This window comes from Tachypleus tridentatus, chromosome 10, assembly GCF_004210375.1.
Source record: "Tachypleus tridentatus isolate NWPU-2018 chromosome 10, ASM421037v1, whole genome shotgun sequence".
Taxonomy (NCBI): Eukaryota; Metazoa; Arthropoda; class Merostomata; order Xiphosura; family Limulidae; genus Tachypleus; species Tachypleus tridentatus.
The window spans coordinates 164,318,035-164,432,965 of NC_134834.1; the positions used below are offsets into that span (position 1 = coordinate 164,318,035).

The following is a 114,931-nucleotide window of genomic DNA, read 5'->3' on the forward strand; positions in this document are numbered from 1 at the left end:
CCAAATAATAAGATCTTGTACTGGGTTAAGATTTAGTGACTTTTTGAACAGTTTTAGTGTTTAAAAGATCGACATTCCGTAACAGAAGTTACAAAAACAAAAGACATTGTTTTGAATTAAGCACAAAGCTAAACAATGAGCTACTTCTGCTCTGGCTATCACAAGTATCGCAACCTGGTTTTTACCGTTGTAAGTTCTCTGTGTCGCTGGTGGGCAAAAAGAAAAAATAATACAAGTTTTTCTGCGTAGTAATTTCATCCGCCAGGCAAAAATGTTTCTGCCTTACACGTCCTTTGAAATTATATAGTCAATGATCGTGTAACCCACTACGGTTATATACCTCATCATATAACAACACCAAGCGAGAGACCAATTTCTTTTTGAAATTCCAGTACACTTCCAAATGAAAAATAAACTTACTTTAGTATATATATATATGTGTGTGTGTGTGTGTGTATTTTTTTATTTGATTAGAAGTTTGCACTGTTACAAATGTGGAAGAGTTATTTGTTTGTTTGTCTTTGAGATATTCGTGCAAAGTTACATACAGCCTATCTGTGTTAGCCGTTTCTGATTTTAAACTCATAGATTAGTAGACAGGTATTCAATAACCTCGCTGTCGACTTTGAATAACTCTTATTTCTCCTAGTAGAGAGACTGGGTCGTAGATCGTATCTTTTATAGCGCACCCCTGGCTTTATAGTGTAATGCAGTCCGACATGCTAGACACAAGACCATGCTCGGCCCTAACTATTACGAATATTATATTTCAGCATATGCATACGTCTCGACCTGTTTTGATCTTCCTAGAGAGTTATTAGTGTCACACTAAACGTAAATACGTTATACTCTACTTAATTACTGTTGGAGTAAATAAGGCTCCATGTCTTTGTTTTGCTATTGTTGAAGTAAATAAGTCAAGTGTCTTCTATTTTGTTATTATTGGAGTAGATACGCTTAACGTCGTCTACTTTGCTGTTGTTGGAATAAATAAGATCCAATGTTGTCTGTTTTGCTGTTGTTGGAGTAAGTAAAGACCAGTGCCTTCTGCCTTGCTATTGTTGGAGTAAGTATAGCCTAGTGTCTTCTGCTTTGCTGTTGTTGGAGTAAGTAAAGCCTAGTGTCTTCTGCTTTGCTGTCGTTGGTGTGAAATGTTTCATACTTTCTGAAAGTTCCAGCTTAACTTGAAGTGTAGAAAAATAAATAAAAAAGCTTCAACAATCAATATTCATTTAATTCAATATTGACTTACGGATCAACATTGATGACCTGACAGATAGGATCACAATACTGCCTATTGACTTACGGATCAACATTGATGACCTGACAGATAGGATCAAAATATTTCATGTTTAAGCACATACCACTATAAAACAATCTTCTGCCAAACAAGAAAAGAGTTTGGTTGTTGTTGTTTTTTTAATTTCGCGCAAAGCTACACGAGGGCTATCTGCGCTAGCCGCCCTTAATTTAGCAGTGTAAGTCTAGAGGGAAGGCAGCTAGTAATCACCAACCACTGGAGTAGATAAAGCCTAGGGTATTCTGCTTTGCTGTCGTTAAAGTGAAATATATCAAACTTTCTGAAAGTTCCAGAAGTTGTTTTTCAGTTTGGCTATTCTTTTACCAACGAGTAGTGGGATTGACTGTCACATTATAGCGCCCCCACGGCTGAAAGGGCGAGCATGTTTGGTGTGGCGGGAATTCAAACCTGCTATCCTCAGTTTACGAGTCGAGTGCCTTAGCCACCTGGCGATGCCGAGCCAAGGAAAGAGTTAGGCACATTAAAAGCTCTGTATTTTTCAATATTTATTAATATTTGTATAGATATGTGTAGTTAACTAAGCTTTTAAAGCCTTTGGATTATTTACTAAAAGTTTAACCGTATACAAATATCCATAAAATCATTGTTACTTAGATTTTTTTGCTGGTGCAACTGTGTTACTTTAACAGTCGCGATTATTCATACTTTTAAAACACTGTATTCTTTTCTCGTGTTCAAAAGTAACTGTCTAAATAATTAGTAGATTGATTCTAATAGAAAGGGTACATAACTAACTTTTCTTTTTACGTTTAGTACGTGATTGTTTATATGTAATAATATTTTGTGATTGTTTTGGAACATTGAATTTTATTTGTTTAAAATTGTTAATTTCATCTAAATAAATATGCCACAAAATTTTACAGTGATGTAAGGACATATAAGAAGTTGTTTTCCAGTTAAGCAAAAGCTACACAATGAGCTATCTGTGCTCTGCCCATCGAAACCCGGATTCTAACGTTATAAATCTGCAGATATAACGCTGTGCCTCTGGGGGGTCAACATATAAGAAACAAACTCGTAATCATTATCAAAAGCATACATATGAGATTTCAGTTATTCACTTAATCCTAACTTCTAAATTTACTACTTTTCTTTATGCAAGCTCAATTGATTGGGTAGTGAAGAGGTAAGTTCTTCTATTCGGTCTGAAAAGAGCTGACAATAAGTTGGCGGTGGATGGTGTTGACTAGCTGTCTCTCTCTCTAGTCTATCATTTCAAAATTATGTATGGCTACCACAGATAGTCTTCGTGTATTTTTGTGCAAAATCTAACAAACGAACAAACGATACTCTACAATACCGGTAGAGCCTATAAATTGCATAATATTGAGTAAATTATTATAAATAATTGTGTGAAAAACTAGATGAAACCACTCATTTTTCTATGTCTCCCTAGTAGCTCTGTGGTTTGTCGCAAACTTACACTACCAGAAATTGGGTTTCAATATCCTTGGTGGTTGAGCAGAGATAACCCTTTATGTGGCTTTGTGATTTCCCATAAATAATTTTTTAATGTGAAATACATAGGAGTTCCAGAAGGAATTGATACGATTAATTGCAATATTAACAGTATTTTGTCTACATTTTTAATGTGATTCGTATTTTATTAGAGGCACTGTAACGATCAGAATTATGGACTTGCAGGCAGTTTGGTATACATAAATAAATAACAAAAGGTGTGTTTGTTTGTTTCTGAATTTCGCGCAAAAGTACACGAGGACTATCTGCGCTAGCCGTCTCTAATTTAGTAGTGTAAGATTAGAGGGAAGGCAGCTAGTCATCACCTCCAACTCTTGGGCTACACTTTTACCAGCGAATAGGGGGCTTGACCGTCACATTATAACACCCTCAAGGCTGAAAGAGCGAGCATGTTTGGTGCGACGGGGATGCGAACCCGCAACCCTCGGATTACGAGTCGCACGCCTTAACCCACCTGGCCATGCTGGGCCGAAAAGGATGTGTTTAAAAAGCCGATGTGTCTGTGGACTCCCGTTGGTAATTCAAGTCTTGACATCTTTATAAATGTAATTTATTTTAAGACGTTTAGTATAAACAAAACAAGAACGTCATTAGTTCGATAGCAAATAATTCTCGTTTATGAGATAAACATGTAGACAAAAGTTCGATAGCAAATAATACAAGTTTATGAGACAAACATATAGACATATAAATATCTTCATATGCTCGGTATAAGGTTTCTGTCATATTTGAATAGACCCACCTTGTCTGGCGCGGTAAAATTTCGAAAGATATCTAGACCTTTAGCAATGCTCTGGAAGTGGGGTGCTGGTGGTAAATGCGGGCGAATTTCCACAGTGCAGTATTGGCCTCTAAAATGTTCGTAAACTTGTGGACCACTTTCTACATCAGTTTTAATACTAACACACTCGTCGTAGGATCCAAAGGCACTCACTGTGCCTCGAAGGATTCCTTCCGGTATCTTTCCAGAGGCATCAATCACTAAAACAATCACAAAACAAGACAGTATGAAATAGTGTGTTACGTTGCTTGTACTACATGGGTTATATGTGTGTGTGTATATATATATATAAAACTAAACAGGAGTATACAACATTTAATTTTTTCAAATTGAAAAATAATATTTCCTTTCAGAGTATCCATGTTCAAGCCCCCACAGTGACACAGCGGTTTGTCTAAGGACTTAAAACCGCTAGAAACCGGATTTCGATATTCATGCTCTGCCCACCACCTTTGTGTAGATTTGTTCTTAGTACGAAACAATAAATAACATCAGTGTCAAAACTATTATTGATTTAGATAATTGCATATATCTTATTAGTGTAAACAATTTTTCAAATAAAGTTTTAAAAGGTTAGCGAACCGCTAGTTCCTTTAGAAAAATACATTGATTCAACCGAAGGTTTTAATAAGTTAGCACTTTTTTTAGGCTACATGCGATTTATCACCTAAATATAATGTAAATTCAGCAGGTTTTCTCTTGGTATCCATCATTTGTAACTGGTTTTCATTTTAAAATTACCAAAACTTTTGACCTTTTCTGTCAAATAAGAATATAAATAAACTTAGTCAAATATGATACAGAAGTCTGAGTTGTTGTTTTTTTTACAGAATGCAACTTAATGTTACAGGAATTTAAAATGACTCAAGTAACAGTAAGCACTCTGAGTTATTAAAGCCATTTAAAGATCATTTTACAATAATCATGACTCATGTTGACTTTAATTTGCTTTAGGTAATACTTTTGCCACTATCTGGTATGGTGTTTATTAAATAATATCATTTTTAATATATTATTACAAACATACCTTAATTTTAAGAAACTGCACATTAGGTGGCGTTGAGTATTCCTCACTGTTTGTTTATATAGGCCCTAATACATAATGTTTTATTTCTATATCAGGAACAACATTTTAGCATTAATGACATTTTATAACTTACTCTGAGCGGCCCATGTTTTGGTATAGGTCAAACCTATCATCAGAGACAAAATACTAGATATGCAAGGCTGAGAAACGTTTGTATCTCTCAGTGTTTCCAACAAAGGTGTTTTAATGTTACTTATGATAACCTGAGCCGTTTTCTCCATCTTCTTCTCCATGGTTTTCCATATCTGGTAAACGATGTCATTCGTCTTGAAGACGTGCTGTCTTATAACAGTAGAGTTGCGAACTGCGTTAGATGCTACAACATACACAATAAGTAAAAAAACTAGAGTAGCAGACAGACTGATTGCTTTCATTTTATGAGCGAAACGTTATTTCATTGAAGACAAATATTTCAAAAAATTTTAATTAATCCTTGTATTTAGGTATTCTAATAGTTCTGTGTATCCAAAGCTGTTTCCACCGTCTATCCCCAACATTATAAAATCAAAATGAGATTAATTTTTTGTTCCTCTATATTTAATGTGACCAGATCGAAATACGCTAGATGCAGCGAAAGAGAGTTTTTAAAGTGGCAAAAAAAGAGGTAAATGTGTTTTTCGAGGAAGGATTTAAAATATTATATACAGACATGGCCTGAAAAGTTCTTTGAACTATTAAATCGCCTTCTACAGTTTTGGGTATCTTCCAATACCCGTTCTTTCTTTAGGCGAGAAATAATTAACAACAGACCCTATTGGCTAGAATTTAATCCAATTCGCTAACTTTGACCTATTTATTAAAACGAAATATTCACTCGGATTCATGTTTAAGGGAAAACTACGAAACTTTTAAAAGTTTAAAGTTACTTATTGCTTCATCGTTGTTGTTTTACTGCTAACTGTGGTGGTTTAGTTATTCAGGGTTTTAGCATAATATATATATACATGCATATCTGTCGATTCTATCATTTTTTAAAATTAAACAAATGCTATGTTTTGCTTGATTAAAAAAATTCTCGCTCATACCAGTCCCAAATTTAGAACAGTTCGACTGTGAGTTCAACACCACTCGCCGCTATCTTTTAGTCTTTCCGGTGTTTCAACACTATTATAAAAATTGAGTTTTCTGTTTAATGTAAATATTCATGTTTGAGTCTAAAAAAATCACCTTTGGTTTGGTATATAGGGTATCCGACTCAGAATATGTGGGTCGCGAGCTCGAATCCCTGTCACCAAACATGCCCTACCCCCTTAGCCGAGGGGAGATTCTAATGTGACGGTCAATCCAAATATTAGTTGGTAAAAGAGTAGCTCAAAAGTTGGCGGTGAGTGGTGAAGACTGGTTCCTTTTCTTCCAGCCTAACATAGTTTGAAATCAATTTTCCTCTGATTACATAAGTTTGTTTGTTTTTTGTTTGTTTTTAAATTTCGCACAAAGCTACTCGAGGGCTATCTGTGCTAGCCGTCCCTAATTTAGCAGTGTAAGACTAGAGGGAAGGCAGCTAGTCATCACCACCCACCACCAACTCTTGGGCTACTCTTTTACCAACGAATAGTGAGATTGACCGTCACTTTATAACGCCCCCTCGGTCGAAAGGGCGAGCATGTTTGGCGCGACCGGGATGCGAACCCGTGACCCTCAGATTACGAGTCGCACGCCTTAACACGCTTAGCCATGCCGGGCCCAATTACATAAGTACTTAAAAACTTGCCGTATCATAGCATATATTCAAATTTCATCCAGAGGTTAGGGTTAACCGTGAACATATCTAAAATGAACACTTTTTACAGTAAATTTGATAGTTTATATCTAAACAAAATGTTGGGTTATTTCCCTCAGTGGACACAGCACAGATAATACCATTCTGTAGCTTTGCATTAAAATAAATAAAAGCATATTAATGCTTCTTATTTTCTTATTTTTGATAAATCAAACGTTAAAGAACTTACATTTCATAATCCGTAAGTTACATTTTTCAAATTGCTTTGGGTTTATTCAAATTTCTATATTATATTAATCATTTCCTTGCTATATAAGCATAGCAATGTGTATTTTGCTGTGTAGTCAAGTTGGCATTTTCAATGGAGATTTTTAATGTTTCTCTCTATGTTTATTCATTTTTCTGAAATGGATTTTTTTCTTTCACAGTGTGGATCATTCTTTACTTTGTGGTTCGTTTTATTATCATACCAAGGATTACTGAGGATTCATCCACTTTTATTGAACTGGTTTGAGAGGATTCAGGAAATGTGAGAAAAATATTTATAATATTATAAATACTTGTAGTATTTATTCTATTCGACATCTTGTCAAAATTGCAATCTCTTACCCAGTTTCCTTTTGTTTGAACTTACAAATAAACAGCTATATTCTAGCGAAGCCGACGTAAAATTCCAACTTTCCATTTTTTTAGACGGGTCCTCAAGTGGCACAGCGGAATGTCTGCAGACGATGTGTTATAAACTGCGTTTCAATGTTTAGCTTTGTGCTTCACTTCAAACAGGCAAACAAACAAATTGTTAGACAGAAAAACAAGACATGTTTAAGAAACGGGAGACGCCGTAATGTTCTGTTACTTTAATAATTGTAAGTAGCTTTTTATTTTTTAATTTATCTGTAAGAATTGGCTGAAGGTAAGAAGCCCTTCTGTGAAGTAATGAAAACTAACAGTTCAGTCATGATTCATACTTCCTCAAAAAATTTCTAAATTCAAACAGTCGGTAAATGAATTTTCGGATTACAAAATTAACTAGTTTGTTTTGAATTTCGCGCAAAGCTACATGAGAGCTATCTGCGCTAGCCGTCCCTAATTTAGATGTGTAAGGCTACAGGGAAGGCAGCTAGTCATCGCCACCCAGCACCAACTCTTGAGCTACTATTCTGCCAACGAATAGTGGGATTGACTGTAACATTATAACGCCCCCACGGCTGAAAGGGCGAGCATGTTTGGTGTGACAGGAATTCAAACTCACGACCCTCGGATTACGAGTCGATTGCCTTACCATCTAGCCATGCCGGGCCCTATTTATACTTAATATAATTTATTGTATTAGCTAAACTGAGTACATTTTGCTTCAAACTAAATTTAAGACGCTCCATTAAAATTCCACCTCAAGCAAGGAATCTGTATTTCAAATGATAAACACCTCTATTTAAGATCTCAAATGTTCAAATTGCTGGACAATGGTAATACTGAACTTCATGTTTGATTTGTTTCGAGAAGTTATTTCAGTCTTCGCGTTCTACATTAGGCCGTATATTAGGACGTGAAATTAAAACAAACAAACAAACTTTTCATCTTTGGAGTTTCTACAAGTTTAACGACAACCTTAAAAATTCCATGTTTTTAATGTTCACATTTGCGCTCTGAAAGCTTTATTGGTTCAATGACCACGCTTCACCGACAAAGGATTTCTTAATTACTAAAATTCACGTGCATTTAGGCACGCTCGAGACGAACGTATTTCCACATTTGCACATACTATTTGGATAATTTGTTATGTATCGCTGATAATTATATTCTTAGATTTAAAAAATCTGTAGCCATCATGGCCAAACCACCAGAACTGAATCTAACAGATAGTTCCATCATTATTCTCAGGATTTAATAAACGGTTAGTCTTTTTACTCTTTCATTTGTTTTGTAATTCAAGAGGTGATATTTGATGTGGGGATCGTTTCTACAATGGAGATGTGTCTTTTTTAAACCAATTAAAGCTTGCTTAATCACACATTACATGAAGACGGCTCTCTCCTATGGGATCAAACGTCACAGTTTTGATTGCTTAAATGAAACATTGCCATTATAAGTAACTCGAAATCACTAAATAACAACTATTGTTGTTATGGAAAACCGACATTAGTGTAATAAAGGAAAAAAATACATATAATAACATATTTTGCTTTTAATTATTTACTCAGTGTTCTCAAGTGTAATAAAAAATATGAAATCATTAAAACCTAAAAGTCAACTTGGAAGAATTTGTTCAATAAGCCAACAGGTTCTTGCTCCTAGAAATTGAAGATGTGAGAATGGGGAACTATATTGCACCCATCCTAATATTTTTAAGACTAAACTTTATCAAAGGATTTTAAAGGTGAATTTTCAACAAATTTAATAATTGCCTTAGAAACTGTACTTTGGCTAGGTATAATTCCTGTGTGGTTGCCATATTTTTAAACACTTTAGTTTTTGAGTAAAAAATGAAACAAAATACGCGGGTCCTCAAACTCAGGTTCCTCTCGATCGTTCGGCTGTTTCCGTGACGTTTTACAACTATGACGTAATAGTTGCCAAACACGCTTCGTTGCGCGCCGACCATTTTGTTCCTTTCAGTGTTGGTGTTATATGTAAATCTATCGGTGCTTTTTTCGGATTACATACTTTGTGAGACTATTTTTTGTCTTGATATGGCTACTTTATTGTTTGTTTTATGACAACATGGTTTACTGCGTTGCTTATGGTTGTAAAAACGGTTTGGCATCGGGCAAAAGCTTCTTTTCGTTTCCGTGCAAGAAGGAGCCGGCAAGGTGGCGACAGTGAGTGCGGATGGTTAATAGGAAGAACTGGATTCCTTCATACCATGCAAAGCTTTGTCAAGATCACTTTGAACGCTCATGTTTTGTGTCAGATCCCACTGTTTCGGATTCCGTGGGTTTCAAGCCAGGCACGTTGAGACTGAAAAATCCATCGGCAGAAGACAGGATCGTCCCCATCATCTTTTCTCGTGTAGAGCTGAGGACTGATCTCAGTCTGCATCGTACAGGTTCCATTCCTTTCAAGCCATCCCTTGCCATCACGAAAAGAAAAAACGTAAAGGTATGTGTGCAGTATAAAGCGATAAACTAGTATAATATAATAATTTAAAATTGCACGGGTAATAATACAGACCACATTTATTGTCATGACTTAGGCTTACCATTCTTCCACAGGAGGTATGACCGACTCGCAACCGGCAAAATGTTCACTCACAGTTCCGCTACTCTCACTCGTGGAACTGTCCTCATCACTAGAACTTGTTAGATCTGTATCAAAAGTAACTGTTCTAGGTTCGTTCAGAGTAGGTTCGAATTGATATGGCGCTACTGGACACTGATCAGAACACAAATTCAAAACAGACTCCGCCTCTGTTTCTCCGTATGCACTGGCCACGTTTATTTACATTCAACGCGCTGCCGTTGGCGGTTTGTTTGGCAACTAATACGTCACATTACTTTTCCTAGCGGCAAACGTAAAAACTAAAACGTTCGGATTGCCGCTCGAAAAGGGCTCTTTCTGCACCTAGTTCTGTGTTTCATTTATTAACACATATTTTTTATAAAAAATGTGAACCTGCCAAATTAATCAGTATGAGTAGTTCTTTTGACTGCAAAGTTTTCTTTTTTCTGTAAAATTCACCTTTAAGTACGTCCTTGTATGCCTCTAATATTTAGATATTGTACGTGGATGTTACTTTTTATAGTTATATTGAACCAACTTATTGAGCTGTTTTTTCAGTTTTACTGGAGAAGGGGTCTCATTTAAAAAAAACCACGGCAAGAGCAGTTTGGAACCTGTTGTTGTGCCTGTTGTTTTGATTGTGAAAAGCTGCACTATGGGCTATCTGCACTTTGTCCACAGCGAACAATCGAAACCCGAATCTTAGCGCTGTAAAATCCATAAACTTTCCGTTCTCCCACTGGGAGACAATTTGAAACTGAGTTTCAAAAGAATATAACTTTAACATAAACATTCACTAAACCACAGAGTTATAATAATATATCAAATACGATGCAATTTATGTGATGGAGAAACTGAAATATTTTAGATACAAAAGACTCAATGAACAAAAGCAAAAAAACTAACTTCATTCGTTGGTGATTGTTGGAACAATTGTTAAAACTTTAACCTATTAGTAGCAGCTAAAGTTTTATACCAAAAAAGTAATTTTCTTATTTCAAAACCTAAAGAAGCTATATCAATGAGATCTCTCAAGCCCACCATCGATAAATACTAATGTATCCCCCAATATCTACAAAATGTCAGTGTCAAAGGTCAAGAACTTCCTGACTGAATGACTGACCCTTCACCACATTAACTTTTAAGTTTAATTTTTTTAAGTGACACGTAGGACTATTCTTTCTTTTATCCAGTAAACTCGATGTTACATCCAGTTTACAGTTGTAGCTATTTGCCCTGTAAAATTGTCACACCATTAAATTTAATACCTTATTGGATGGACCTTTATCTCTCAATACCCTAAATAATTCCAATGTTCACTTTGTTATATTACTGGCAACAATGTAATTAATTAAGGACAGTAATGTGTATTTAAAACGATGTTTTTTGTCTAGTAGGAAGAATATTTGGGTGTGGAAGTTTAAACATTCTCGCATACAAACCGCTCGCAGAATATTAGGTTTTATTCAGTACGTCAGGTACTGTAAACATATGATCTTATTAAACCTGTGTGAAATATTTTGAGTGATTACTTTGCATCAGTACTAGAGCTGGGTTAAACATTATTGTATATAAATCGTCTGCAATATGATGTATTCTACTCAGTAACTCAGATACTGTAAGCATGTGAATTTATTAAACCTGTGTGTATAAATGCTGGTGCCGAGTGAGTTCCTCTTTTCGTCGTCCAAGAATGATAAAAATGTAGAATTAATAATTTAAACAGACTCGTGGTATTAACATTTCTAAGCGTGATTTCGCTGCCTGGTATGAACAACATTTTAATGAAAAAACTGACTGGAAATATTTTAAGATAAATCTGTTTAGGTTCATTATAATTATTTTAAACTGAGTGGGTGATATTTGGTAACGTTGTTTACTCCTTGGATATTTTTGAATGCCCTATTTATCCCAGTAAAATGTTTTTTAAAACACAACAGTTATTCAAGAAGTTAATTTTAGCAATGGTGTAGAAAGGAGTTGTAAAGTGTAGGTGCTTGGCTAAACATACAGAATTTACAATACTAAATTGAAAATATAAGGAGTTGCTTGAAGTAACTCAATCTAGTGGGGGCATTTTCCCACAGAAATTTAATATAATAATGTACTTTACATTTGCTATATGAGTCAGATATGTAAAAGTATGTGGGCTACAGCATTTCTAGCACCTCCGTTTCTGACACTTCTGTTTCAGATGGATTTTTAGAAACATGTCCATTAATTAATAAATATAAAATTGCGCTTGCTAGTAAAGCGTTGGATAAGAATGCTATTTATTTTTAACTATTTAAACAACGAACTGTAATATTGCTTTCAGGTATCTAATAACGGTAGGCAAAAGTTAGTCTTTTTTTCGCTCGAATAACGTTGTTATTGTTTTTTAAAAACCAAATTATAGTTGTTTTTTTTAAATAACTTAAGTTCTACTTAAGCAGGTACCATGACTTCAGTGCTAGAAATAGTGATGTGTTTAGAGATAGAAAAAGGATTCAGTAAGTTGATAGACTATAATTAAATCAAATTAAAATAATTAGAAGTGCAATTCAGTAGTTTATTTGTATACCCTTTTGGTTAGATAAATTTGGACAAAAAATTTCTTATTAAAAAATAGAAAATATTGTACGAAACACCGGACTCTACAGTATAACGTTGTTAATTGAAACGTATAAGTAAATGGTTGAGTTGTATGTCAAAATTCATCTTACGCTTATTCAATTGCTTTAGGATTTTAGTAAATTTTAACCATTGCCTATCAGTCATTATTAACATTAATAAATATGAACCATGAAGAATAATATATATATACATATAGTATAACATGTTGAATATTAGAACGGTTAATAAGATTGATTGAAAGTCTGTGAAACTGTTTTTTTTTTATATTGTAGCCTGATTTTAAAAGTGTCACCGTCTTGGAGTAACTATTTCTTGTTTTTTCTGTCAATCGTTTATTGTATTGAAATTTCCTAGCAGATAATTGATTTTCCTTATATTACAATAAACGTGATTATAATGTTTGTAATGTTTTGCCTTTGGAAACGTTTTGAGTTTCGCAAAAGAAAAATTCTTAAAGGAAATATTAAAAGAATATAAAAGGCTTATATTTCAGCGATATAAGAAAAGGAATATTGAACATAAACACAAATACTAAATCCGGAGTAAAAGAAAATTTGATTAAAAACTGTACAGTTAATTAAGTCTTCCTTTTAAATTTTTTCCTCTATAAATAAAGCCAGTTTTTTTCCTATTCTATAAGTAAACAGGTGTGAAGTAAGATCCATTTATATTTTATTGTTTTTATGCAGAACCTAAAAATATCAAACGTATCGATTTAAATAAAAATATTAGAAGTTTGGATTCACAAAGACAGATATTTCTATACCATGTAAGCATTTGACAGGATCATTCTGTAAAAAAAACAACAAAAAAAACACAGTAATCCGAGAGTTAAAATGTGATGCATCATCTAATTTTAATATAAAAATAGCTCGTTTGTACTAGGTTTAAATTTATATATAAGCCTTTATAGGGTCAAATATATTCAAAGAGCTCAACGCATTATTTATTTTTTGCCGTTCTCGTTTTAAACGTTAATTCTAATTCACCGTTACAACTTAGTCTTGAAATAAGAAATATTTTTTACTTAAGGACAGCATTAGGGCGTCACTAGCAAGTTTCAAATTGTTTTCAACACAAATATCTAATTTTGAATTTCGCGCAAAGCTACTCGAGGGCTATCTGTGCTAGCCGTCCCTAATTTAGCAATGTAAGACTAGAGGGAAGGCAGCTAGTCATCACCACCCAACGCCAACTTTTAGTCTACTCTTTTACCAACGAATAGTGGGATTGACCGTACATTATAACGTCCCCACTGCTGAAAGGGCGAGTGTGTTTGGTGCGACGGGGATTCGAACCCTTGGCCATCAGATCGGGCCAATCTAGGAAAATCGAAATATATTCTCTGCTTATCAATAAAAGTGTTAATACCCATAACAGCCGTTCTGAGATACATTTTTATTTCAAGTGGGTTTCTCGTCATCAAGAAAAACCATACACGGTGATTAGTGGGAAAAGGATTTATGAACACTTTACACTGACACTTTGGTGATGAAAAATTAAATTAGTACATTGAATCACACTGAACTAGACGAAACATAACTCGATACATCACAAAATTGAAAAAAAAACACATAATAAAAAGCAATCCACTGAAGCGTAGCTACCTTCAAAAAAATAGTGCTCTAAATTTTCTACATAAATTGATACAAATTTCCATTGAATTGACCAATTTGAAATAAAGTCCTGTAAATGTTTTGTATAAACTGAAACACATTTCGTTAAAAGGTCTACTGAATAAGTTAAACGAAAAACAGTTTCCAACTGTATTTAACGTCAACTGAATCATTCACCAAATTTACTAAGTTAAGTAAACCACGGTTTACTAAAGTTTATTGACTATATTAGATAAAACACAGCCCCTGAAATGTTTACATTAGTTGAAACACAGTCCGCTAAAGTTCTTTAAAATTAATAGAACCGCAGTTCTTTAAAATTTACTGACTAATTTCAATAAAACACAACACTTTTTTTTCCACATTTTTAATAATTCGAACAGTGAATGACATCATTGAAAAAGGATGTTACTTCAATAAAATCGTCTGCGTTAATTGAAACACAATTCATTAAAATTTATTGACTAATTTGAATTAAACAACTTTTTACAAAAATTAAAACATATTTTACTGAAATCAACTAACCAAACTGAATGCAGGACAGTCCTCTAAATTTTATAGATAAACTAAAAAGTTCGATAAAGTTTATTCATTATGTTGATTGAAACACAGAAATGAATAAAGATATTTCATATAGCGTTGCTGTAACAAAAGGAAAATAATTCACAAAAATTGGGTTACATTAAAGAAAAAAAACATCCTCTGAATATTGATACTTTGAATTAAACACGATGCACCGTATATTGTACATTAATCGAAACAGTAAAAACACAACCATCTGATCATTGGTACACTGAATAACATAAAACACGATAAATATCCTCGAAAGGATGGAGAACGATTCTCTAAATTTTCCGTCACTGAACTTAAAACAATCTAATAATTTTAGCTAGATTTAATGAAATACAGACCACTAATCTTTCTGTATGTAATGAACAACTACTTATGTCTTTCCATGGTAGTTAGCTCGCAAAATAATTGTTGTTATTTATAGATTTATAGTTAAGTACAAAGCAACAGTAAGGGTTATCTGTGCACAACCCACCACGGGTATAGAAACCCAGTTTATAGTGTTGTAAGTCCGCAAATATGCCTACGCGTCACTGGGGGGTGAGTAAGAAAAAAAAATCTTTTAAAATCATCCCTGAAGTGCTTAAAAAAAGTTGTACAAATTTGTTAGATTTACAGACGGTACTGTAATTTGTCACTAACTAGACTTGACAAAACTTAAATCGTTCATGAATCGAAACCGATGTAATTCAGTGGCAAGTAGTAAAATAGATGACAAAATAGGATTTATGTTTGTTACTTGTTTCAAGATGTTTTAAATCCATAATATTGTAAGACAGCTTTTAAATAGTGTATTATAATAATCCTTTTTATGGATCCAAACTGTTTAAACGTTGAGAAAATAGAACTTAAAGCGCGTGATTTGATGTGTATTTTTAGTTTAGTAGATGAAATAGAACCACACGGTAATCAAACTCTTGTAAGAACAGACTTTGATTTAAAAAAATCGTTCTAAGTCTTGTTACGAGACGCCCACGTAGATTGAATACATTCGTTTGTACAATGTATGACTCTGACCTCAACTTGAGTGTAGTTTCTGTGCTAATAATAAACTGCTATAAATAACATAGCTCATAAACTCTGGATTTGAGAGACGAGAAACCTGATTGGCAACTGTTTACAACCAATAAACATTCAGCACTTTCTAGGTTATGAAGCTCACATTTTTCATCTTAAATTGAATTACTCTGGTTAGAATCTACCAAAAGCAACCATGTGAACAGTTACATTATGAAAATGAATAATTATTTAACAGTATATCTCTGCAGTTTTAAGTGGCATAGTTAAACATTATAGACATCTTAGGTCTTACATTTACTTATTCTTTAGGCGTATTTTATCATGATATATATGTACTATAAATTATAAGAAAAGGTGGGGTGACGTCGTGGTTACCGTAAACAAGTTACTAGGCTGCTATAACAGTACGGAAATATTTTTATTAAGTTTAACAGAAGTGTTACAGGTATAACGAAAATGCTAAATTAAAAAAAAATAAATCTTTATTTTAAAAAAGTTAACTTAAATGAGAAACTGTAACGGGGATTGATAAATTAAAATATATGACATTTGGTTTACGGGAAAATGTTAAGGAGAAACATTTAATATTACACAGTCATGTGAAAAAGTTAGGACACCCTATGAAAGCCTGTGTATTTTTGTAACATTTTTGGATATGTAGATATTTAATCTCAATTTCAAAAATACTGAGAGATTATAGGAATATAACTAAAGAATTAAAACTGAAGAAAAGACTTTCCAAAATATTCTGTAAATGTAATTTTACAAAAATGCATATTCTAACTGAAGAAACGTTAGGACACCACCACATTTATTCCCACTTAAAATGGCTCAACTCACACACAGGTGTATCACACCAGGTGCACGTGATTAGAAGATCGTTACTCAGCATTTTAATGAGGCTTGCTCTATTTAAACCTCAGACATTTAGTTTGGTGTGCTCCTGACTGTTGAAGTGAGAGTGAGCACCAAGGTGAGAGCAAAAGAGCTGTCTGAGGCCTTCAGAAAGAAAATTGTAGCAGCTTATGAGTCTGGTAAGGGATTTAAAAAGATCCCAATAGATTTTAAAATCAGTCACTCCACTGTCCGGAAAATAGTCAACAGGTAGAGGGCTTTCTAAACAACTGCCAGCATGTTCAGGTCTGGTCGTCCAAGCAAGTTCACCCCGAGAGCAGACCGCAAGATGCTAAAAGAGGTCTCCAAACACCCTAACATGTCATCACGGGACCTACAGCAGGCTCAGGCTACTGGTGATGTGAAAGTGTATGACTCTACAATCAGAAAGAGACTGCACAAGTTTAACTTGCATAAGAGGTGTGCAAAGAGGAAACCTTTGCTCTCTAAGAGAAACATCAAGGCCAGACTGAAGTTTGCCAGAGAGAATGTAGACAAAGACCAGGACTTCTGAAATAATGTTCTTTGGACAAATGAGTCCAAAATTGAATTATTTGGACCTGAACAGCTCACAATCATAGAATCCACCATGAATTCCACTGTGTATCAGAGGGTGCTTGAGGATTATGTGTGACCATCTGCACGAAAATTTAAGCTGAAGCGGAACTGGGCCCTGCAACACGACAATGACCCAAAACATACCAGTAAATCCACCAAGGACTGCCTGAAAACTAAGAAATGGAGAGTCCTGGAATGGCCGAGTCAAAGCCCAGATCGTAATCCCATTGAGATGTTGTGGAGTGACTTGAAATGGGCTGTACATGCAAGAAACCCCTTAAACATCTCACAACTGAAAGAATTCTGCATTAAGGAGAGGGGCAAACTTTCTTCAGACCGATGTCAGAGACTGGTAGATGGCTACAAGAAGCGTCTCACTGTAGTTATTTCAGCCAAAGAGAGTAACACTAGCTATTAGGGGGTAGGGTGTCCTAACTTTTTCCTCAGTTAGAATATGCATTTTTTTTAGAATTACATTTACAAAAGATCTTGAAAAGTCTTTTCTTCAGTTTAAATTGTTTAGTTATATTCCTATAATCTCTCAGTATTTTTGAAATTGAGATTAAATATCTACATATCCAAAAATGTTACAAAAATACACAGGCTTTCATAGGGTGTCCTAACTTTTTTCACATGACTGTAATAAAATATTGTCGGTATTTTAGATTGATTTTTAACCCAGGTAGTTTTAAGCAAAGTAGTAGCAGGTTAACGTATTGAACTTTACATTTCATTGAGTATTGAAATATATCTTGTGGGCAAGTGATTGATTTATTAACTTTGCAAATAAAGTATTAAGATTGAATTTATGAAACCAAAGAGAAATGAATAGTTAGGGTTGAGGCTATACAATTTATAGACGAAGTAATTTCTATCCTCCTCTCTCAGGACTGTACGCAAAATATTTGAAAGGGGGGGTCTAATTTGTGAGATCCAAGACCAACATATATTTGTGCGAAACAACCAGCATTCAGACTGTGATAATTTGGAGAGCCCAAGAGTACGTGAGTGTTTCAAGCGAACCAAATGGTAATTATTCATCAGAAGAACGTAGACTACTTTGAAAATGTTAAATACCATAAGGCTGATTATTGATTGCAATTAAGCACAAAGATACACAATGTATTTTTACATGTAAAAATATGTAATCCGGTTTCTAGTAGTGTAAGTCCGCAGATATATCGCTGTGCCGCTGGAGGGCACACGATGAGGAGTTACGTTATATAAGCATAATTTTTTACGTCACAAAAATCTAGATTTTGAACAACACCCCCAGCTTTGCGTACACGAGTGCTTCCTATTATTTGGGCACAAAAACACTACTATATCCTCGTTTGTTTGTTTTTGAATTTCGCGCAAAGCTACTCAAGGGCTATCTGCGCTAGCCGTCCCTAATTTAGCAGTGTGAGACTAGAGGGAAGGCAGCTAGTCATCACCACCCACCGCCAACTCTTGGGTTACTCTTTTACCAACAAATAGTGGGATTGACCGTAACATTATAACGTCCACACGGCTGAAAGGACGAGCATGTTTGGTGTGACGGTGATTATAACCTCGTACAGGGAAGCTTTTCTTGTATAAATTCTATACCAGCTTCCATTTTGACAATCTTTCAAATGCTTTATTAAACATTAATGTGAAAAGCTTTTAGTTTGAGCATTTATTTTCTGAATGGCACATAATTTTTATCGTGGACGACATCATGTTTTCTGATGCTACTCAACTGTTGTATTTTATCATACAGTCCAGACGGACGCGTTTCTTGAAAACTTTAATTGTGTAACAAACTAGCGTGCTTTAAGATTTTCACTTTTCATGAATTCTTCCTGGAATAATAAGCTTCTGGTCTACTTTAATTACAAATATTTTTTTTCTTCACCAACGAATCTGAAAACCTATTTCTTGAATATCATCATACATGTGTGACTTTCTGATCGTTGTTTTAGCCTCTTTTACATCTTCTTTAGTAGAAGTCCACACAATATAAATAAAGTCACCCCGAGCGACCTGTGTTTTCTTACTATGTTTGTCTTCTTAGCTCCAAAACTAGTAGAAATATACACAGTATAGACAAAGACACCCCGAGCGACCCGAGTTTTCATGCTAAATTTGTCTTCTTAGCTTCAAAACTAATAGAAGTCTGCACAGTATAGATAAATAAACCCTGAGCAACCCGGGTTTTCATGCTAAGTTTGTCTTTCTAGTTCCAAAACTGTAGTCGAAGTTCGCGTAAAAAAGTGAATTAAATTTGGGTTAAATATGTTTTTAATAATAAATTAAGTGCCTGTTAAACATTTATGTACCCATATTATAAGCATTTAAGTCATTCTCTCGACAGATCTTCAAAAAGAAAAGACAAATGTAATATTATATATTATTGGTAAATATTACAGTTTGTAGCAAAAAAATAGGAGGATAAACTTATTATTCTTGATTCCAACCTGAAGTTACTCAATAAAAATTAAGACAAATGCACAGTTACACCACTGATTTCTTATTACAATATGGTACGAACACAATAAAATATTATGCTATATTTTGAAGCTAGCCTAAAACTAAAACTGTTACACTCGTGTCAATCCTAAAACATCTCTAATAAACCTTTTTTTTTTTTTCTTACTGCAAGCCTTCGTATAAACCATGTCAAATCTTTTTTTGTTCACACGACATGACCTTAGTCCTAATACACTAAAACTTGAACGTGACAAAATGGTGTTATTCACTATAATACTAAAATGAAATCCTAAAATTACTCTCAGATCATTGACCTCAGTTATTAGAGCTGTTACTTGCTGTTTAGAGCACTTCACTAACGTAAAGATGTCACATCTATTGACGAAACAGTGGAGCCTTAAGATGACTTTCTATATAAATTAATGTAGACGCGTAACCGACGCAATACGTCATTTTGATCTTACATGATTTATGACAACCTGTAGCTGCAAAACTAACTGATAATAATAGGTTATTATAGTTACGTAATTTTATGTATAAATCCTTCAACTTTTGTGTCTGTAAGTAGGTATCGCTTTTATAACCATAGTTGCATCACAGTAAGTATTCATTAAAATAGTCTTTCACTAAGTATATTTTTGGCACTTTCAAAAATATACTTTCCTATAACTATATTTTCTTTGTTTCAAAGCTTCGAAATAAGCGTATTGAAATTACAATAAATGGAAACAAAGCTTAAAATAATATATTATTATGCTTAATACTAATTTTCGGTATCCTTTCAGTTTTAATTCTGATAACTAAGCAATTTGGAAGTTATTTATTTTTCGAAACTTATTTATTAATACAATAAAAAGAATCGTTTGAATGTGTTTATTCAAAAAAGCTCCATGTATTAATTACATTGGGTGTGATTTTTTTTATGAACTAGAGGGGCACTCAATAGAGAGTATATCTTCGCTACTCAGCGTTGATTATATTTTAAAATATAATATAATGTGTCCGTATGTCAGTCGTTATCAACGGATACGAATCACATATGTCCACCAAGTTTCATCCAAATCCAAACACTTTTGACGAAGGTATAGAGCAAACACAGTGTGAGAAATCGGATATTTTTATTTGCACGATCTTGCTTTAAACGTGACCCTACAAAGACTAATCACTTCCAAGTTGGATCATAGTCCAGGTGTATGCCATCGTTCGTATAAATCCATTTAGCCTCTTTATTGCTGACAAACACACACACAGGGGTAAAAGCATAACACATACAGCCCATTGTCTTGCTTTGTGCCTAATTACAAACAGACAGACAGACTTGTTTTTCCAGATCAAATAAGTTACAATTAAAACCACCACTGGTTTGTTCTACCAGATCAAATAAGTTATTATTAAAATCATCACTGGCTTGTTCCACCAGATCAAAAGTATTATAATTAACAGTATCACTGGCTTGTTCTACCAGGTAAAAAAATGTTGTAATTAATATCATCACTGACTTGTTCTACCAGATCAAAAGTGTTGTAATTAATATTATAATTAACAGTATCACTGGCTTGTTCTACCAGGTAAAAAAATGTTGTAATTAATATCATCACTGACTTGTTCTACCAGATCAAAAGTGTCGTAATTAATATCATCACTGGCTTGTTCTACCAGCTCAAAAGTGTCGTAATTAATATCATCACTGGCTTGTTCTACCAGATCAAAAGTGTCGTAATTAATGTCATCACTGGTTTGTTCCACTAGATCAAAAATCTTGTAATAAAAACTGTCACTGACCTGTTCTCCCAGGGCGAAATTGTTGCAGTGAAAACAATCGCTGGTTTGTTCTACCAAATTCCATAGCGGTGATGTACAGATACTGTAAAGATAACGAAAATTTCTGTAAATTTATGATCACATAAGGTGTATTCTTATGATTCACTCGGTAAATGAATAATCCTCCGAAAGCTTCATTAAAAAAAGGTCACGAGATGGCCAAAGAACGTTACAGTTAGTGAATTATTGCTGAGTATCCTTTTTTCTTCTTAGCAGTTTTCCCGTTGAACAGCGGTAAGTCTTCGGATTTACAATGTTAAAATGAGAGGTTCGATTGTCCTTGGTAGACACACCAAATAACCCCTTATAATTTTGCTATGAGAACACACACACACACGTTTGATATTGTTATTCGTACTAAAAAGTAGTTTTTGTTTTTTAGTTTTTCTTTCTGGTTATTTTTTTTCTTCTGATTCTTGAAAGAATAGTGATATTTATGATATATTTTCATTAGCTTCAGCGTCACGTCCTAACTAGGCACGTGTTTATTAATCATGTTTTGTTAAGTACTGTATTTATTTTTCAGTGCCGTTATAGTTGAATAAATAGTTGTTTTGTTATTGTTGAACCCTGATTGTAGTGGCATGTTTATTTTGGACCATTAAAACTGACACCCAGAGACATATTTCGATTTATACGAAAAAGTTTAAACGTTTACTACTTTATATTTGTAAAAGTCGGAGGATTTATGGAAGTCTATTACACTTTAAAATAACCTGTTTTTTTAATTATTCTGCATTTGTTTCTAAGCATTTCAAGCTTGATTTAAAAGTAACAAGAAACTTTGACTATTAGGATTATTTTTATCTGTCTACGTACAAACTAAAGGAGTTTAGCAGCGGTAGAAAAAAAGGCTCTCCTCCTTATGATTGTTGAGTCTTGTCGCAGTACGTTTATCAGAGCTCAATCTAATCAGTGATGTCGAAAAAACCCACTTGTAGAGAAAACTATATTTGTAAAAACGGTTAGTTTGGGTTAAGAAAATTTTTTACCTCCAGGTAAAAAATTTTCTCAACCCAAACTAGCCGTTTTTACATATATATAACTCAATCTAGCTGGCCTTGCATCGCCTCTAATTTCGAACAGGTGGACAAAAAGAAGTGAGTGACAAGTAGGGAACAATCATATTTACTCTATACCTTGTTATTACAATTATTAATCACATTTTATTATCATTATTTTCTTAATTTACACCAGGTGTCTAATGTAAATAAAGTGATTAAAATACTTCTACTACTATTTTACGCTTTTTAAGCACAGTGAAATTAATTCCTGTTTTTAATTTCGTTGGACTAATCATTTTAACGATAATATGACAGTGTTTAAGGCAGAATATTATTGAAATGTTTCGTTCATACCAGTGTCTTTCAGTCTTATATGTTTTTTTCAGATAGCAAAATTTTTAGCAGATTACTATAAGAATCGACACTCATTTTCATTCTGATTCCTCCTTCTATTTCAAGTAGTATTCATCCAAATTAAGTATTTAAAGTTGAATATTAATTTATAAAATTCGATAAGTTTTGCAGTTAAACTTCTAAATTATATTTAGAATCAGGGTTTAAAAACTCCGTACGAAAATCTCGCTTTCGGCATTTTTAATGCCATGTGCTAGTTTCTGCTCAGTTAGGCTTGCTTCTTTCTCTGTTATAAAGTTGCCCTGTGGTAGAGTCCTGGATTTCTGATCTCACGAGCCGCGTTCACTACAAAATCCCTTCTTCCTTTATTCAGCTTAATCTTTGGATTAATTATTAAAAGAGTGTACGCATAGTTTCTATAGAGTGCTTTTGGCCAAACAGTTCAGAACTAGAGGCGAAGGGCGGGGGCTTTTAGATAAATATAAGTGTACGCTTATGTATCTAGGATTTTTCTAAGTTCACGAAATTCTTGCTTTGCTTCGAGCACTGAAATAATAGAACTATTTTGCTAAACATTTGTGGATAAAGTTCAATTCACTGCGTGTGTTTAACTGAGGATGACAGGCTCGGTGGTTTAACCGTACTTATTGTTTTCTAAAATTAGATTTTGTGCCGACTCGATGACTAATCCAGTATGATTCTAAAAGGTTATTTTCGCATATCTTTGGTGTTTACGGTTTTGTTCCATTTTAGTTCGAGCTGTAAGCTCTACCAGCAGAGTCCAAAGCAGAACAGAACCAAAGCTGTTAACGTCTTTTACACATTAGAATCTTTAGAAGACGATATGAAGAAACAATACTTGATTAATTTAATTTCTACTAATGTTCTTTATTTATGAACCGTAGAAAACAATTTTAATGAAATGTAATACAAAACTCTCACTTTCTCGTATTGGTGCACAAAACGATGCCTGCCCGGCCTCCTGATACACATAAGATAACCTATTAGCGTAAGTGATCTAAACAATGCACAGGAGTTTTAAAGCAATAGTTTTTACCGCCTACATATATATATATTTAAATACCAGTCTTAGCCCTTTTTTCGTGTAAAATAATATGATGCAATGAATTTTCTTGGGTGATTTGGACTCTGTTAGTTTATCAACGACATGCTTTTTCAAAGCTTGTAGTAAATGTTTTCGTCTATCACATCCATCACTCAAAAAGTAAGTATTGGTTATCAAAAATAAAAAAGTGTTTACATATAGCAAAGCCACATCGGTCTCTCTACTCTATCTATCGAGAATAATCAAACTCTTAATTTTAACATCATAAATTCGTAGATTTTCCGCTGTCCTGGGGTTCAAATATTAAAAAAAAAAAACACGAAATATTTATTTTCGTTCGTCACGAATGATATCAGTAGAAACATAGTGTATTTCATTTTGCAAATATTTTGTTATTTGATATAAAAATAAGTCAAACAAGTAAGCAAAGAACTGTGCTAAATGACCGGGAAATAAAAAAATGAATCCAATGAAACGGTTCGATTTTCACGTGTCAGTTTGCGTGTCCTTGACTCCACTAGTGATTCATATATGTTTTTGTATTTTTTAAGGGTGCTGTGATTTCACATGCTAGTTTGTTGAATGAAAATATGAGAAATATTCGATGACGCATTTCTAAATATGAAAATTATACTCTAAGAATTTTAAATTAAATTGTTCTATTATTTCTCGTAATTATTACGACGTAAACGTACAAAAGTAAGGAACTCTGCTTTATCTCGCTATCATAAAATTGTATAAACATCGTCTATTTTTTCCGCATTTTATACTTTTAACTGTTCCATACCAGCACGGTAATCTATAAAAATAATAATTAAAACTTTAGCTCTTGACATGAGAAAAAACGTTGAAAACTTCGTATTTAAATTTTCTTTTCGTTAAACAAAAATTATTAAGAATACAAAACAGAACTAATTTAGATTCGTAACTGCTCTTTCGACTTGTATTCGACTTGTGAATAAAGCAAAAGTGAGTTTGGTGTTCATAATATTATTTCATTTTGCTTTGTTGTTGTTCACAGGACTTGAAATAATTATATATTTAATTTCGAAATGTGGTCACGGCATAGACAAATAAAATAGACTTTTATTGAAAATTTTAAAACAATAGTTTTATAATTTGTTGTTAAAAACCTTTGAAATTTGAAAATAATTGATTTATGGAATGATCGTAAGTTATTAAACGACTGTTTTATTTTTGTATTGTGTAAGTCTTATACTTCTAACACTAAATAAGCAAATTTTTGCTTATACTATTTGTTATATTATTGTCCACAGTAAATCATAATAGCAGTCAGGATCTAAACTAGGGCTTTCCAACTTAAGAGGGCCCGAAGGCCACAACTATATTCACGAGTCTAGTGACGGGCAGCATTATATTTCTGTCAAATTAGGGCTTCTTGGTGTATTACGTAATATATCCATAGTAGGGTTAATTTATGTCATTTCAACATGGTAAAATGAGTTACGATTAGGGAAGGAGTTAATCTGAATGTGACTTACTTTACGTTACATGATATTTGGACGGGCATGTTTGTGAAAAAAGGTGTATTTCATTGTGAAAATATAATTTAAACATATTCAATTACGTAATAAATAAATTTAATGAAAAAATGCTGCATATAAAAGAAACATGAATAACAAACATATCTATGATATTTAACGTAGTAAGGACATAAGAACTTTGAGGTCGCTCAGCAGTATTGATCAAAGCGGGTGTGTCGACATGGGGTTCTGTCGTTGTAGTCTCAGGAGGAGAAGCAGAGAAGAATCCGTGAAGCGACATCTGTTGTGGTTCTTAATTAATTTCATCGTGGAGAACACACTTTGACATATGTATGTGCTTCCAAGCATTGATGTCATTTTCTGTCCAAAAGCACGCAGATTTGGAAATCGATTTTTTTGAAAGTAGTTTAAAGAAATCCGGTCCTTTTTCTTGTCTGGTTTGCAAAAATGGGTCAGCTTGCAAATCACGTAATTCAAGTTGAACATCAGCTTGCTGATTTTCTATGTCAACACAAAGAGGATTATTGAACAGCTCTATCCTGCTTTTTAGCATTTCAAATTCTTTGAATCTTGCGTTAAATTCATCTATGATATCTTCAATATTTTCACAAAATTCTGAAAAATCAAGTGGCTCGTCATCTTTGAACTGTTCTGTTAATTGCTGACAACTTGGAAAGTGGGCCAAGTCCTTGTTTTCTAAACAAACTTTGAAAATTCTTAACTTATTTTGAAACCCATTTAAGTTTCCCATTAAATATTATACCATCTGGTTTTGCTTCTGGAGCTTCTGGTTGAGATCGTTAAGGTGAGTGGTGATGTCTGTGAGAAAAGCCAGTTGTTTCAGAAAATCGTTACTTTTGAGCACTTCTTCCAATTCTGTTGTATCCGATGAAACAAACTGATCGAGGAATGCAAGGATTTCTTTCCTTGTTCCAAAGAATCGTTCAAGACACTTTTCGGCACTGAGTAACCTTATTTGGTTGAAAAGAGCCAAATCCCAATATTCTGCCTCCATATCCTTTCAAACTGCTTCAGCTGCCGATGTAAAAGAGGTTTGTTTCCTCCTCTTATCATGTTAGTAACTTTAACAAGAAGTTTAAAAACTTGGCTTTGTTTCACTGATTTCCCACACAAAGCTCCTTGATGAAGAACACAATAAAATGTTGGACAAGTTACTTCATTTTCTCTGAGAAAACCATCAAAGCCTAATTTTATTTCCAATCATCGTATGTGCGTCACCTGTCACTATTGATAAACACTTATTGAAACCTTCAATTTTATTAACTGAATTTTTCAGTGCCTCGAAGATATCCTTTCCTTTTGAGGTCCCACAAAAAATAGACACATTTAATAATTCCTCTTTCTTTGAAAAATCCACATGAATAATGTGTACAAATATTAACAGCTGACTTGCATCTGCTTGATCAGTACTTTCGTTAATACAAAGCGAGAAATAAGTACTTTTTTTCAACCAATCCAACGAGTTTTCTAATTGTTCTCCCATATTTGTGACCCTTCTTTGTATGGTTTGGTTGGAACGCGGCACTGATTCAAATTTCTCATCAATTTTGGCATCTCCAAACGCCTTTGCCATTTCAGCATCATATTTCTTTATTAGATTGCCATCAATAAAAGTTTTCTTCGCTCTTGCAAGTTAAAAAAAAACGATGCACGAAGCACTCAAAGCAGATTCTGGCAATTTGATAAAAGTACTCGTTTTTTGTTTTATTCGTATTTTTTATACTTTTCTTCATGCATCGTTGAATAATGTCTTTTCACATTAAATTCTTTAGACATTGATATAACTTGCATACAAACCAAACACTGCAACTTGCCATTATTGTTTGTAATTAAATAAACAAGTTCTCAACGTTCCTGGTACACTCTATTTTCACTGTCATTCTTACATTTCTTAAAAACTTTGCTCATGTTCATCACGGAACTGAACAGTGACCATTTACAACACGCCAACTTACACAACAGCAAATGGACAGACCGGCACTAACCACCATCCGGGCGAGTTTACTTTGTCTAGTAGGGGGAATAATGGTATAATACGCCGTGGTGTATGTGATATAATTTGAAAGCTATTATTATCAAGTTATTACTGTAAAATTATAGAGACATAAATAATAAACATATAGGTGCACACAAAATAAATTGGAGCTTTCATGTATTTTTACCTCGCAAGTCAGAATTTTTCATTTCTTAACTAGAAGAAAAATATTATAAAAGTTGGTTTTCAATACACTTTCGCGCACCACACAAAATCACGCCTCAGGCCGCGTGCGGCTCACGTGCCACCTGTTGGAAATCTCTGATCTAAACAATTGTTATAGTCGTTTACTGACAAAAATGAAATAGTAGGAAAGATAAGAACTTGTTCTTCATACTTCTATAGAACTCAAATTCCAGGGATACAACTTGAGTATAAGCAAGGGAATTAGATCTTTATACTCTTTTAGCCCCATGATGGGCATAGCACAGATTGTGTAGCTTTGTGCTTAACATTAAAGAAACAAACAAAACTATTTTTCTAGAATGTGAACAATCTTGGTAAGCAATTTGAATTTCGTGGAGTGTAAATATTAGAAATAAAGGTTGGTATAATATGTGTCGAAAATTCCCAAACAGTGGAAAATTAACTGTAAAAGAAGAAACAAAACATTTAGAGGAACGATGCAAGAAAACAAATTACACTATGTAACGAAATTCTTACTTTTTCTTGTTCCTGGGCAGAAAGTATTATTTCCAAACTGTTTGTGCCTAAAGTAGATGGAAAAGACCTATTTTTCTCTTCAAACTTTGCTTTTGTAACCTGGGTAATGATATTTTCAAATTTACCCATTTTTCAGAATATTCCAGGTAGATTCAGTACTGAATAGTTGATAAAGATTGTTCTTGAACTTACAAGAAGTTTCAAGGATCCTTTAGAATTTTCTAGAACTTTCCATAGTAATATATATACAGGGGCTCACCACTCATAACTTCAGTTTAGTTCTAGCTGCCTAAGTGAACACATAGACCTGTCTGATTTTATCAGAGATGGCATCAAGAAGCTGCAAGCATTCTCCAGACACATTCTGCTATGTATGTGGCCAATTTATCAAGACAAGAGCGAAAAAGTACTTTGTGATAGCAGCTGCTAAAATGTATGAAGCCTACAACGCATATTTTGGCATGCCTGTCGGAGATCAAGACAAACCCTGGACACCTCATTTTACCTGCGAGCACTGCAAAAAACTCCAGAAGGTAAGACGGACAATTTTGCTTGCTTGAACAGTAACATTTTATATTATACAAATTTTAGATCTTTTAAAATTTAAATATCTTTCATTTTTTTAAATTTCCAATAGTATAGACAAAAAATCACATAAAATATTTTGCATGAACCTCTTACACATTAGTTGTGGGTGAAATAAATTTATTCTTCATAATAATAATTTTATTTTGCTCTTTTGCAGGAGGGTACAGAGGAGAAAAGAGAGCCATGAAGTTCGCTATTCCAATAATTTGGCGTGAACTCACTGACCACTCAAGCAATTGCTATTTTTACATGGTGGACCCTTTCAAACGTCGGGCTGGCAAGAATGCATCTGCTATCATGTATCCAAACTTTCCATCATCCATCGCCCCAGTGCCACACTGCCCTGAGCTCCCTGTACCCTTTCCGCCAGAGAGGAAGCAGCCATCTCGATAAACTACTCACTTCTAAACATTTTTCTATAACTTTAATATAAATACATGTAAATCTTGATTCATTTTTGTTTTATTTAGACCTTATGTAAATGAAAACGCGAAAATTTGCCCGTTTTTACATAGAAAATAGGTTAATTTCTAAATTTCATTATCCAGGCCACAAAGGCAAAGTTTGAAAAGAATAATGGCCATTTTCTGTACTTTTACAACATAAGTAATTAAGAAATAACACATACTATCCAGGAACAAAATTTGTGTTACATAGTGTTAGTTATTTAGAGTAGCCTTTCTATGACTTGTAACGCTTAAGCTCAGAATTCTGTTCCTGAAGTGGGAACCGTACAAATAGTCTGTTGTGCAGTTTTTCGATTAACGTTCTAAGTTTTTTTGAGTTGACGTTTCTTCGTTGAGGAAAAAGACTATTGCTACCTGTTTCCAAAGGATAATACTAAAGGAATATCCATAATAGTAAAAAAATAAAAATGTGTTTAATTAGTAAAAAATGAACACATTAAAATAAACATTACAAACTTGTTCACGTCACAATGGTATTAATAATAGACGTTTATAATTTTCGAAATTTCATTTCTATATACAATATTTATTGTAGCATACACTTACTCCTAAGAGATGTAAACTGACCGTTTTTAACACTGTCGTTAGTTTGCTTAATGGAACATTATTTTTTAGTAGTATTGCATATTACATATAATGAGTTTTTGAAAAACTTCGCTTGTAATCTCGAGTTTTTATTCTTGAATGACAGTAATGGGACTTACCGATCACTGTATTGAGTAATTGATTATTTCTTTACTACTAAAAGTAAAACAACATATTAAATAATATATAATAATAAAGACTACAAAGAACGCTCACACACCAACAGTGTGTTTGAAAAATGTAGGTAGTTTGTTTTATTATGAATTACCGTTTGTGGCGCTAAAGTTTTTTCGCTAATATTTTAGTGTTATGCTGATAGATGTTATATGTCAAAGCATTAGTTAACAAATGAATACGAGTGAAAAAAAGAATTATAATCAAAATTGCAAAGGTGAAAAATGTAGGAAGGAAGCAATACAGTATGAAAACTTAGGTCTCAGTATCACGAAAGTAGCTGGACTTACGAATGTTCCTTCAGCGACTTCATTTTCAAGTTCAAATTCAAAGTATACCTCAGGAAAGCAGGCTTCATTTCGGCGAAAGGTTAATACTAAAAAGAATCATCCAGTAGGTACAGCCTCAACTTTACAGGAATTAAAAAGCAGGACAAAATCAGCCATTAATGATTATCATGTTGATAAAAAAAACTACGAAAGTTCATCTAGTAATCGTTCAGTTTTTCAATCAACAGAACAGTCCATAGTGCCTGTAGAACAAGGTATTATGCAAAAGAAACTAGAACAGAAATCAACATCAGTGAGTATTACAAATAAAAAATCACCAATGTTAACTTGCCTTCCCCCTTTATCTTTTGACTTTATATCAACTGCTAGCAACATTAGTGATGGTAATGCATTCTTGAATTATAACTCATCCTCAAATGAAGGCTTGAAGTTGAAAAGTAAATACTGTTCCCCTGATCCAAAAGATCTGTCTCTTTGTGAATCTAGTGTTAGATGTCAGGTAGACATTGACAGTGATACTGTTGACAAAGATAGAGTTTTAATAAATTATAGACCTCGTTCCGAAACAGGGATTAAATCGTTGTTGCCATGGTTTCAAGGTCAGCTAAATTCAGATGTACGTAATTTTGGAAAGAAAAGTTCTTATTCTTCGAAAACTGCTAGTTCCAAATCAAAGTTGATTGTGCAGAAGAATCTACAGGGGGAACTAGTGATCAAAAGAACACCAGAGGAACATCAAGCAAACCCAGAAAAACTTGTTCTCATTAATGTAGGGTTGAAAGAATGCCCAATTTTAGAAGGTGAGAATCAACTTCAGTTATTAAATTATCAACATAACAAAATTCAGTACATTAGTAATTTAGCTGCTATGAGAAATCTTGTATTTTTGGATCTTTCAGATAATTGTATTGAATGTATTAGTGGCCTACAAAACGTGGTTAGCCTTAGGGTTTTGCTGTTAAGCAGGAATAAAATTAGAAATATAGAGGGTGTAGACAATCTTATAAATTTGGATGTGCTTGACCTAAGTGGTAATAAAATATCTGAAATTGCAAATCTTAACCATCTTGAGAACTTGCATGTATTAAACTTGTCAGAAAATAATCTCACGGAAATGAAAAAGTTGCAGGGATTAAAAAAGTTGGTGGAATTGAACCTAAGTAATAATAGTATCAGGTCAGTGCAAGAAGTCAGTGAACTTCAGTGTCTTCAAAGACTTTTTCTTTCTCATAATCCATTAGAACATTTTAAGCACATTGATTCTTTGAGAGAAATAACCACATTGAATGAACTTGCATTTGATGGATGCCCTCTTACAAAAATTCCTAATTATCGTTTATTAATGTTGGGCCGTATAGTGTATTTAAATTTTCTTGATTTCAAACGTGTCACGGACGAGGAAAAAAGAGTAGCTGTATCTTTCATGAGAAAGGAAGAACTTAAAGCTCAAGAGACTCTTAAGCTTGCCAAAATAAAAGAAGCTCGAGAGCAAGCAATAAAGAATGCACAGCAACAGTGGGAAACAGCACTGAAACAAGGCAAAAAAACCCAGTTATTAATATCGCAAGCAAAATCTGAAATTGTAGATCTCTCAAGTCCTAAATGTTGTCGAAAACATTTTAATAATGCACAGAAAACTCAAACTCATGATTATGACCATGATGAAGATGAAGATGATGTGACAGCACATTGTATGTACAATCATAATATGTACACTGAAAGATACAACAAAAGAAGGCAGAAGAAATGTAATGAAAGCTTTGTTTCTCAGAGGAAAACAAAATTATGGAAAAGGACTTTGCAGAGATCAACATTACCCAAAAAATGTTTGAGTGAAAGTAACAAATATTCATTAAATGTATCAGAGATAGAAAACATTCAACCAGCTCATTTAGTAGAACTGATTGAAGGAAGGCTATTAATTTATGGTATTGGAGGTGTAAGAGCAGCACTGAATCATTCATGGAATTCTGATTCTGTTTCAAATATTACTACACTAGGGTTCAATTATATGTTTTTTGAAGATATTGCATCAGTCTTGACAAAAGTTTCCTCTTTGTTTCCCTATGTCACTTGTTTGACCTTTCACTGTGCTAACATAACCTGTCTGTCTCAACTGAGTGCTCTAGTGCATGTCTCCAACTTACAGTCATTGGTTATTTCTCCAGAAGGTAATGCCGTCACTGAACTTGTTACATGGAGACTTTATACTATTTATCGACTTGGACAGTCACTTCGTATACTGAACAACATTTTAGTTACTCCTATGGAAAGGACATGTGCCGAAAAAATGTTTGGTGGACTGTTGGTGGTGATATCTTCTAACCTTCCACAATATAAACTTTCTAGCCTTTTGGCTGATCCTCAAGTAAAAGAAGCTCTTATCAAAGAAAAGGGTTACTCACCTAATATTTTGCAAAAACATCCTGAGAATCCAGTTTTATCAGATGCACTTCTGAAAACTGTGCTGTGTTATAGATCACATAATAATGAAATTGCAAACAAATCGAGCAGAAAAGAAAATCTTGTTGAAGATAGTCTAACAGCTGTGAAAGAAACACTGAAAAAACGTGCACTTTTGAAAAATGTATGGCCTTCCATGTTTCGTACTTTGATAGCTGATTCATTATTGGAGTTTAAAGACTTGAATTCACATATGAAGAAGTCACTGAGAGACATCAGTGAAAAACAGAAGTTGTCTGGACTGAAAAAGGAATAAGCTTTGATGTTTAGAAAAAAATTTCATGAAATGTCCACTGAAGTAAATAGAGTTTGTGCTGATATTACTGGAAAATCAAGAAGAAACATAGGAAAGAAAATAAAGTAACTGGCACATGTACAACCACTTTGTTTATGAAATTCATCAAAATTTTTCCTGAGAAGCAGTACTTGGTTTTTGTGTACAATGTTGTCATTTCATCTGTAGTATTTTTCAGGTTATTAACTTGAAAAACAAGAAATGGAAGTGCAGTAATTTTGTTTAAAAATCTGAAAAAGGAATCGTGAGGTAACTACCTGTTTGAATTGTATGCTGTATGTGTCTTTTGTTAAAATTACTGTTTTTGGTTGATTTTTTAGTCTTTGTGAACAGTAATTCTGTCATTTTGGAAGCAGCCTTATTCTTGTTTAGTTCTCATTATGAGAACATTACCTGTTACAATTTTGAAATAGACATACAGTGTTATAGTTTTAGTTGCACAATATTTTGGATACAATGTAACAAGGTTCTTCAGTTGGACCAGAAACTGATTCCAGTTAAAACTTGAGCAAACCTGAACAGTCGTTGAGACAAAGTACCAAACATTTTTACAAACTAAATTTTGTGTTACCTGTCCCCCTGCTTACTGTGGTAATGGATCTTTTATACAAGAGCCACTAAGTAGTTTGTCACATACTATACAGAAAACTAAGTTTCATTGTTATGTACATTTATATGATAGCCATATATTTTAAAGTTGTTCTTATGTTTTGTAACTTAACATATAAAATATATAGTTATAGCAAAGGAAGGCCTTCTTGTTGGTCACACTATTTATATTGTAATGAAACTTATAATTTTCCTGTAAAAACGATTACACTTTCAACAGAATCCATATATTTTAAGGGCCAAAATTATATTGCATGAATCTGTCAGTTTATGTGGATTTACCCACATTACTGAAAACATACACATTAGTAAGTCCTATTATTGTACATATGCATGTTTCCCCAGTGAAGATTATTTGAAATAACTTCTACATTCTTTTCATTTCTGCTAATATGCAATTGTGATTTTTTTTTATAACCTGACTTTAAAATGGTATGACAGACACTTGCTTCCCCAGTGGCAAAGCAGAAATAGTCCATTGTGTAGCTTTGTGCTTAACTTCAAAACAATAACAACATGACAGGCACTTTTATCTCCAATTGTTTGTCTTTGCAGCTTTTTATAGACAAAACTGATATTGAAGTGATTGGAATTTTAAAGTACCTGAGAAAGCAGTGCATAAACAGTAGTTGATCCTATGTAGCCTGACTTCAGGCTTCAAGATGATAAATTCAAAATCTGTGTTTGTAAGCTGGTTGAAGGATAGATTTTAATTTTCTTTAATGTTACTCTGTGCAAATTTATGTATGGAAAAGTTACACATGAGGAAGTCTTGGCACATTTTAGCCTCACTGTTGGTGGTTATTTTCGCTTCTTGAGAAAAGTATTAATATTACTGTTGATGAGAAAAATCATCATTTTTTTCATCAGTGTTATGTTTTCTGTCATTTTATGGAAATCTACTAAGTCCCTTGATATTCTCTATAGACTAAAATGTTGATTAGATTTCACTTGTAAGCAACCTGCATAACTTTAGAAATGAAAGTACAAGCCAGTGTAAGTTGGTTTATGGTAACAGGAAGTAGAGAATGTACCTCCAACATTTGTTATATTTAAATCCAAGAAAAGTAGGTGAGCCCTAAAGAATGAGGCCTCAGTTTTGAATAATTCTATGAAGGGGCCTGCAAAGGGTTGAAATCCAGCCCTTAACACTTTTTCTTCAAACATGAATTTGAATGTTAAGCTGTTATTTGTTTAAATAATTCAGGAGCATCGAAATACTTTGTTTTTAAATGAAACAACTTTAAATGGTATAAAAATATTCATTAATGGAGACAGTTATGTCCTGAGTTTTCATAGCCCACCAAACAAGATATTGTTTTTGTTATTGCTTTTCAATGCAAGTTGAAACAACAAATTCATGGTATGGACTTATAGATTGCTTCAAGTTTTTCCGTCTAATCTCGAATGACAGAAGGTTGTTACTTAAAGCACTGTGTATTATGCAAAACTTTTAAAGTATATTTACACCTAACTTGTTACTTAGTTTTCTGTTTTTCAGTGAAAGTGTTTCCAAATATAGATTGTTTATATGCATTATGAAAACTTCATTAACTTTCCCATGTGTGAGCACAATCTGAAATCTTGTATAGGCCCCATTCAAATATGCCTTTTGTTGTATTCAACTGCATCAGTTTTATAACAATACAATTCTTATTTCATCAATATGTGCCTTTAATGTTATTTCTCTCCCATTTAAATAATATTAATTTTGGATTATCTAACTTGTATCTTTTCTTGAAATATACTCCAGTATTTGAATTTCTTCTCAATCCTGTCAAGATTGAAATATTCTCTGATGATAGACACTGGATGATCTGTAGTTGTCAGTACGGAGTTTCACATTTTGCTTAATGAGCTGTGTAGAATATCAAATAGCATAGAAAATCTTGGTATTCTCTGCATCTTACTGTACATTTTGGTATTTGCAGTGCTCTTTCTTGTTAGTTTATAATAATCCATATCTTGATAATGTGGGTGGTGATTATAGTTGTGTACTAAGGTGTTAGAAAAGATAGTTGACCACCTACCTCTATCTGCACTGAGTAGAATGTTTGTATTCTGGGAATTTTTATGTTGTGAACATAAACTATTGTTTGGATCTTGTAACTATACCAACATTGTGTTTTATTCAAGTGCTTCTGTTTGAATTTAAAGAGAAAAGCAGATACTGATAAGTGAAACTAGAGAAAGCATAAATTGGAAATAAGACATTCTCTCATATAACATGTTTATATTTAGTTTTTTGGTTTATTCCAAAGATTCATATAGATTTCTGTTGTTTTAATGTATAGAAAAATTGCATATGGTTTCAAAGACAAGAGCAATAATTCTTCATATTCAAGTTATTAAACTGTTACTTGTTTGTATAAATGAAGTTTCCTGTGACAATATGTATATTTGTAAATATTTTTAAAACCTCTTATCACATGCAAATTGCCAAGAAGTTTCGTGATATGGAAGAAAATGTTTTTTCCATGTATGAGATTGTAACACAATGAAATCATTTTTAGTTAACATGTTTCTTTAATGCAGAGCAGTTACTTTATTCATTAGTGAAGTGTAAAAAAAAAAAGTGTTTTAAACTCAGCTTATTTACAATTTAAAAGTTATTTGTACTTTACAATTCCTCAATTTTTTAATGAGGTATGCATTTAACAGACTATTTTGTAAACCAGTGGTCTTTCATAAATTTTTACTTAAGAACTAGCCATGTTATAGTGAATATTTTAATTTTTTTAATGAATGAATGAGACTACTATTGATTAAAGTTCTATGTTTTAATTATTGATAAGTTAATTTTTATCTGCTGATTGTTGTTCTTATGCTATAAATGAAATTTTATATGTATGTAACTAGAGCCTTAAAATTAGTTTTTATTTTAAAATTCTATTGCTAGTTTTTTCAGTAGTAACCATAAAGTCATAACAGAAACTGTCTGTGGTAATAGCACCCAATACCATTGAGGATATCCCATCCATCAGACAAATGCAGGTAAAAAAACTAGTTAGCAGTTATAAAAAATCAAATAAATATGGGTAGTTGAGTGATTATAGCAACTCAGCTCCTACTACCTTTCACAGTCTGCAGGCAACATTCTTCTGATATTAAAACTGGAAAAATAAGACTGCCCTACAAATGTTTATACTTAAAGTTTCTCCCAACCACCACCCATAAAAATTTCTTATAGTTCCTAAAGTAAAAGAATAGCAATAGGGCCACCATAAAAATTCTAAAATAGATTACTTCCAACCTCCACCTTTTTCTAAAAATGTGGCAAAAAATATTAAATATTCAATAAAGTATAACAGATGTTAAAATGAACTATATAATCTACTTCCACTTTCTTTGAAGTTTATATTCATCTTATAAAATTATTCAACAATAGCTAAGGCTAGTCCAGTTACTTGAAGTAAGTCTTTCCAGTCCTTGCTATGCTGAACAAATCTTTTAGTATTAATGAGAGGTAAGTAACAACTCCTAGCATAAAAAATGGTTATTGCCTTGTTAAAATGTATATATTCATATATTGATTATAAAACAGTGTGAGAAATGTTCTCAATTACTCCTATTTATATCCATTACCTTCTAGTTTACTTTTCAATAATATAACATTATCAATAAAAAAAAAAAGTTACCGTTGTTACAAACAATTTAATCTTTTTTTAATTGTGACATAATGATGTCTTTAAGCACCATACATGGCACTGCACTATTGGGGTTAGGTAGAACAGGAATAGGAATATTGGTTGTCCTTTTCTTATCAAAAATAGAGCCTTCTCACAACTGCCTGCAGACAGTTCAAGTTGAGACATTGTGGGTATAATAACTAAATTCTGCACTCTTGATTTTTTAGCTGTAACTAGCTTTTCACTTGTGTGTAAAATTTGTCTAATGGAATATCTCCAATATTTTGTAGGTAATATGATCACAGATAATTTCTGTTATGACTGAAAAAATGGTAGTGAAATTTTAAATTAATTTTAAGGCTTAATTTATTCTTTCTTTCTTAATAGTGCTAATTTTAATCACCCATTTATATGTAATTAATATAATAGTTTTGAAGCTATTTTATTTACTATTACACACACACAAGTTTATTGTGTATAAACAACATGTATACAAGGAATAGTCCAGATAGAATTCCCCTTACTAGTTTTATTACAATTTTAGCATTTTGGATATTCACTAAATTATAATATGTTTAATTTGCACAAACTCTTGAAAAATCCAAAAAAATATTCTCACCATTTAAATTTATTCTGTAAATAGTAAAATATAACTGCCATATTTCTGGAGTGAAATGTTAATTTTGTAAATTTCTGTATAACTTCATCCATAAGTGGAGTATGTTTGCAGTTATTTAACATTTGGAAATAATGGAAACTTTAGTGCCATGATCTTTCTGATTAAACAAGTACATTCCATTACTAAGTTATTTATTAATGGATATTATTTGTATTTTCTTTTAAATTGTCCATTTTTATGGTGTTTATATCCAAAATATACAAACAGGTGATGTTGATTTGTGTTTTAGAATAAACAAATTTGAAAATAAATCAAGATTACACCAGAGAATTTGAAAGTTCTATAGTAAATGCTACATCTTTATTTCACTACATTTATTTTCAAGTTGGGTTATCTTTCTGGACACATGGTTAGAAAAACTCTCTTTTCATAGCATTCTATTTTGGAAGAATTAGTATGTCTTTTAAGTGTACTTGTATGCTGAAAAATCAACAATTATCTTTCAAAGGTTTTCATACAAATAAACACTAAACAGCAGATAATTATTTTATTTTTTGTTTGAAATGCTATGTCTTTCATTTTCTCTTATGAAATTCATACATATTTAGTTTTAATACACACCACTGCTTTTAGATTAGATGAATCAAAAAATGTGTGGAATTTATTTACACAATGTGCTACAGGCACTAATTCATTTAAGTATTAATAATTTTCATATGAAACCTATGTATACAATGTTACCTTTGAAGGTTAGACTGGTATCATTGTCATATTAGTGTTTGGTCTGTCTCTTCTAAAGTGTTGTAAAAGGATAAGGTACCAATATTTATTGCAAGATAATGTAAAATAGTAATTTTTTGGCCAAATTACTTTGACTGCTTATTACACAAGTGAAACAAAGTAGGTTATTGTATTAAACTAATTTTGATGAAGAGCTTCGGCTGTCATCCATTAAAAAATACAATAGTTTTGACTAAAGGTTTTGATTCAGATCACAACCTTTGATTTTAAAGAGAAACTTATAGCTTTCCATTACAACATATTTCACAATGTACAATTCAACTTTTACACACATTTATGCATAATGTACAATCATTAGTTACCACATTCTCTGATACAATAGTTACAGAAAAATAATATATTGTACACATGAACCTGTTCATACAATAACTTTTTCTTTCTAAAGGCCTCAGTCCAAAAATATTCACACATTTCATGCCTTGTATGGAAAGTAATAATCACCCGTCACACAGAAATGTTTGCTATCATTTCAATCTTTAGCAATGATTTACTAAGATGGTGTACACAACCTGTCCTTCACACAAAGAACATTTAAGATGTTGGCACTTTGTCTCAGTGGAGAGATTATTCTTTGATCATGTAAATTAAAATTTTGGAAAAATAGTTTTATAAAATGTGAAACTTGTGGTTTTACCACATTTGTGAATTAAGTTTAAAATATACAGAGTTATCCAATAATTCTTTGGTATTTCAGCACTTGTTTACAAAATTTGTTTTGGTTAACAATTAGCTTTGTTGTCACTGAAATACTTGTCAATGTAAGGCTAGTGAAGTAAAGCACTAATATTTGTTTTATTTCAACAATGGGTAAAACAGCTACCCATAATGCTTTAACATCAGGCTGAAGATTTTTCAAAAAAGACTTCATTTACCAACCTGATATAGGAAGAATAAAGTTCTAATGAAAGAAAAAAGCAGGCAGTACATATACAACAATGGGTATATTTCCATTTGTGCAGTAACATCTATATGTACCCATAACAAATGGAAAACAAACAAACAAACAAAATACTACTATAATCTATGTATATTTTTATTTTTTTTGTCAGAACATTTTTCCCTCCAGGCAACTTCATCATCTTACACCCTCTTTCTATTTTCTGGAAGATTTTCACTCTCGCCTTTACTGTATCGAACAACTGCTACAGGACGTTTTGTTGGTTGTTCCTGTTTTGTCCCATCTGCTAGGTTGCCTTTAGCTTGTTGAAGAACACGTCTTGTCTTGGTTACTGAAACACATGTGTTACTTGCCTAAATTAGTTTAGAATTAATCTTAAAAAAGAAAATGTAATCACTATTAACATTTAAGGAGAAACAAAACATTTATGACTTAATTCATTTTTAATTAATGACAAATAAAATCAAGAAACATTATATACTTTCTCCCATGTAAATGAGTTAAGTACTATTTGTTGATTATTTACACCACAATAATATATGTATATAGTTTGTCCAAATTATTAGTTCACTTCTTGCAGCAACTGTAGGAAAACATTCTGTACTTGGTTTATCTGTCATCTGAAGTTTAGTCATGAATGCTATGTATTTGGTTTTTAACTATAATCCTTTCATGATAGATCAAAGGCCGTGTCATCATGTGTTGACTTGCATTCAAAATTTTATTGAACTATTTTATGAATTTATGTCAATAAGTTTTGAATCAAACTGTAGATTATGATTCAAACTTTAATATTGTATACAAGTTAATTTTTAATTTAAAAGTAAATATTAAATGTACACACCTAAATATAGATTATAGTGAGTCACATGGTATGTTGAATGCAGCACTGTTTAAAATTAGATATTTGTGATGTCAAAATACTAAGTTATAGTTTTGCACAAATTAGGGAATTCAAATTACTAACACAAAATAACAATCTGAGATATGGTTACGTACTGAATTAAGTTCACCTCTATTTTTGAAAAAGGTTCCTTATATACACTTACTTCAATACATAACATGTGAATAACCATTCAATAGCTTAGAATGTATCTATAGTGGTTTTCTCAGCTGGTTTAGTCTGAAAAGGCTACCATGTTCTTTCAAACCAAGATTTCAAGAAAATAGTTTGTGTCTTTAGTCTACTCGATTTTTGTATTTTTTAAAAATATAAATATGCCTTATTTAATGATATTAATAAATTATAGTGGAATTCTATGATATCAGCACAGTTAATTTATGAGCTTTTTTGGTTATTAAACTGTATATATAAAAGCTAAAAAAATATTTGTTTGATATCATCCATATGCGAAATAGTTCAGTAGAAATATTGATTTTTTTTATACAAAATAATTGTAATCTTTGTGAAGATACACATGCTGTATCAAAAGTGAATGCAAATACTCAATGTGTAGACAATCTTGTATATTATACTAAGCCTATTGCAAAAGGGTTGATGTATACATCAAACATCGTTCACAATCAAACAGCCCTTTTAAAATGTTATAAAATGGACTATGTAACATGCCAGTGTTATAAAAACTACTTATTTTACTAGTGTTAAAAGTCAAATTTTGCTGCATCATTCAAAACATTAAATTACAAGACATAAAATGACATACTGAACAATATCAAATTAGATGATACCTACATTGCTTAGTAATAGCTTTCTCCATTCCCTCTTTTCTAAGTTTAACAGACTGCAAAGTAAAGAAAAATCAACCTTATTTTTCAATTTCACACAAGGTCAATTTATCACCTTCACATTTCATAAAATTCAAAATACCATTAATTGTAGAACTGCTTAACAAATGGTTGATTTGTTTACTAAAACATTATTTACTTAAAACTAACATCATGATAACCCAAACCAGTGAACTTATAACTTATTTGCTAAATTTCCAGTTCAAACCAGTAGAGGTAAAACCAAGCACATGTATCACAATAATGGCTCTTACACCAATTGCTCACAATATGGCATTTTAATTAATACTAATAATTTTGAAAGAAATATTTGCATAAAGTAATGCAATGGTAAGGCACTGTGACAAGTTCAACAAGTGCATTATTTGTTACATAGTCAATTAACAACAGTTCAAGGTAGAATGCCACCACTATTAGATATAGCTGTTGGGATATAAAAACACAATAAAAATAAATATTTAAACAGTAATATTGCAAAACAATGTACAGTCAGAAGACAACGTCTCTGAAAGGAATTCCTCAAATATTCTTAATCAACAGCAGCAACTCCCTTATTTTCAAAGTAAAGGCAGGCTACTGTAATTACTATCTGATCACAGCAAGTTTACAACAAAGAACTCTGTAACATTAAAAGCCACAGTTACAAAGCTGGAGATATTTCTCTGTAACACCCACAATACAAGAACCAAGAAGAATTAGAGGTGGACAAAAATTTAGCAAGATAAAAGTTTTAAGCTTCCAGCAACACCTAAAAATCAATGGATGTTTTCACGTCAAAGTTAGCTAAAGACACTTGAATCACAGCAATACCACTGAACCAATATGTCAAATCCTTGATGCAGCTTTAATATATTTTTGTGTCTTCAGTTAGCAAATTGTGATTTTGGGTGTTGACACTGCATAATAGTCTAATAAGATCAAGTTATGTTGTTTCAGATTGTTATGGTCTTTCAGAGAAGTTTGTTAACATGGAAAATGTGGTATTAAACACAATGAGCTATCTGTGATGTACACACTATGAATATAAAAAATGTGATATCAAGAGTAAATTAATAATTGTGGCCATCAGACTTACAGTGAAAACAATAGTTCCAAGAACACTAAAGGACCTGGGAAACATAAAAGAACAATTAACTTTGTGTATTTCATATTGGTATTACTTGCAAGTTCTTCACCACATGACATATACATCATAAAATTGTTGGATTATAAGGCATAATTACGCAACATTACTGGAATAAATTCCCAAGCAGTAATTTTGTGCCTAGGAATGTAGAAGATTACTAGTCCCAATAAGAATGCTTCCTATCAAATTTTGAAAACTCCAATGAATGTTTTATTACTGCCTTTTGTTAGCTTAGTTAGAAATACCTTCATATGCTAAAAAGAAAAAGGTTTTTAAGTCTAGGTTTCTAAATTCAACTCCCACAGTCCAGCAGCTTTCATTCACAACATAAAAAAAATCAGTAAGATCTAATTATAGATATTAAAATACATCATTAAATATTGATACTTTTCATGCTTATGTAAATGAACATTTTATTTTGCTGAAAGATATAGTCCATGGTGGATGACCAAAGATCACACAATGTAATACTATTAATAATAAAACTAGAAATCCTAACAAAATCAAAATTTTCCTTCATACCTTTAAATGTTAAATATTCTTACTTTAATAATAATGCTGAAACATCACAGATGGATAGTCACAATTTCAGTCCATTAGTTGTTAAATTTAATCTACATTACACACATTTTCCCATGAAATGGTTATCATGTCATATGCTAAAAATTATTTTTATGCATGTAATTTTACATACAAATAATGCTTCTTAGCATCATGAAGCATAGCCACCTGATATTTCCCAGATAGTGCTAATTTTAATTAATTGGCATGCCTTTAACTTCATTATACAACTTAAAATTTTTTAAAACAATGCAAAGCACACTATAAATTGTAATGCAACTTTAACATGTAAAGTTTGTGGGGAACATAGAAATAAACAGATTATATATATTTTTATACATATATATTTATAACTGAAAGTTTTAGTCATTTAGAATGCTTGAGTAGAGAAAAACTTTTATTGATGAAACTTCCTATTTGTGTAATCTGCTTCATGTAGTGTAGTGAACATGCTTCATCAAATGTTAATAATGGAAACATTAGTTAATTAAAATCTACACTTTTATGATAACAAGAAATTGCAAATCAGTCACATGAAAAAAACAGCAAAAACAAAACAAAAACGTTTAATAAATTTTTCTGGAAGTGGTATATGCCATATAAAAAACAAGGTAGCTCATACATAACACAGTATTTAGTTTATAAAATGGTAAATTTTACCATCATATTTATTTGCATTTATGGGCCTGGCATTGCCTAGCGCGTTAAGCGCTTCGTAATCTGAGGGTCGCGGGTTCGTGCCCGAGTCGCACCAAACATGCTCGCCCTCCCATCTGTGGGGGTGTTATAATGTGATGGTCAATCCCACTATTCGTTGGTAAAAGAGTAGCCCAAGAGTTGGCAGTGGGTGGTGATGACTAGCTGCCTTCCCTCTAGTCTTACACTGCTAAATTAGGGATGGCTAGCACAGATAGCCCTCGAGTAGCTTTGTGCAAAATTCCAAAACAAACAAACAATTTGCATTTATTTCTTCTTAATTCATATATCAAAAGAGTAAACAAATTTAGTTTTTCATCTTGTACTTATGAAGCACTAAATATTTCTACAGCAGTAAATTCTCTGTTCAGAAATCACAATATTTCAGTCTGTAGCTTTAATAATTTATAAAGCTTATTAGAATACTAGCATTTGAACTCTGGAAATCAAAAATACAATTATACAAAACAAAAAAACACACTCATAAATTCACATTTTCTTTTCTTAATATATATAAATATATTTCATCAACGTCAAGTGTTCACTACAAAATCACATACATAATGATAATAAAGGGAACTTCAAATACTACACAAGTATACGTTTACTTTTGGTATAACCAACAGGTGTTTACAATTTCAAACTGCTCTTAGCTCAAGGAGAAGTACAAATTAATGTTAATATATCAGATATATAATCTTTGATACCCTGTAATTAGGAATACTGCAGTGTTTTATAAAACGTTGAGCTTATTCTGGGACATGTTGAATAACATTTTAACATTACTTAAGGATACTTAGGCTTTGTGAATACAGCTAAGACCCAAGATGGTAAACTATTCAGGTGACAATTATTTTCATTAAATGTATTGTTGTATTTATATTATTAAAATAACAAACAAGTGCAAGAAGTTCTTAGTTATTAAAAACAAAAATATAAGCTGGCAAATTATCATGCTGCTACACCTAAAATGTAATGGGTGTTGCGATTTTTAAAAGTGAAGTCACCGTTTACCAAATACTTTCATTAATCATACTAAATTTACATGAATAGTGTACCATCTTGGGCCTTAGCTGTATTCACCAAGCCTAAGTATCCTTTAGTAATGTTAAAATGTTATTCAACATGTCCCAGAATAAGCTCAACATTTTATAAAACACTGCAGTATTCCTAATTACAGGGTAAATTGAACAGATAGAAAACAAAGTTCCTGCTCAATAATAAAACAAAAGTCCAAGAGGAAAGAAAACGTTTTTATTTATTTATCCAAATAATTTCACAAAAAATGTTGAGCCTTTCACCAAGTAGTTTTAAAAATATGCTTATTTTATATTTATCTTTTGAACAAACTTGTATAAGTAAGTGTAATTATGGCCCAGTATGGCAAAGCGTGTTAAGGCATTCGACTCGTAATCTGAGGGTCGCGGGTTCGAATCCTGGACACACCAAACATGCTCACCCTTTCAGCCATGGGGATGTTATAATGTGATCGTCAATCCAACTATTCATTGGTAAAAGAGTAGCTCAAGAGTTGGCAGTGGGTGGTGATGACTAGCTACCTTCCCTCTAATCTTACACTGCTAAATTAGGGACAGCTAGTGCAGATAGCCCTTGAGTAGCTTTGAGCAAAATTCAAAAACAAACAAACAAGTGTAATTATAAATTACAAACACCTACCCATTTATAATATTTATAAAATTGATTGGTAAAAGATATAAAATATATAAAGTATAGTTACAAAACAATTTCAAAATCATATATATTAGGAAAAAATTCACCAGTTTTTGGTACAGGTTACTTACAGATAGCTTGTGCATAGCTTCTTCTAACTGTTTATGTTGTGAAGATAGCTGATTTCTTACTTCCAACAGCTCATCTCGAAGTTTCTGATTCTGCAGAGGAAAACATTTTATAACATTATGATTACTTTTAGCATAAGGGGGTATAGAGAGAACTTCTATCCCATTATCAAAAGAATATTTAAAGTGAAATTAAGAAAGAAAATAATTTCAATATATCAGATCAATTGACTTCTCTAAACACACACACATATATATACACAATATGATATCCAGCTTAGAATAAGTGCATGATTACATATCCAACAATTCCTCAGTGTGGTAGTCAATTTAAACTTTTCTCATTTAACCTCAATTTTTCAGAACAAATTTGCAAACCTAGTAGTGGTAAAAAAAAAAAGTGTGTGTGGGTGGATAAGAGTAACACATGCCCCTTCTGTCCCACATGTTAGACATCTTGGTACCATCTGAGAGTCAAATACAGTTTTTCAAAATTCTTAATTTTCAAACTAACAAATCACAATCTTCATTTATAGGTTTTAAAAGATAAATCTCTGAAATATTTTGCCATATTGTGCTATCTGATAAATGTTTACAATCTTTTATAACCATTTTCCCTATAAATCAAGTGTTTTAATTTCTTACATGCTTAACCCCTTTGCCCTGAGTATCCATTACTGCATGAGACACAAGGTTTTAGTGTCTTAAATTTAAAAGTTGATTACTTTGTTTGTTTAAGTTATAGCAATTAGTATAGCATAATATTTTAGCTGATAACCCATATTTTAATAGAACACAAGTTTTTAATTTTTAGGCAATGTTTTAAAAATCCTGTATTTCTTCTTGTGTGACTCATGTAACATTTTCTTTAGGTAACTTCTCATCTCTATTTTATTACAAGACTGGTCAAATTGACCAACCTTATACAGAGTTAAGGTAGAGAAAATAACAGATAAAATATAAAGTTTTACTGAAAACAAACATTTGAAATGACGTTTTAGAGGTTACACAAATGGAATTTGGAATTTTTAATCTTAACATGAAAATCGCTTTGCACATGAATTATTAAAAACAAACAGCTGACATATTCAAAGTCAAATTTTTTTTTTAGTTTATTAAAAATACTTCACAAAAATATACGATTTTTCTGTTTGTGAAAGAATATCAAATTTGTGAAGATATACACATAATATTGAGAATTAGTAGTATCAAATGTATAAATACTTTATATGATTACAAAAAAGTCACATGGTCCATTAAATTGACCAAACTCGTGGAAAAAACTGAACAATAAAATGTAATAGAATGATGACAAAAAGGCCAAGTCCAAGTTGTGTGGTTCATTATCTCATTCCTTCAACAAATTATTACAAAACTTTATTACCTCTATAATCAAAGGACTGAGTGATGTAGATGATAATACAGCTTTTTTGAGAGGAATAGATGTCACCCAAAAGCAAGCAATAATATCCCAAGACTTCTCCAGGCAACCACCAAGATATACACAGTTTGTGTTAATCTCTTTCATTGTGCTATATTCTAAGCTCTAAAAATAAAAGCCACAAAAAAAAATCAACTAATTATTACACTTTTTAGTTCACCACACAGCCAATTGAAACCTACCAAGTTGTAAAAGAAAGCAACAAAATATTTTTCCATGATATCTAATTTAAACTATTAACAAAACTACAGTAGCAAAAATCATTAATTTAAAATCTTAAGTATGGCACATTCTGATACAAAATTTTCTTCATTAGTAACATTAATTTTATTTTATTTATATATATATATATATATCTACATTTTTTCCACACAATTATATAATTATCTAAAAAAAAAAAAAAAATTGATATTCTATTCTAATGAAGTGTCAACAAAGAAAAAATCAAAAATTTGCTCATGAAAGCTACTTGCAGCATCAGTGTTCTAAACTCACTTTGTCTGCACTAGTGTTTCGCACACTGATGGAATTTAATCTGTTTTTAACACAAGCCTCCACACCTCTCAGTAAGACAAGACTTTCTCCTATTTCCTTTTTCAATAATTCATAATCCTTCAACCAGCACACAGCATGAAGCATAGTTTCACAAAGTTCTGGAGTCGAAACTGAGAAATCATGGTCAGTTAGACCTAAAAAAATCAATAGGACAAGAAATCAGAAATCATTTGGCAAATGAAGTTCAAGCTTTAGAACAACTAGAAAACAATAAAGGTCTTGTCTTTATGAAAGCTGACAAAGTTTTGTTGTTGTGATTATCACACTAAGACGATTGTTACTGACTAATCAAGAAAATTACCTTTAAATGTGAAGAAAGAAATTTCAGCCAATTATTATTGGACTTAGAGAAATAAAATAAATTAAATAATTATCTTTACCAATTTTTAAGGTCAAGTGAAAATATAACACCTTATGTTTGTGAGTACCAAAGATACATGAACAGGACATACCTCTCAAATTTGTCACCTCACCCAGAGGAGTTTTCAATTACAATTTGTGTATATTTATTGCTCGGATGTTTGGACTTTAAACCTTAAAGGGAGTATGTGTTTAAAAAATCAAGAACCTTTTAATTACTCTACTGAATATATCTAATCCTCAACAATGTTTTGGTTACTACTCATGATGTCTTTGTTCACACAACTGTCAGTCAATGGAATCAACTGATCGTGCTACACATGGATGGAAGCCAAGTATCTTATTACATTACAACAAATGCTTTTTGTTTTACAAATATGGAAACTTCAGTTCAATTTAATGATTTTTCTTAATGTTGAGGTAATAACTATGGGTGGTCCTACAGCAGCCATTCTGGTTAACATTTTCATGAGAAGAAGACTGGTAAAGTTAAGTAGAAATAATAATTCTTGGCATTAAAAATAAGTAAACATGTATTATTAATCCTGACTATAAAATCAAGATTTGTAAATGACTAATAAAGATTTATAATAATTACACTTCCTTACTTAGTCTCATTCACACAATAATCATACCACATGTGTGGTTTATCAACTACGATAAAAATAATAAATACAGTGAGACACATAAAGTATACAATGTATGCTTTTCATCATGGATAAATTTATATTCTTATCATGAAGGAAAGCTGAATTACTTTTTCAATGATAACAAAATGAAACCAGTTGCAATTGTAGAAAATATTTATAGTACAGAATGTATGGATTGTAAATAGGGTGAGACTGGAAAGAAAACAGGATGTGCTCTTATCACATGCATGTTAACATTTTAAAGATAAACAGCATCACAGTGAAAATAAAAGCATGAACAATGTCTGCTCTGAGTTCCGTGTTTGAAGACTTATCATAGGAAAAATAAAAAAATTCTACTAAAATAAATTAAAGAGTGGACGTTCATATAAATATCTCAAAGACAGGTGGAATGATGATGATATGATGTGTTCATTTATTAATCCTATTTTTAGATAGTTTAATAACTTTGTTCAATATTTCTTAATTAATATGATCAGTTCTTAAAGAATTTTTCTATTGAAACTGAAATTTCAGGACCTTGAATTAATATCTATTTTTGTCTATGATTTATAGTACAGACATTTTAGAGCTCATTTGAATGACTTTCCAGGACTTCAAGGTCCCATGTAAACCCTGTCTATGTGTTACATTCACATAATGCCCACTGCACAAATACAGCATACTTAGTGTCAAACAGTTAAAGAACAGCAGTAAAACTCAGACTTCAATATTTGTTAAATAAAACCATTTCTTGTACGTACTTGCACCCATACGGGAAGTGAACCAACTACCAGACCATTCAACGTTATTCTAAAATTTCAAACATTCCCTACCACTTTGGTATGTCAGAAAGCTTAGTGAAGCTGATCAAATAACATTATTTAATCTAATTGTTGTCTAAAGTGTAAAACACTCTATCCCTTCTCAATGATTTCTGAAAATGCATACTTTAAGAGCAAAATACAAGACACTGTCAACTTCATTCACAACAAAGAGACTATTAAAATACTTTCATAATTAAAAATTTCAATAAATAAACAAATGGTATATTTTACAAAAGGCCTCTCTCACTCACTCATGACTTTTGAGTATTATTGTGTTTCAAAACAATTATATCAGAATGACATATACTTAGTAATCTTAAACAACAGAAATTGCATCGTGTTCTTTACCTATCATATCTTGTGGAAGTTGTTCTCCAGGAAATGTTCTATGTAACCTGCTTAAACTTCCATTTGTCTTGTTACTTATTCCTACAGGGTCTAATGCTGAGTGGCTGGATGATACAAACCATTTAGGATCAGCAAGTTTATTCCATGTGGTAGAGTCCTGTCCTTTTCTGATTGCTAATTCTCCACCTTCACGATTTGGGTCTGATTCAATACCTAGATCAGGAGAAGAGTAGCAAGGTCTTCCACTGGCAGGTGTTTCAGTTCCATTAGAACCATGCCGAAACCCTTCTCTTTCACCACTGGACTGACGTGAAGACAGATCTGATGAGATTCTTTTGCTCTGATCTATCAGATGTGGTTGAATTGTATTACTTGACAATATTGTATCTTGAGGTGTTTCTGTGTCAGCACTACCACTTGATAGCTGTTGAGATCCATCTGAACTGTTTACCTCTGTGTTTATGTGACCATTTGGAAGGGAACTTCCACGCAATTCATTTCTACTAGATTTCCGTTTTGTGGCAGTAAATTCATTATCTTTCAATCCATTCTTGCAGGTTGGTTGTGTCCAGTTAACTGAAGTATGTTGAACTTCATCATGCAGAAGATAAGAAGGCACTCCTCTCAGAGAACACTCAGACTCTTCGGGAGTGTTAGCTCTTGGAAAATTACCACTACTTGCAAGAGTCAAATTGCTTACAGGAGAGACAGCATTCTCACTGTGTAGTTCTGTAAAGATCATATTATAAAAATAGTTAAAAATGGAAATTGAGTCATAGACAAAGCTTTCACTAATTAGTAGTATTAAGGTACAACATAATAACAATGTCACTACTACTATGACAGTAAGTCACAGATGGTTTTCATAATCAACTGTGAAAATATAATTTTTTCTATTTTTTCAATCAATAGAAACCCACTTAACCCTTACATAAAAAAAAGAGTGATACTCTGATGTCCTGTCTTCACACAAACCTATTGTAAACTTCTATTAGCAGCACAACCTGATCATGCTATTCATTTCACCAAATTTATTCACTAGCATTTTGAAGAATAGTAGCTATTGCAGAGAAATACTGGAACCACTGTTACTTCAAAGTAACTTGTTTTTATACATCACTCCATGGAATCTGTGAAATTGTTTGCATATTATGCCAGGGAAATGGGATTCTTCCCTCCCATGAAATTTTTTTACTAGCAACCTACAGCTAAGGTAAACAGTATGATTTTAATATCTGCTGCTTCCTAGTGAATACCAGAAATTGTCAAAAGTACAGAGTTACACAGCTGTAGTGAACATAATTGGATGCTGGAATTCATAGAATAAGAGCTGCTGTTGTTCTTAACCAAGAAAATCTAAAAACTGTAATACAAATTGATCCTCTCTCTCTCTTGGTGTATGTATACATACATACACTCAGTCAATGTATTGTGTACAAAATAACTGAGTTTCAACTAAGAAAAATTACTGTATATTGCTCATAAATCTCAGATACAGTCTTGCCCTTTGTATTTTAATACCAATTATAAACCTCATGGATTTAACCAAGTAAATAGTTAAATTTTAGTCATTGTATTATACATTTTAGGGCTTTGGCATGGCCAAGTGGTTAAGGCACTTGTAATCTGAGGATTGCAGGTTTGAATCTCCTTCACACAAAACATACTTGCTCTATCAGTTGTGGGGACATTATAATGAAATGGTAAATCCCACTGTTTATTGGTAAAAGAGTAGCCCAAGAGTTAGCAGTGGGTGGCAATGACTAGCTGCTTTCCCTCTATTCTTACACTGCTAAATTAAGGACAGCTAGTGCAGATGACTTAACTTTGTGCAAAATCCAAAAACAAAAAAAATGTATAAAAACAGTTGTATTTATATTAAAAAATGAGTCACCTTTTAAAACACAGTAAAAAAATATGCTCACAAACACTAGAAGACACTTTTATTCAGTATATAATAGAACATGCGAACTGAATTAAATATGCTAGTAACATTGTACCACTGAGCTTAACAAACTGTTGAAAACAAACTTACTTCTTACACAAATGGAAAAATAACTTTAAATCTGAAATTTATTTAATAAAAAAAGATTCTACTAATTTCATTTTATACAGTATAGAAAATAAATCACAACTTTCAATTTTAGATTCATTTCAGAAAAGCTCCAAACAAACACATCAGTGATCATAAAATTTCATTTTTAGTTTAAACATAATACAGCACTCCTAACCATTTAGGAGGAAAGTTTGTGTTTTCTTATAACAAAACCACAGGGGGCTATTTGTTGAGTCCACTGAGGGGAATCGAACCCCTGATTTTAGCATTGTAAATCTGTGGATTTGCTGCTGTACCAGCAGTGGACTAGGAGGAAAGTCGGAATAATTTTCAACAAATTGGTGCTAATTTGAACTATGTAAAATCAATACAGGATAACTTTCTCCCTTTCATTTTAGCCAATCACTCTCTCTCAACATGGACAAATCACAGACTAGTGTTCAAATACATCACGAAATCTGTTTCTGTACAAGCTAATAAGGCTTTCAAATTCAGTGGAAAATTATATGCAGAGGTTGAAAAAACTGGTAAAAGCTTAGTTTGATGAAATGTTGCTAAAATAAATGATGTTTAAGAAAAACTTCAACTACATTTCTGATTTACTCTTAGCCAGGGTATAGTGGCTCATAGAATGGCTCAGAGCACAAACTTGTAGCTTATAGTTATGTCATTCTTGACTTATTTGACATCCAATTACAGTTTTGGACTCAGAAGGTCAAACCCTTTCAAATGATGTATCTGACCACATCCAAAATCTCAACTTAATTTATTCTAATCTTGCCTAAAATAATTTAATTTGAATGTAGGCTGGTAGAGATCTTGATGACTGATAAAACTGAATTGGGTATACACATACCCCACACTTGATATTGTTGTCACATGGGAAAAAGATCTCATACATTAATTAATTCTAATGCTGCCTATAAGAATTTCAACTTGTAAGGCTATTGAGGATTCTTGGTTGAGGATAGCACATTTATTTTATACATCATTTCAATTACAACACTGCAGTATAGTAGAAAGATAGATGTCTTTTGTGGAGCAAGATGAAGTACACTCAGATTAACATCTTACATCCAACCATACCAAGTTTTAATTCTATAACAAAGCCACTGCATAATGCAAGGTTTGTATTAGGTCATATTGGCCTAAGTAATTATTTCAATGGTCAGGAAAAAATCACTAAAAATAAATGTAAAATGAATTTAAAATGTATTATATAAATTTAATCTTTTAATTAGGAATTAAAAACAAAAGAGGGAAAAATTGGCTTGCTTATAACTTTAGTTGTTTTTATTGTATGCAAATGAATGTAAATGCAGTAGAACTGCATGTGTTGTACTTAGAATAAAAGTAAGGTAAATTTAGCTTTATCAAATCAAATTTTCATACAAACGTTTTAGAAGAATGTAAAAACACAAAAATCAATAATTACGCTTCACAGCAATGGTAAGTATTTTCAGTGTTTCTCAAAAAATATATCTCAGTGACATTTTTCAAATTTTCAAGCTAAATATTTATACAGATATTATATATAAAAGTACTTAATAAAAGCATATATAAAAACAGATATTAAATATTTATGATCACAGTGACCTAATCTGTAGACAGTTCATCTCAAGTTTTATCTGAAACTATTTCATTCAGTAATTTTATTTTTGTCATGTAATATAAAAAAAACTGTAAAACAGTTGTGTTGAATCTATACATTCGAGATGTTTTAGCCTCACACTCGCATAAAAAAAAGAAAACTTTTAACTATTGTAAAAAGTTATAAAGTTTTCATTGTGGTGGTATATATGGCTTTTGTTGGCAAGGCATGATTGTACTCAATTATATATGTCAACAACAATAGTTTCATGAGGAATACAACTGATTATAAGCATTTTACTTGTAGGTTTATGAAAATCATATTTACTTTTTGATTTAAATTTACAATTGCCCTTAAATAAATTAAAAACTTATCCTTGGAATTACAAAGTTCTCAATGGTTTGTATTCAGATTGATTAATATGTTTTATAATATGTGATAATGACTAAGTATTGTTATTCAACTCCTTTTACCAAAAGTTTAAATTCAACATGTGGATAAGTTGACAATTTTTCTTACTGGAATTGGTCCCTTCTTTTTTACTTGAATACTGTTTGATTCGTCGATGTAGCTTACTATTCACATGAGTACTTTTAATCAAAGCTGATCTGAGCTGTCGCAGCTCCCCAACAAGTTCTAGAAGTAATGCTTTGCTGGTCTCTTCTAGTTGTTCTGCCTGGGCTAAATATTCACACAGGCCACAAACAAACAAGTTATGGAATAATGAATGTCATTTTCAAATTGATCATTTAGTATTTGAATAGTGTATTTCCAAAATGCTAAATATCCTTTAATGAACAACAGCTGCATATTTTATTTTTATATTTCTTAATAATCTGTACATAGTAAAAAAATAATAACAACAGGAAAAAAATACTCTCTGCTGTTCAGTGACTTTGGAAATTTAATGTCACAAAAAATTTAACCTCTCAAGCAAGAAATTAAGTTCAAAGGATATAGATCAAGAGATTATTATTACTTTTAAACAAATAAAATACAAAGAATAGTCATACAAGGACAGCTGCACTAAGTTCAAATTGGTTATCAGTCAGGGACAGCTGTACAGGGTTCAAAAATGTAATTGTAGATGATGCAACCATGTATTGCTGTACCAATTTAAATATCTAACATAATCATGCTAGCTGTGATGTATGAATTATTAATAATTCAAGGATAGCTGTGCAAGGTTCAAATACATAATATAACCACGTCATTTATGAGATGTACAAATCATTTATCAGGAAAGGGCAGCTGTGTTAAGTAAAAATATGTAATCTACAATTGGGACTCCTGGGGATGAATGAGAAAAGTGAGGGGGTCAGATCTGAACACTAATCCCCCTGACATCAACTTCAGGTAACATGAAAATGCTACTCATAATATATAAAAAATTAGTAATAACTAAAGAGCAGATGTGCCAGTTCAAATATCTAATATAATCAAACTATTTATGAGATGTACAAATTAGTAGTTCTAGAATACATTCATATATGTAATATAATCATGCTACTAATGAAAAGTACAAATTGAAGGATAGCTATGCTAGGTGCAAATACATAATATAACCATGCTATTTATGAGATGTGTAAATCATTTATCACAGAAGGACAGTTGTGTTAGGTAAAATATATAATTTAACCATTCTGCTTAGACACATATTTACTGATAGACAGGTGTACCATGTTCAAATATCTAACATAATCATAGTATGTATGACATACAAATTATTAATAATTCAAAGATAGTTGTGCCTGATTCAAATACTTAATATAACCTTCCTATTTCTGAGATATACAAAGGTTGAGTACACTATGCCAAAATGACTTTGAAGTCTCAAAAAATCATTACAGTCCATATCATCATATTCAGTAATACTCTATCCAAAGGTCATGCATCTTGACAGTAGCCTTGCAGCAGTTTCTGTTGCAAAAGACTTTGTTGTAAGGTTGTCATGTCCAAAGCACATTTCTCATTCCTGTTGCTTTTCATAAGCTATTTATTATTTTAGGACAGCCACATTCCAGTGTGCATTTCAGCAATCTGACTATACAAAAATCAACAGATGTTGGATCCAGCAATTTTACCAGCATGTTCACTTATAGTATAGCATAGATACCCATTTCACAATACAGCTGCTTGAGGTATGCAGAAGTTGAACAGATATGTGATGGAAACAACTTGTGTTGATTCTCCAGATAAAGATTCTACTTGATTATGCTGCTTACTGTTGGCTGTGGCACAAGGAAAGTTTTACCACTGAGCTTTTCTTTTGAAGACTCACCTGTTACAAGTCTACAGTTTGCTTTCCATTACTGGGGGTATAATTTTTGTGAAGGTCTCTTCCTGGACCTACAAGTTGATCCATATTCCTTTGTTTTCCATTGCCATGAAGTACAAGAGATAACTCTCTGAAGGAAATTCCATATACTCATCCTGAATACACTTTTATGATCTAATTGAAAAGAAGTTTTTTTTGTTAGAAAGGACTGTTATATATTCTTCCCAGTTTTTGGTCCATCACACTACCTTCGAAGAGTCGGATAATGTCGAAATGTAGTTCAGATGCATGCTGTTACACCACAGCTTCAAATACACTACGGTTGTCATGAGACTTGGTAATATGCATATCGAAATAATATAATGCATCCAACGTTTTGTTCAAAGTATTAACGCTCAATATGAGTCATGCCAGTTTTAAATATCCAATGTAACCATTCTGTTCATTTCACATATAAATTAAGTAGGGAAAGCCATGCAAAATTTGGACATAAAATGTCATCACAGTATACTAAAGCAGAATCAAAAGTTAAACGCTTAAAAAATGTTAAAAAAGAAATAGTCTAATTTTAGTCTACATGCAGTTTTACATATTTGAGGAATTGCAGTAACTCTACACATGACAGGTAAAATAATAATGCATTAAAAGTATGATGGAGTATAATTTTATAAAGTACACTTACAGAAGGTCTAAATTTAAACAGTTTTTTTAATACTCCTGATTATTGTATTTAAACAAGCATAGAGTTGGGAAAATAAGTGATAATACATTATACTAAAGAAGACTCTAAGCTGCAGTTTAAACAAAAATGAGTTCAATAATTCATGGATGCATCATGAAACTTTAATTACCTTTAAAACCTTTTAAGAACTATGTTACTGAAACCTTTTCTTACAAGATTATTTATGTGATGAAATGAATTACCTTAGTAATATTTATTATTAGATGGGCTACTGACAATTTGATACAGTTGAGAGGAATTTGTTTAGTTAACTACAATATTTGTATCAACTTTTTGAATACCTTCAACAATAGCGTGATCATCTTTTTGAACACCCAGTTTATCCATAACCTTCAGTTCAACCTGTAGTGATTTATTTAGTTGAGTAACTTCTCTTAACCTCTGCTGTGTTGCATTTAATTCTTCTTCTAACCTGTAACACACACAATATTTTACATTAACACATTTTCTATTTATTCTGTCTTATAATCATATCACAGTTTAGATAAAAATATTATCTTGAGAAAAACTTACAATATTGGTAGAAAATAATCAAGTTAATATGAGCATACAATTAAACGAGTCCTAACTGAAAGGAATTAGTTAAATAAGCTCACGTTTCAAATTTTGTACAAGTTTGATGTTCTGAAACATTTTGCATAGAAAAATATCTTTCAACAGTAATTATCTGTTTCCTGCATTGAGTAAGAACACTATTATGTAATATATCATGACTATTTGCACAACACTTGCCTCGATTTTTCTTTGAAGAACTCTGAGAACTTGTATCCAGAATGTTCTTTTCCATTGTCTGTCTTGCTACTTTCTTTCTCCTTCAAGTGCTCAATTTCCTCTTCCAAAGCATCTACTCTCTTTTGAAGTCTGTTTTTTTCACTTAGTTCTTCTATCCATTTCACTTGAATGGTTTCTTGTATCTTCATATTCCAGTCCTGAAGTTTATCATGCTCTTGATCTCTATCTTGTATCTGTTGTTTGAAGTGAGTTTCTTTCTCCATTAATTCCTCAATCATTTGGCCTTTGTCTCTTAATTGTTGTTCAAAGTTGTTTTTGGCAATTTCATACTGTTGGTTGTTTTCATGGTACTCTTGTTGCAACTTCAAACACCTGTCTGCTGATATTTCAAGCTCTTTCTGTTTAAGATTGATTTGCTGTTCTAACCAGGATATCTTGTCAATAAACTGTTGAAGCTTCTGATCTTTTGTATGTATCTGATCTTCCAACCATTCATGTTTGTCGTGTAACTCTGAAATCTGGTGCTGAGCTTTGTGAAGTTGCTGCTCCGTTTCAGAAACTTTTGTTACAAAATGGTTTTCACTGGTCTGTGACTGATGAATTTTCTCTTCCATTTCTGAGCAAGTTTTTCTCATTTTGGCCAGGTTTGTCTTAGTTAATAACAGCTCTTCTTTAAACTGTGAAGTCATTTGATCAGAGGTACTACATTTCTCCTTGAATTTTGATACTTCTAAAGACAACAGTGATTTATCTTGCTCAAGACTGCTAACCTGTTTTTCTTTCACAGTCAGCTGGTTATTTAAATTATCATTTATTTTAGTAAGTTCAATTACTTGTTTTTCTTTTGCTTTAACTTCTTTTTCTAGTGCATCAAGTTTTAGTTCTCTTTCATTATCAATATCAGATTTTTCATGAAGCTTGTCTTTTATATTAGCTATTATATTTTGAAGCCTCTTATTTTCTCTTACTAGTTCTGTCCATTTTATTTCTAGTTCCTGAAATTTGGTGTATTCTTCATTTCTCAGTTTCAACTGATACTTTAACTCATCAAGTTCATGCTCTTTTTCTTTCACTTGTTTTTCAAAGTCAGTTTTACTACTTCATATTGTTGGTTGTTTTCGTGGAATTCTTTTTGTAACCTAACGCATTTATCTGCTGATAATTCAAGCTCTTTCTGCTTCTGATCAATTTGGTTTTCTAACCAGGATATTTTGTCACTAAACTGCTCCAGTTTCTCCTCTTTTGTACGTAACTGGTCTTCCAACCATTCATGTTTATTGTGTAACTCTGAAACCTCATACTGAGCTTTGAGAAGTTGCTGCTCTGTTTCAGAAGCTTTTGTCACAAAATTATTTTCATTAGTCTGATATTCATTAATTTTTTCTTTCATTTCTGAAAAATCTTTTTCTGTTTTGAAAAGTTTATCTTTAGTATTTGATAGCTCTTCCTTAAGCCGTGAAACTATTTTGTTACAGGTGATGCATTTATCATTGAGTTTTGATACTTCCAAATTCAACAATGACTTGTCTTTTTCGAGAGTTTCAACCTGTGTTTCTTTCACCATAACTTGATTTCGTAAATTTTCATTTGCTCTCGACAGTTGACTCGCTTCTCTTTCCTTCTTACTAATTTCGTTCTCCAACCTAGTATATTCCTCTTCTGACCTATTATTTTTCAGATACTTTTCATAAATTTCAGTTAGGCGTTTATCACTTTGCTGTGCTAGATTTTCAAGAGATGCATTTTGTTCTTTAAGGTCTTCCAGTTTTGTTTGCAAACTTTTACAGATGGTTTCTTTTTCTTCTATTTCTTTCTGAAGCCTCAAGTTCCAGTCTTGGACTTCCTTACACTGTTTTTGTCTAGCTTCTCGATCTTTCTCCATGGCAATCATAGTATCTTGTGCATGCTTATTTTGTTGATCTTTCTCAAAAAGTCGAGCCCGTAAGTCACTAATGTCTTCCATTAGGTTTTGGAGTCTTGTGTGAACTTCCTGATGTAAGTGACCTTTCATGCTTACCTCTTTTTCCAACTGATTTTTAGCTTCTAAAAGCTCACTGTATGCTTGCCTTTTCTCTTCAAGTTCTTGTTCCAACTCTTAACAAAGAAAAACAATTTGACACAAACTTCTTATCTACATGTATGTATGTATTAAATACACAAACAGATGTTTCAAGCAAATAATAAAAATAAAACAAGACCCCAAAAACATTTTAGAAAAACATGGAGCAGTGCTTTAATGTAAACACATGATTTTAATAACCCATCATTCACATTAATTTAGTCAGTTAATCTGTTTACATCTACATCATTTTAAAGCACTTACACACTAAAACACAAAGATACATTACTATGTACATTGCTAAGTCAGCCTTTGAATTAAATCCAAGTGATTCAAACAATTTTGGATTATCCATTTCCCCAAGCAAAATAAGAGATGAAATATATATGCATATTACAAATTAATAACAATATAATAAATATAATTATTATATAGATATATAAAAACACAAAAAGAGCATTTTGATACTATCAATTAAATTTTGATTTAAAAATGCAACGAAAGATCAAAAAGCTAAATTCTACTCAACAAGTAATGTCAAATGTCCTCCAGTAACAGAACAATCTGAAGTAAGATCTTTACAAACAAGCTTTAACTTAAGATTCTGACCCACAAGTAAAATAACAACATGCACATGATGGATCTAACTGAAACATCACAAATGAAAATCATTCAATTTCTACAACACAGTTATTTTGACTGATAATTCAAAGATTTGGTATTATAACCACAAAATGCCCAAATCATTCTGTATTAACATTTTGATTATTTTGTGTGTAACCTTTTTTTTAACCCATTCTTCATCATCACACATAAACTACAGAATATTTTATTTTTTGCAAAAGTTCTATGTTCTTAGGTGAAAGGTTAGAGTTAAAACATTATCCTTAGCTTTAGAGTTTAATAAAAGCCTCATTTATGATGCTGGGGTTGAAACTTTTAGATAGTACTGTATTCTTTAACTGGTTTAATTCAATCTGTAAGTCTTCTTTGTGGATGCAAAGTAGTATAGTACAATTTCAGTAGGTGAAGTAGGAGGTCATTTTCTGAGGTCTTGTGTGTGTAGCAGCATGGTGATGAAATGGAGTTTCCTGTATACATTGGAGGTATCATTAATATTATCTATTTTTTACATTAATATCTAAAACAGGGACATAACTGTTAGATTCTACTTCATGTAGACACTGGGTCTAAAGTGTTTAAGAATTCAATGAAATTAAGTACAGTCAGTACCTTTCATGTTGCCATATGCTAAAAATGCCATTGATATATTTTAATCAGATTTAAGTTTTCTTGATGTGTGTGATTTTGTTTCCAAACAATTATTGTTCTAGAATGAACATGAACAGGTCATTAAAGATGGAAAAGGCAGAATTCCATAATTAATCTATTGTTTTGCTCGTAAAACTAGTCTTTGCATGTAACTGTATTGTTTAAGCAATATTCTAGAGACTGATTAGGTGTTCTGCTACAAGATGGTCTTCTATGTTTTCTCAAAAATGCTCAAAAATCGTTGTTTCCTGATGTACTATTATATTAAGATAATGTGCTTCCTTACTCAATTAAGTGTCATATTTGTATGTTTATGAAATGTTGCTTGTACCCAATAACTTTTACAAATTTTTATCTGCAAAAGAAAATGTTTTAATTTTAATTACCCAACCAATTAACACACAATATCTATTAAACATGGATATTTTTTTTAATACAGAAATTATTAAATAGGCTCTCATGTCCCAGTAAGACACATTTTTGTTGGAAAAAAAACAACAAACTACTTAATCCAGTTTTTCTTAATTTAAACTGAAAATTTTTGGACATTTTATTGGCTAAAAAGAAGGCAATTCCTGCACTATTTTAGTCATAAGGCCACACAAAGTGCTTTGAAGTGGTAAGTTGACTAAAGTCTACTAGTGCATCACAAGCTTAATAGCCACAAGAAGCATGGAAGCCTCCAAAGAACACACAGGGGTATTCAGGAACTGTTTAGAATCATCTTGCTAGATATTATGTGGCAAGTCAACTAGATTATTATGTGTGTAGCAGCTTTCAAAATGTTCCTATTTACTCATCCTACTGCTGACTATCTTGATGTTTTAACCTATCCCACAGAATCACAAGTTAAATTGTTCATATATCAAGTGACAGCTGAACATAAAGTGATAGCAGAAACATAAAATGTTGGTAGTTCCTAGTTAATAATGCTGAGAATGTGGATATATATTGAATTTACTCCAAGTAGGTAAACCTTAGAACTAGCTAATACAGAGACTTGAAGATGCTGTATTTCAGTTAAAAATTTATCAATAAAGAAACAAAAAACTCATCTCAAAAGTACGTCTAAAACCACTCTCTTTGGGAGTTTCCAGACTGAACGTACTTTTGTTATTCAACAAACTGTAGTGTAGAGACACCCCTTGAGCTCTTGGGAGACATGTTAAACTTTCACTTTTGTGAATGGTACAATATATATATTACAATTATTAAAAAATATCTCTCTTTATACAACTTTGTTATAACTTATTAGAAATTTGAATATGGTAGAAAACTTGCATTTATGGTTATCTAACAGCATACCTGTTCTATCGACATCATTCTTGTGACAAACAAGTATTGATCATTATTGAATGAATGATAAAAAACTGACCTACTATAAATTCATACACAACATGCAGTGGGCAAGATAAAAGTTAGGTGCTGCACCAAACAACTGAAACTTGAAGTAATGGATTTTTACACATTTTATTTATCACATACTCTTTTACTGTCTATACAAATTAGTTTAATCATTACTGGGCTGGTTAAAAAATTCACATCACCTTAACTAATTACAAATAATCTTTCATAACATTGTATGTGTAAGTCGGTCTTACCATTTTGCTTTAAAGTCACAGATTATTTACCTATCTATCTATCTGTGCACACATTTACATGCATTTTAAATGTAACTATTTATGAAAAAACTTAATATTATAATACCTAATCTTCCTCTTAATGTTTCTGTCAACTTTTCATTTGAAATGATAGCTCTTTCCAGTTTTTCTTCTAAAACCCTTAAAGAATGGAGATGATCTTCTATCAAGCCTCTAGGAACAGCAGCCATTGGATTTGATTTCTTATGTAAAAATAATTTTTTTGAATACATATTAGTATAATTCATTTAATTTTTGTGTTTTACAGTCTTTAATAAAGTGATTTTTTTAATATAATATGCAAAAATTTCTATAAAGTTTTCATATGCATTGCTACAGTAACAAAGAAAATATTAAATACCTTTGTACTTCAGAAAAAAAACATACATTCACACATCTTACCATATAATCTTTATTAATTCTTCTATCCATATAAAAATATGCAGCCAAGTCACAATAGTATCATTTTGCTATAAAACTAAGTTTAATTTTAAGACTGCTACCAGTATCTCACATTCCTTAAAATAATGGTTTATTTTGTATTTTTAGATTGAATAAAATAATTTTTTTACCTCTCCAGATGGAATAACGTCCGAGATCTTGCTGAACACTTTCTTAATGACTTCCTGATGAGATCGTAAGTCATTCTGCAATGTTCCATTTAGTTCTTCAATATTCTGAAGACGCATTTCAATTCTTTGAAAATCAGGATGTATCTTCTGCTTCCTTGCTTTCCGAGCTTGATATAAAAAAATTGAGACATTTTAAACTGATAAAAAATTACAATCTAATAACTGTGATTAACTACATATGTACACATACTTGTGCAAAATTTATATAATCTTATATCTTGTGTAAGAACTATAACATTTCCATGAGCAACAAAGAAAAAAACAAACTAAAAACATACACCTATGCTAAATCTGATCATGTGTTTTATGAATATCTTACAAATGGAAATACAAACATGCCAGTACTGTCTAATCAGAATAGTAAAAAGCAAACACTGTAAAATACATTACAAATAAGTACACACTACTGTGCTGTGAAAAAACTCATGCTTATGTAGTTAACACTCTCACTATGGGCAGGTCAAAGTGAACTTCATGACTCTTTCAAGTTACACTCAAAATTCATTATCACTGTTTATGAATACAACTGGTATCAAAATATAGTTAATAAATCAAATTTTAATACAAGTTTTAAGTTTTTAATTTTATAAGGAAATATTTTTAAAATCCTCAATCTCCTCTAGTATGAGAATTGTGGCACTTCCTCTTTAGGATTTTCTTTAATTTAATTACAATCCTTCCAAAAAACATGGAATTCAACATAAATTACTCATTATAATATACATATTACTCAAAGTATAATTTTTATAGCTTTCAATCTTATTTGCTTAGAGAGCCACAGACTGGATCAGAGTCATTTGTCACATTCTTTCTTGTACAAATTACTAATAGCTCTGATATTTTACAGTGAATTATTTATAACCAATGTAAAGCCAATGTTTTAATCTATAAAATTTTGTATCATATTTTTTTCATGAAAATCAAGTAAACAATCTTAGCTGAATTTTAAAAGGCCGGAAGAAATTAGTTATATGCAATATTTTGTTTTGTGCATGTTATTAGGTGCATTATTAAATTACATAAAAATTATCTAGTGAGATAGTACCATTGGCATGAAAAAGTGGACTTAAGTTTCATTGACAGTCAAGTCAACAGTAAATAAAAAAAACAATAAAAACAACAGACTCAGTACTATATTTCTTGCTTTTAATGTGTATCCTTTATTGTTATAAAATATAAATAAATTTGTCAGGTTAGATTAGGTAAGATAATGAAAATTAATAATAATGTATGACAAAAGTTCTTCATGAGGTATGCTCTTGAGCAGCCTGTGCATTAAGTAATTCAATACAGTAACATAAGCTGTATGTTCACCAAGTGATTTACAAACTGTATAGCAGGATTATTAGTTACACACAGTTCAGTGACCAATAAAACAAAAAAATTAAGTATAAATGAAAGTATACTGTTATGAGCTTTAAGCTATTTAAGACAAATAAATGTTGTTTCCTGTCACAAATTGCAGTCATTCTATAAAGAAAAAAGGTTAACTTGGATGTATTTCCTAATTTTTTATGGTGGTTTTAATGCTGGTCAAATTTCCAAACTTATAACCAACATAAAAAATTGACACACTTCACACAGAGTCAAGGTACAGAAAACAGCAGATGAAAATTTAAATTTTTCTCAAAAAAAGAAGAAAAGATATGTTTAGTCTTTATGAAATTTTAAAAAAATTTTCAGATGAAGAAATGTATTTTTAATCTTAACATGAAAATATCTTTGTACACGGAGCAGTCAACACTGATTCCATATATTCATGGACAAATAAATGTCTTGTAAAAATACTTAAATAACATTTCTGTTACTTTTGGGTCACAAGATTTTTATAATCTACCAAGCCCATAGTGAGAAGGTTTAAAAAATATATTTATGGTGCTTTTTCAACTCGTCTTCAGAAAATAAAACAAACCAATGTGATTTTTGTTCAGCTGGACATGCTTGTGAATAAAACACCATTACAGAACATCTGAAGAACATCACATGCTAGCATATCTTCTATAAAACATGCAGATGCAAAGTACAATAAAAAAAACTTTACCACTGCTATTTGCCAGTTTCTGAGTCTCTTTTGCACTATTGGAACTATCACCTGAATGCCAGTCTTCTACAGAATGTTGCTTCCTCGGATATTTCTGACAGGCTACAAACCCATACCAATTACTATGGTCCAAGGGCATACCAATTCTCTGAAGGGATACATTACGATCAGGTTCTGACCATACATCAGAATCAGAAGAAGGATAGGACACACAATGAACATTAGCAATGGCTGACTGCTGTTTGTTTCCAAAGATAACATGTTTTGACCTTGAGATTTCCATTTCACCTTTCATTGTAACACCTAAGTTTGCCTGGCTAAAATTTATTCCTTCTCCTTGCTGCTGTGATAAAAATTGTGAGCTTACAGCTCTTTCATGTTTTTCCAGTGAACTGTGTAGTGGAAATCCATGATCGTTTAACAGAAGCAGAATATCATCACTATCTGACGCTTCTAACACAACAATTTGTTCTGCTTGTCCACAGCTTTGATCTTCCTTTCTTACACCACCTGTAAAGGTATCAGACACCAAATGGTACCTAGAATGTATTGGCATGTCATTCTCCAAACTATGATTTTGATGGAAAGAAGATACACTGGACAAAACTTCGTCAGCACTGTATATCGCAGTACTGTCTATATCCCTACCTTCACTTGTTTCACATTTCTCATTCTGGAGACCTTTCACTTCTAGTTTCAGCTGCTGTTTCTCAAGTTCCAGGTCTGCTACTTGCACTTTTAATCTTGTAAAAAGTAAAATTTATTGTAAACTTGTATACACAACACACATATATGAAAAAATGAATAATGAATATTTAAAAACTTTTAAAAATAAAAATTATATCTGCAATTGATGTAGCATTACAACAGTTAAGTTAGCTTTCAAAATAATATTTTGTTAACTTCTCTTTGAATAGTTCATCACCACCATTTAAATGATGCATTAAAAACATTCAGTGATTCACATACCAAATTTTTATTTTGTAAATTCACATGATGTTTGTTTGATTATTGTTAAACACAAAGCTGTATATTGGGTTATCTGTGCCACAACAGTCACAGGTAATGAAATCCTGTTTCTAGTATCATAAACCTCAAGACATACTTACATTTGAGCTACTGGGGCAAAAATGTGATATTTTTATTACTTTGTGGAGTTCTGTATTTTTGGCTTGTTTTTAAATAACAAACTTTTAGGAAAACAGAAGCTAATTTATTTTTCAGGAAGTGAGAATAAAAAATTAAAAAAAACATCAAACACCATCTAAAACACTATGTATATCACAAGGCTTAAAAGTTGTACAATAAATTTTTAAGTAGCAAAGCACTGAATATATGAGTCCTCTATGCCATCTTTTTACATCAAAATTTACATTTTGGTATGGAAAAGAAATTCAAAAACAAGCATCTTCATTATTTAACTGTCGATGTTATCAAAATAGCAACTCTAAGTTGCTTTTGTTAGTGTGACATCACTGTAGAAAATAGTGACATCTATTTTATTTTATTCCTTTCGTTTCTAACATTTTTGTTTCATGTAGTATTAATAACAATATACAAAATAAATGAAAATCAAGCTTTGTTCACTTCTTTTATTAACCTTACCAAATCTATATAAATATAATAGTACTATCTGCAGTCTGTCCTAGTAACAACATTGCATGGTGTGGATGAATCCTCACCAAACTTGGCATGGAAGTTCATTTGGTCTATATAAGGGTATATAAAAATTCTTAATTTTACATTTTGCAGTTTTTATGGGCATTTTTATTACTATTACCTCACTTCCTGTGGATGGATATTATATATACAGCCAAAAATAATTTCAAATTAAAAAATACACAAACACTTGTTATTACTCACTTAAAAAACCTTTGCTGTTTTTGTTTAAGTCATTAACCCAAAACACATTTTTTTCTGTTGAATACAGAATTACTTCATTTGGATCCCAAACAACAGAACTTCAAATTAAAGCCCAACTGAACAACAGTGAGCAAAGCTCATGGAAAAACAGCCAAACTTAATAATTCCTTATACATGCACTTTTTATTAAAAAAAATCAAGAACAAAAACAATAGTTTGCTAACCTCTTCAAATGTTCCTTTACAATCTAATAAGTTCCAATTTAAAAGCAGTGTAAATTGAAAGAAAAAATTATATTTATAATTAAAAATGAAAAAAAAGTTTTAACAAATGTTGATTTTATGTAAATGATGTTTAACAAAATATTCTTTATTTTTTGTTATTACTGCTGTTACATAATTTAAAACAGTTACAAATTCTAGGCAAAATAAGAAATGTTTGTTAGTTTATCATCTTTAAAGTTTACAGTCAATTTACATACCATCAAGTACATAATAGAAATTAGTTTTTAAAATAATCATTAATTTTGACAACTGAAAAAAAGTTTTAAATACTCATTTCAAAGTTTATGGTATTTCACAAGTTACAGAATAAAATTAAAATAAGAAACCAAACAGAATAAAATACAGTTTATAGCTGAAGGACAAGAAAAAAATTAAATACATATCAGGTACTCCTTACAACTAAAATAAATATCACTACCATTGCTACAGTATATTAAGAGAACAAAAAAAAAAAAAGATATTTTTATCAAGTGTTACAAGTACCTGTGCAACTCTGCAGCCATCTCATCTATCTGGTCCTTGCCTCTTTGAGATGTTTTATCCTTCATTAAGTCACTATGGTCCAGAATTGAGTTTCTTTTCATGAAGAAAATTAAAATGTCACTAGAATATTCTAAGAACATTTCTTATTATGACAATATCATTCTAATACAAGTTTTCTGTTGTATCATTAAAAAGTAAGTGATTAAGTGTTGCATTTTTCATGGTAATATTTTAGATTTGAAACAATCAGTATAATAAGTCAATCTAAGACTTAATGTATAATAAAAAAACAATTTCAAAATTTATCAATATCAAAATAGTTATAAATGAAAATCTCCTTTTCTTCAATGCCATATCCACGGTATAGCCACATTATTAGAGACCTCTCACCACATATTATGACATACCAATAACATGCACATACAGAAAAGGGACCAATAATATGTTGTTTGTGATTCTGAAGAATTACTGTCAATTACTGATATCATACAAGTATTGATTAAGTAGGAACAGTTGAGCATTTTAGAATGATTGTTTACACAGCTGGGTATTTTTTGGTACTTTTATTTTTACTGTCTTGATTTCCACTGCCTTTATGAGGCTATTTAACACTCTCAGCAAACTATCAGTATTAACACTTGAGTGGTTCAGAGAATATAGTTTCCTGAGTTTTAATTTTTTCATTTTCATTTCTCTTTCCTATATTTTTTATCTAACACCAGGCATGCCAATGACATTTATGAAAAAAAGAGGAAAAGGTATATAGCCTGGCGCCAGAGGCACCACAGCGGGGCGCAGCCGCGCCTGACTAGGGGGGTTCGGGTATACAAACTATAACTTTCATTTACAGTTTTTAGCAGATTGATTTATTCTTTTAATTTGCATTCATTTTTTAGAAGATATATCAAAATATCTAAAATTAACAAATAAAATAAAAAGTAAATAAATGAAATTTAAGATTGTTTATTTGCTATTTATTCAGTTTAATTTTTTTCTAAATCAAAATATATTAGTAATACGAGTTAATAAAGCCAAAATAACTCAGTAAATATTTCAAATACAAATCATTTCATTATTATCCTTTTTGTCATCAATAACATCATCATCATCAACTACTGGTATGCTGCCAATTAAATGTTTTACAGTCATTGCCAATAACTACTTCTCTGCTGCATATATTCCATACAATTTTCAAATCACATAAAATTACTCTTTTGACTAATCATGACTACCTACAGTTCAAATTGTTCATCTACGCAATCTTGTCATTATACAACTGGTACCTTAATGTCAGTGAATTTTCCATTCTTTCACAAATTGACAATACAAACTAAAACAGCATATGAAGGAAAGCTATGACATTGCTTAAAAATTCAACTACTGATATGGTTCAATATTAAACTACTGATATCAGTGATATGCCTCAGAAATTAAATTTTGTACAGTCACTGACATCAACAACTAATGCTCTGCTGCATGTATTCCATTAAAATTTCAAATTACTTAAAATTACTCTACATGACTACCTACAGTAAAACTTGTTCATCTATACAATCTTGTCAGTAAATTACTGGTACCTCAATATCAGTATATTTTTCATTCTTTCACAATACAAACTGAAACAGCAAATCAAGGAAAGCTTTGACATTGCTTCAAAATAAAATTAATGATATGCTTTAAAATAAACCACTGGCACTGTATGCTGCAGATAATAATAAAATGTTTTTCAGTTACTGATATCAACTTCTGCTCTGCTGCATAAATTACAGTCAAATTTCAAATCACTTAATTTCCTTTAATCAATCTTGGCTACTTTCCTCTTTTTCGAGACAAGGGTTTCCAGTGCTCTCTTCCGAGCTTTTTTTCTCTCCTTCTCTGAATGGGCAGCTCTCTGTGCCTCTGCGGCTTTCTGGACTTTTTCTTTAGCCAAGGTGGCTGGGCCAGACTTACAGAACCATAGGCCTCAAGCCTTTCTGCCTTTTTCTTCTGATTCTCCCTCAGCTTTGAGGTATACTTTGAAGTTGCTGATCTAATGTCCTTACACATTCTCTTGTCCACAGGATCAAAATGGACATCTTTCCTTTTAAACATTTCAATCGCTGTTGTTTCTTTGGAGCGTAGAGAATATTTTATCGTCTGGTATGCACACGATACCAGATCACGAGACCTGCAACGAGACTGCCTCCAAGATGGCGGTCAGATTTTTTTTTTTTCTGCAATAAATATTGAAAAAATACGATTTCTCCTCAAAAACCACCTACCCGGCCCCCAAATCGCTCATATTTTCTCCTTGAATTTACACGAATCTCGTGGGTGATCGTTGATTGTTTAAAAACTGCGGAAATCCGCGTTTCAGCGGAAAAATGGCACGCATGTAACACACACACACACATATATATACTTGTATTATTTTAATATAAAATGCCTTTTTTCACAGCAAAAATCTGCCTTGGTGACACTGGGTTCAGAAGAAGACCACTATGGTTGGACTTCTTAACAGTAACTTTTACTGATTTCCTAAAGTCATACTTTATTATCTGGAAAGCAAAAAATGCTTACATCTTCTCTTCCTGTTATATTCTTAGTAATATCACCCATACAAAACAAACTGTTTTCAATGCGAGGGCCACAGAACCAACTTGCAATGGTTCTGTTCATGAGCTGGATCCTCTTAACTCTTTCAGAACAGGCTCGGTCCCTGGGACCAATCTCGTAAACATTTTCTGCTTTTCACAGTTTTCATGCTTTCACTTTTAAGTTAATAAGTTTATATTAATGAAATTTGGTGGCTTAACAGTAAACATTATAAGGCTTTCATACACAAAATATCACTTTTTTATCAAGTCTTAAGTTTATTTAAGCAATGTTTATTTCATGTCTTTTGCATGTTGCCTATCCAACATGCAAGTAATTTTCATTTTAAGATTAAAAATACTTTAAGTTTCAAACTTCATAGGTAAGATCCTTATAATGTTTGGATAGTTATCAAATGTTGTTTCATAAGAAAACTCTATATTTTATATTACTTTCACTAACAACTCTCTCTACAGTTCAGTTGATTTGACCAATATTGTAAAAACATTAAAATAAAAAAAGAGAGAGAGAGGAAATAAATATAAATTATACCTTTTTTGTTCAAGAATGACTGCAAATGATAATACAAAAACGTAAATGTTTAGACTAAATAGCTTAACACACTGGCTCCCACACGATTCATCAGTGGGTTGTGACAACCTTTCAGTAAGACCCACCAGTGAGCCATAGTTTATTTCCTTTTTAAAGGGTCACTTATTGGATGGGACACAACAGCTACACATACACTCTTCTTATAAAAAAAATAGTAAAATGATTAGTGGGATCCTGCAAAGTATCAGTGAAACAGGCTTGGGAACCAACGTGTTAAACCTAAAAATATTATACTTTGATATGTATTTATATTGATCTTTCTGCTGTGCCTGGCCAATAATACACAAGTTACAATGATACAGTGCATGTGCACTCATGTTATGATACCCAATAATATAACATTGACCTCTGTTCTTTACAAAGTGATCTGTCTTGAATGTGTTTTAGTGGACAAGTATTTTGTGAAATACAGTCACATTTCAATTATAATAAATTATACATGTATAAAGATTATTATTATTATTTACAAACAGATTCTTAAACTTTTCTTAAGACATAAAACAATAAATAAAGAAGTAAATGTTTTGATCTTTGTAGTCAGTTGCTGCTTGTTGTAGCTTGCTGAGCCTCAAGAAATTTTGCATGTGGAGGATGTTAAGCAAAATAATTCTCTTTAGGTTTTATATATACATATATACACACATACACATATGAATAAACAAAACAAATCATACATTTCTTTATCAATACCATATTTATCAAGTTTAGTAACTAAGCTGTATCTGTGTCTAAGAAAATATGAAATTTCAAAGAAGCTAAAGACTCAACTTACACAAAGGATTGTCTCAAAAGAAAGAGATGATACCATTATATTTGAAAATGGCTGACAAAATCACTAAGGGGACATTCTGGCTTTAGATTGGCTATTTGTATGTCATATATAGAATTAAGTGTACACAAGGGACCATTTCCAAAAATGGAAAGAGGTGAGTGGGGCCACTTTGTTTGATTCGATATGAGCAATATCTCAGTAAACAAAAAAGACAGGAGGTTATTAATTTTACATTCCAGCTTGACAATGTCAGTAATTTGAGTTCCTAATTCAGACAGAACTAAAGAAATTGTATTTTGATATCACAAACATCTAATTTGAACCAGTGCTGTATTCAACATTTCACATGACACACAAAAGTTGATGTTTAGATATGTTTTTTTAATACTTACTTTTAAATTAAGGGATTAAATAACGTATAATATGAAAACTTGAATTATAACCTACTGTTAGATATCTAGCTTAATGACATAAATTCATAAAATGGTGGTTCAATAAGTTTTGATTATGAATCAACAAACATGACATGGCTTTTGACCCACGATCCATATAGAAAGGGTTGATGGAAGTAACCTTTAAAGAAAGAACAAAATACAGCTTAGTTATGCAGTACATACACACAAGTGGTTTGCTCATGCAATATCACAAAGTTAACTGCTTGAAGAACTCCAGTTCACCATAAGCAATTCTTACTATAATATCCTCTCTAACTACATCAGGTGACTAATGAAAGTCTATTAAAACAGCTCAATCAATGTAATATCATAACAGAAAATCATCCGAGATAAATTACTACGACACATCACCGTTTAACTATAAGGAGATGATGTAAAATGGTACAGATAGTACACCAACAAAAATTAATGTTTATGAAGAGAATAAAATAATATTATAATATTAAACAATGAATTAAATATAAAGTGGTAATGTAGATATTTTTTTTTAACAAGTGTAAACAAAGTTGTCAGCAACTTTATTGTGAAGAATGATGTAAAGTTTTCTGCATTAAGTATATATACATATACAGTAACTTGTATTTTATTCATAAGGTTTTCATTACTGTTGATAAGTTTCTTTACATGTGCTATGTATTCACGGATTGTCAACAATCCTTTTAACTCCACTTTTTTCAGCAGGATTACTCTGAGTTATCATCATTTAAGTAAAACTTTACTGAATGAATTGTCAATTATCTTTTTTTGTAATTTCACTTTAATTCTAAGACCTTTACACATTTAGAGTCACAAATCATGATGATATCAAAGTTACTGGTGAGTACAAGGTCAATAAGATAATAAATATTGGGTCTAGGAATTAGATTGACAATGAGAGGATAAAGTGTTACCTAATTCCTCATTCATTATGTTTTCTAATACAATATTATTGGTAAGAATTCTACTTCTAATCTACTCTTTCAGAAAGTACTTACAAGTTTATAAATGTTAAGTAATAACTATGGCAGTAGTTTCCAAAGTGTACTGTGTAAAGTTGCTAGCTGTATTGTGAGAATTTTATCAAATGAAGAATAATTACGACACATAAAACTATATAAATATTCACGTAACTGCAAGGGTGTCATACAAATCTAGTACAGAAATGTTTTGAACTACTTTTTCCAATTTAACTAATTCTACACATATAGCAATAAATGGAACCATATGGAAAAACAAATCTTTATAGTCATTAGCAGTTGCTGTTTGAGACTTAACAGATGTCAAGTAGCAGCTAGTTTACACTGCTCATCACATTTAATGAAACCTGTCCCTATATTTCATTTTTATTAAACAAAAGTAAGTTTAGTATTTGACAGTCATTGGTAAATAATATATACTTATGGAAAAAAAACCTATAGCAAACCAAATTCATGTGTAAACATCAAAACAACACACAAGACATAAAAAGTTGTATACAGTCACATTTTTACACCTCTGAATTATTACTATTTATTAAAGTAAAGTTATTAATTTCATTTAGTGATTGTTTATTCAATTCTATACTACACCACACATAACTCACAAAAAAGATTATTTTTTTTATTCAATAGCTTAATTATTTTTCACATAATTATAATTGAAATAATAGTCCTTTGGAAACACTTTCACTCTCCTCTTTTAAACATAATTACATTTTATACTGTGAATAGTGATAATGGATATAAAGCTTTCTGCATTTTAAAAATTTGAACTTATTTACACACCTATTCAGTTTTAAGTCCTCAAGATGGGTGGAAGCTGTAGGTTGTTCCTGAATGTCATTATGAACAAATGAATAAAGTGCACTATCACCTTCAAATACACTAGAACCTCCAGAAACTGGAAAAAAGTTAAAGAATAATGATTGGAATAAATACTATAAAACGTGGTTGCTAACTGAAACAATACATGTAAAAATAAATGATACGTAGTTATATAAAACCTAGAACTAGTTTTCATTGTATGGTGTTTCATAACTTTTATCTAATAGACAGATAAGGCAATGGGTCACCAAATTTTTACATAAACCTGATAGGCATTTGGTTGGAAACTTGCATAAAAAAAAATTTCATTAAGTACTGTAATACTGCATAGGGACCTTTTACACAGTAATAAAACTTTGTAAATACACATTTTTCAGTTAGTAAGCATAGCCAACATCCAGTAATGTGGTGTTCTTTTTACTTCTGCTCACAAGTTCTAAGAATTGAGTTTTTTCTCCAATACACATTGGGTTATGTTTATCTGCAAACTACTGGTGAGCCAGGTGCAGCTCCAAGACTTTCAAATGATCACAGCTGACTAAGTGTAACTCTTGAAAATGGCTTAAAACTAAAATGTCAAACCAGCAGGATAACTTACTCTAATTGCAGTTTTAGACATGTGTTTTACTTTTATATGACCCATAAATATGTATGCCACATATCATTTAGTAGTGAACACGTTAAAGCATTGGTTGAATTATTTATTCTGTAATTTTATAATTTTTTGTAGCTAATAGTAATCATTCCTCTTTCTGTATTTAATAGTTGGAAGAAGAAAAACTGTTTTCAAAGTATTATAAACATCTAGGATTCACAAAATAAGTAAAAAAGGCATCTGTATTGAGAAAAATACACTAAAATGGGATCCTTTTGTTTAAAATTGGTGTTATGTAATTAGAAGTATTTGTATTATATGATATCATGACTATCAACTGCTAAACCTTACCTATCAAACTATGTGACAAGGTCTTGGAAAGTTCTTTACTTTCTGTGATAAACTGCCTCACACGATCTACACACTCAGGAGTCAAGATACTGGAGTTTAAGTGGCCGTTACCATCGTAAATCAGAAGCTTTTCCAAGAAATCAGCAAGCTCCTCTAAACGAGATTGTAGTAATTCACAAACTCTCTGGGAATAGAATAACTGATTCTGTAGCTTGTCTACATCATCATGATGCATAACCTGAGATATTTTCAAAGCAATTCAAAATCAGCTTTATCATAATATTTAAGTCTTTCAATAGGACTCAATAAATTGTATCACTGACAATAGGTTGCATTTTTCTTATGGTAAAGTAATTATTTTTTCTGAATAAGAATTTCATTTAGTTTCACATAAAACAATTTGGTAATAAAATTCAATATAAAGAATCAAGCTGGTCCTTAAGCCTTTTCCTACAAAGTGTACCACCTACTATACAGCTGAAAACTGAGTGCCTATGTTTATGAGAGATTTAATTGGAACTAAACTTACTTCTTTTTATTATTTTTTCATCATATGAGTGTGATTCCACCCCAATTTAACAGAGTTTTAGGTTAATATAAATTAGTTCAAAAGCAATAATTAAATAATTATAACTTCAAATAAAACCTCCAACTTTATCAAAGTTTAACATGTTTGGTACAAAAATGAAAAGTAAATATATAACTATTCACAGTCTTTGTTATATTTGTGTGTGCACTGATGTCTCAAGCATATCCAAAAATGCAAGTCATGATAGTGATGTTTTGTGTCAAAATGATACTTCTAATTTAATTACAAACCTAGACTTACTGTGTTCTCAGCATTTCCTAGACTATTCTGAGCCTGTTTTTCTAGTTGCTCTATTCTCAAGACAAGCACACAGACTTCTTCTTTAAGTTGGCAGACATCCTCTGAATGACCGAAGTGTGAAAGGTTATGGGACTGAAGCTGTTTCCACAGTGGGGAGCCACCACTCTTTCTTCCACCATCTAAGCATGCAGGTAAGCTGTGACGAACATTTGGAGAAATAATATTCTTGTTTAGCGTTTCCAAAATTCCCTTCTTTCCATGTGAAAGGTTATGAACACTTGGTTGAGAAACCGAGTCAACTGTCAAAAGCTGATTTACCTTTGACATGGAGGTTATTACATCAATGTCTTTATGTTCTTTTAAACTTGTTACATCACCTTCACTCTTACTCAACAGAAGATTCTCAGGTATTCTAAGACAACCAGCTTCTTGCAGCTGAGTTCGGTAGTAATTAGCTAGAGCTGTCTGCTTTCTGGCAACAGTTTTGTTGTTTTCATTCTGAAAATGAAGGACTTGAATCTGCCAACAAAGGAAATAATTCAAATACATTTCTTCCTTTGTTTACACAGCATATGAAACTACTGGCTACACTTATTGTGTATACTTAAATACTTTGTTTTCTGCACACTTATTATATACAAATGTGGGTACAGCTCTATATTTCTTACACTTATTGTTAGCTAACCCTTATTTTCTTCTCTCTTTTGTCAACAGAAAAATTAGTCTACTTTCCAGATAAGCATTCTAATGACATACAAGTCCCTGAAATAGAATATCTAACTACAATTTAGTTGTTCTTCTAAGACCTAACAAGGTTGTAAAAATGTGAAATGATGAGTGGGGAACAACCTTATTGTCAAGCTAACAAATAAAAAAAATCTTATTATATATTAACACTAATTTTGAAAGAACAATTGGAAGCTTGTTGACTCAAATAATCTCTTTCTATTCTTTATAAACAAGTATGTCAAATAAGACTGGTTTTTAAAACAGCCTTAAAAATTAAGAGATGGGTGGGGCTTCTGTCTTGCATGTTTCAGCATGCAGCTGCATTAAAGTATCTGTTGTATCCACTATGGAGAACTGAGCTCCAGATATTTGGCATTGTAGTTCCCTAAACTTACCACAGACCCATTACAAGACAGATTACTATAATTGGTTGAAAACTTTGATTTATATCTCTGGAAACAGAGATATTAGGAATTGATACTATAGTATTGAGTTTGAATTGTATAGAGATTGTGTCTTAAATACAACAGGGTTATATTAACATGGAGTTATATACAACACTGGAGTGAGTGCTCAAGCATTACGTGACAACAAAAGTGAAGATTGAGTGTTTTTAAATATACTCTTTCGAAAATAAGAAATAAAACTTACATAAAAATCTGAGTCCTAAAGGACATACTAATGCCAAATTGTATTGATACACATTAATAATGAAGTGGTTACCTTAACTTTTGAAAGTTACTCTATGATATATTGTGACACGTGCAAAAGAACCGAATCATCTACACAAGGTTAAATATACATAAACAGTCCATAAGAACAGTTTCCTAATAGCATAAGCAACATTCAAGAAAATTACCATAACAAAGAACAAGACAATTCAAAGCCTAAAAGGAGGTATATTACTGTGTTAGTCATCTCTCCCACATTGTAAATTAACAAAAATCATAAATACATAAAAATCAACATTTTCAGCTGCAGATGTGTACCTTTGAATAAGACATTTATACAGTGTTTATTCCACATGTGATATACCATCAAGACACTAAAAAATATATTTGTTCCTAAGATTGTGTCAGTAAATTATTCTTAAAGAGCTGATGTTTAATTTAATCCACATGGGTATGGATCAAATTGCACATACTATAAACTTTTACAGAGTACTATTCCACATGGTATTATGTATTTGATGTCAGAGTTATCAATTACTTATTTTACCGTTCATTGATAATATCGGGTACAGTACACTAGGATGCAGAAAACAGCTTTAGATATGTATTTTGGAGATCCTGAAAGTCATGTAAATTCATTATACAAACTGTATGAGACAGAAGTATTTTTATACCTCACACGAACATCATTTAACACTTCACCTTGTCAGAATCTGAGACTTGTACATTTTACTAAAAGTTTATTATAATTTGTGTAGATACGCATAGAATTTGGAATTAGTTAAGATTTCTTCTCAAATACAGGGTTGTTCCACTGGATCAACTCAATGTACATTCAGTTAAGATTAAGAACATGTCCCCATAACATATCATTATTTATTTACATGTGTGTGTGTGTGTATGTATTTATATAAGTAATCTCCTGGAACATAATAATATGTAAAAAAATTATTAAAAGGAACACTAGGTTTGAAATACTGTTTTTTAATATTCTCTATTTAGTTGGAAACACGTCACTAATCTTCAGGCAACCTAATTAAATACATCATAATTTTTACAAAATCAAACTGCTTTTTAATAAATATATCATAGTGAAAAATATTTTAACAAAAATATAAATAACACATAAATAAAGCATAACCAAATACTTGAGACATTTACAATATATTTAAATAAAATTCAAATTACTTCCAAATATTTTTATGATACGACTTTCATATAATAATTATTTCAGTTAGTTACCACAAGATCAAACTAAAAAACATAAAAATAAAGGGTCTTGTAACACACCACAGGTACACAGGTTATAATTGTAAAAATGTGCAGAAAACTAATATGGACTCTGACTTGGGTGTTCAACGTGAAACTTGTGTTGATGCATTCTATATCTTAAATTTTTAGTTTGACCAATATAACTTTCACAACTTACTCTCCATTTTAATACAAAGATACAGTTCTTGGAATTGAAAAAAAAAATCTTTTGGTTTCAAACATATGATTTTTAACTATGTTTTCAATAATATATCCTAGACTACAGAATTGGCATCTTAGGTTATCACAATGGGTAATACTATTTTGTCTATTTTCAGTAAACCAGCCAACTAAATATATTAAAAAAATACAGTATTTTAAACCTGGTGGTTCTTTTAGTATTTTTGATATATATAAACATGTTACACATAGTTGTTACATGTTTCTTCTTGTTTACAAATGTCACCACACCCACATGGTATGACATAAACTTTGTAAAAAGACATGAGCATAAGTAAAGAAATAAAAACGAAAGCTAGCACATGAAATACATATCTATTGATGTGAAAACAAATAAATGTGAAAGTGTCTGGCTGTAAAGAATGTACCAATTTAAAATGTTTGGTAACATTTGCTTGTGTGTGTGTGATGTTTTTTATGTAAGGTTAATAATTGGTGAATATCAATACATGATATAGCTTACTGATATAAACCTGTATTCAATAAAAACTGTTTAAACATATATAACATGCTAGAGAAATGTTAAATATTTCAGTTTAAAGTACCACTCACCTCTTGTTGGGCTTTAGATAACAAGTCTTTCAACCTGTCCACCTGGTCATGTTCCAAACATCGTACGTCAGTTAATGTTTGAAGTTGAGTTGAAGAAAATGGTGGTGAAGAACTTCTTAAACACCTATCTTTCATCTTGATTCCTTTCTCCTCCTTACTAGGAGGTTCACTTTTTGCTCGAGGTACGGATGTCTTTTGATTGAGAGAGGAAATAAAAGTTATAATCATAATTTGATAAAATACATGATTGAAAGGTATAAAAATGTTCTGATATATTCATAAACATGGTATTTTAAAGCAATTCCAATGATAATTCTTAATTTTGACAAGATGTAGATATAAAAAATTCCATTTTTGTTTTCTTATTTAAAGTTGATAATTTCAACAGTTGTTAATATAAATTAAAAGTAGACAGTTTTGCTTATGTGACAAATTATAATTTGTCTTCAAGACAGCATTAATCTCCACTGTTTAGTTACAAATAAAAATCATTACATTCAACCAAAAGGTGAGCTGAAACCTCTAGTAAGAATAAGAACATCCATACTTGAAGAGAACAAATTACAAATTTAACACACAATATCTTGTCTCTTTATTATTAAATGTATTACCTTAATCAGTTATAAATCTCATTAACATATTAGTTTATCATTAAGTAACAAATGCACGTTTTAAACTGCCATTACTTCTGTTGTTCAAAATGTAATTGTAGTTTCTGCCTGCATCTGACATCTGAAAAGAATCATTAGAAACTCTTACAATTTTTCAAGAAATTTTAACTTGTACCCTATTTTTGAAATCTGGATTTCTAATTGAACACTAAACAAGTGAAAACCCAAAAATATTTATTGTAATACATAATTTCAATATCATACAACTATTTAGTTTCATAATTTTTTTATTAAATAACTTTGCTTTATAATAAGTTCCAAGACATAAGCATAATAATAGTTTATTTTTCTTCTTCCTAGAGTCCATTTTCATTTTTTAATTGTATTTATGAAAAACGTTATAAACATTTATGGCATAAATAGTTTACAGTTCTACTCCATATTGATTTCCCACTGGCACAGCAGTACGTCCAGAAATTTACAACACTAGAAACCAAGTTTTGATACCCATGGTGAGCAGAGTACAAACAGTCAACTGTGTAGCTTTGAGCTTAATCACTAACAAACAAACCCTCTCCACAAGTCACTAAATCTTTTAATCTAGTGTCACTTCTAACCACTTTCTTTAATAACCTTGCCCTCACTTCTTCTATCACTAAGTTATTCTCCCTGATGTTAAAAGGTTCCAGCCCTGCTAATGTTCATATTGCAACTACCAGATCTTGCTCTTTATTTCCAGTTCTCAAGAAACTGCATTTTATTTGTCACCATGGTTACAGCTCTTATTTTTAAAAAATGTAGGAATTATAACATACAATATACCCAGTGGCTTTCAGTTGCATTTGCATATAGCTGTGGTAGGAGGAAAGATTAATGCTCACATGGAAACTTCAAAAAAACTGCTGACCCCCACAAAATCTTTTGCACCATGTTCAAAGTACAGTGGAACTGAGTGATTAACTACAATAATCAATTACCTAGGAGCACTGGTTTCATTGATTAAGGTGATGTAAAATAATCAATTAATTTGAATTACAATTAAATAGATTAATGTTATGAAAATGGAGTATAGTTCTCAACCAGCTACTTTCTTTCTAGGATATTCACAGTAATCCTTATAGTAGAGTTGAGACCAACCATTTTCTTCATATTTCTCAAAGATGTTCCTATTATACATTACAAATCATAATTAGCAGTTAACACACTTTTCTACTTATGTTTGAAGCTTCCAAAATGTGAGAAATATACAAGGAATGATAAATAACTCTCTTAAGTACAAAACAGAACAAAAAACTGTGACAACTTCACAATGGTTTCAGTTGCATACCTAAGCCTGAAACAAATTCTACACTCACTAAATAATAACATTAGGGTTAGGTCTAAAAGAAAAACTCAAATATACTAAGCCTTTCTTCAAGTAGGACATCTGTTAGTAACTGCTAAAATAACCTCTAAGAATGGTAACAAAGACTTCACTTTTTCAAACTTATCATCCAATAATAAAGGGACAAGAACAACAACAAATAAACAGAAAACGCCCAGATACTAAAGTAGGAAAACATATAAAAACAGATGCAAAATCAAAGAAGCTCTACTTATACAACAACTAAAACCAATAACAAGGAACACCTTTATACCTATACTAATTAATAACTTAACATCTAACTACAACGGCCCCTACAATCCTGTACCTATTTACACTCTCATCCTTCAGACAGGTGCGCCCAGCAATAGTCAGTTGCAAACTCTTTGTTAACCCGAAGATGACCCAAAAAGGTCAAAACGTTGTTTTCTGCTTTATTTTGGTAAAAGTGTTAATACCCATACCAGTTGTCCTGATATACATTTTTACTTCAAGTAGGTTTCTCATCATCACTAGTTAATTGCATAAAACATATTTGCAACAACTTGCATTCCATAGTACATCATTTTTAACTGACAAACCTTGTGGAACCTACTTTTTTTAACCTATAAACAATTTAATGTATACCCAACCATAATTATTAGAAATTAAAATTGAGCTGTTGCACAAAATATAAACAGTAATCTAGAACAATAATTCCTGGAAAACTTTCCGTTTAAGGTTTCTATCTCTAGATAAAAACAAATTAACTACTTACTCTTTCAATCTCATGACTGTCTTCATCACTTAAATTGGTGTTACATTTTCTTTCATTTCTCAGGAACTTTTCAAGATTATTCAGCATTCTTTGCAAACGATAAACTTTCTTCTGGACAGAAGTTTAAAAAATGGTACAAATTAAATAATTCATTCATTGAAATATAAAACGAATTTTCCTTATTTTCAATGAGAAAAATTGTATTCAAGTTTTCAGTATATTATTGAGCATCTTTTTTCGTTTATTAATACAAATTTTAACATTTACTCATAAATTAGACAAAAAACAAGTTTTTGACTGTATACAATAAAATCTTTGTTACAGTTAAGTTTTAACCCCCCAAAAGTCACAAGTTTATATATCTAAAAAAATGTGCAAAAGTTTCATAAGATTTATCATCAATAAATTACTTTAAAAAATAAAATTTTCACTTTATACCTCTGGATACAGTTAATCAAAATGTGTATCTCAACATGTTTTATTTGTAATTACACACTTTAGATAATCTTTCTATTCCTATTTATGCTTTCAAGTTTTAGAGCAAAATAATTTAACCCTGTGGAAATGGATACATAATATGTTTGTCATGACCTCTGTATAATTTTTAATTAAACTACTTTATTATCAATATATGTCTATAAATGTGGCATCAATACATAGTTCATAAATCAAATTGTAATAACATAAGTTTTTAACTTCTCAATTTCAAAAAAAAATATTTAAAAATATTCAAGTTTCACTTCTCTGTATCACATGACAATTTTTCACTTCAAAATAAACATTGTAGGTAGTCTTTCCACCCAATTTATGTTTGAGTTTTAATGAAAGTTACAAACTTATATTACAGATATTGTTAAGATATAATCTAACTTATAGCATTCAATCATCTTGTTTTACTCAGACATAAACTAAAAAGTCCAACTCACATGCCACACTTGTCTATCCTTTCTTTCTTTCACAAAATATCAGTAATTCTCTCTGATGCTTACAATCAAACTATTTATAACCAATAGAAAGAAAATATTTTTATTTTACTGATTTACACATAACACTAATTCTCATTGGCAGTTTTGAATTAGGTAAGGGGAGGGATAAACACCACAGTTATTTAGTTTGAAAGAGTAAAGAGTAAACAATATTACATTGGCCTACTCTTATCAACTGGGGCACTTGGCAACTAGTGTTCCCCTTCAATCCCATACATGATTTATTATAGAAACTATATTTGTAATTGAGAAAATTGGCATGAGTTTTAAAAGAATTTTTGAGAAAGAAGCTGTGAGGAAGCTCAGATGAGGGAAAATGAAATTATTTTTGGTTCAGTTGTGGTAGAGTCGATGATGTCAGCAAGGCAAAGCAAACAGATCCAGACATGTATGTGGATGGGTTCAGAACTTAAAATTGTATTTTAAATATATTTTATTAGGATGGTGTTTAAGGAATGATTATGATTGAAATTAAAATTACACTGAATAAAGTTCAAAGCCCTTTTCAGGGGTGCAGCATGGACCATAAACTTCAATGCCCTTTTGATGGGAGAGGGGGGGAAACCAGAGTGCCTGGAAAAACGTACTTTGACTGGACAAACAAAAATAATCTATCTGTCCTGTGTCCTGTTATTAAAGTAACACATGATGATTAGACATAAAGAAATGGTATCCAAGATTTTGTGTAAGTGTTAGATTCTTTGTTTTGCTGTTTACAGAACAGACTGTATGACAAGATGTGTTTGGTGGGAGCACCAGAAATTTTGAAGAGTGCAGCAGTGAAACTATTTCATTTTTCCATTTTTTTATAATAGCTGAATGAAATTTTAGTTGGCCTATCTTTTAAAATGGGTGTGTTGCTGATTTTATATGAGTACTTTAATGAGACGAATTTTGGAAGCCTCAAACCTAATCTTATTATTATGTTTTGCTGAATTTCTAATTTTTTAAGGCAAATTTTTAGCATGAAAATTATTTGGCATCTGTATTCTATCAGTGGGCATACAATTGTTTTGTATATTTTTTAGAGCTGTTGTAGGAGTGCAATTTGTGTAATTATTTCTTACAAAACAGATGTTTCTGTTAATGGCAATGTGTATGTTCTGAATGTGTTTGGTCCATGTTACTCAGGTATCAAATGTGATTCTGAGGAATTTGATGCTATTACTCTAGAAGGCACCTTCTGGCTTAAATTTGATTTCTGTGATAGTTTTCTTTTGTTTACATAGTTTTTGGAAAAATACTATTGCTTGTGTGTGTGTGTCAGATTTAGTATCACTTGCCATTTGTTACAACATGTAAGGATTAAATTTAGATTCTTGGGCACACTAATGCTATAAGTGGATTTGTAGATATGCTACAGATTGTTGTTATTAGAATATTGAGAGTTGTATGCATAAGTTAATTCAGGAAATGCAATGTTGTTAAAACATAAGGGAAAGGCAAAAGGATAAATCTTTTTAGTACCCCTGTGATATTGAATGAATTGGATAGCATGCCATTTATTTTAAATTTAGTTGATCTATCGGTTAAAAATTTTGATGTCCGTCTTATTACAGTTTCATTAATATTAACCTTTTTAACTTATATTTTATTTCACTGTGCAAGACATCATTAAATGCTTTTTTAACATCTAAAACTGTACCTACTGTGGCTTAATTATTAAATAATTTGTATATTGATTCAGTTGGCGGTCTATTGTTTTTAAGTTTATCCTTGATGTGTTTTGGATGTCTGATAATAAACTGTTCCATGCATATATACTAGTGTTTGATATAATTTTCTCCATTAGTTTGCCAAGAAAGCTTAAACTAATAAGATGGAAATTATCTAGGATTGATCTATTTGTTTGTTTAAGGCATTATGGTAATCAGTGCTTGTTTCCAACTGTCCAGGTAATAACCAATTAATAGAGATAGCTTTATACTTAAATAAAATAGTAACAAGTTTAAAGTTTACTTAAGAACAATATTTTTAATTCCATCATATCTGGTGTCTGAATTTTTGTGTGTTTTCATGTTCATTTTCGGTTCTGCCATGGTAACTTTACTTATTGGATTGTATTTGGTTGGTTGGTGTGTTTGCATTTGTGTTGTTTGTTAGGAAGCACAAAGTGAAGGGTTTGAATTAACTTTTTCTTATTGAAATTCAGAGAGCTTAAGTAACTAAAGGAAGTTTCATACTAATCAGCCAGTAAGTTAGCTTTGTTGGAATCTGTTTTAGTCAAAATGTTATTATATATTATTGTTGTTTTTGTTAGGTAACAGATTTAAATTATTTAAGAACCTTTAGGATTACTTTGCAAGTTTTCTAAGTTATTACAAAAGTCAAGCAAGTTAGTTTATTTTAATGTTTTGCTTTATTTATACACTTATTTTGTCTACCTAAGTTGCCTACGTTCTGTAATTAACGTGTATATCTCAGAAGTTAATGTCCAGTGATTGTTAAAATGTTGTCTTGGGTGGTGTCAGCTGTAGCTTTACTGATAGCTTTTATTATGTTTTCCACATATGTGTTTAGTTTGTGTTTGTTATGTATGCACGTGGTTACTGATGGTAGGTGAGCATTAAGTGTTTCATTAAATGCCTGCCAATCAGTTTTGGTGTGGTTGTAAACTGGTGAGAATTCCAACAGTATTTAGGAGTCTACAAGTGTGAAGAGTGCATGATATAGGAAAGTGACTGCTTGAGAGTTCTTTACGAACTCAGACATTTGTTGCTTTAGTTAATAAAGTTAGTGGGACTATTATTAAGTCTAATATGTCATACATGTACGTTGTCGAGTGAAAACAAGTGGGAGTGTCATCATTTATAATATACATGTTTCTGACTAACAAATCTTGTGTGGTTATTTCTCTTTGTTAATTTCTAATTCCATTTAAGTCACCTATAATCAGAGGTTGTAGACTTCCTAACATGCATTGCTGGAGACAGTTTCTATTTATTTTTTCAATGCGGAACAGTAGATAGCTACTGTGGGAATTGTTCTTTTGTTTATGCAAATGCTACAAAAGATGGTTTCATTTATGTCACATTTAATGTTTTTTTCTCTTGATATTATATTGGATATATTTCTTTTAATGCATAAAACTATTCTTCTATTAGATTATGTGTACAATAAAGAGCAGGATTTAAAGCTTGAAACATTATCATTTTGGTTTTCTTTACTTAACATTTATAATATGATCAGGATGTGTACATCCACTTTTTTATTTGGGTTGTTTTTTCAAGTGTTTAGATGACTGAGTCACCTTGACAGTTTAAATGTAATATTTTTTATATTGTCTGTGAATGTTGTTGTATTCTAAATGAGAGGAGGTGTGGTTTGAGGATAGGTAGAGAAGAGAAGCAGCTTGCATAGATAGCTTATAGACACTCAGCTTAGGGAATAAATTTATGCAATAACAATCTCCATACCTCTAATTACCTAAAAATATTTTTAAAGTCTTTGTACTCAACCTTCAAGTATGGCATTACCAGACTTTCTCTTGAAAACTTGTAAGCTGTTTACACATTTTAGGAACTCAGTTCTTACCCTTAACATATAACTATACAATTTCCCTTACTCCAAGACTGTTTTTACTTATCAAGGATATCTGACCAAGTTAGTTTTTATGCTCCATTAAAATATCAACATGTCATATTTCAAGTATGCTGAGAACCCTTTAAATCTTTCAGTAGTAATCTTATAATTTATTTCTCTCGGTGTATGTTTGTGGAGTAGTGAGACTCATACACAAGGTGTTCCCTCTAAATATATATATATCTAATTGCTGAGACTCTCAAACCCAAAACAATATTTATTAGGACACATGTTTCATATGCAAATTTCAGCAATTGTGTTCCAAACATGTCCAAGAAAGTAGAAAACATTACTTATTTATCCTAGGTCATATCACATCAATTTTAATAATGCAAAATTCATACTGAAAAAGATAATTTCACAAGTTTAAGGTAACTTATAAATATAAATTATGATTAAATAATAAGTAACAATGAATATCAGTCAGTTATTTGTTTCTTTGATGCACTGTCAGATTAACCTACTGGTGCTGTCTAAACTTGTAAAATAAGTCTTTAATCGTGTTATGACTTTAAAATACTCAAGTCTTAGATCTTAAAAAACTTTTGCATAGCAAACATACAGTTTCCTTTATTTTGTATGCTTTAGTTCACTACAGTTAAGTGTAGAAATGTCTTCACTTTGCCCTGTTTGTCCTCATTTCTTTGTTTTCTAACATTTCTTTGTTTTCTGACATTTAAATTCTTCCAGTTAAAAGATTTAATTCAACATCACATACTTCTGCTTCTTTATTGTTTCAATCTCTTCCTTTGGACAGTCATTAGGTCCAAATGCATAACTTTGTCAGTCTTGTTATTCATTAAAATTTGTTATAGTTATGCTCCATGTGTGAAAACCATGTACTGTACAGTGTTAATAGTGTAGTTTTTATTAAGTTAGAAATAAATTAGTTTAAAGAACACTGAATGTCTAGTATTAAACAGTGACTATAACTCAACATTTTTTATTTCTGGGATGAAAATCTATTTTACAAATTCTTTGTGCAAAGCAAGTGTCAACAAGAAACTAAGCAGAAAAACCACTAACTCCATTTTCATAATTTTCACCTTCCTTTCAAAACCTTCATGTTTTATACTAACTTCACCTAAGTTAAGACTAAGGGGTATCAAAACATTTATAATGTATGTATCTAAATTTCTAGTATCTGGCTTAGGAAATAGAGTTTATAGTCCCATTTAAACTTCTTAAGTAAATACAGAAATACAATGTAAAACTCACTTCATTTTCTTTATCTGATAGTTTTCCCTCGTGACTTTCTTGAGAAGTTATTAAACTCTGCCTGTTGACAATGGAAGCCATATGTACTACAACAGAATTCAGTTGCGAAAGTAACGATTCGTTTCGTAGCTTGCCTTCATCAAGTTGAGATCGTAGATTGTCAATGGTACTCATCAGATCAGCAGATGGAGAAATGTTCTGATTACAGATTAAAATACTAATTGTAAATATTTAGTACAAAAGATTTTGAATTAACTTCCTATCAAATCTAAAAAAAATATAGTTAATGATGTACTATACCTACTTCTATACATGTCCAACCTGCCATAAAACAAAAGAAATACAAACTTATGGTTTTAATACTGGAAACATTATATACAGCAACAGATGTATACAAGGTTTCATTTGGAACTTGTCTGGATATAAAATTTTGGTCCTTAACGTTAGTTATATATAATTAAAGTCAGGTAAAGTCATATATTTATGCATATATATATCTCAAATTTAGATGTCTCATCTACAGAGCTGTGCCAAACATTACTGTGCCCCCCCCCAAAGATTACGTCTGTTCCTAAAAGATGAAACATATTTAAAATTATTTTCAAAAGTATTCTTATATAATAATAACATGCACACTACATCATAAATATAAATCACTAATCCACTTTCTTCTTAACAGAATAACAATCAGATAAACAGTTGTGGTTTGTGGCATGAGGGACCGTTGTTTTAAGTATTTTCCTAGAAACTACAAGACAAAAGTACAAAATAAGACAACACTTAAGTGCTCTAATAATCAATACAATTATGGTGATTACTTTAGAACTGTTGGCATGTACACAGATGTATAATGGCTTTCACTTGGAGACCCTATGAGCTATAAGCTGAACCATGTACGACAAAACCTTACATGTTAGCCTTCATTATACAGCAATTGTTTTCCTTATGTAGCTTTCAATCTATTCAGTAAGTAATGTGGTTCAATAACTTGTAGCCACCCTGTATACAGAAGTGCTGGAAATAATTATGGGAAAAAAAATAAAAATATAATATTATAGGAATTTCATCCTTTTTCTGTATGCAAATGAGCTCCACTAGAGTACAAACATCCAACCAGTGAGAAAGGACCAAACAAATATGAAGTCTATAAAAGTATGAACAGTCATATACTATGCCCAGTAGTAACAACAGTATTGAGAGTTGTAATGGCTTCCAAGCCTGAAATATAGTAAAAACAAATATGTAAAAATCAAAGTTTTAGCTAGTCAAACATACATCATGCAAAAAATATATAAGATTTCAGGAAAGATTCTCAAAAAATAATGTAATTGAAACAAATGGTTGAGTTAGAAAACAAACTTTCCAAAAGTAATATTATGTATCACATGTAAATGCATTCTATAACGTTACTTCAAGAACAGGAAGATACATGCTGGCATGTAGCTGTTTCAGTGAACATACACCCACTAGAAAACTGTCATTGAGAAGAGGCAAACAAACCAAAAACTTCAAATGACAAAAAACCTGGTGTGAACAAACCTGGAAACAGTATTCTTTATACATGAACCTAAATTGTTGTGGTTCTCCCTTTAATCACTTGAGATTCAGCCTTACACACACCACTATACTGGGTACAGGTGTGTTGATGATACAATTACTGGATTTACACCTTAAGTTCACCTGTGAACAGGAGAAAACTATCCAAATAGCATTACTTAATTTCAAGATCATTAGAACTGATACAAAATTCAAAACAGAAATCCACAGAAGAATCATACATACTGGACTATACATTCCTTGGGACTCAGCATATGAAACAAAACAAAAACTCAACATCTTTGGAAACCAAATAAATACAGCCACAAAACTACGCTCACACGATAAAATTAATGATGAAATCAACAGAATAAAACACTTCATCAACATCAACAAATTTCTTTAAAAAACCATTGAAAAAATTGTACATGCACACCTAGATCAACAGCAAACAAATAATAATAAACCCCAAGATACAACAAACTTCAAAATCTTACCATATGTTCTCAACATAGTGAAAAAATAATCATCATTTGGAAAAAAACTTGTAACAAAATAAAACATTCTAGTAAACACCAAATTTATTCAAAAACCAAGTGCAAGACTAAAGTCCATACCATGTAAAAACTACACTAACAAATACAACATCGACATAATTTATAAAATACAATGCAACAGCTGCCAAGACTTCTATATTGGAGAAACATGCAGAAAATTTGGAAACTAGATTCAAAGAACACAAAAATATACCTTCACACATTTTTTAACACTGCAAATCAAATAAACACAACATAACCACAGAAAACACCCAGATACTAAGTAGGGAAACAAATATAACGAAACATAAAATCTAAGAAGCCCTACTTATACAACAACTAAAACCAAAATTAAACCAATACAAAGGAACACCTTTATATCTATACTAATTAATAACCTTACATCTAACTACAATGTCCCCTAAAATCCCGTATCTGTCTACAATCTCATTCTTAAGACGTGCCCAGCAACAGTTAGTTTCAAACTCTTTGTTAACCTGAAGATGACCTAGGAAGGTCTAAACCAGGGGTTCCCAACCTTTTGGCACTCGCAACCCCTTACCTACAAGTTTGAAACCCATGTGACCCCCTACTTAGGGCTTACTATCAGCAGCTTAATTTTTATTTTATTTTATGTGAAGGAGAGGGAAAGAAACATCTAAAAAAATATTTTAAAATTCTGTAATTATTTATTAGCAAATTAAATCACATTGGTCCAACCTGAATTCACAAAAAGAACATATATTTCTTAAAATAATATTAACATAGGTTTGAACAGCTATCCAACCCAGCTAGTGAGATGCCTGATGTTGCATTTCAGCAGCTAGCTTTGAAATTCGTGGCCGGGCGTTTGTTAGAGCCAGCCTCGTGTCATCTCCAACATCCAATCTGTTCCTATTCTTTGTTTTTATATTGACAAGAGTGGAAAATCCTGCCTCACACAAGTAGGTAGAAGCAAATGGAACAAGGACACGTAAAGCTATCATGCTGACTTTGGAGTATGACTGATACATAGCGCACCAGAACTGAGTCACGAATTTCACCTTGAAGAGATCACGAGCTGAAGAGTCGTTCCTTAGATCCAGAAATTTATCTTGGATATCATCTGAGATGCTGGATACATCAAGTTCAGAACAAAATGGGTTCCTTACCAGGGCCTGCTGTTCTTGTGATAGCTCAGGGAAGTAACACTCGACTTCCTTTTCTGGAGACTGAAGATGTTCAGTAATCTCATCCTTGAGGAACTGATCCAGTTGGATCTGAGACTCATCCGTCACTCCACAAAGTTTTTCAAACATAGCGATGTTTCCAAGATTGGTTTTCCGACGCCAGTTCTGCAGTTTGAAAACAAAGGCCCGAAGACTATCTTGAAAAGGAGAACATGTGTTTCCCTTCCTTGAAGCTTCAAATTGAGCTTGTTCAGCTGGTCAAAATGTCGCTAGGTATGCAACCCTTTATTCCATGCTTCATCTTCAAGTGAGCTACAAGATCTTTCCTTTCTTGAGTCTCCAGGAATAGCTTTATTTCATCTTTCATTTCAAAGACACGATTAATAACGTTTCCTTTCGACAACCAATGTACTGCTGTGTAGAAGAGAAGGACTTCATGTCTTTGCATAGTTCTTTGAATAGGCGAGTGTTGAGTGCTTGAGTCTTCACATAATTTACAATTTTGATAACAGATTCAAGCACTTCCTGCAGAGAGGCAGGGAGAGTCTTACTGGTGAGAGCATATCGGTGAATCATGCAGTGGATGCCCTTTGCTTGAGGTGCTAGCTTCTTCACTCTTGACTGGAATCTTGATTTCGATCCCAGCATAGCCGGTGCCCCATCCGTACAAACCCCACACGTTTTTCCATTGAAGATCTTCGTCTTGAAAAAAAGTTGAAACTTTTTCCATGTCATCATCAGCTTTTGTTGTGGTTTCAAGTGCACTGCAGAATAATAATTTGTCTTTGATGTCACCTGAGTTAATGTATCTCACGAAGACAAGCAACTGAGAACATGAACTTACATCTGTTGACTCGTCGAGCTGAAAGGAGAACAAAGGGGAACCCTTGATTTCAGTCAAAACCTGTTCCTTCACATCCATAGACATTTTAGAAATGAGCCTCTGTATAGTATTATTTGACAGGGATACTTGCTGCATCTTCTTTGCACTGGCTTCTCCAAGAATAAGATTTACTGCTTTCATCATGCAGGGTTTAAGAAGTGTTTCTCCAATCGTGTGAGGCTTTTTTTGTTTAGCAATTTCGAAGCTTCCACTACGGCTGCACTCTGGTGTTGAAACGACCCACTTCTATCGATTCTTTGGCTTTTAAGACATCGTCATGCCGTTTGAAGAAATCCAAACCCTTCTTTGCGTGTTCTCGATGCTTTGTCTCAAGATGACGCTTGAGTTTTGATGGTTTCATTGACTCTGCACTCAGGACAGCATGGCACAAAACACACTGTGGTTTCTCGATGCCGTCGTTAGCGAGCACAGTGGTGAAGCCAATGTTGAGGTAGCATTCTGAGTATCTGCGCCGTTTAGCCATGGACATAGCTCACCTCTACTGCTTACTTATCTCCTTGTTAAAATAAAATAAAAATGTTGAATAATGAATGCTTTGGCAACTGTAGATCTTACACTGACTACTTGTGGGGGGGTGCAGGTAGAGTAATGATGGGGTAAGTATTGGGAGAGAAGGGAGCGTGGCCAGTCACGCGATTTGTCATCCACCAATCAGCAAAGGGCATGTGACTCACATGTCCACAGCGAGCGCACACACACACTTAATCACAGGTAAACAGACACACAAGCATACGTACATGCGCGTGCACTCACATAGTCGCTACTCACTAGTACACACATACATACAGTTGCAGACACATACACATTCACACAGGCACATTCACTCACAGGCACGCATACATACACCCATAATATCACCTAATGACATTGAAGTAATGTAGCACACGTTTTGCTTTGCACCGAAACAAAAAATGTAAGAGCATGAAAATGTAATCGATGAAATAAAATTAATGTTATCCCAAGCTACTTCTAACAAGGCTACGCGACCCCCCAGTTGAGAACCCCTGGTCTAAACGTTGTTCTATGCTTTATTTTGGTAAAAGTGTTAATATCTATAGCAGCCATCCTGAGATGCAGATTAGTAGAACGTTGGAACTGTATATTAAATAGTAATGTTAGTATTGGAAAACAAATTAAGGCAGCCTGTCAGTTCATAAATAAGCAGCATATTCTGATCCATCATGGAACTCCTTCAACAACAGTGCAAATTATAATCCAACAAGACAATGATCATAAGGACACAGCAAATGTAGTAACACGATATCCTAACAACAAAAAATGTCAATTAAACACACACAACTATAGCTTATCCAGCATAAAATCCCAACACAAACACTCTTCAGACTGTATGGGTTGATGTGAGAAGGCCAAAATGTGATCCAAAAAAAACCTGAGGGTAATATGATGAAGCATTTGGAACAACATTCCACAATCTAAATCGACAAATTGTATGGTTGTATAATATGAAGAACTGAATAATGGCCAATGACACTTTTTCCTCATTTCACCTATCCAGTATATAGGTTTTTCCTCAGTGTATACAAAGCATGTTCACATGAACAAAATTGCTATGAGATAGGTTAGGTTTATTTCTCTTTGGTTAACTTGTGTTCGGGGTTACTAGTTTAACCCAATAACACATGGTGATCAAATTATAGATTGAACTGTACCTCCCTTGACTTAGACTTTGAAATCAAACAATTTTTGTCATACTGAATTTATTTATCACATCTGCTATTGCACAGACATATAATATGAAGTAAATGGTGGTCAATGCCACTTTTTCTTTACTTCACCTATCCAGTTTATAGGTTTTCCTTATTGTGAATACAAAGCACTTTTACACCAACAGTATATCAAAGCAAAATACTTACTTGGAGAAAATCTAAAAATTGAACCATAAAGTACATACAATCATTCTACTGTATAAACAATTTCAACATAAATGACTTTAAACTTACTTGTGTTCCATTACTTTTTGCTCTATCTTGACATTTCTTTGCTTTAATTTGAGATAATTCTTCCTTAACTTGATCTTGCAGAGTTTTTTGTTGTTGTTTACTTTGTTGCAGTTCATCTAGTAAAACTTTAACTTCTTCAATCTGGTTCTGAGAATCTGAGGCAGAGTTACCCACAGATTCTTGATCAGTCCTTTCCTGTATGCTTTCTAATATCCTTTTATTTAGGTCTTCAGTTTCTTTTTTTTGTGCAACTAATTCTTCTTTAATGGAAGTCAACTGGTCTGATAGAGACTTGTTTTCAATTTTGGCAACATCAAGCTCTTCATTCTTAATATTTAAGGCACTATGCAACTTGCAAATGAAATCGTCCTTATGCAGAATAGCCTTTTCTCTCAATTTAACCTCTTTTCTCATTTCTTCCAATTGCTGGTAGGAATCTTCACTTGTTTGTGATGCCATTTCAATTTTACGTACCTTAATTTCTTGTGAAAGTCTCCGATTGACATCAAGTTGAATGTCATTCAGTTTTATTTGTAAATCTGTTATCACTTGTTCCTTGTCTTCTAAGTGCTTTTCCATTTCAGCTTTTATAATCTCAAGTTCTTTGCTCAGATCTTTTATTTTTTTGTTTGCTGTTGCATTTGAATTATTTTCCTTGGCAAGACATTCTTGTAAAAATTGAAGATCAGTTTTCAATATGTTTAATTCATCAGATTTACTGTCGAGTTGTTGCACAGTTTTTACCAGTTCCACTTCTTTCTCATGAAGATGCTGTCTTGTATTATCAAGCTCACTGACCATATGCTGTAGCCTTACATCTTTTTCATTTCTTTCCTTGACCAAATTATGTTTTTCTTCCTCAGCTTCTCTTAACTGTTCTGTCAAACAACCCACTTCAAAGATTAGACCCACATTTTTCTGGGCTTCTTCCAGGTCTAATTTTAACTTTTCAATTGTCTCATATGCTGAAGAAAGTTCTTTACCTTTGACACTGAGATTATGCTCTGTTTCTGATAGTGCACTCTGAAGAAAGTTTAATTGATTCTGTAATGATTTTGACTCCTCTGTTTTACCTGAACTTCATTTTGAGCATGATCTACCATCAATTTTTTACTTTCTAATTCTGCATTAATCTCATTTAACTTTATGTTGGCTTGATTAAGATGTTCTTGTTTCTCTTCAAAAAACTGTTCTATTTGGGATTTTTGCTGTTCTGCATTTTTCAGTTGCTCAGTTAAATCTTCAGTCTTTATTGTTAATTCATTGAGTTTTTCATTTTTGATCTTCAAATCAGTTTCAATATAGCTTTGGGCTTCTCTAAGTTGAACAATCTGTAGATTCAAAGCATCTTTTTCTTCTTTTTGAGTTCTTATTGTTTCATTTGAAGAGGAAAGTTCTTTGTTTAACCTTTGAATTTCTTCCTCTTTACACTGGAGATCCTCTTTTAATTTCTTTTCCAACTTCTGTACTGTAGAATCTTTTAAACGTAAATCATTAAGAAGACCTTGAAGTGATTTTTCCATTTCCTTTGCTGTTTTGTCTCTTTCACTCAGAAGTTCCTACCAAAATGAACATAAAATTTAAAACCACATCTTTATACATGCACATAAAAATACAAAGTTGTCAATCAATTTTCTTTTAATTTTTTTCAACTGCACACATAACCATTATTCTCATCACTCAAGTCTAAATACATTAAACAATTCCAAACATAAGTGAAATATGACAAAATGATTATTCAACAATATTAAAAAACATTTGATCATAAATTAAAACCCTTTAAATGACATATATTAAAATTCTTTAGAATCTACACTTACCTGCCACACGTTAAACTTTTTTGCATGTTCACTTTTCATATGTTACAGTTCTTTACATACTCACTTATGTCTAATTTGTTACTAAAAATAATCCATTTTCATGTCTTTTTAAATAAAAAGACTATCTTGAGTTGTTCAAATTAAGACTGTTATGCTTTGATGGCACCTTTAAACAAGAAAACTGCTTCATCACTTTCAGGTTCAAATGTTTGCTTCAGAACTTGTAATAAAACTCTTAAAATGTTATGATGTTGACATACAGTCTTCCAAAAGCAAAACTCCTTTTCTCAGGACCACGACTATTCAATTTTTACTTTGACTCGCACATGTTCATGAAATATAGAACACTTTACACTGTTAATGGAAACAAATGTTCAACTATTTCTTATGACTTTTGTTAGCTGAAGTCTCTTTAATCATATTTAAGTCCATCAATTATGGAATAAAAACAACAGTGAAAATTATTACAAAGAAAATCAAAGGAACATTCAACAGACACATATCTCTGCCATAAAATGCTAATAATACTTGACTTTCAAAAAGTACAAAAGTGTGTCCATAATGCCTATCATTTTACACAGACATGGACTATTCTTGATAGGAATAATATTCTATGCAAACCCACCTAGTTTCATCACAAAGCCATAATTTTCGACTGAATTATATAGCAAAATTAGTGTGAAAAATTGCTCCCCACATTAACTCTCTCAATACAGGTTTGGCCAATTTGAAAACCATGTGACCACTTAGTGCTCATTTGAAGTCTTTTTAGATTTAATACTTTTAACTTTCAACACAGTGTGTATTCATAAAATTTGGCAGTATTTGAGTTAATGTTATAAGTCTTTTGCATACAAGAAAAATCGTAGTTTAAGTGAAGTATTTTTAATAAAATAAAGATTTGACTACGAATATACTGAGTACTTGTTTTGAATAGTTTATGTGCAAAGCAACTTTCATATGAAATTTAAAAAATACTTTTCCTCATCTCAAATTGTATAATCCATACAATCTCCTAAATACATTTCACATTTTTTTAAGTAAAAATTTATAGTTTGTTATTTTTCTATCCTATCTCAAAATGGAATCATTTAATTGAATCAATGTCATAATCACAAAAACATGAAATAAACTAAATTACAATTTTTTTCTCTCTGGAATGACTTCAGATTGTAACATGAAAGTACAATAATTTATCCTAAGCAGCTCTAGTTCATAATAATATACATCTATTTACAATTAATTTCATAGTTTTATTGCCCTTGGAACTGTGTATAATCTATTACAATCTATGCCATTATAAGTTGTAAATCACTCAGGGAATGTGCAGCTCTGTTACACTAATGATTTACACTATTCATGAACAAGCTATAAACTTCTCACACATGTGCCTTGTGAAACAGTTATATTATTTATTTTACCCAACCTAATCTTCACTTGCTTAAAAGAACCCCTATTTTTACATTAGAGTTACTTTTCTAATTGTATATAAGAATAAGCATAAGAAACAAATACTTGACCAATCTTCTTTTTTCTTCCAGTTGATTGTTGAAGAGTACTAACCCTAATTTTTTATATTAATGATAATAATGCACTTAAATTTCATTTAATTAACCCATTTGCAATGGGTCAGGGTGGTTCAAAAGCCATGTCATTACATTTCTTGACTTGCATTCAAAATTTTATCCAACTACTATTTTTTGAATTTATGTCAATAAGTTAAGAATCAAATTGTAGATTATAATTCAAACTTTAACATTTAATTTTTTAATTTAAATATAAATATTAAATGAACACATTTAAACACAGATTTCAATGCGTCACATGGTATATTGAATGCAGCACTATTTAAAATTAGATGTTTGTGATGTCAAAATTTTAAGTCTATAAAATAAGAACCTCATATCTTTATTTTGTTTAGATATGGCTTATGTACTAAATTCAAACAGAGTGGCCCCTTCCAACTCTTTCCACTTTCTCAAATAGTCCCTTATATATACTCTTACTACAATATATGGCATGTGAATAACCAATCAATGGCTTATAATGTCCCCCCTAGTAACTTCCTCATCCACTTTAAAGCTCTAGAAAGCCACCTTGTTCTTTTAAACCAAAATTTCAAGCAAGCAGGTTGTGTCATTAGTCTGTTTGAAGTTTCACATTTTTTAAATCTGAATAAACCTCAGTTACTAAGCTTAATAAATACTAGTGGAATTCTATGGTATTAGAATAGTTATTTATGATTTTTTGGTTATTCAACTGTACATATAAAACCTTAAACAATTTTTTTTTATATCCTCCATGAATGAAATTTCAAAAGGCTTAGCAACCTACATCCAGCAACAACCAAGTACAAAAGTTGTAGCAAAAAAGAGAACTGTTTTCCTTCTTGATTTATTGTTCTTTATTTTATGAAAAATAAGTTTAATAATTTATTTCTAAATAGTAATAATCTATATACATATATATAATGTATAATAATTGAAATGTGACTATATTACAAAATACTAGTCCACTAAAATATAGCCAAAACAGGGTAAACTAAGGATCAGTTTTATATAATTGGATATATGACCTGATTGCATGTGCACAAGTTATGTAACATTAGGTAGATGTGACTGGAGAGTCAATATAATAAAAAATAATAAATATACATATTAATATATAGCATTACATGACTTAAGCTACTTAGACTGAACATTTGTACTTTATGTTATCAGATGTAGCCATTCTAGCATGAAAAACAATTTATAATTCTTTTATAATTGTTTATGATGGTTATGAGGTTGGTCAAATGACAGACACCATATAGTTAGAGTACAGAAAATAATAAAATATAGTCTTATTGAAAATAAACATTTGAGATTTTTGGAATGAAGAATAGATTTTATAATCATAAAAAAGACATCACTTTGTACTTGTAACAAAACTGATTCTATTTTCACAAACAAGTCTTTTGTAAAAATATTCCATTATAAAACTTGATTGTTTTTGTATACAAAACACTTGCAATCTTTACTAAAAGTATACCCACTGATGTGAAGATACACATACTGCATCATAAGTCACAGTGTAAATACTTAATGTGGGTATATGTGCAGACAAACTCAAACATTATACTGAGCTCATTAAAAAAAGGTTAAATAAGACACTAAACAATTTATAGAGAGTAATTTATGTTTAATTTTGTACTTTTTCAAGGTGTGATAGAAAAAGTAGGGAATATTACATAGGAAGAGAAAATGTGTCATGGTGCACACAAGGAGAAATTCAAGATTTTTTTAAAATATTGTCTTTTAGAATTAAGAATTTAAAACTAACACACTATTACTATATACATTATTAGCTAAGATGTCATGCTGTTCTAATTGGTATAGCATGAATAAAAAGTAGTTTAATAAAAATTTAAATGTGAGACAATAAAATGCTGTCATGCACAATAAAAGATACCCATGGTGATAGTTAACAGATGGTGATTTTGTTCTATTTTCATGACCTTAACTTTCATCTACATCCATTCAGCCAGTTTCAAAAAATCTTGCCAACAAATACACAGAGGTGAAAACAACCTTTAGGTGGTGAAGGTAATTATAAAAATATTTTATTTGTACTATTCTCTATTCCTTTTTTTATACAGCTTATCCTTTTTTGACTTAATTTTGGATGACCTCTCTTTCTAACCACTTTAGCATTAATAGGATCCTCCATTGTAATTGTATCTACAATTTAGAACTAAGAATAAGGTAAATATGCCTTTCATGGATTCTCATAATTTATATTGACTAGTTTGGCAATGAAAGCAAGTCTTCTACATTAAATTACTATGAACTGGCAATGGACTTTAACCAGTCTTAATTCAATGTGGGAATAACTAATTTTTGAAGAAAGACTTCTATGCAAAAGATAAAGTAATGATAAAAAAAAGGTTGTCTTGTTCAAGAACTACATATATTTGAATTATAATTAAAAAGCTGTTTTATGGCTTTTCCAATATTTACCAGATACTATGATGAACAAATTAAATACTAATTTCTGTATGATAGACTTCCAATTTTAGGATTAAAACTCCATTAAAATTAGATAAAAACAACCAAGCTGGGCAAAAAAAGGTATACTCAGATATCACACAAATGAAAAGATGGACTTTTTAAACACACAGAATGTATAATTACTTTAAAAAATAAGTGAAACATATCTGAAATTGCAAGTATAACAAGAGTCCAAAGTAGGCTGTACAATTATAATATTTTCATAGTCCAATGAATCAATCTCAGGAAAATGTGTCGTTTCAGTAAAAGGTTATGGAGAATAAACTAATTAACATAAAATACAACTATTCAATTATATATTTTTGAAATTCACCCTAAAATCTATCTTCCAGTGGCTAATACAAGCTACCCCTCACCAAAAAATTCAGCAATAATGACAAATGTGTGACAAATATGAATAGTGTAAAAATGGATATATGCTGCACCTTTTACCATTAAGTAGATACCTTTTCATTGTTGCATGAGATAAACTAAATTGCATATCTGACATGAATTATCATTAAAATAATTACAATAACAAATTAGTGTTCTGCAAATTTTTCAAAGATCATTTAGTAGGCTTAACTATATACTTCTGCCAAAATATTTTGAGGTTCTCACTTTAAGAAATAGTTGCACACAACCGTGACCAAGATATGTCAACAATTTTAACCCTTTTATTACCAAATGAGCACATATTAGGTTAAGAAATATCAGTCACTAATATAATTTAAGTTTTAGATTAAAAAATAGACACCATTAAAACATTTTCTCAAACTTTGCCATTTAGTTAAACTGTGAAAAATACCAATTTACACAGCACTACAAATATCTACTAATAAAATAATGCAGTAGAAGTGGTACATACATTACTGAAGGATCAGTTAAAGCCAAAGTTTATTTGTACAGCTTAATTCTTTCAGAACTAGTTTAGGACTTCCACATGTCAGGTGCAATATTATATTTTAAAATGCAAATAATAATAACTTTTCAAACAATATTTAACTCAAAATATTTTTGAATTCCCATTTGTCATTCATTTAACATAATTTGGAAAGTAAAATGAAATAATTTTTCAGATCAGTTTCAAAAGACTTATTGGAAACTAAAATCTACATCCAAATCCACTGAATTTTATAAAATTCCTATTTATTTCTTTCACTTATGAATGTAGACTAAAAAGAAAGGTTTTGTTTATTGCACTCAACTCTGCAACACGCATTAAAGTCAGATATATCACTATATTCTGCTATTATAATATTTTCAAGTGATTTGCAAAAACAGAAAAAAAAAGCCCATGTTCAGGCATTTCCAAGCCCTTAAAATTCCATTCTAAATTTCAAGGATGCATGTTACCTGAACTGTTAAATCTTCAATTCTGCACAACTCAAACAGTCTTTTCTAAAAATAACAAACTTATCTATTTGTTTGGAATTTCTCCACCTCTATTAAAGCAGGGATTTATATTTCTAAGCAACTAAAACCACTGAGAATATACAGGGTGTCCCAAAATAACGTTTACATTCTTTGACTCTGTATAACTAATAAACCGTTTCTTTTGCTTCAGATTTGACTTGTGTCCAAGGATGGCAGATAATCAGCTTACAATCGAGCACAAAATATTCATTCTCAAAACTTTTTGGAAAGTCAAAAACAAAGCTGAAGTGCAAAGACGTTTTACTAGAAAGTTCCATATGGATACGCCATCTCGCCCCAGCACTTCACGCATCATCGCCAAGTTTGATGAACATGGAACTCTCCACCATATGAGAAAGGATTGCTCCAGTTGAAAAAGATCATCAACAAGCCCAACAAGAGAGCAAGAGGTCATTGATAATGTTCTGAATTCTCCAAGAAAATCAGTGCGCCAATTGTCTCGTAAAACAGGTATCCCTAAATCCAGCGTTCATCGCATTTTGAAGCATTCCCAATTTAAAAGTTTCATCCCATCCCTTGTTCACACTCTGAATGAAGATGACCCTGATCGAAGGGTTGAGTTGTGTGAATGGCAGCTTGCTAGATGTGCAGGCGATGATGAATTTCCACTCAAAATTGTTTGGAGTGACGAAGCAACGTTTAAACTGAATGGTTCAATAAATCGACACAACTGCACCTACTGGGCAACAGAAAATCCACATGTTACAGAGGAACATCACTTGAATTTGCCTGGAGTGACTGTGTGGTGTGGTCTGTCTGCTAGGGGACTCATCGGACCATTCTTTTCAAGACATCGTAACAGGATTGAATTATCTCAACATGCTAAAAGAGTTTGCCATGCCATGCATCCAAGAACAATTTGGAGAAGAAGAGTGTTTCTTCCAGTAGGATGGCACTCCTCCCCACTTCCATCGCAATGTGGGAGCTTATCTGGATGCATCTATGCCAGACAGATGGATTGGACGAAGAGGAAGTGTAGAATTTCCTGCGAGATCACCAGATTTGACACCCATGGATTTCTTTTTGTGGGGGTTTCTGAAAGACAAAGTTTACAGCACAAAAAGGGCAAGAATTAACGAATTGAGAGTTGCAATTGAAGAACAATGTGCTTTAATACCAGATGAGATGGTGTTTGATGTGTGCACTTCCATTTCTTCCTGTTATGAGATGTGTCTGGAGCAGAACGAATTTCAGTTTGAACACCTGAAGTGAAGCAAGCAAATTGTGACATTTTACAATTTCAACCAAGGAGAGTTTTCCATGAGAAGAATTTCATTTGTTATTTTTTCTCTTGATTTCAGTATTAAATCTTTAAATATATCCTTTGGCTATCATATGTATCTTGTTTCATTGTTAAAATCAATAAACAAGGCAAGTTATAATGATCCAAAGAGTGTAAATGTTATTTTGGGACACCCTGTAATTATCCATGTTCTTTCTTTCTTTTGTGGTTTTCTTCCTCTTAATCTGGTAGTAAAACTATAAACCTTTACTCACAGTACATTTTCTAATCAATTACTAAAGAAGCTTAGCTTTTAAAATAGCTACAGAGGAGATTGTAAACTACTTTTACTTCTGCATGTCACAACCTTTCTCAGAGTTGGATTCAAACTTTAATTCAATTACTTTATTACCAGTCTATATGAATATAATTGGCATTAAAATGTAGTTACTAATTTAAATTTATGTTCTTACTTTTATAAACAATTATTTAAAATAAACTTAATTTCCCCAAGTATGAGAACTGTGACATTTATTATCTGTCTTCCTTATTCTTTAATTTATTTATTACCCCTCTGAGAAATTTGGAATTCAATGTAAATTACTCATTAAAATATAGTTATTGATCAAGTAAAAAAACAACAAAAAAAAACAATTTCTGGCCTTAAATATCATTTCATTTTAGAGCTATAACTAAAAAATGAGAACTCTCCTGCCACCCCCAAGTCACCCACCCCTTTTCAAAAGTTGTCAAGTTCTCTCTGACATTTAATATTAAATTACTTATAACCAACAGAAAGTCAAAGTTTCAATCTATCAAATTACACTATATTACACTGTTTTCAGCACAGATGATTGTCAGTTTTGCTTTCAGTTCAAGTTTGAATCCATGGGAAATACATCAGTGAGCTTACCAGAATTTCTAATGATTCTTGTTACATAGTTAAAAAGCCAAAATAATTGTGAAAGTTATAGGATATGCTCTACTTTTTGCAGATTACTGTTCTAAGTTCTTTAATGCAATATTTAATTAGATAATTACTATTTAGTGCACTGACCACCATTAGTATAAAAAATGTAGGGTTAAGTGTCATGGACAGTTGAGAGCAAAAACAAAAGACCCAGGTAAGTACATTATTTCTTTTTTCATGTGTTTTACTTATTGTTATAAAAATAATTAAAATGTGAAAATGAAAATAAGATTACATAAAATAAATAATAATAACGACAAAACTATTACATGAGACATACTTGTGAGCATCTCAGGAATAGCCCATGTGTTATTTAATCCATCAGTGTAAAGTGAACTGCACATCTATCAAGCAATTTACAAATTTATGATGGTAATACTAATTTAGAGTTTAAACAGCAATAAAACAATAAAATTTAAGTATAAACAAATAATACTGCTACAATATTTAAACCAGTTTAGGATAAACAGATCATGTTTGATGTTACAATTTGAAGTCATTTTAGAAGGAAAAAAAGCAATTTACATTTATTTCTAATTTTTTTAAAGTGGTTACAAAGTTAGTTAAATTAACCAAACTTGTACAGAATTAGGGTAAAGAAAATAAGAGATAAATAAAACAACTGATATTTATTTTGGAGATTTTAGGAGTTACAGAAATGAAATTTGAAAATTTTCAGATTAAGTATTCTTAATCTTAATATGAATATCACTTTGCAATCAAAGTAACCAACACCCTTGATGCCATATAATTAAACAAAGTTTTAATAATATACTTTACTAATAATTCTTTTTTTTCTTTTTTGTTTACAAAATATTTTTGAAGTTACTGAAAGCTGGCCAAATTCTGTGAAGATACAATGAATACAATAAGAGTTAGAGTATGTAAACCACTATGATTGCACGGTAGTTACAAAATTCTGTAAAATACAGGTACCAATTTTTAAAGAATTAAATGCACCAAATAAAGTGGTGTAAAAAGTCATTTATGATTTAATTGGAAAGTGACAATGGTAGCTGTGCTAAAAAGAACAGAATCTAATAAGAATTTCAGAAGACTTATAGATCTGGTATTTTTTCGTTTCTTTAAATGCTCTCTTAACTTCTACAAATTTATGTTGAATGATATTTTTCTGAAAGTTTAGAAACTTTCCTTTACGATAAGACATTAGATAAGTGTAGTTAAATTTATCACTATAGTAAGTAACATTAAAGCATTATGACTGAAATTTGTATTACTGAATTTTACTGTCAAGTTTCTAATATTGAAATAATGTAAGTAAGTAAAACAACTTATTACTTATTGAAAAGAAATTACATTTATTAGGTATAAATTATATTAACCAAGAAATGGCATCCACACTATGGAATGGCAAATAACAGGACACAATAAATATTTGTCAATTTTTGCCATACTTTTATATGGCTTGTAGCTGGAAGTGGTGGCTATTGCAATAGGCAAATTAAAATACCAAAGATGTACTTTAATAAAAATCAATCAACAAATAAATCTTCTAATCAACAATAAGAAAAACTTCAATGGGATGACAAAATATTTTTTTTACATCTTTTCAATACAGTATCCAATATAAATTTTTTTTTCAGTTATGCTAAAACTAAATACTATCTAATAGGTTTACTCCAAGTTTCATGTTCTTTTAAAGTACTTCACTGCCTAAAGGAAACAAAATCAAGGGATATCAGTGATACATCTCAAGTCCAGAAAGGATTAATACTGTATCCATCTAAACTGAGTGCAAATATGTAGTTCAGTTTCTGTATAGATTTGCATAGTAAACTCTGAGTAGTCCAAAGTATCTAGAACACTGGCAAATAAATATGTATAAGAACTTGGGCCTTACTGCTCTATATCATCAGATTGTTCATGCTGACAATTTATTAAAGTAGATACCACTTGTGGTTTGAAAGTTTTTATACAGTAATCACTGCACAGTTAAAAATTGAAATTAGAATGACGTTTAACTTCTAAATACACTGAAATCATGTTTTTTTTGTCATAGCAATTGCTTTAAAAGCTGAGACAATTCAGATTTTTCTTCTGGATGTAGAAATGTTTATACAAAATCAAATTAAAGAATTGACAGTTTTTGATAAATGAATCATACCTGAATGAAGTTGTCTTTTTCTTTAATAGCCTGATGGAGGGCATTGCACTCTTGTTCAAGGGAAGCTTTATCAGTCCCCATAAAGGCATCCTACAGAAGTTCAAAAATAAAGCTGATATAATTATTTCAGCTTCTACTGATGTGATTTAATACAATAAACACATGATAATCATTACATGCAACTTTAACACCTGAAAAATAAACATTAGCTAATAATTAACACAGACAAAATGTGTAGAAGAAAAAAAATTACATGAACAAAGAAAAAACAATTTAACAATATAGAAATATGAAATGAAAACCTACTAAACTCTACATACAGAGCCACTCAATTTTTATGAACCAATATTTTCATAATAATAAACTTCAAAGGTGCAATACAAAGTTCATATAATTTAATACACACACAAATTCCCTAGACCAGTAACTATTTCAAAAACAATTTCTCTAATCTTCTAAATATCATCATCAATCTTTCAGTGTGAAATATACATAACAACTGATTTACAAGAAGTTCCCAAACCATTAAACAATGTCCATCACTATCTTTACTACATTTAGTAATATCTTAAATATTTTGTAACATAAAAATAATTAAGTGCACGTTAATTTGACAAAAACTAATAATTGAGTTATCACATTATTTAATTTTTGTACCTTAGTCAATATAAGTCTTGTATGTTAATAAACTGTTATAAAAATGATTTGACTTTTTGGTTATCATAATGAGACAATTTTTGTTTCCTTTGCATTTACATATCAATGAAAGTTTGCACATTTAGATATATTTCCCACGATTTGCTCATTTTATTCTTTGCTTTATTTAAATTAACAAGATGAATGTATTCTATTCAGTGAAACTTTATTAGCCTAAAAACAACTAATTTTGAATTACTTCAACTGTTTACTTCCCCAATGAATAACTCATCCATTTTTCAATTCTTAATTAACAAAATGATTAAACTTCCATTATAACATGACATTTTTATACAAAGTTTGGCTTACAACAGATAATTATACAAACCATCTCTTGAAAACTATTTTATTGTTGATATGTACATACTCTGAATATATTTTATTTGGGACTGCTGTATTAATGTTTTAATCTTAATACAATAATTCAGATATAAAAGACTTTATTCTCCCAAAATTCAATATTGCATCACAATTCATGCAATTTACTCGTAGCTTGAAATATTTTTTGCTTCTGTAATACACAACCCATTTTCACCATATTAAGAAAAGGTTAACAAAAATCATCACAGCAAAGATACAACTACAACTAACACTATTTTTGAATAGTTTCAAAGAAAAAAATTAACTCTGCTGAATTCTATTGCACCGACTTACTGCATTTTCTCATGGTTGAAACTTTTTTATGCTATTGATTTGCTGCATTTTCTCCAACTTGAAAGATAACATTTTCTTGTATTTCCAAGAATATTTACTTCTGCTGACACAATAGGTATTTCTCAATCTTCAGGGTTTCCACTCTCTGTTCCCAATACATTGAGAATGCTTGCTCCAATCTTTTATACCCCACTCATTTGCCTTAGGCAAATTATAATTTGCAAATTTCTTTACCAACTTCAGTGTACCCTCTACCTAGGCACTGTGTATAAGCATCTCATCCCAAATAAGGTAATCACTTTTTCAAGGCATAAACTGGCTTTTAATGGGGAGGTAGGATATGTGGGAGAGTGTCAGTACAAGAAAATTTTAACTTCCAAAACACATACTTACCATCTACTGACACTTTGGTATTTATAATTCCACACTGAAAAGTGTGTGTGTGAGTGTGGAATGGGAGTGGATAAAAGTATGATCCACACAGAAAGCATCTGCATAAAACAGGAGTGTACCACGAGAAGAACTGATATAAGAGTAGGGGAACTGCAATACATTCAGGAAAAGTATGATCTACACCTAAAACTTAGTTCCTATATCAAAGATAAAACAGTTACACATAATCATCAGTACAGTTCAGCCCCAACCAGATAGGCAAGGTTCCACATCCAGTTTGGTGTTATGAGCACTTATCTCCACTCTCCAACCCAGTGGAGAATAAAGTATTCTGCTTACTGACATCTAGGGAAAACATCAAGAAACTTAAGTGGGATGACCCCCAAATTTGCCCTCTTTTTCAAGAGTAGAGGAACACATACAAACATGCTGTTCACCACTCCAGTGATTGGAAACTAGCCTGGGAGTCCTTACTCTACTAGTAGAATCTGGGAGAGGAGAGTAAAACTGCAATGGAGAGTTCTGAGAAACAGTGTTCTGTAAACAGTGGATAGGTGAATCAAGTTCCCTACATTATTAAAAGCAAACAGATCCCAATGTATTCAACCTGAAGACTGGCAGGATCCCTTTAACTTTGCTCATAACTTTTCATGAGAGGTGGCCCATAATGAGGTTGTATCACCTGGTAGGTACCTAGATGATCTGATAGAATACACCATTTTGACAGCCTGTTGCAACCTGTACTAATTATAGTGAAAGTTGTTACTAATGTCAAACTGAGAAGAAAAAACATACCTGCTTAGGCAACACTCACTAAAGAATGGAATCCAAGGAAAAATAAAAGACCCTGGAAATAAGAGTATATGACTGAGGAAAATATTCACTTCAGGTTAAGTCTAACATATGTGGTCAAAATAGCTACAGAGGATTGTAGAAACCCTAAGAAGATACTGCCAGATCACATAAGAGATAAGATATGAAAGTATTAGTAGTAGTCCACATACCAGCCTGCACAGTGTCTTCCAGAGGGAAATTCAACTGGGAAGCTACAACACAGAAATATAACAAAACTGCTGAGATGTGACACACAAAGGATTCTTTTCTTGCAATGACAATCCATTATAGGCCATGTGAATCAATTTATACAGCCACCTTATTTTGTGAGGATAGTCAGACTTTCAATATGTAACAGACAGAGATGAACATTCCTGCAGATACTGAAGAAGCATGGCAGAAACCTAGCTTGAGCTGGCCAGTAAGGAACAACCAAGAGATTTGGACAGGGAGTAAAATGAACCATAGTCAGAACTCAGAGCAACAGCCACATCATGGGGAAAAGGTGTACGATGTCCAATTACTACCAACACCTGGAGATAAGGAATTGGAGACCAAAACAACTGCAGTTGAGAATTCCAAGAAGTCGTAAAGGCATCAATCATTGGAAACCGGAACTGAGAGCAAATCCACTGAAAATCCTTGTGATATAGCATCTATTTTGTTGGAAGAATTTAACTGGGTTGAGATAAGTGATATGCAAGTGAATTCGTCACTGTTAAAAGACAGATGCAATGGAAATGAGCTTATAGAGAAGATCCCAGGTATGAAAACAAAGGTCTTGGGGATGCGTGCCTCCTTGACAAGAAATCAGAGATACAACCATAGAACTGTCAGAATGTATTATTACAATTTTCCCTTCAGAAGAGACATTCTTTGAACCATTCCCCAATGAATGTTGATATGAAGGGTAGACTTGTCTTCTGTCCAAATACCCTAAAACATGTAACCTCAAAGATAAGCTCCTAAGCTCCAAAAAGATGCATCTGTGAACAGAAGAATCTTGAGATGAAGTATTGGTATGGGTACCTCAAAACTAGTGTTGCTCTGATCCAAAGGATCGGAATGCATGATTCATTGGTCATGCAGTGACCACTGAAGAGACCTCACTGGACTCATCCCATAGGAATGAGAGGATTGAGGGATGCCCACAACTCCAAGAGTGAGAGAGAACCATTTGCACAGTAGGTGAAGGTAAAAGCCTGCTGATTATTTCCATGGCTTGAAACCTGAGAGAGATTGGTTGAGCACAACTTAAGTGAGTATTGAAAACCACATCCAAATGGATATTACATTAGTGACAAAACAGATTTCTCCAATCTGATACGAAAGCCCATTTTTGTGACTTCTAAAGAAGAACTTGAGAGTGTTGGTCTGCTAACTGATAGGATGGAACTAGTCATCCATGTAATGATTTTTGCACCGGCCTAAGGGAATGCAGATGACAAGAAAAAGCTTGAACAATTCTGCAAAAAACATATGGTGCTGATGCAAGACCAAAAGACAGACTGGTAATTTTGCAACTGATCTTTGTGTACAAATCTAAGAAACCTCAGAAATTATGCTGTGGGAATAAGGAAGTAAGCATCAGTAACATCAAACTTGGTTATCCAAAGTCCTAGTGCAAACTGCTATAATAGGGTAAGAAAAGATTCCAAAGTAAAACAAGGTGGCTCTAGAAATTGGTTAAGATAGATTGATGATTAGACTCCACTCTCCTGTCCTTTGCATATCACGGATAAATGGGAACAAAATTGCAGAAGAATGGAATTGAAATTCTCTACTGACTTTTTGACTAATAACTCTCTTACAGACTGGAAACAGTGCTCCTCTTGTTGTTTGTGGATATGTTGGAGACAAAAAAGTAACAAATTGAGCAGACAATGGTGGAGGTTAAAGATCTACAAATGTCCAGGTAGTGATGTAATCATGCACCCATTGCTCCTCCCCACCCCCTGAATAGACACAGACAACAATGGGGTCAGTATGTCCAAGCTGAATATCTTCGAGAATATGGATGGACACTATTATGAGAACCAAAGGAAGGTGTTGCAAAACATTGCAGGTGGATATTCCCAAGTTACAGTCCAAAAGATAAGAAACAAAGGGCTGTAGAGATGAACATAAATGGGCAGAATCATTTCGATATTAACATCTTTGGGACTCCAGCAAATAACACAGAATGGAAATAAAAATTCTCACACTACTGGAATTTGAGACTGTTTTTAAATATTTCCTTATAGAATTTATAACTTAAAACTTATATTAAAATCTGACTTATAATATATGGTTTTAAGATATAAGTTTGTTCATATACCATGGTAATTAAGTAGTTTAAATTTTGCACCAAACTCACTAAAACATCATAATATATACAGTTTAATCTCCCATATGTTAATCATGGGTTAATCAGAAATGCACACTCCTACTGCAATGCAATCAGTTACATAGGCCCATTCACATTCTCTTCCAGAGGAAAGGAGTCACCAACTTCCTATATTTCATGCTACTGCAGATTTTCACAAGGAGATAAACTTACTGATTGAAGTATGAACTCAAAACCACCACATCAAACATTTATAATTCTGTGAAAAGCAAAGCTGAAAGACTAGAGGAGGCATTCAGTCAAGACTTCAAAATTGGAACATGTGATAAAACATAATTCTCAACATACGAAATAAACCAGTAACCAGTACTGAGTGCTGAGTACCAACCATACTAATACTGATTGGAACTTCCAACATTCACTTTTGAAATAATGGGAGAACAGATATGATTAATGTTGATATGTTTTAATTCACAAACAGGATATTCTACACTAAATTGTTAGGAAGCAATCATACACATTTCAAAATGTGATGAAACTTAATGAATATAAATGTAGATTTATTGTATATTATTGCTAAGTGGCCGTTGGTACGACTAAAATGTTCAACAATTACTTTCTGTGGTGGGCAGTACAAATTTCTCAGATATTTGACTCTGAATGAAACCAGGAAGAGTACAACATAATTAACATGTTTAAAGTCCATGAGATAATTTAAACTTATAGATTAACTTAAAACTTTCTTTGTACAGGTAAGAAGGAAGAATAACAATTCTATAACAACCCCAAGGTTATACAGGTCAACTGTGTGTTAAAAGTTCAAGACTATAGGTTATACAATTAATTATATTTATCATACATTACTATTATGCTTATATTTCTTAAAGTAACGCTTTATTCATTTCCTTTTGGTTTTTATGAGAAAGAAAAGAAAAAATAAATATTTTACACACATTACGTCTAACACATGCATTGTTTTGCTCAATAGAGCTCAGACTGACTAGGTCAATGGTGGTTAGAATGCTATGTATATATAAAGCATTTGTTTAAAAAATAATTGTTAAATTACAAACATCTAATACATGGTAATCACACTATTAGATCACACAGTCTTGTTTCTTTTATTACAATAATCTTGTTTTAGCACAGTTTAAATTTTCTGGCTATGCGAAAGCAGATTTCATAAATAGACGTCAACATACATGATATTGATGTCTATCACAATATTCTATGCTAAATGAAAACAAAAAACAACAGAACTTCCCCTTTCACTCTTTTGTTCAACTCTGTAGGAGATTAGTCTTGCCACTTTCCCATGAAACCATAAATTATTGCTTAAAACACCATACTTGTAATAAACCAAGATCAACAGTTTATATAACCTCTTCTATCCACTGTTATTTAAACATTGTCTGAACTATTTTCAAAACTGTTCTTCATTTGTCACTGTACAGAAAACATGCTGTGATATCATATAAAAGGATAGTAACATCAAAACTTCACAGAATAAAAATCAGTATGTTATTTGCAGGCAAAACTCCTTGGCACTTCTCAGAAAAAAAATGTTGGAACATTTTTTCCTTTCCCTTTATGAATTACACTGTTACAAAATATCACGATATCAATCCTAGACTATTTTTTTAAGTTATAAATTGTCAAAATACTGAGGTCAGAAATTATATTTTTTTACATTTTGAAATATGACAAACAGAAGTGTACTCAAACTTTGAATAATACTAATGGGTTGTGGTAGGATTAAATAACTGAGTTTGAAAAACTATTTAATGCCTGATTTCTCAATAAACAAAAACTGAAATGAAATCACATTGAAGACTGAGATTCCAAGACCTTCACTTGGTTTTACATCATAATATTAAAATGTGACTAAAATAATACCTCTGTCAATATGTTACTCACTTTAATATTGTCGCTTTCATCTGAAGTTCAGTTCTTAGTCTCTGCACTTCTTCTAATAAATCTTCCTTTGAAAAACTGGCTGAACCACTAGCAGCATCTGCATCCTTTGAACTGCTGAAGAGAACCTACATGGTTGGAAAAGATGGGTGTCAAAGTAAGAAATAAATGTTTCAAAAAAACCTTCTATAAAGAGTGACAGATTGATTTTTTTGTTGCATTTCAAAATTGTTAGTGCATACTGGTGGAATTTACACATTTTGATAAAAAGTTAAGAAAAAGCTACCTTCACACTCCAGATAAATATATTTTCATTTAAACTAATAATTTGGTTAAAATTTATAAAATATAATTTGGTTAAAAAGGTTTGTGTAAAAGCTGTTGTTTTTAAATTTTTTTTATCAAGATTCATATTTAATCACAATATTACGAATATGAATTCTTTATTTTCTTTTTACCTAACTCTGCAATTTTCAACCAGAACACCTAATTCGTAGTGAATCTTACTGATTCATAGTTTCATTATTATTTATGTAGATCTATATTAACCAAATTATGGTCTAATTGTTATCAGATGCTGGTTGGCTAGAACTAGAAAAGCAGTTCATAAGCTTTACAGCATTTTTCAACAATTTCATAGATGGTAAATTTATTCCTTCTTTATTTACTAGGCCTAATCTAGCTTATATTTCATGTCTGTAACCAGATTTGGTTGGGAAAGAGTTTAATCATACCAAAGTATTTGCCAATTGTTAAGAAGTAACCACATTAATGGTAAAAGTGTTTCAAACATCAGTATTCAGTATAAAGTACACTTCACCAAGCAGGTCCTGTAACTCTGATTGAAATGAAAACATTCACACATTCTTCTAGAGTTAATGACATACCACCCCATTTATAACAAAAGACAGGACAATCAATAAAACAAAATACAAGTCAGAAAATACATGGTGGTGCATGAATTTTAATATCATCTTGTACCTTTTCATCTAATCAACAATGTTTACAAGAATGCACACATCATCTTATAAACATTTATACTACACACACAAAGAAGTGTTAAATATCCTAATAATAAAAGTTAATTCCATTTTGGAAGGTCTTAATAAAAGATAGTTGTGAAAACTATTATCTTGTGATCCCCAGCTTTTGAATTATACTATATAACTTTACAAAAAAGTGAATAAATTATTTATATCCTAAAGATTTACTTTCCTACAGGAATCAGATATTAATACCTTCATCCTTAGTATTTTTTACTATGCATGACAAAGTTTTAGTGTCTTACATTCAAAATTTTATTAAACTATGTTTTGTTTAATGTTATACCAATTAGTATAGCATAAAACCTTAACTAACAATCCATATTTTAAAAGTATATGAGTTAAGTCCTACTTCAACACAAAAATAAAAAACAAAATAATCCTGAATTTCCCTTTGTATGGCACGTGACATTTTCTTTAAATATCTTATCTTCTCTATTTCTAACACCATCCCCTTAAAAAAGAAATTAAATGTAAATTACCAACATGGGAATTATTATTGCTCAGACAAACCACAAATTTTATAGTATTCAATTCCGTTTGGTTACAGAACTACCTGTCACATCTTCACTTTCAGTATATGGTAATGGTTCTCTCTTGTATTTAATTATATTTTAAATATAACCAATAGAATGTCAAGGTTTCGCTTATCAAATGATGGATTGCATAATGTTGTGTTCTGAACAAATAAGAGTCAATTGTACCCCGGGTCTAAGCAATATTAAAGTGAGAAACTTACAATAAGATTGGATAAATTTGTAATGGCTCTTGTTGCATAATTAGAAAGCCAGAATAATTGTGAGAGGTATGGAAAATTGTCCACTTTCTGTATATTACTGGTCTATTTTCTTTAGTGCATTACTTAATTAAATAAAAATTATTAAACACATTAATATCATCAACAAAATAGTAACCTTAAATATTCTCGACAATTGACCAACCATGTGTTGAAAGAATTAAATGCATACAGCCCACACTAACCTCCTTCAGAGTTGTTTTGAGTTCTTCCTTTGCTTCTACAATAGCATTTTGTCCCCTTTAGAAGCTGCAACAGTAGCCTTGTATAGAGTTCTACTGAAAGCACCATCAATAGAATCTATTGCTTCATGTCTATCTCCTACTATTTTGTTGAGTTGCTGTATCTCTTTATCTTTTTTATTAACAGTTTGAATCAAACCTTGAATTGTCTTGTCTCTCTTCTGGGTTTTACTTCTAAAACTTTAATTTTTTCTTCTTCTTTGAGAGCCTTTGTTTTGTAACCTACAATAAAGTATTAAATCTTGCAACATTTTATTTTTAAATTTAGCTCTTTTTTTTTAATATAGGAAAATAACATTAAGTTTTTAAAAATTTTGTAATCTTTCTCCTCAAATCCCCTAACAAAAAATGTTAACTCACTTGTTCAGATTTAATTGTTTTTTTTATTGTGTACTTTAACAATTATTTTTGATAAAGACTGCTAAGTACTAGTACAAACAGTACTTATCCCACAAACATTGTAACTAGAGAATAGAATGTTCAATATTCTCATCTGCACTGAGGTACAAAATAAAGCTGTAAATATGCAGTCTTTGTACATGTGTTGCTCTTAAATAGCTCAGAGTATGGAAACAGGAAATTTAAAATGTTGATGGTATCGCAAATCGTAAATATTAACACACTATTTCTTGTTTTATAACTTCCTAGGTTTTAAAGCTAAGAAACTCATAAATGAATAGATTAAAGGATAAAGTTAATAACTTTCTCATAATCTGTTTGATAACTTGATTTCCTTACATGAATTGCAAATGTCTAGACTTTCCATTTGTTGTGTCAGAACGTTTTTTAGATTCTATATCATCAAATAATCCAAATATACAATGCTTTCTTTGTTTGCTTACCAAGTAATGGCAATTAATTTAATTTGCTAGTTCTTATATTTGTGTGCTTGTTTATATTGTTGAAGTAATTATTTTCATGATTTTGTTTAGCTTTACAAAATCCCTGCCAAAAATGTTAAGCTAAAAGGTTCTTACAGAGTTAAAGATCCCTGTTAATCTTTTTGAAACAGTTGTTCATAATTTCTAATATATTACAAAAATAGCTTTTATAAACAAGATAAAGTGAGATAAATGCTATCTAATTACATTAGTTTTATCAATATAAAAAATACTATTGCAAAATTTATTTCACAGAGTGCATTAAAACAATGTAATTATACTTGTAATGACATTTGGTAATTAAGTACTTGTAAAACCTGGCTTTCAAGTTAAGAAATACAGAATGCATAATAGTACAGTATCTATCACATACTAACTTATATTTTATTACATATTGTAAACTTACCAAAAACAAATTTATTCATGTTCTAAAAACATTTGATGGTTATCATACTTTATGTTTAATGTATCTGTGTTTTTTTTAAAAACATAAAATTTCAGTGTTATTAATTTTCATAAATGTAAACACAGA

General features: G+C 31.6%; 3 protein-coding genes across 3 annotated transcripts; 1 reads left to right on the forward strand and 2 right to left on the reverse strand.

Moving 5' to 3' along the window:
- The first annotated feature begins 29,652 nt into the window (after window positions 1-29,652).
- On the forward strand, window positions 29,653-32,731 carry LOC143230831 (leucine-rich repeat-containing protein 49-like). Its single transcript, XM_076465047.1, has one exon. The coding sequence runs from the start codon at window positions 29,793-29,795 to the stop codon at window positions 32,625-32,627; it is 2,835 nt and encodes a 944-aa protein (XP_076321162.1). The 5' UTR covers window positions 29,653-29,792; the 3' UTR covers window positions 32,628-32,731.
- Window positions 32,732-37,853: 5,122 nt separating this feature from the next.
- Window positions 37,854-94,530, reverse strand: LOC143230833 (uncharacterized). The gene is given in 21 exon segments (XM_076465050.1): window positions 37,854-39,553; window positions 40,916-40,964; window positions 45,154-45,243; window positions 46,535-46,696; window positions 47,087-47,280; window positions 49,311-50,039; window positions 53,477-53,638; window positions 56,259-56,389; window positions 56,710-57,782; window positions 57,785-58,803; window positions 61,748-61,883; window positions 62,253-62,419; window positions 64,354-65,096; window positions 66,984-67,076; window positions 73,139-73,253; window positions 74,124-74,361; window positions 74,953-75,471; window positions 78,396-78,587; window positions 81,127-81,237; window positions 86,913-87,110; window positions 93,019-94,530. Coding segments are annotated over 21 exon segments (7,071 nt in total). The 5' UTR covers window positions 93,820-94,530; the 3' UTR covers window positions 37,854-39,404.
- LOC143230832 (uncharacterized) lies at window positions 93,252-104,829 on the reverse strand. Its single transcript, XM_076465048.1, has 2 exons — window positions 104,621-104,829; window positions 93,252-94,577 (listed from the first exon to the last, which is right to left on the reverse strand). Exons 1-2 carry the CDS (start codon window positions 104,699-104,701, stop codon window positions 94,053-94,055), a joined length of 606 nt encoding a protein of 201 aa, XP_076321163.1. The 5' UTR covers window positions 104,702-104,829; the 3' UTR covers window positions 93,252-94,052.
- Between the last annotated feature and the right edge of the window lie 10,102 nt (window positions 104,830-114,931).

Bases quoted from the DNA above. Each gene is read 5' to 3' on its own strand.
- LOC143230831 (XM_076465047.1), top strand. From the start codon at position 29,793: ATGAATACGAGTGAAAAAAAGAATTATAATCAAAATTGCAAAGGTGAA.
- LOC143230832 (XM_076465048.1), bottom strand. From the start codon at position 104,701: ATGGGGACTGATAAAGCTTCCCTTGAACAAGAGTGCAATGCCCTCCAT. The intron at 94,578-104,620 runs GTATGATTCATT...TCATTTTGGTAG, and splicing joins AAAAAGACAACTTCATTCAG to GAACTTCTGAGTGAAAGAGA.